General features: G+C 44.7%; 3 protein-coding genes across 6 annotated transcripts; all 3 read left to right on the plus strand.

The window, feature by feature from the left end:
- Positions 1 to 49,590: 49,590 nt before the first annotated feature.
- P4HB (prolyl 4-hydroxylase subunit beta) lies at positions 49,591 to 59,201 on the plus strand. Its single transcript, XM_083148709.1, has 11 exons — positions 49,591 to 49,812; positions 53,417 to 53,623; positions 54,218 to 54,351; positions 55,102 to 55,239; positions 56,353 to 56,457; positions 56,576 to 56,701; positions 57,475 to 57,675; positions 57,770 to 57,890; positions 57,962 to 58,143; positions 58,231 to 58,314; positions 58,406 to 59,201. Exons 1-11 carry the CDS (start codon positions 49,614 to 49,616, stop codon positions 58,481 to 58,483), a joined length of 1,575 nt encoding a protein of 524 aa, XP_083004835.1. The 5' UTR covers positions 49,591 to 49,613; the 3' UTR covers positions 58,484 to 59,201.
- A 14,374-nt stretch (positions 59,202 to 73,575) lies between these two features.
- Positions 73,576 to 87,424, plus strand: PPP1R27 (protein phosphatase 1 regulatory subunit 27). Its single transcript, XM_083145560.1, has 3 exons — positions 73,576 to 74,073; positions 75,612 to 75,762; positions 86,702 to 87,424. Exons 1-3 carry the CDS (start codon positions 73,905 to 73,907, stop codon positions 86,823 to 86,825), a joined length of 444 nt encoding a protein of 147 aa, XP_083001686.1. The 5' UTR covers positions 73,576 to 73,904; the 3' UTR covers positions 86,826 to 87,424.
- A 12,001-nt stretch (positions 87,425 to 99,425) lies between these two features.
- On the plus strand, positions 99,426 to 105,958 carry MCRIP1 (MAPK regulated corepressor interacting protein 1). 4 transcript variants are annotated; one of them, XM_083148711.1, is made up of 5 exons: positions 99,426 to 99,579; positions 101,348 to 101,419; positions 101,586 to 101,704; positions 102,282 to 102,380; positions 105,290 to 105,958. In XM_083148711.1, the coding sequence occupies exons 2-5, from the start codon at positions 101,412 to 101,414 to the stop codon at positions 105,352 to 105,354; spliced, it is 291 nt and encodes a 96-aa protein (XP_083004837.1). In that variant the 5' UTR covers positions 99,426 to 99,579; positions 101,348 to 101,411; the 3' UTR covers positions 105,355 to 105,958. The 4 variants fall into 4 exon arrangements, with proteins under 4 accessions (XP_083004837.1, XP_083004838.1, XP_083004836.1 ...); XM_083148712.1 differs by having other exon boundaries at positions 99,491 to 99,647; XM_083148710.1 differs by lacking the exon at positions 99,426 to 99,579 and adding an exon at positions 99,933 to 99,993.
- The last annotated feature ends 38,221 nt before the right edge of the window (positions 105,959 to 144,179 follow it).

Consider the following 144,179-nt stretch of genomic DNA (forward strand, 5'->3'; position numbering starts at 1 on the left):
CATTTCACATTATTTTAATATCTCCTAAAATATGAAAGGACCTTTGGAGGTTTTCGTAAAGAACTCCATACTTCCCAACATACAGTCTCTTTGAAGCAGGATTCCTGTGCAGGAAAGCAGGGCATGGCTTCACATGAATACTGCCAAGACCAGTTTGCCATCACTGTTGGGGCATGTCCAGTGTTTTGGGAGCTGCTGGCATATCCCCAGCCCCTCTGCCTCCCATGAATATTGTCTATTCACTGCTGCTCTGCTGAGCCGAGTAGCTGAGTGACAGGAGAACCCTCAAATAACAGGACTATCTTGTGAAAATAAGGACAGTTGGAAGGTATGGAACTCATCCAAGCCTTTAAATTAGCATTTCCTAGTAAGCAGATCACATTTCCCTTACTTGTAATTCGACAGGGGTGGAACTGCATGAGGCAATGTTGCTCATGAGTCTGCATGAGTCCGTTGCTGCTGGGCTCCAGCCATAAAGGGGGGACCTCCTTCATTGTTCATTGTCCCTCACCTGTTTCTGCTGTCCAATTCTCTGTCCTTCCTACTGTGCTGAGCGGATCAGTGATCATCATCAGCAACGCTTCAGTGGCACACTCAGTAAGAGGGTTCTGAGTACCCAGAACCCATACCCCCCCCCCCCCTTCCTTCCCCGTGTGTGGGAGCTTTTAAAAAAAAAAATATAACATTATAATAGCTCAGATCAGATCACATTCAGAGCTGTCTCACATGCCCATCTGGAGCTCCCACAGACAATTGCAGAGCTTAGTGACTGCAGCTCAGAGTCCTTTCTCTTACATTATTACCGAGATAAGGGCTGTTGGCTGGAGTGTTGCAACAGTACATTCTATTTAATACAACAAAATAAACTAACCTGCACCCAGGGACCGGTTGTAAGTGAGCTCTTTCTATGACCCGGTCAGTTGATCTGTACGACCTCAGCTACGCTGCCTGCTGGAACTTTAACATGATCTCTGCGTGCTGCACAGTGTAGCTGACCAGGCCACACAGAAGGAGGCCATTGATCCCTGGGTGCAGGTACATATTATTGTTAGAGATAAGAGGTTCGGATTCCATGGAATCCAAACCGCTCTGAACACTGCCTGCCACAAGCCGCGCCCGTGAGTTTCCGGCTTAGCTCTGAAACCCAGGCGGGCCGAATGGCGAATTCTCGCGTCGGATTCTCGCGAGACGCAGAGTCTTTAAAGGCTCGGCGTCCGGAGAATTCGGCACCATTTAGTTGCACGCTTCCATGCTGCGCACAGCTCTGCCGTGTAGTCAGTCTCTGTGGGGTGTGTTACTTGCCTGGCAGGGCACTGAGTCAGTTGCGGGTGTACTGGCCTGGCAGTGGTCTGTGCAGAGACTGCAGCGCATAGGGGTCTGTGGCAGAGGGATCTGTGCAGACTCAGAGGGGTTTGTGCTGGGTATTGTACTGGTCAGTGGTTGTGTGTTAGGCTGGCTGTGTCAGAGGGCAGAGGCTGTCAGTCTATGTAGTGGAGTACAGTACATAGGCAGGCTGTCATTCAGCTTTTATTTTATTTTTTCTATTGTGGTTGTGTGCTGTACTGCACTCCAATAGTAAACACCATATACTATACTGTCAGAAGTTCCGTGTGTGCTTGTTCTGCCTCCACGCCATGTTATACAAGCCCCGTCCATAATTTCTTTTTTTAATGTTGCTCTTCTTTATTGTTTGTGTGTACTACACCCCAATACACCATATACTATACTGTCAAAAGTTCTGTGTGTGATTTTTCTGTCTTCACACAGTGTTATACAAGCTGCACAAAAAAATATATATATATATATTTTTCCCTTTTTTTTTTTGTGTGTGTGTGTACTGCACCCCAATACACCATACTGATATTGTCAGAAGTTCTGTGTGTTAATAACCAGTCAGCTTGCTGCAGACCATGGCCTAAATTGAATGGTGATCGTGCGGCCGTATAATGCCGCAGGGAAGACGGAGGAGAACCCGGGGGTGATCTCCGAGCACATCCCTTCCCCGGACACCGCCGTCCCGTCCTTACTCTCCCTGCTCCAGTCTGTGTTCCAGCTAAAGGGATGGGGCGGTCCGTGCTAAAAACAACATTGTAAGCTGTAAAGTGGTCAGAATTGTCTGGAAAGGGCTGGAAATTAATGTTATTGAGGTTAATATTACTCTAGGACAAAAAAATGCAAACATTACGTGATTTGGGCGTTTAACCCCTTCCCGCCGCAGCCTGTTTTTGCCTTCCTGACAGAGCCCTTTTTTTCAAATCTGACATGTATCACTTAAGTGGGGATAACTTTTTTTTGCTTTTACTTATCCCAGTGATTTTGAGATTGTTTTCTCGTGACACATTGTACTTCAAGTTAGTGGTAAATTTGGGTCGATACAGTCTGTGTTTTTTTGTGAAAAATACCAAAATGTCGTAAAAAAATGGAAAATTTAGCAATTTTCAAAATGTTAAATTTTCTGCTTGTGAGACAAATAATCATACCACTCAAAATAGTTAATAACTAACATAGACCATATGTCTACTTTATGTTTCCATCATTATTTCAACCTCCTTTTAATTTTTTTGAACACTAGGAGGCTTAAAATATGAATAGCAAATTCTCAAATTTTCAAGAAAATTTCAAACACTGATTTTTTTAGGGACCAGTTCAGTTCTGATGTGACTTTGAGGGACTTGTATGTGAGACACCCCCATAAATGATGCCATTTCAAAAACTGCACCCCTCACAGTATTCAAAACTGCATTTTGGAAGTTTGTTAACCCTTTAGGTGTTTCACAGGAATTAAAACAAAGTGTAGGTGAAATTTCAAAATTTCATTTTTTTTGCAGATTTTCAATTTTAATACATTTTTCTAAGGAACACAGTAGATTTTACTAGAGAAATGTGACTAAAAATTGATTCCCCCAATTCTTTTGTTTTCATAAATATCCTATATGTGGCCCTAGTGTGCACGTTGACCAAACCACAGGCTTCATAATAGAAGGAGCACCTACATGATTTTGGAGCCTCCTTTTTATGAGAATATTTTTTAGGCACCATGTAGGTTTCTAGGCACCATAAGATGCTAAAAGTTAGGAACCCCCCCCCACAAGTGACCCCATTTTGCAAACTACACCCCTCAGGGAATTCATCTAGGGGTATAGTGTACATTTCAAACCCCCCAGGGGTTTCACCAATTGTGGTACAACTGGGATGTGAAAATGAAAAATTACATTTTTTACACAAAAATGCAGTTCTGGCTCAAAATTTTTCATTTTCACAAGGAATGAAGGAGACAAAGCACCCCAAAATCTGTGCCCCAATTTCTCCTGAGTATGGCAATGACTCACATGTGACCAAAAAATACCATTTGGGTGCATGGCAGGACTCAGAAGGGAAGGAGTGATATTTGGATTTTGCAGCACAGATTCTGGTGGAATGTTGGTGGGTGCTATGTCGCATTAGCAAGACCCCCGAAGCACCAATACAGTGGAACCCCCCCACAAGTGACCCCATTTTGCAAACTACACCCCTCAGGGAATTCAACTAGGGGTATAGTGTACATTTCAAACCCCCAGGGGTTTCACCAATTTTGGTACAACTGGGCAGTGAAAATTAAAAATTAAATTTTTTACACAAAAATGCAGTTCTGGCTAAAATTTTTCATTTTCACAAGGAATGAAGGAGACAAAGCACCCCAAAATCTGTGCCCCAATTTCTCCCGAGTACGGCAATGCCTCACATGTGACCAAAAAATACCATTTGGGTGCATAGCAGGACTCAGAAGGGAAGGAGTGATATTTGGATTTTGCAGCACAGATTCTGGTGGAATGTTGGTGGGTGCTATGTCGCATTAGCAAGACCCCCGAAGCACCAATACAGTGGAACCCCCCACAAGTGACCCCATTTTGCAAACTACACCCCTCAGGGAATTCAACTAGGGGTATAGTGTACATTTCAAACCCCCAGGGGTTTCACCAATTTTGGTACAACTGGGCAGTGAAAATGAAAAATTAAATTTTTTACACAAAAATGCAGTTCTGGCTCAAAATTTTTCATTTTCACAAGGAATGAAGGAGACAAAGCACCCCAAAATCTGTGCCCCAATTTCTCCCGAGTACGGCAATGCCTCACATGTGACCAAAAAATACCATTTGGGTGCATAGCAGGACTCAGAAGGGAAGGAGTGATATTTGGATTTTGCAGCACAGATTCTGGTGGAATGTTGGTGGGTGCTATGTCGCATTAGCAAGACCCCCGAAGCACCAATACAGTGGAACCCCCCCACAAGTGACCCCATTTTGCAAACTAAACCCTTCAGGGAATTCAACTAGGGGTATAGTGTACATTTCAAACCCCCAGGGGTTTCACCAATTGTGGTACAACTGGGCAGTGAAAATGAAAAATTAAATTTTTTACACAAAAATGCAGTTCTGGCTCAAAATTTTTCATTTTCACAAGGAATGAAGGAGACAAAGCACCCCAAAATCTGTGCCACAATTTCTCCTGAGTACGGCAATGCCTCACATGTGACCAAAAAATACCATTTGGGTGCATGGCAGGACTCAGAAGGGAAGGAGTGATATTTAGATTTTGCAGCACAGATTCTGGTGGAATGTTGGTGGGTGCTATGTCGCATTAGCAAGACCCCCGAAGCACCAATACAGTGGAACCCCCCCACAAGTGACCCCATTTTGCAAACAACACCCCTCAGGGAATTCAACTAGGGGTATAGTGTACATTTCAAACCCCCAGGGGTTTCACCAATTTTGGTACAACTGGGCAGTGAAAATGAAAAATTAAATTTTTTACACAAAAATGCAGTTCTGGCTCAAAATTTTTCATTTTCACAAGGAATGAAGGAGACAAAGCACCCCAAAATCTGTGCCCCAATTTCTCCCGAGTACGGCAATGCCTCACATGTGACCATAAAATACCATTTGGGTGCATGGCAGGACTCAGAAGGGAAGGAGTGATATTTGGATTTTGCAGCACAGATTCTGGTGGAATGTTGGTGGGTGCTATGTCGCATTAGCAAGACCCCCGAAGCACCAATACAGTGGAACCCCCCCCCACAAGTGACCCCATTTTGCAAACTACACCCCTCAGGGAATTCAACTAGGGGTATAGTGTACATTTCAAACCCCCAGGGGTTTCACCAATTTTGGTACAACTGGGCAGTGAAAATGAAAAATTAAATTTTTTTACACAAAAATGCAGTTCTGGCTCAAAATTTTTCATTTTCACAAGGAATGAAGGAGACAAAGCACCCCAAAATCTGTGCCCCAATTTCTCCCGAGTACGGCAATGCCTCACATGTGACCAAAAAATACCATTTGGGTGCATAGCAGGACTCAGAAGGGAAGGAGTGATATTTGGATTTTGCAGCACAGATTCTGGTGGAATGTTGGTGGGTGCTATGTCGCATTAGCAAGACCCCCGAAGCACCAATACAGTGGAACCCCCCCACAAGTGACCCCATTTTGCAAACTAAACCCTTCAGGGGATTCAACTAGGGGTATAGTGTACATTTCAAACCCCCAGGGGTTTCACCAATTGTGGTACAACTGGGCAGTGAAAATGAAAAATTACATTTTTTACACAAAAATGCAGTTCTGGCTCAAAATTTTTCATTTTCACAAGGAATGAAGGAGACAAAGCACCCCAAAATCTGTGCCCCAATTTCTCCCGAGTACGGCAATGCCTCACATGTGACCAAAAAATACCATTTGGGTGCATAGCAGGACTCAGAAGGGAAGGAGTGATATTTGGATTTTGCAGCACAGATTCTGGTGGAATGTTGGTGGGTGCTATGTCGCATTAGCAAGACCCCCCCACAAGTGACCCCATTTTGCAAACTAAACCCTTCAGGGAATTCAACTAGGGGTATAGTGTACATTTCAAACCCCCAGGGGTTTCACCAATTGTGGTACAACTGGGCAGTGAAAATGAAAAATTAAATTTTTTACACAAAAATGCAGTTCTGGCTCAAAATTTTTCATTTTCACAAGGAATGAAGGAGACAAAGCACCCCAAAATCTGTGCCCCAATTTCTCCTGAGTACGGCAATGCCTCACATGTGACCAAAAAATACCATTTGGGTGCATGGCAGGACTCAGAAGGCAAGGAGTGATATTTGGATTTTGCAGCACAGATTCTGGTGGAATGTTGGTGGGTGCTATGTCGCATTAGCAAGACCCCCGAAGCACCAATACAGTGGAACCCCCCCACAAGTGACCCCATTTTGCAAACTAAACCCTTCAGGGAATTCAACTAGGGGTATAGTGTACATTTCAAACCCCCAGGGGTTTCACCAATTGTGGTACAACTGGGCAGTGAAAATTAAAAATTAAATTTTTTTACACAAAAATGCAGTTCTGGCTCAAAATTTTTCATTTTCACAAGGAATGAAGGAGACAAAGCACCCCAAAATCTGTGCCCCAATTTCTCCTGAGTACGGCAATGCCTCACATGTGACCAAAAAATACCATTTGGGTGCATGGCAGGACTCAGAAGGGAAGGAGTGATATTTGGATTTTGCAGCACAGATTCTGGTTGAATGTTGGTGGGTGCTATGTCGCATTAGCAAGACCCCCGAAGCACCAATACAGTGGAACCCCCCCACAAGTGACCCCATTTTGCAAACTACACCCCTCAGGGAATTCAACTAGGGGTATAGTGTACATTTCAAACCCCCAGGGGTTTCACCAATTGTGGTACAACTGGGCAGTGAAAATTAAAAATTAAATTTTTTTTACACAAAAATGCAGTTCTGGCTCAAAATTTTTCATTTTCACAAGGAATGAAGGAGACAAAGCACCCCAAAATCTGTGCCCCAATTTCTCCTGAGTACGGCAATGCCTTATGTGTGACCAAAAAATGGCAGGACTCAGAAGGGAAGGAGTGATATTTGGATTTTGCAGCACAGATTCTGGTGGAATGTTGGTGGGTGCTATGTCGCATTAGCAAGACCCCCAAAGCACCAATACAGTGGAACCCCCCCACAAGTGACCCCATTTTGCAAACTACACCCCTCAGGGAATTCATCTAGGGGTATAGTGTACATTTCAAACCCCCAGGGGTTTCACCAATTTTGATACAACTGGGCTGTGCAAATGAAAAATTACATTTTTTTACACAAAAATGCAGTTCTGGCTCAAAATTTTTCATTTTCATAAGGTATGAAGGAGAAAAAGCACCCCAAAATCTGTGCCCCAATTTCTCCCGAGTATGGCAATGCCTCATATGTGACCAAAAAATACCAGTTGGGTGCATGGCAGGACTCAGAAGGGAAGGAGTGATATTTGGATTTTGCAGCACAAATTCTGGTGGAATGTTGGTGGGTGCTATGTCGCATTAGCAAGACCCCCGAAGCACCAATACAGTGGAACCCCCCCACAAGTGACCCCATTTTGCAAACTAAACCCTTCAGGGAATTCAACTAGGGGTATAGTGTACATTTCAAACCCCCAGGGGTTTCACCAATTGTGGTACAACTGGGCAGTGAAAATGAAAAATTAAATTTTTTACACAAAAATGCAGTTCTGGCTCAAAATTTTTCATTTTCACAAGGAATGAAGGAGACAAAGCACCCCAAAATCTGTGCCCCAATTTCTCCTGAGTACGGCAATGCCTCACATGTGACCAAAAAATACCATTTGGGTGCATGGCAGGACTCAGAAGGGAAGGAGTGATATTTGGATTTTGCAGCACAGATTCTGGTTGAATGTTGGTGGGTGCTATGTCGCATTAGCAAGACCCCCGAAGCACCAATACAGTGGAACCCCCCCACAAGTGACCCCATTTTGCAAACTACACCCCTCAGGGAATTCAACTAGGGGTATAGTGTACATTTCAAACCCCCAGGGGTTTCACCAATTGTGGTACAACTGGGCAGTGAAAATTAAAAATTAAATTTTTTTTACACAAAAATGCAGTTCTGGCTCAAAATTTTTCATTTTCACAAGGAATGAAGGAGACAAAGCACCCCAAAATCTGTGCCCCAATTTCTCCTGAGTACGGCAATGCCTTATGTGTGACCAAAAAATGGCAGGACTCAGAAGGGAAGGAGTGATATTTGGATTTTGCAGCACAGATTCTGGTGGAATGTTGGTGGGTGCTATGTCGCATTAGCAAGACCCCCAAAGCACCAATACAGTGGAACCCCCCCCACAAGTGACCCCATTTTGCAAACTACACCCCTCAGGGAATTCAACTAGGGGTATAGTGTACATTTCAAACCCCCAGGGGTTTCACCAATTGTGGTACAACTGGGCAGTGAAAATTAAAAATTAAATTTTTTTTACACAAAAATGCAGTTCTGGCTCAAAATTTTTCATTTTCACAAGGAATGAAGGAGACAAAGCACCCCAAAATCTGTGCCCCAATTTCTCCTGAGTACGGCAATGCCTTATGTGTGACCAAAAAATGGCAGGACTCAGAAGGGAAGGAGTGATATTTGGATTTTGCAGCACAGATTCTGGTGGAATGTTGGTGGGTGCTATGTTGCATTAGCAAGACCCCCAAAGCACCAATACAGTGGAACCCCCCCCACAAGTGACCCCATTTTGCAAACTACACCCCTCAGGGAATTCAACTAGGGGTATAGTGTACATTTCAAACCCCCAGGGGTTTCACCAATTGTGGTACAACTGGGCAGTGAAAATTAAAAATTAAATTTTTTTACACAAAAATGCAGTTCTGGCTCAAAATTTTTCATTTTCACAAGGAATGAAGGAGACAAAGCACCCTAAAATCTATGCCCCAATTTCTCCCGAGTACGGCAATGCCTCACATGTGACCAAAAAATACCATTTGGGTGCATGGCAGGACTCAGAAGGCAAGGAGTGATATTTGGATTTTGCAGCACAGATTCTGGTGGAATGTTGGTGGGTGCTATGTCGCATTAGCAAGACCCCCGAAGCACCAATACAGTGGAACCCCCCCACAAGTGACCCCATTTTGCAAACTAAACCCTTCAGGGAATTCAACTAGGGGTATAGTGTACATTTCAAACCCCCAGGGGTTTCACCAATTGTGGTACAACTGGGCAGTGAAAATTAAAAATTAAATTTTTTACACAAAAATGCAGTTCTGGCTCAAAATTTTTCATTTTCACAAGGAATGAAGGAGACAAAGCACCCCAAAATCTGTGCCCCAATTTCTCCTGAGTACGGCAATGCCTCACATGTGACCAAAAAATACCATTTGGGTGCATGGCAGGACTCAGAAGGGAAGGAGTGATATTTGGATTTTGCAGCACAGATTCTGGTTGAATGTTGGTGGGTGCTATGTCGCATTAGCAAGACCCCCGAAGCACCAATACAGTGGAACCCCCCCACAAGTGACCCCATTTTGCAAACTACACCCCTCAGGGAATTCAACTAGGGGTATAGTGTACATTTCAAACCCCCAGGGGTTTCACCAATTGTGGTACAACTGGGCAGTGAAAATTAAAAATTAAATTTTTTTTACACAAAAATGCAGTTCTGGCTCAAAATTTTTCATTTTCACAAGGAATGAAGGAGACAAAGCACCCCAAAATCTGTGCCCCAATTTCTCCTGAGTACGGCAATGCCTTATGTGTGACCAAAAAATGGCAGGACTCAGAAGGGAAGGAGTGATATTTGGATTTTGCAGCACAGATTCTGGTGGAATGTTGGTGGGTGCTATGTCGCATTAGCAAGACCCCCAAAGCACCAATACAGTGGAACCCCCCCACAAGTGACCCCATTTTGCAAACTACACCCCTCAGGGAATTCATCTAGGGGTATAGTGTACATTTCAAACCCCCAGGGGTTTCACCAATTTTGATACAACTGGGCTGTGCAAATGAAAAATTACATTTTTTTACACAAAAATGCAGTTCTGGCTCAAAATTTTTCATTTTCATAAGGTATGAAGGAGAAAAAGCACCCCAAAATCTGTGCCCCAATTTCTCCCGAGTATGGCAATGCCTCATATGTGACCAAAAAATACCAGTTGGGTGCATGGCAGGACTCAGAAGGGAAGGAGTGATTTTTGGATTTTGCAGCACAGATTCTGGTGGAATGAATGGTGGGTGCTATGTGGCATTAGCAAGACCCCCGAAGCACGGTGAAATGATGAACCTAATAATCCATAGATGTGTGGTATATTTTAAAACACTCCTTTATACATAGGCCGGGTTTGTCGGGGCAAGTTTCACAGTGGAAAATAGTATCCTTTCTTATTCCCTTTTTATAGCAAACTTTGCACCTTTTTTGTGTCCTGCCCTTTTTTGCAGTGGAGGGGATTTCGTTAGGAAAATGCTGCCCTGGTACAATACGGGGGCCAGTACTAGAAGTACTGGGGCCCTCTGCCTGCTGGTTCCCAAATATTAGGCCCTTTATGACTTCCTCTTGAAAGTGCATAAATGTCCCCCTCGGGCTGGTAGAACGGAATAGCACGTAAGCGTTATACAGTGCCATCTGGATGATATACACGGCCAGCTTCTTGTACCAGATTTTTGTTTTCCGCAGGGCACTGTACGGCTTCAGTACCTGATCTGAAAGATCCACTCCGCCCATGTACTTATTGTAATCTAGGATACAATTCGGTTTTGAGGTGTGGGTACTGGTACCTCGTACAGGGACGGAGGTGGTACTGTCTCCGTGAATTGTTGTCAGTATAAGGACATCCCTCTTGTCCTTATATTTGACCAACAACATATTTTCGGTGCATATTCCCCTGCTTTCACCCCTTCTCAGTACTTGGGCAATGTGCGTTTTTGGGAGGCCTCTTTGGTTCTTGCGCACAGTACCGCAAGCTGCTGTACCTCTTGAACCAAGGGCCTTAAACAGGGGGATGCTAGTATAAAAGTTATCCACATAGAGGTGATAACCTTTATCCAGGAAGGGGTGCACTAAATCCCAGACAATTTTTCCACTAACACCTACGAGGGAGGGGGGCATTCTGGCGGTTCAATTCTTGAGTCCTTCCCTTCATATACCCTAAACCTGTGGGTGTACCCTGAGGTACTTTCGCACAGCTTATACATTTTTATGCCATACCTTGCCCTCTTATTGGGAAGGTACTGGCGGAATTTAACCCTTCCTTTAAAATGTATAAGGGACTCGTCGATACAAATAAATTTTTCAGGGATGTACAACTCTGCAAATTTGGCACTGAAATGATCAGCCTGACTTTGAATAGCCGGTCAAAGGTGGGATCATCTCTGGGTGGGCACTGTGCATTATCGGTGTAATGTAAAAATTTAAGGATCATCTCAAAACGAGTCAGAGTCATGGCCATACGGTAAAGTGGGGTGCTGTACAGAACATCTGTACTCCAATATTGCCTAATTTCTGGCTTTTTTACTATGCCCATATGTAACACCAGACCCCAAAACGTCATCATCTCTACTGCATCTACAGGGGTCCACCTAGCAAATGATGACGTGGGGTTTTGAGCAATAAACTGCTGGGCATATAAATTACTTTGGTCCACCATTAAATTTATAAAATCATCAGAGAAAAATAATTTGAAAAAGTCAATTTCTCTGAGAATCCTGGGATGGCCAAAAACTCAGGAACCTGGGGCTCAAAATTGTCTGGTGGTGGGGTCCATACGGGATCAATCATTTGGGGGGGGGGGTCTCAGCTGCTCTACGGGGGCGTCTTTGAGGGGGTCCCTCATCACTAGAGGAGGAAGATGAGGTTAAGACGAATCCTTCAAATTCCCCGCTTGCATCACTGGCTGTGTCAGAGTCAGAGGCAAGCATGGCATATGCCTCCTCCGCTGAATACATTCTTCTGGATGACTGGGATGACATTTGGGATGCCATTTTTATTTTTGTGTTTCTGTAAGTGTAATGTTTCAACACGTGAATAGTGTAGGGGGGGGTACAAACTTTATTTCAACACGGGGGGTATGTAGTGTGTAGTGTGTATGTAGTGCAGAAAAAAAAAATACTTTATACAGGAATTTGATCCCAATAAAAAAAAAAAATTATATCAACCCAGTGCCAAAAATGCTGTTCAGTGATGTACGTCACTGATCAGCGCTCAGCGGCCACAGGACACCCACAAAAGCAACGTGGGTGTAAAAACAATTTAAAAAAAATAAACCACAGCACTCTCCAAAAAAAAAACAATTTAAAAAAACTGCAGAAAAAAAATTATATCAACCCTGTGCCAAAAATGCTGTTCAGTGATGTACGTCAGCACTCAGCGGCCACAGGACACCCACAAAAGCAACGTGGGTGTAAAAACAAAACCCCACTGCACTCTCCAAAAAAAAAACAATTTAAAAAAACTGCAGAAAAAAAAATATATCAACCCTGTGCCAAAAATGCTGTTCAGTGATGTATGTCACTGATCAGTGCTCAGCGGCCACAGGACACCCACAAAAGCAACGTGGGTGTAAAAACAAAACCCCACTGCACTCTCAAAAAAAAAAACAATTTAAAAAAACTGCAGATAAAAAATTATATCAACCCTGTGCCAAAAATGCTGTTCAGTGATGTATGTCACTGATCAGCGCTCAGCGGCCACAGGACACCCACAAAAGCAACGTGGGTGTAAAAACAAAACCCCACTGCACTCTCCAAAAAAAAAAAAACTGCAGATCAGTGATGCAGTGATGCAACACTGATTAGCAGTGAGGGGCAGCAGGCACACAACTGTGGGTGCAACCTGACAGGGTATATATATATAAAAAAAAAAAAACCCTGGACCCCAAAAACGGTGCTGATCACTTAGTTTATACTGATCAGCACAAAAGGGGGGGCAGCAGGGGGGGCAGCAGTCAGTTGCACAGGCAGCACAACCTTTGGTGCAACTGACAGGTATATATATAAAAAAAAAACTCCTGCACCCCCAAAAAGTTGCTGATCAGCACAGATATACTGATCAGCACAAGGGGGGCACCAGACACAAAATATAGCACTCTCTATCACTCTCTGTCACTATCTCTCACTATCTCTCACTATCTCTCACTATCTGTGACTCTATGACACTGCAGCAGCAGCAGCAGCACACAGGAAGTCACAAGATCCAGGAAGCATCCAGCTGCTGGCAGCACGCTACCAGCGGTGATCAGGTAAGTATCAGGCAAGGATCAGGTCAGTATATCACGACAGATTGGCACGGTGACCGCTCTGCACGCAATTCCAGACCGGAATGGCGTCTGCAGCGCAGTCACCGTTAGTTTAAATCACGCGCCATGGCTGTGATTGGTCCGTCGGTCCGACGGACCAATCACAGCCTTGGGGGCAGGTGGGGTGAGTTGGGGTGAGGTGTGGTCATCACCGGTGACCCCCTCATGCCCCCCCCCACCCGGCGGTGATTGATCCCTGTGTTACCGAGCGTCTGATTCGCCGGTAACACAGGAAAACGCTGCGACTGGCTGTTCACATTGAACAGCCAATCACAGCGATCGCCGACGGGGGGAGGCATCGCCGCCCCCCCTGGGCATGCAGGGACAGCAGACATGTTTAAACTGTCACCGCGTCTATAGACGCGGTGACAGTTTAAAGTCATGACGTATATATACGTCATGTGTCGGGAAGTACATCTCGGCCATGACGTATATATACGTCAAATGTCGGGAAGGGGTTAAAAAAAAAAATCCAAATCCAAAGCTTTTCACCGGCGCTTTACAAAGCTAAATCCAAATCTTTGGCCCCGGCGCCCATCTCTAATTATTGTACTTGTTTTCGAATGGGAGCAGGGCAGCTGCAACAGAGGGAGATCTGAACGATGGGAGGGCTGTGGATGGTTAGCTGGTGGTAAATGTATAGTCACATTGTCAGTGTATTTTTTACAAAAAATAATCTGAAAAGTGCTTGTAGGGGATTTGTGGGGACAGAGCTTTCTGCCCATGCATGCAGTATTTGATACAATCTTGCAGTGTATTTAAATATCAACATTGCAAATTTATCATATCTACATCTGAGATGCGTATTGTGAACTATGCCCCATAAACTCTGCTAGTAATATTTGTGCAATTAGCTTTTTTTGCCTTTGAAAATTGGAATGACTTCTGTAGTAGCTGTATAGATAAGGCTGGTAGTCATTTGGGACAGAGCATATAATAGGGGCATGACTTATTTGTTTTGCTTAACAACAGGTGCAGAGCTGCCGACATGGGGGCTCATAGCTATGAGCAGTGCCATAAGTAGACATCTGTGCCCTGTGCCAGAGAATGGAATTGCACCCTCCATTAGTTAAAACAGGGCAAATCGGTGGTGAAGCAGACTGGGGTGATGATGCTGACATAGACAGATACTGAAATTACCATACAGACAGCCACTGAAATGCAAAGATACTGCCACATAGAAGCTGACACACAAATGCTAACATAGATGCTGGACACTTCGGTAGATACTGACACACTGATCGATGGAAGCTGATACTCAGACAGATGCAGACACACAGATACTGACAGATGCTGGCACTCAGACACTACCACGTGAACAGATGCTGACAATGTATTTAAGGAGGCTGACACAATGGCAAATGCTGACAGACTCTTACAAACGGATTGTGACACACAAATGTTGACACAGATGTTGGCATGCAGACAGATGATGACACACAAATGCTGAGACACTGACAGATGCTGACACAGACACACCAACACTTGTAAACCATGACACGAACAGATGCTGACACACTGGCAGAAGCTGATACATGAATGCTGATACACAGAGAGAAGCTAGCACAAAGACAAAACTGACACATGGAAGCTGACACATAGACTCACAAATAGATGCTGACAGGGTGACACACAGACATGCTGACACTGACACAGATGCTGACACAGTTGCTGATACGTGGATGCTGACCCACAGATACTGCTGACACAGACACACAGATGATGGCACATAGACAGACACTGACATTCTGCCAACACACATGGATGCTGTCACGGAAACTTACCATTTTCCTCCCCACACAGTTTAGACACAGCTGCTGGGTTCCACAAATACAGCGGCCCCTGGAAAAGCAGGCAGCCCCCAGAAACTTATCCACTGGGTGGGGTGGGGGGCTGGAGAGGCGTCTACTGGGTGGGAATGGGGGGGTCTAAGTTCAGATACTGTGCCCCGGTGTCGGATGGGGCGGGGGACAGCCACCAGGTGCCTGGGTGGGGAGTGCAAACGAAATGCCAGTCCGGGCTGCAATAAGCAGAGAGATTACTTCCTGTAGAAAGCCACACCCTGTCTAATCGTGCAGCCCAATCCAGCTTCTATGGGCTGCAGTCAGTGCAGTCATAAAAGCCGGGGGATTGCACATGCAGTGTCGCACCATTGCAACTGCGTATGGGCCAGTCCTGGTGCCTGCCTGATCCATTGAGCAGGTGTCGGGACTTCAGGATAGGGTGGTATCAGTAGCCCCCCTGCCAAATGGAATCATATTTCACCCAAGCATAACCAGGATGACGAATCATATTTCACCTGTGTTTGACTGATTGAACATAAGATAAATCGTATGTGCAGCCATCAGTGGCACTTAGCGGGTGCTTTATTAGCACACGAGATGTATTGCAAATGATCCCCAAGCGGGGAAGTGCCATGCAGAAAAGGCGCTCTCCAGCTGGCACCAAGCATCAGCCATCCATTTTTTTTATGTTATTTCATACTTGCCGACTTCTCTTGTGCCCTTTCCGGGAGAGGGCAGCAAGTTACAAAAACTAGGGGGCGTGGACACCAACCGTGACGTAAATTGGGCCCAATTTTAAATCCTTCCTCTTCACTTACTCCTATCATAAATATGATATAAAGCTGTGGCGAGGTGGGAGAGGAACGATTTTGATGAAGCTTGCGCTGCTGCAGCAGCGTGGAGTAATGAAGGGGAGGGAGACAGAGCCTGAGGAACGTTATTAAAGAAAACAGCGGGGACGCCGGGGAGCTGAGTGAGAGAAGCAGAACAGAAGGCAACACCGTAGCAGCCAGCCTCTAACTTACTCACCATCTCTTCTGCGGCGCTGCCTTCTGCTGCTCGTCGGCTCTCTCTCCACTGCTCCCAAAGCCACCCCGTCCGCGCTGTGCTGCGGCCAGCGATACCCGGCCCTCTATGTCCCACAGAAGCCCCGCCGGGATTACTAGGACAGCTGCGCGATATCAGTCAGCCTCTACGCTTAGTGACTTGCGCATGCGCAGTCACTTGTTTTCGCCAGGCAGGGGAAAAACCGGGAGGATCCTATATATTCCCGGGAGACCGGGAGTAAGGACCAAAAAGGCGGGAAACTCCCGCTAAATGCGGGAGGGTCGGCAACCCTGTGTTATTTTCTTTTTCTGCCTTTAGCTCCCCAGGAGTATTACATGCAGTAAATCACATACGATTTATTGCATGTAAAAATGGCACATCAAGTGCCAGATTGTATGTGAGCCTCCTGGGGAGCTGCAGAGGGAGCTATGGGGAAATTGGCTCCGATTTGTCCTTAGGATAAGTCAGACAATTGTATGGCAAGAAGCAACCAAAATAGCATTCAGTAGTAGTATGCACATTGGCCCTTATTCAGATCTGCTTGCAGTACAAATTTTTTGGAAAATGGGCAAAACCATGTGCGCTGCAGGTGAGGCAGAGAGGGTTAAATTTGGATGGGTTGTGCTGAAACTGAAATCTAAATTGCAGTGTAAAAATAATGCAGCCAGTATTTATCCTGCACAGAAACAAAATAACTCACCCAAATCTATCTCTCTCTGCACATCTTACATCTGCCCATCTGCAGTGCACATGGTTTTGCCCATTTTCCAAACAAATTTGTACTGCAATTAGATCTGAATAAGGGCCATTGTATAGCACCCTAACACAAGTATTATATAACATCCCAACCAATGTATTATATTGCACCCCAACCCATGTATTACATAAACTATCTCTGGACTGATGGCTGAATTACATTTTAACTGTATAACCTTTTTTGTGTGTCCTCTCACTATGTAGTATTACTAGAGGACAGCAATGGCTGCAGTGTCCTCTTTCGCCATACAAAATCTCCAACCCTTCCTCACTTCTCTCTAATTTCTCCATGTCTTATCATTCATGTGTTTGTACTATTTATGAGTTGGAAATTAGTACCACCGCTATTGGTTCTGAAACTGTTTAAATGAGAAAGGTTGCTATTCTCTATTGGTTTCCATTGCTGTGTTATGGATTTAAAATTTACCAGAATCACACAAATGCACTCTCCCCATCTTGGGGATTGTGTAAAAACCGCAATGGTTTGGGCTCTGGAAAGCTGAACAGGACCGGATTCCTGCAGCAATATAAGCCACTGTGGAGATTGTAGAGCACTTCCCCATCCTGGGGTGGACGCAAACGCTCTACTATAACCACAGTGGCTGATTGCTGCAGGAATCCAGTCCAGTCGGCCCCATTCCTTTTTTTTACCCATTCCCTTACTTGTTCTAACTGGTATAAGAGGAACGGGTGTGGTATAGCAGTACAATAGACCGAAAATATTTGCTCCGACACCAATAGTTAGACCATATCTGCCTACCCTCCTGCATTCTGCAGGAGACTCCCTGAGATAGCAGCAATCTCCCTCTCTCCCTTATTTGTCTATCAATTTCCCTCATTTCACCCAGCCCACATTACACTGTTACATCTTTTTTTTTTTTGGGGGGGGGGGAAGGAATGAGAGATAGATACATTTGCATTGAATCATCAGCGCCATTTCCCAGCACTTTAGCAAGTACTCTTACTAACTGCTTTGGGGCTCATCTACATTTGGATATAAGTAATTTTTAAAGATTCCTCTCAGATGTAGCATTACTCACCCACGATTTTAGGTGCCACATTTACAATCTCTCCATATATGGAACTAGGGTGGAGCATGACAAGCCCCTTGAAACTAGTTTTCAAAAGTAGGCAAGTATGGTATAATTACTGTCGTTCTCTTTAATGCATATATATGTGTATTGTCGGTCGATCTTAGTGTCAGACTTCTTTTCGGTTATTGGTCTTTTGTATTACGGAGTCACTATTGTCTAATGAATGTACTGATGGTGTTTTGTTTGTCGGTCAAAGTACTTTGTCAATGAACTATCTACGTATTACTAATGTCTTTGTACCGTTTGTCAGGAAAACCACTTTGTCTAACTCATACTTTCCTACCAGGGCCGGCGCTACCCGCTCAGCAGCTCCTGCAAAGCAGGGAGGTGCCATGCTGAAAAGGCACTGTCTCCCTCCCTGCTCTGCTAAAGCTGCCTCAGCCCTCACTGTCACTGCCTCCTGCACGCTACCCACAGCGCCTGTCTGACAGTGAGCGGGCGGCAGTATAAAGAGCTGCTCCCTGCACACCACGAGTGCACACAGCCTGCATGCCGCCCACAGTGCCTGTCTGACAGCAGGCGGCAGTATGGAGAGGCTGAGCAGCTCCCTGCACTGCGCACACACTGTCCTCCTCCTGCGACCTGCCCCCTCTTCCTCACAGACACTTGCACTGAGGCATGTAGCGCTGTCTGTGAATGCCTGGATGACATGTCATGTCTGGATCCGCCCCCTACCCATTGCTCCCTGTGCCTGTCAATCAAATGACGAACAGGCTGCAGTGCCGCCACCCCTTCCTTCCCAGCCACTACAGGGGAGCTATGGGGTCACGCACTGCGGGCGCTTGTTAAGGAGGGGGGGCAGTGGACTGCTCACTAACCCCTGCCCACTGGCGCTGACCATCGCTGCTGCTGGAGTACGTGTTGTTAAGGGGTGTCTTCCTGTGATACCATCGCCACCCGTCTGACGTGGAATGGGGAAGAGCTGGTGGGTTGGGAGTCTGCGGACAGAGACGGGAGACGAGCAGGGTTGTTTCTACAGGTGGACGAGCCGTGCAAGTGCATGGGACGCTGTGACTGCACGGCTCGTCCACTGAATGTCACTAGTATCCCTGCTGGGCCCCTAGCTCCCCCGTCACCTGCCGCCTGCTCCTTCAAGGCATTGTTAGATGCGGCCCCTGGCAGCCCCACATTCTGCTTTCAGTGGGCCTGACTTCAGTGGCTGCTGCAGTATGTAAGCAAGCGGACGAGTTACATAACCCGGGGAGCCACATTTTTTTTTTGGGGGGGGGGGGGGGTGCACAAAGTTACAGCCTCGCTCCGGAGGTCAGAAATCCTAGTTTCAGCCCTGTGTTAACAATGTGAGCTTACACACTGAGCATTTTCTTTAAAGACTTCTATGCTACTTTCTTCACATCTGGATTGGCAGGTAAAACACCATCAGCATTGAAATTACTAATAGACTCACTTTACATCATGGGCCCCTGGAATTCCAAAATCCAGTAAAACAGGACTACTCAGTGAGGACTGAGTAGTTCTACTGCTGCCTGGGTGGATTTACAGCGCCCAGGATTCTCTATCCTTAAATGCTCCTGAGGCTATGTCTTATAATTGTCGTTAGCAAACAGATGATATTATTTGTCTTGGTTTGTGTACAACATGTTTTACCTGGACAGAATGTAAACTTTGTTGCTCATAAAAGAGAACATCTCACACACAGATTCTGGGAGACGAGTACAACCTTGTCAGCATCTAATGCTACATCTTACATCTTAAAGACTGATACTGAATGCAGTCGCAGAATATGATGATGTTAATGCAATACCCTGTGCTATCAACAGACCCAATTTTACTTCTATTTCAAGAAGCATTTTAATTTTTTTTCACTGGGTCGACAGATGGTCAAACCTTTAGCAATATCGTCAGCGACTGCATGCTCTGCAGGGGACCCAGTGACGTCACTAAATGATAACGTTAAATGATATTGTTCAGTGTGTATGCGCCATATCATTTGCCCACCGGCACCGCTGATACAGTTCCCTACATCTGGGGTGCTGCTAATCACTTAGTGCGTATAGAGATTTTCTTTTCACCTCCTCTACTCAGAGACCGTAGTATACTCATATAGCTGACTCATTTGTGCACTATTATATGCAACTTTATAGTGCTCCTGGGGGTAATCCTGCTTGTAAAATGCAGTTCCTACATGATACAGACTTGTTGACATTATCAGACTGATAGAAATCCTTTAAAGATTTGTTCTACTAACACAAGTAGGAATAAGGGCGCCTGTGGTATGAGTTGGCTCTCACAAAGCAGCTGCTGGGGTATAGGGGTAGTCAAGCCCTAAAAGGAATTGTAACAAGGTGAAATTAGGTAGATGTAGTCACCTGAGGTTGTCCCAACTCTCTATAGAGAGGATCCACCACTTGCTTTTGAAACTTCAAAAGCTGAACTGGTAAAGTGCACTTACCTTCAAATCCTTGAAATATTCTGGAGCCACATATTGGCTCTTAAATTCATTCTGAGTGAGGCTAATTTTTATAAAATTTTATACTTCTTTAATTGTTTATTGTATGTTTTGTGGGTGCATATGCTATTAAATGTGATATATAACATTTTTAATACATAAAAAACTTTATTGAACAACAGTTTCTTTCATTCATTGTGGTTATAGCGCTGCTTTTTCTGTTTTTTTTTTTATTTTTTATTTATAGAAATTCTTTAATTCTCTCTGTACCATACAAGAGGTATTATCTACTTGAAAGTCTTAGCACTGAATATTATAAATTTATTGTATTGTATTATATCAGAGGCTCCCTCTGCCTGTTACGTGCCGCCGTCCGGGATCTGCTGCACCCGGACGGACGGCAGTTCTGGCACAGAGGCTGGAGGCGGGGGACGTTGCCGGGCAACGTCCCAAGCCTCGTTCTGAGCACGGGCGTCGGGGCGTTGCCAGGCAACGTCCCCGAACTTCCGCCCGGCTGTCAGGGAACGCGCGCGCGCCTGACGTCACGCAGGCGGCGCAATGTTTAAATAAATAGCCGGCGTCTGCTGGGCACAGACGCCGGTTATAGCTCTTTGCTTCATTAAAGCATAAGCCTTAGCACCCGGTCCCTGGAGCCCTTTCAGTTCCAGTACCTCCTCTCCTGGACACTCCAGTGTCCTTCTGTTCCTGCAGCTCCAGTGTCCTTCTGTTCCTGCAGCCCCTTTGGACTTGGTCTGCCTTCCAGCCCCGGATCAGAGCCTGCGTCAGATCCACATCCGTCATCCACCTGTGGGTCACGTAAGTGCTCCTTCGGAGCCCGGTGTTTCTTCCCTTTTCCGCTCCTTTGCCCTCCGTGGCGGTTCCCCTCCGTGGGCTCACCATTTTGCTGTTGTGTCTTCCTTTCAGTTGTTTTGGTTGTTGTCTGTGGCCCTAGCTTTCTTAGGCAGGGGTGTACCCCTTTTCTTCTGCTCCCGGCTTTGGGGAATCACTTGTCTTTGTGTGTCCCCATTCCCAGATTCCCTATTGTATCTTTTGTGTCTGCGACTGGGTCGCTATCCCCGTCCTTGGCCTGGTGCCGGTAGTCAGGGGTTATTTCCCAGCTAGGCCCTTTTAGTCAGACCATCCTTTTGAGATACCCCCTGGCGATCGCTCACCCTTTGTCTACACCTAACACCTGGCTGCATCGGGGTCAGAGCCGGCCTAACTGGCTCTGTCGAACGCGGCGGCTACAGGCGAAGCCTAGCACTTGCAGGGGTATTCCATCTGCCCGGGGGACTCAACAGAGTCAGTGTAGGTTTCGCTGTGGCCGTCCTAAACAGCGGTCCCAGCTGCGGGCTCACGCCTGACCTTTTCCCAGCTGTCGAATCAGTCTAAACCCAGCTGAGTTACGTAACACTGCCTCGGGGCAATTGCAGGGTTCTAGGACCAACTCAAACTATTTATGGTTAATGTAAAAGCTTGGGGCTTCCAAAAATATGTGAGCAGAAGTGAATCCTGTCCCTCAACATATAACTAAACCTAAGAATGAAATTTAAACACAATTGATTTAATTTAATACATTTTTTTTTCCAGACTTTTAGGAGCTATCTGGTTTCCTTGTAAATAAATCCAAAATAGAAGGGTTTTTATAAGGAGGCGGTATGTGTCTGGACTAAAACCTTTTCTTTAAAAGGGCCCATTCTACAGTGAAATATCTAGAAGTATACTTTACATACCTAATCATTCCACACAGCTGTATGCTGCAATTTCCTACATCTCCTTCACAGCACTTTGGGGCCAATTCAGACCCATTAGTATGGGTCCAAATTCGGCCCCATTTTTGATGGCGGGGGTGCGCGCATGTACATATATGCGCATGTGCAGACCCCCTGTACGAAGGCCTTCAGTGAGTATCACACTTGCCAAGGCGTTCCCATGGGAAGAGGAGGGAGGAGGGGCGGGCATGGGGAGGCATCATGGGAATGCCCAGCATTTTAATTGCGTCCTTATGAAAATGCTGGGCGTTCCTCTTATCTTGGTCCTATTCAATTAGGATATTCTTTTCTGCTCCAAAAGAACCTTTTGAAGAAAATTGCCCCGATGAAGTCTGTTACAGACGAAATGCGTTGGGTTATCTCTGCTATGCACTCTTGATTGAAGACATTTTTACTGTGCAATTTGTACCCATCTGTGAAAGAATCCTTTCAATAAAATATGTCATGATCAACACCTCTGCTTCACTGGACTTTTGACTTCAATATATTATACTCTGGTTGAGATATTATTTGATATATTATTTATTGGCCCCATACCATTTATTGTTGTGCATATTTTGGGGAATTTTAGTGGCTGGGCAGCCTACTTCATATTTACATTTAGCGCATTGAGGAATATTGTGGTCTAATCCGACATCCTATTTAAAAACAATGGTACTTGTGTACTAGCACGGCGCCCACGATAATTAGTCGCCCGGTTTTTTATCGCATCGCATGCCATACACCAGATGAGAGAGATTTTCACCCATATACAATATTAAATTGTATAAGCACCCTAATGGGTGCTTACAATGCTTAAATGCACCCCCACGCCACCTCCCAAGTGCAGCGAGCCCGCGAGGGGCGGCGGTACGCGTCCTACGACCTTTTCATACCCCCACTATCCACGTTGGCGTGGAGTAGATTTTATAAAGTGTGGCGAGCCCGAAGCTTTTATAAAATCAACTCCACGCCGACGTGTATAGTGGGGGTATAAAAAGGTCGTAGGACGCGTACTGCTGCACTCGCCACGCTTCGGGTTCACGTTTATACTTGGGGGGGGCGGCGTGGGGGTGCATTTAAGCATTGTAAGCACCCATTAGGGTGCTTATACAATTTATAATCGCATCCCATCACATTGTATGGCATTGTATGCCATATACAATGGCATACAATTTTAAAATTGTATGCCATTGTAGAACATCAGCCGATATCGCATCGCATCGCATGCGATATGGTCTGCGATGCGATGGTACCAAACCAATATATACTGCCATAAGCATGTGGATCTTTGAGTGGACAAGAGAATATAGGATTCCTTATTGATACATTATCAACCTACGCACCTAGTAGGAATCAGTCTCCCTTGTCTTTCAGATAACTACTAATCTGTTTCAGTTTAATATATCCAAACACCTTGCTGATTAGTCCATACTATTTTTTAACTGTATATTCTAGTATCATATATTTGAAGACACCAGACATGTCTATTATGTTATGGTATTATGCTCTGGAAATCTTGCAATATTTTGTTCATCTGGTGTTTTCCATTATATTAGAAGCTGCAGTCAGTATATTTACATATAACAATAAGCTTGCATAATAGGTTAGCGCCTGACTTATCTCTTGTTGAAAAAGTTATGTCAACAAGCATTCTACTGTAAGAAAAATAAAAGTCTCCATATACTACAATCAGAAAACTGTCTGCAGTATGGGGGCAGCCATTTTCTAAGTGTCCGTTTTTTATTATAGCAGCAGGAGCCGGCGGCGGCATAGACGGGCCGTCACGGCAGGGCACCAAACAGCAGTGGGTAAGTGGTAACTATAGCCCTGCAGACCCCCGGCGCCCACATGTTCTCTGCGCCGCCACCGTGGGGGCTGCGGAGCTATAGCTACGCCACTGACTACAATCATATGTCTGCCCTGAATATTGATGCAATTTCACTTGAAATCCCCCTGGACCCTCCCGGGTGTGATTCCATACTATTTTGTACTTTTGTGCAATTTTTGCATAAGATATATCGCATGAGAGGAGAACTGCATTTTATGAGGAAAGATTAAACAATATCACACAGTGTGAGTAGTAAGACTAATATTGCATTTATTACTACATAATTAAAACTTAAAATAATCACATTAATAATACTTTGAACAGCTTATTTCTGGATAAGGGAAATACTCAGCCTTTCTTTTCTCTCCATAAGTAGGACCCTGTTCCTCACAATTATCAGGGAGTCCTGCACAAATGTGCTACTGTATATGTGTGGGTTGGGATAATTTGGTTGACAGTCATTAGGTCGACATGGGAAAATGTCGACATGGGTCTAGGTCGAAAGGTCATTAGTTTGACTGTGAAAACCCCCATGTCAACCTTTTGACTGTCGACCTAGACACTGTCAAACTAATGACCTGTCGAACTAATGACCTTTCAACCTAGACCCATGTCGAACTTTTCCCATGTCGACCTAGACCCACGTCGACCTTTTCCCATGTCGACCTAATGACTGTCGACCATCATGCTGTAGACCAAATGACCACATTCCATATGTGTTGTTACACTTTGGAGTGGTATCAGCTGGATGGTGTCCTGGGCTTAGAACTTTTTCTCCTCCAACAAGATTGAGTGTCCACAAGTCCTGGTTGAGGTATCCAAAAAGAAGGTCAAATAAGGAGATCCAAATGTTGGCAAAGAGGTTGGGGTGAGCGTGCATGCACAAAAACACTCAAATTTCCATCCAATTCCATGCAATTCTGACAAATCAGTAGCGTAGCATTAGCGATCTAGGACTTCTATCCGACAATTGCCACCGACACTCGACACCGCGCATCAGATCAGATGGAAAACACATATGATTTGACACTTTACAAACAATAATCGTGCAAAATTGTAGTGTATGGGGGCCTTAAGTCTTGCAAGCTTTAACAAAGTTATCTAACAATTCCATATGACCATACATTCTCCTAGCTTTTTTAAGTAAGGTTTATGTTATAGTGTGATCCTACAGAGACATCATCAACCTGTTTAAATTTTTGTTTTTAATGTGCAGACTGTCTGTTCCCATGTGCAAGGGCAGCCAAAATTAGACAATTTTACAGCACTCTGGTGCATAGCAACTTACAAATTCCTTTCCGTGCTCTAATGAAAAAATTCTAGAATCATACAGCTGACTGAATCAGAGTAAATAGGCATTTTGTACAGATGCTATGCTCCCTGATGTAAGATGTGTTGCTGACACTGTGGGGTTTATTTACTAAGATTGGAGTTCTATTGAAGATGGGATGTTGCCTATAGCAACCAATCAGAATCCCTTCTTCAATAGAACTCCCATCTTAGTAAATAAATCCCTGTGTGACATAACGTGGAAGTTGGTCATCCTGAGCAAAAATATGGTTAAGATCAGCTCAATACTCTGTTTTATGACCCATTGAGTTCCATCATCGGACCTACATTCGGAAAGATTTGGGGTCATGTCTGAAGCTAGGGGTGTATAAAGCAGAGAATGAAAGCTGTGGCTGACTGAGTAAAGGACTGATGGGAACAAGAAAAAAAGATGGTAGACCCCAGGTAAAAGTTTAGAAAGCTCAATGCAGGGCTGATTCATCTTCCTTTTTCTGTGGGTGCAGTGCATTGGCTGCCATTAAAATGAACACATACCCTCCAACTGTACCGATTTTGCCGGTACAGTACCGTTTTTTAACGGTCTGTACCGGCAAAAATCAAAGTGTACCGATGTACCGATTTTTCAGGACTTCAAGATTTCCTTCTTTTTCTGGTCGGCGATCAGCCGTTCTCAGTGGTCCATTGCGGCCAGCGTGCGTCGCTTGCGGCCAGCATGTGGTGCGCTGACGTCAGGCAGTTCCGGCAGGGACCCGTCCACCCTCCCCCTGATTGTCAGCAGCAACTGGGTATCTGCCTCTTTAATATAGCCCCGCCCAGTAGTGACGTCAGGTGACCCGATGCATTGCCGGGAAGGGACCATGTTGTGTGCGCTGTGCAGTGTATCTGTGTTCATATTGAAAGAGTCTCATCCCGGATCAATCACAGTGAGTCTGGCGGGGATGTCTCTGTGTACACTGACTTTTGTCCTCTTAGGGGGTTAGAACGAGCAACAGATGATGTATATGACTGTGCTGTGTCTGCTCTCTGTGTAACCTCAGATTACATGTATCCTTTCGCAGCATTACACAGACACACGAGCTTTCTGCCTTGCAGAGTTTTACTCTCTGTGCATTGCTTTAGTAGACCTAAATACTGTAGAAAAGAGGGATTACAATGTGTTAACTTAACGTCATGCGATAAAAAAATGCCCAGTACACATTCGGAAAGGGGGTGGCCACGCCCCCTTTACCAGTGACCACACCCACTTTACCCATGGCCACGCCCCTTTCTGGATGTGTACCGAATTCTGCCCATCAGATGTTGGAGGGTATGTGAACATGCTATAGAAGTTTATTCTATTTGCAGATGGAGGCGAGTTCTAAGAAGCTTAATAAGTTCTAACTCAGTCAAAAGTAGCTTAGCACTACCAGCCTGGTAATCCAGAAGCTATGTCCTGTCCTAGCCTGGCACTTCAGAAGCTATAGCTGCTCAGCTGTACTGATGCTCTACCAGCATAATTGGCTTTACTTAAACAGAAGGGAAACAGAAGGAGAACAATGAAGAATAAACTCTTATGCCCCTTTCCCACTGCAGGCTTTACACGGTAAAATGCCGTTTTTTTAGCCTTTTTAAACGGCTAGAGCTGCAGTGGGAAAGCTCCAGGTTGCTTTACACGGGTAACAAATACCGGTATTTGTTAACCGGGTAAAAAGCAGTGTTTTTACCGTGTAAAAGCCGTTTTTTTGGCAATGGGAAAGGGTTTTAAACGGTATTTAGAAATAATAATAAAGGTTAAGAACATGATTGGTGCATGTGATGTTTTTAATGACAAGCAAGGTTTACTAGAGAGTTTAAACGTGTTGCTTTGTGGTTTACACGGGTAAGTGTGAATAGGACAAAAACTGCTTTTAAACGTTATTTTAACGTTTAAAAGCTGCAGTGGGAAAGGGTCTTTGTGGCTATTACCCGGGTAAAGACACGTTTAAAAAAAACGGGTCTTTACCCGGGTAGGCAGTGGGAAAGCAGCATTAGCCAACTCTGCTCCTATGGACTACCGTCATCCAACTACTTACTCTGGATACCCTTATGACTTTATCATCTACCTATGTACCTAAGAGACCACCTTGCTCCCTTATTGCTAAAAATATCATCTGCTGCTTCCTGAAACTTGTGAAATCTAATTCCATTACTTTTGTATTGATAATCATTACCCTCTCGCTCTCCTCCATTACCCCAAGCTCACTGACACTGAAATCATGCAAGCCTACTTTAACCCGCAGAAATACTAATGCTATTAATTTTCCACAAATTTCCACCTCCCTGCAACCACAGCTCTCACTAATTTCTACATTTACCTCTCCTAACTCTGCTGTTTCCCACCTCTACCAGACTTTTGAAACAACCCTTGATGAAGTGGCTCCAGCCTCCCATTGCACCCTATTGCTTAGATGCCAACTGTGGCACTCCAAAACAACAAGACAACTACGAAATCAGTCACGTAAAATAGAACGCCAATGGCGTAAATCTCGTAATATGACTGATTTCCTCACATATAAGACTTGCTACCACTCCGACATCAATGCTTTGGACACTGCCAAACAAACATACTACCAATCTCTCATCTCTTCTCATGCCACCAACCCTAAGCAACTTTTTAACACATTTAAATCTCTTCTTTACCCTCCCTCTCCTCCCCCACCGGCTACCATCAGTGCACAAGAACTGCCTCCTACATTAAGGACAAGATTGATAACATCCAAGATGAAATGGTATGCTCTTCCTCAACTTCTAACCCACTTTTTTCCCCTGCTGAACACTCTGGCACTTTCTCTTCATTGGAGCCCACAAATGAAAAGGAAGTATCCACACTCTTCTTATCCTCCTACTCTACTACCTCTCCTCTTGATCCTATACCTGCACAAGTCATTAAAACTCTATCTCCTGTGCTTATTCCAACCTTAACTAAAATCTGCAATCTCTCTCTCTTGCTACTGGTACTTTTCCTTCTCTGTTCAAACATGCAGTGATTACTCCCATTCTAAAAAAAAAAACACAATTCTGACCCTAACTCTAGCTCTAACTACCGTCCTATCTCTCAGCTCCTTGCCTCTCCAAGCTATTAGAGAGAGTTGTCTACTCTCGCCCCACACACTTTCTTAACTATCACGCCCTATTAGACCCACTTCAGTCAGGCTTTCCCAACACTCCACTGAGACAGCACCGATTAAAGTGTTGAATGATCTGGTAACTGCTAAGTCTAAAGGCCATTACTCACTACTTTTTCTTCTAGATCTTTCTGCTGCGTTTGACACTGTGGATCACACTCTTTTCTTACAAACACTGCACTCCCTAGGTCTTAATGATACAGCCCTTTCCTGGTTCTCATCTTACCTATCTGATCGCTCTTTCAGTGTTCGCTTCTCTGATTCGACTTCTTCTTCACTACGTCTGTCAGTTGGAGTTTCACAAGGTTCAGTCTTAGGTCCTCTGCTTTTCTCAATCTATACTTCCTCTCTTGGCAAACTAATCAGCTCTTTTGGATTTCAGTATCACTTATATGCGGATGATACTCAAATCTATCTATCAACCTCAGAGTTGTCACCAGTGGTTTTGGGCCGAGTCTATGAATGTCTCTCTGCCATCTCATCTTGGATGTCTTCTGGCCAACTCAAACTCAATATTTCCAAAACGAAAATTTACTTATATTCCCACCAACCAAGAACAGTTACCATCCTGATATCTCCACAACTGTTGACAACTCGACAATCTACCCTATCCCACAAGCTCGTTGCCTAGGGGTCATCCTCGACTCTGAACTGTCCTTTCTTCCCCACATTCAATGTCTCCAAATCATGTGACATGCACCTAAAATACATATCCAAAATATGACCATATCTCACACAAGACACGACTAAATCTCTTATCCATGCACTCATTATATCCCGCACTGATTATTGCAATAGTTTCCTAACTGGTCTTCCCAAGAACAGACTCTTGCCACTGCAATCCATTTTAAATGCTGCTGTTAGGCTTGCAAGATGCTCATTGTCTGCTGATCTGCTCTGCCAGTCCCTCCATTGGTTGCCTGTATCTTACAGTATTCAATATAAAACACTTCTACTCGCATATAAAGTTACTGCACCATACTGCACCAGCATATATCTCTCTACTTATCTCAAAATATCTCCCATCTTGACCACTCCGTTCTGCACAAGATCTGCGTCTCTCTTCTGCACGGATCACTAGCTCCCATTCACTGTTAAAGGACTTTCATCGGGCTGCTCACATCCTATGGAATGCCCTTCCACGCACAATAAGACTCTCCACTAGCCTCCAAACTTTCAAGTGTTCCCTGAAAACTCACCTCTTCAGGCAAGCCTATTATATTTAAGTTCCATACGCATAACCCATATACTTATGTATTATATAGCTTTTATTCTGGACTTGCAACTTGGTGAGACTGCTATGCTATTACTGGTAACTGTCCTTGTGTTTCCTTCCTATGTCCCAATAGATTGTAAGCTTGCAGCAGGGCCCTCCTACCTCCAAGTCTGTCTGTTGTTACCCAGTTTGTTTTATCACTGTCTACTATTGTAAAGCGCAATGGAATCTGCTGCGCTATATAAGAGACTGTAAATAAATATATAAATAATGCCTTTTATGCCACTGTATTTTACTTTTTCTGATATTTTCTTACTATAATCCCCCACTGTACGCTCCACCTCTATGTGCACCCCCTGCCAGCAGCAACCTATGCTGTGCGCTTCATAGATGGTTTCTCCATTGGCAGGTTGCACTACTTGTTGATCTAATCATGTGTAGAAGGCATTCGTGGCCTTGGGCTTGAGGGGAACTGGCAGAGCAGGTTTTTGTGTTATCCGGCCTTTGGCACAGATGGCTAAGTCAGAATAACTCAGGGATCCAATTGGGTGACCTGTTCTTGGGCATGCATGTCACTGGGGCTTGACTGTTGGGGTGCTTTGGGGGGGGGGGTGGTACAGGGGTCCGACAGTCAGGATCCTGACAGTCATTAGCCCGATGACGGGATCCCGACTGGCTGGACCCAGACAGCATGGTGAGCGCAACTAAGCCCCTTGCGGGATCGCTGCGCTCACCACGCTGCGGGCACGGTGGCTTCCTGCGCAAGACCACCTATTCTATTCTCCCTCTATGGGGGTCGTGGACCCCCACGAGGGAAAATAGCAGGTGGACGTCGGGAACCCGGCTGTCAATGTTTTCACAGACGGGATCCCGACGTCGGGTAAATGCCTGTCGGGATCCCGACTGTCGGGACCCCGCCCGGCACCCACTTTGGGGAGTGAGTCTGGGAATGCCTGATACAGACTATATATCATATTGCACAATTGTGTGTTTGCCACATAGGATTTGGTCCTGGTATGGCTTATCTTCCACAGTGTAACCTGGTAAACTCATGGATGGGATGAAAAATATATGACTGTTGTGTTAGGACCCTACTACTAGCATTAGGACGCTGCAACCACCACATTTTCTGTAATCCATTCAAGGCGTGACCTATTCCACCCAGGGTAATCCTATGTAGTGCGTCTGAGTGTCCGTAGGGCAAGCCTGCGTGTCTCCAGACACTGGAAATATGCATTATTCCTGGCATGGGGTATCTTGTTGTAAAGTCTTTTGTTGAATGTACATGGGGCCCAATTAAGACCAGCTTGCTAGGCTGCATATATTCGCTGCCTAGCTAGCAGGTAAACGTCGCCCCACGAACTTATGCCCACCCCGAGACCTGAATCCCTGCACTATGCTGTGAGCGGATGTGAACGCTTACACATCTGCTCGCATGCCTAAAACTCTATTTTATGTTTTTCCAGCTCTTAAGTCGGGAGTCCTCTCTATTTTTGCAAAAAATTTAGTGCTCCAGTTATACTCCTCCACTAAAACTAAAACCAAAATACTAAAGGCTTTTGAGACGTTCTACGGGTACTTATATTGGAATGGGTCCTAACCAGTGTTCCCTCTAAGCTGTGCGCGTGTGCGCGCGCACACAACTCGACGAGCGTGGGCACAGACATTACAACAGAGCGCACAAAGCAGCAGTGATCCCTTTTTGCAGTTGTGGACTCAATTAATGTGTGTTCTACCCATTAACTACATCGTGTGCTGTGTTTTGAATGTTTGAATATTTCATATCATTTTGAAGTAAAGTTAACACAAACGCTGAACGTGATTTTCCAGTTATATATAAGTGACGCACAAAATTTTTAAATTCCTACCAAAGTTGCACAGCCAAAATCTTTTGCCGCACACAGCCTTTGTAAAATTAGAGGGAACATTGGTCCTAACCATAGTAGCGCCAGATCCGAAAAGTGAAGCAGCAATTTAATCAAATATTGATTTTACTATATACCTCCCTACATTAGTTTGAATCTTACCGAGTTCTTCATGTCCCATGGGACCAGAAGGAAAAACATAAGAAAACCTTTCATTTGGCTTCCGGTTCCGGCGCGGATGATGTGAGGCGGTTTCTCGCACTGCTCCGGTGCCGTCCCTGCAATTAACCCTGCAAAAGCCTCAGCGGCTTTCCCTGACACCCGCCCGGCCACCCGCCAGCCACAGCGAGACTGAGGTGCCCCGTATGGACAGACTCCTGTCCGAAAATATGCCGGGGAAATATAGCAAGCAGAAGGCAGAAGGGGAGTGAGCTGCGCAAAGCAAGATGGCGGCCGCGCCTCCCCCGGACGCAGCACATAACGCCATCACCCCTTCCCAGGTACTGGCCACACATACCTCTCAGACCCAAGCACCGCTGCAGCCTCCGTCAGAAACTGGCTCCCAGCTCACGTACACTGACATCGTCCAGGCTATAAAAGAAACTATACAGCCTCTCCTGCAGGAACAGGCAGCAGCTAACGCAGCAGCCTTACAGCAGGCAGTGACAGACATTAAATCCCAATGCAATCAGCTCTCCAAGAGGCTCCAAGCAGTAGAGCATACTGCAGGAGAAAATTTCAAAGCCATCTCCAACATGCAGGAACTGACTAACAGACTCCAGAAATCTGACACGCAAGTCTGGGCTAAACTCGACGATCTGGAAAACAGATCTCGCCGAAACAATTTGAGAATCATAGGACTGCCTGAAACTATGAAAAGTCAAGCCTTGTACCATTTTTTAAAGCAGACCCTTCCCGAACTCGTCGGCGTCCAAGAGGCGTGCAGAGATATGGTTATAGAACGCGCACATAGAACTGGCCAACTGCGGGACACTGATACATCCAGACCCAGGGCAGTGCTTTGCCGATTCCTAAACTATGTGCACAAGGAAACTATCTGGACAGCGTCTAGACGCAAGAGGGATATCACATGGGAAGGCGCAAGGATCCTGATATTCCAAGATTATTCCCCTGAGCTCACCAGAATGAGGAAGCTATTCACACCTGTATGCTCAAGCCTGGCCAAAGAGGGGAAAAAATTTGCCCTGCTGTACCCCGCTCGCCTGCGCATATTTGACGGATCATCATTCACTGACTTCAGCACCGCAGCAGATGCAGAAGCATACCTACACGAGCGCTCCAGCGGAGAAGCAGAATAGATCTCAAAAACAACACTTGACGATCAAGCCTTACCCCCTGGACCGGCCTTTCCCTCACCCCCTTTCTTCTGCTCTGCCCCCCTCCTGCAAACCATGGATGACATCACCTGACATGGAACTTCCTCCCAACTGAAGGAAAATTGGGACCTCACCTGCGACTTGGAGAGAACTGGGCCTGCGTACCCAACCCTCCAAACTCGCTCCATGAAGGGAAATATAACAGATGAAAGTCTCAACATCCCCCCCCCCTGCTCTCTTGCCCCTCCAGGGACTATCAGCTTGACCACCTTCCTACCCACTGGGACTTACCACCGTACTGTGACCTCTGCAGGTTGTATGCAAGTTTACTGTACCTATGTTTGACTGTTTTGATGCTAATTCGTATAATTGTCATGTTAGCCCTAGAAGGCTTAATCTTGATTCTTTGTCTAGGCCTTTAGGGTATCAGTTATAATAACCTAACCACCCTAAGGGGTGAAAGTATAATTGCAATGGGGCGGCTAGGAGCCCCGCCTTCACTAAGACCTAAATTTATATGACTAGGATTCGTGAAGTAAAGATAAATGTTTATATTGGAGCATTATGTTTGCTCCAACTTGTTCTTTGTTCCCCCCCCTCCTCCCTCCACTCCCCTAGTTACCTCTTTTTCCTCATGTATTCTGGGATGATAAATGTGAACAGTCCAACCCCCAGGGATAAGATATGTCTATGATTAAACTGGCTTCTTGGAATGTAGGAGGGATCCACTCTCCCGTAAAGAGGAAGAAGTTGCTCCTATATCTCAAAAAACTGTCTATTGATATTATCCTGCTACAGGAAACGCATTTATTACAACCAGAGATAAATAAATTGAATACAATGGGGTGGAAAGTTTGGGCGGCAGCGCCCTATACCTCCAAAGCCAGGGGGGTAGTCCTCATGGCGCAATCTCGCCTCCCTATAACAATCTCCCACATGGAGATAGACCCAGAGGGCAGGTTCCTACTGGTTGACCTAAATCTTTATTCGCAGCGATATGTATTCTGTAATATATATGCACCAAACTCCCACACCGCCCCCTTTTTCAAAATGATCCAAGCTAAATTGACCCCTTACGTGACAGAACGACTGATCCTAGGCGGAGATTTTAATATAATTTCCTCACAGAATATGGACTCTAGCTCCCCCACGACTAGAAAACCCCCTCCAAGGTATGGTATCCCTTACCTTTCACAACAACTAATGTTAACGGACGCCTGGAGAGCATTACATCCTATTGACACAGAGTTTACATGTCTCTCAGCCGCCCATGGATCCCTGTCTAGAATAGACTACCTCCTGGTAGCAGATTCAGTCTTTATTAATACAACGGAAGCCTCTATAGAGCCTATGTGCATTTCGGACCACTCTCTTATATGGGTATCATTCTCCACCATGCTAGATGTAGGCTCCTTTAAACTATGGCGATTCCCCACTCACTTTTCCTCCTCCATAGGCTTCCGTAACAAACTAGATGCATTCTGGGAAGACTATAGAATTAATAATGAGGAAACCCTAAGAGAAGACCCGATCCTGTTCTGGCAATCTGCCAAGGCAGTGATCAGAGGTCAAATCATACAATTCGTAGCCCAAAAGAAAAAAGAATATACTACTCTTTATAAATCAGCCCAACTCCACCTGACAGAAACTTACCAACAGTATAAATCATTTCCCACCCCAACTAATAGAGCAACATTTAACCAACCCAAACAATCTTTCGATGCCGTTCTCGCCTCATTGGGAGAACACCACACTTTCCACAAAGACCATAGATTCTATCGGTTTGGAAATAAGACAGGAAGGTTACTGTCTAACCTACTGAAATCCTCTTCCCCCACAGCCCTTATAGAATCTATCAAGCGCCCAGACGGCTCTTTGGCGTCTGGAGGCAAAGACATAGCAGCAACACTCCACGAGTTCTATACAGAAGTTTACTCACAACCGACTAGAGACGTGGCCGGCGAGGAAGATTTTTGGAAAACCATAAACTGCCCTTCCCTAGAGACAGACTTGACATCTCAATTAACAGCCCCATTCTCATCACATGAGGTAGAGACAGCGATAAAACAACTAAAGACTTTAAAATCCCCAGGACCAGATGGCTTCTCTGGCGAGTTCTATAAAATCCTTCTCCCTCGTATACTAGAACCCCTGACCCAGGTATTAAACACCATAGTCTCCCAGTGTAGAACCCCTCAGTACTTTACAGACGCTGTCATTAAACTAATCCCAAAACCTGGCAGGGACCCGCACCTGCCGAGCTCATTTCGACCAATATCCCTTCTAAATGTGGATTATAAATTACTCACAAAACTGATAGCAGACAGACTTAAATTCCTTGTCCCGAAAGTGATCCACCATGACCAGACAGGTTTCATGGCTGGCAGGCACTCCTCAGCCAACATCCGCAAAGTCATAGCGGCCTCCCATTGGTATCAGACACCTAAAAACAACACACTACCCTTCCTCCTTGCCTTAGACGCGGAAAAGGCATTTGATATGGTGGCGTGGGAACACCTGTTCCACACACTTGCTAAATTTGGATTTCCCGAACAACTAACTTCCCTAATAAAAAGGCTATACTCCCACTCTAACTCCAGAATTCTATGTAATGGCTACTTATCTCCCCCAATCTTACTAGCTAGAGGAACTAGACAGGGCTGTCCACTGTCACCATTGCTGTTCGCCATCGCCATCGAGCCTTTAGCAATAGCTCTCCGAGCCCTCCCTGAATTCCGGGGGCTACGGGTAGCCCAACAGGAATTAAAGATCGCACTTTTTGCTGATGACATGTTACTCTTCATCTCTGATCCCTTAATATCAATCCCCGCTATTCTACGCCTTTCGGATTTCGGCCTGTTTTCAGGATATAGAATCAACAAAGATAAGTCAGAACTTTTGCCCTTATCTACATTAGCTACCTCCTTCCTTTCTTCCCCTGCAGCATCCCCTCTTGCTATTCTAAAACATAACACCACCAAATTAAAATATCTGGGTATCTATATCCCCCCGTCCCTGACTGACCTATACACCCTAAATTTTTCCCCAGTCATTAGGAAAATCTCCGCACTACTAGAGACATGGACATCCATGCCTCTATCACTCATGGGCAGAGTGGCTGTCCTGAAAAGTATCATTTTCCCCAAACTCTCATATGTTATCCAAATGCTACCCCTCGCCTTGTCCAAAGCAGATCTGTCCCACTGTGACAAGATTTTTAATAAATTCCTATGGGCGGGTAAAAGACCGCGCATAGCTTTAGCTAAACTAAAATTGCACAAAGACAAGGGAGGCCTGGCGGTCCCTGACATACAGGTGTTTTCCAGAACGGTGGCATTTCGTTACATATTAGACTGGCTACATTCTCGCTCCAGCTATACCAACTACGCCTTAGAACAATCTCTGGTCGCCCCATACGATCTAAAAGCCTTGCTTCATACACCCAAAAAAAACATGCCTCAAACTGCCCGTACAAATCCCTTATTCTGGAGTACATATCTGGCATGGTGGTCGGTGAACGAGGGCTTGGGGACAAACCCAGCACATACCAAATTTATACCCTTTACCGGGAATCCAGGCTTCCCAGCTGCCTTGGAAAATCCGAAATTCCAGCGCTGGAGACAGAGGGGCATAGCTTCTATTAAAGATGTTTTTGACCCAGGAGGACAGCTGAAATCCTTTACAGACTTGACAGACAACTTCCAGATCCCCAGGGCGGACTTTTTTATGTACTTACAGTTAAGGCATTATGTACAGTCCTTGCCGAAACCGCGGACACTTAGCTCAGTGACTGACCCTATCACATCCCTTATTAACCTGACGGCTACCGCCCCATACAAAACCAAATACCTTTATTGGGACATCCTCTCGGGACATGAGGCGAAACTATGGGCCCTGAATTTACGGAAATGGGAATTAGACCTTGGCAACGAGGTGACCTTCCTATCCCTGACAAACAGGCTCCCAGAGATCAGGAAAGCACTTCACTCAACCCAGCTACAAGAAACACACTATAAATTCATTAACAGAATCTTTATCACCCCAGGACAGAGGAAACACATGGTCCCAGAAGAGACTGGGACATGCCTGAAATGTGGAGCCTCAAACGCTCTATATCTACATTGTTTCTGGAGCTGCCCCAAAATCAAGAAATTTTGGTACAAAGCAACTGGAGAGACAGTCAACGCTCCCGGACGTCGAAACCAATGCACCACGATTTTACAAAAAATGGGGCCCTCTTATTGACTCTCTAGACAAAATCCAACAACAGAAAATCCTAGCCCTATTCGACTCCACCAATTGGGCTTTACTAAGACAATTAAGCGACGAGGGCTAGTTGAGGAGTGAAGTAGAAGATACTCAACCCGACCCAGAAATATATCCCATAAACCGATCCGTCCTAATGCTGTGCAACGCAGTTCACAACTGAAGACTCCTACATAGAAGCAAATCTAAATCACATAGTATAAACATATCAACATTATCCCAAACCTCTAGAATACAATATCTCCCTATGTCCCTCCTTACCCCTCCCAACTCTCCCCAAATTGTTTGAATGTCTTAGATAGATGAGTATATCTATTTGGTACTATGCGACACGCCTTGCTCAAAACATATATTTAGTAATATCGCCCTTTTTACCTACTGAGTATGTAGTAATACGCAACTTTCCTGTGGCCGAGGCCACCTATCCGTGCCCCAGGAATACAGGGCCTAACCCTATCACAACCTGGTTTAACCCAAGAGCGAAGCGATTGTTTAAATTGACTAAGCTGTCTAAATTGTATATTTGTATATCTGTGTGCCGAACTTTTGTGCTCATTTATATCTGCTACATCTGTATGATAACCTTTATAAAATCCAATAAACATATTTTCAAAAAAAAAAAAGAAAACCTTTCATTTAAGTAATCATCACTTCCCCATTATAGAGAGTGGTCCGTTCACTAATACCCCAATCAAAATCAAGTGCATTTCAAAAGCAACATATTGCCATTGCTCAGTGATAAATGGCAGGCATTCCTAACCAAGTATTTTAATTCTTGCCATTAGACAGCTGGGTCTCCATTCCAATAAGCAATGGGTGTAGCGCTAATGCAAACATGCCAACATTCCAAATTGGTCATGAGGGAGAAATTCTGGAATAAAGTAATGCAGAATGTGCAGTCTATGGGCCAAATTCAGAATGGATCTCAAAGCACATTTTTTCTCTAATGGATAAAACCATGTGCACTGCAGGTGAGGCAAATGTAACATGCAGATAGATTTAGATTTGAGTGGGGTGTTTTAAAATTGAAATCTAATTTGCAATGCAAAAATAAAGCAGCCAGTATTTACACTGCACAGAAACAAAATAACTCCCCCAAATGTAACTCTCTGTGCACATGTTACATCTGCCCCACCTGCAGTGCACATGGGTTTGTCCATTAGAGAAACATAGTGCTTTGTAATCCCGTCTGAATTATGCCCTATGTGTGGCCTAATATCTCTAGAGAACTGGTGTTAGATCTTCTGGCTACCGCCGCCGCTGTTTTCCTGTGCCCTGCACTCAGCAATCACACTGCAGGCTCAGGGAGCAGGGCTGGTGGTAGCCATCTTCTTCTTCTGGCCATTGCTAAGCAATGCCCCCAAACTTGCAACCGGCAGCTGACAGCAGGCCAGGTAAGCATCTGGGACATTGGGCCTTATTTTGGTTCACTCTTTCTGACAAAATCCTTCTTAGATGGACAAAACCATGTGCACTGCAGGGGAGCATATGCAAAATGTGCAGAGAGAGTTAGATTTGGGTGGGGTTTTACTTCAAAGTGAGATCTATATTGAAGTGTAAAAATAAAGCAGCCAGTATTTTCCCTGCACAGAAACAAAATTACTCACCCAAATCTAATTCTCTCTGCACTTGTTACATCTGCCCCCCCTGCAGTGCACATGATTTTGTCCATCTAAGAAGGATTTTGTCAGAAAGAATGAACCAAAATAAGGCCCATTACTAGGCAACACCCCGGACTTCCGCCCAGGACTCCCGGCAGGTGCAGTAGTGGTGTCTGACGTCACCCACGTCTGTAGTCGGGTGACTTGAATATAAGTCACTTTTGCTATAGTTATGCTGATGGTTATAGTGTCCATGTGTGCCTGCTTCGGTTGTGCCTCAGCGTGTTCCTGGTTCCAGCTACTGCATTCCTGCCTGCCTGTCAGTCTGCTGCATTATCCCCAGGGCCGGCGCCACCACTAGGCAATTGCCTAGGGCGCCGGCCATTGAAGGGCAGCACAGCACACTGCTGATGACTGCATGGGCTCTGGAGCAGGCTCGTCAGCTAGAACCGGCGGGGCGGCCACTTAACAGAGCCTACAGGTGTGCTCCCTACTCTGCTGACCCTGCTGCTGCTGCGCCTGTCATACTGTATGACAGCGCATCGCAGGCAGCAGTGTGCAGAGCGGCTCCCCATCTGTCATGGCCAGCGCCATCACCGCCCTCTCTCTCTGCCCACCGTCTCTCAGTCCTCCCACTTCCTCCCTCCCACTTCCTACACACAGTGTCCCGAGACCGTTGTTCCCTGCTGTTGTTGGTTCGCTGTATTCGGGGGGGTTGGTTGGTTTTCTCTTATTGTGTGCTCTCTCCAACGCGTTTCGGCCTTTGGGTGGGCCTTCTTCTAGGGAGTCCCTAGCGGGGAAGAACGAGACGATCAAAGCGTCATCACCCGCAGAAACCCGATACCGCCGCCCGGGAAGAAGACACCAGCAGAAGTGGAAGACGGAGACACGAGCACAATGGAGAGGGTCTAGGTGAGTAGGCTACTCTATAGGCAGGAGAGCACAGCGGCAGGCGGCTAACCAGCGCCAACCGCTCCCCGTCTACCTATCAAAAGAACCACGCTAGATCCACCAGGGATGACAGGCAGCGCAGCAGCCCAGACGGCGAACGGCGCTGACCTGTCAACCTGAGGAGGAACAGCACAAGGTTCCTCCGTACCAGCCACCGCCAACCCCCAAGCCATCAGTGCATAGTGTCACCCGCGAACCCAAACCAGACGTCAGCCCAGAGTACAAGGGGCGAACACCCGGTGCAAGGTATCAGTCACACGGCAGCAATACGCCGGCTGACAACCGCTGGGGAACACCATCACCCCACTACTACCACTGAGGACAGATCTGTGCGAGCCACCAGGGGAGAAAACAACAGTCCCACCCCGCAGCCCACCGCCAATCCCAGCCCCCCTCCCCCCCCACATCCCTACCCGCATGCCCCAGAAACTTTATAACACTGTGTTCAATACGACTACTTTACATTTGAATCGCATTTGTATGTATCTATATTTTTAACCCCAATTTATTTATTTCAAAGGTAACATCAGCCGCTTAGTAGGGACAGTCAGGCAAGGACTCTCCACCACTCCAAGGGAGTGTAAACATTTTTATTCTAATCCTTTACTTTTTAGGTCACACTGAACTCTGCACACTACACTCGTAATTATCATACTCTAACTATAATCACATAGTTTGGTTATTTCCTTGAACCTACTCTCATTCATATTCAGTTATTATTTATTTTTATTTATTTTTAACATTTATTTATCTTTATTTATTTTTCACTTTTTTTTTCTTTTTTGTCATTTTTTTTTATTTATTTATTTATTTTTTATTTAAATTTTATTTAGTTTTATTGTACCCTCTCCTGCCCGGACCAGTCATACTACACTACCCCATTCACCAATCCTAGCGCTCCTAGCACCGAACCCCTGACACCTACAAAGAGAAGGAAATGGGGGTGAGTGCTCGCGCTAAATACCTCTTGTGGCGAGGGGGCTGCTGGGCTGGAGTGGTCCAAACTCCCAGAGATACAGTATGATCGCAGGTGGGTAGCCTAGCGCTCACCTCTTGTGTAACACAATGATGTATGCGGCAGGTATGCAATGAAATTGAAGAAACGTATTGTTCCTTTAAAAGGTTTATTTGATATACAAAAGATAATAAAATGTGCAATAGAACCCTGTCTGGCCAACCAGAAGCTGCTGCACGGTGGTAATAATTGCAGACTGGATGGCAGGAGGGCTGAGATATTGCCGTGAGGGGGGTGATGGGGGGTATTGCCTCTGTGATAATCTCTCACAGGGAGCAGGGTGGGTGAGGGGTGGGAGGCAGAGGTAGAGCCGTACAAGCACACAAAGTACTGGATGGTATGTCCAATGGTGGGTACGGGCTAGCACTGATGATAGGGGAATGCAGGAGACTGGAGTGTAAGTCACTGATAGCGTGTCCGGTGACAGCAAGACAGTCTGTGCGTGAGGTCAAGGTGAGAGGGTAAGTGTCGCCGGGTGTTGGCGTCCCAAACCACCCGGTGATACACTCAACTCTTACCCGATACCTGGTCTCGTTGGTATACGGTCCCACGCCGGAGGTCTGTCAGGGTGATGGTCACAGCCACACTCTCTACAACTTCATCTCCAAGTCTCCTCCACAACAGGAGTTGAGACCACACAGCTCCGGCTGACTCTGACACTCCGGGCGCACGCTTACCAGCTGAACCCGGAAGTGACGGAAGACGCCCTCGAGCAGTGTGCTACTGCTGCCGCCTGCACAAGTCCGCACCATCACCCTGACAGACCTCCGGCGTGGGACCGTATACCAACGAGACCAGGTATCGGGTAAGAGTTGAGTGTATCACCGGGTGGTTTGGGACGCCAACACCCGGCGACACTCACCCTCTCACCTTGACCTCACGCACAGACTGTCTTGCTGTCACCGGACACGCTATCAGTGACTTACACTCCAGTCTCCTGCATTCCCCTATCATCAGTGCTAGCCCGTACCCACCATTGGACATACCATCCAGTACTTTGTGTGCTTGTACGGCTCTACCTCTGCCTCCCACCCCTCACCCACCCTGCTCCCTGTGAGAGATTATCACAGAGGCAATACCCCCCATCACCCCCCTCACGGCAATATCTCAGCCCTCCTGCCATCCAGTCTGCAATTATTACCACCGTGCAGCAGCTTCTGGTTGGCCAGACAGGGTTCTATTGCACATTTTATTATCTTTTGTATATCAAATAAACCTCTTAAAGGAACAATACGTTTCTTCAATTTCATTGCATACCTGCCGCATACATCATTGTGTTACACAAGAGGTGAGCGCTAGGCTACCCACCTGCGATCACCTACAAAGGGAACAATAGGAGCGGAGCGCGGCACCACAACCACCTGTTTTATATCAATGAAAATTAAAGACAATATACTTTTGGCTACCACATGCAGTGCATGGAGACAAACCAGGTCCCTCTTGAAAATGTCCCCCTTCCATTCCCTATTTCTTCCATTAACAGGCAACCCTGTTACTGGCGGTCAACCATCCCAATACATTACAAATGTGTCTTCATGGGGTGTACAATATTTACATCAATTATTGTAAATCAGCTCATTGCAACCTTTCACACTGTGGGTCTATTTCACTATGGATTGCTAATTACAGATTAAACAGTTGCTGAGATCAAAAAGTTGCCTGCCCAGAAAGAAAGAATTTATGCCTACTGCAAAATAGTGGATGCAACACAATAGCGATGCATTCACAGATCCATTTGCAAAAAATTAAACATTGAAGATTTTTTTCCATGTGCTAGTCTAATGCTGCTTTCCCACTGCCTACCCGGGTAAAGACCGTTTTTTTTTTTCAACGGGTCTTTACCCGGGTAAGAGCCACAAAGACCCTTTCCCACTGCAGCTTTTAAACAGTAAATTACTGAGACCCACCCCAAAATGCCTTGGCACGCCTATTTTTTTTAAAATAAACGCACCCATAAAACTCCATGTTTCCGCCCCTAAACTCTGGCTTCCAGTCAATCAAGCTGTGACTGCCATGCATGTGAATATTTATTCACACTCACATACAATGCAAACGCTGCAAACTCAGTCAATTGGCCAGACTATGAATTCACTAAACAGTGATACCGTTATTTTCTTATTTAGCAGTTCTGAGATACATAACACTTAGGTTGATGACAGCTGATGACAAACGGAGTGTGTTAGATGGTGCACTACAACTAAGGTCACTAGATTTTGTTTATTTTTCCTATATTTACTAACATATTAGCATACCCTCCAACAGTCCCGATTTTATCGGGACAGTCCCGATTGTCAGGGCCTGTCCCGATGTCCCACCCGCGGGCGGCAGTGTCCCGCGGTGTGGGGGGGCTGTTGGGAGTCCCCCCTGTCAGCTGCTAAGCAGCGGGGAATAAACGCTGTGCGCATGCGCACAGCGTCTATTCCCGCAGCCAGGGGACTGGGGGCATGGCTAGAGGCTCACAGAGCCTCTGGGTCATGCCCCCATAGCGGCAAAATGGGAGCGTGGCCTCGCGGAAGAGCCGCGAGTATAGGACACGCCCCCAAATTAGGCCACACCCCCCGACAAAAATCTGGCGCGCCTCTGGCGCGCAGGAGCATCATCCCACCAGCAGAACATCAAATGTTGGGAGGTATGCATTAGACCTGTCATAGATTTAGATGGAATCACAGGAAACTTGACAGAATGGAAAGATAACTTTCCAGGCAGTTATGTATTATATAGCTTCCCTTCTGGACTTGCAACTTGGTGGGACTGCTATGCTATTACTGGTGTAGTCCTTGTGTTTCCCTCCTATTTTCCTATAGATTGTAAGCTTGCAGCAGGGACCTCCAACCTCTATGTCTGTCTGTTTTACCTATTTTGTTCTAGGAATCCGGAATCTGCTGCACTATATAAGAAACTGTAAATAAATAAATTATACGCCACTAAAATTCTAAACAAACAATGAATCTTTACTTCTGAAATGAATTACAAAATTCTACATTGTGCCTATTTTACACTTACGTAAAGAAAATGTCAATCACACAACACAAAATGTGTTCCTCGGGCAGATCTATACCACTGGCTCTGGACATGCCCCTTAGTAGCAGACTTTTGGAAGCAAGTCCACCAATATATCACTAATGATCTCCATATAGGTGTTTTGTTACTACCTACATGGGTCTTTTGGGACTCTTTTGCTGGCTTACCCACTCCCAATATATCTAAGAGGAATAAGTTGCTGATATGTAAATTTGTGGAAGAAGCAAAGAAAATCCCCCAAACAATCCTCTCAGTGTAGTAAAACTTTTACCCCCACCATTCCCTTTGCTCACTTTGACTCTGACTTGTTTTATATATGATTGGACAGCCATTAAGATCAATAAGGAAGGTCTACCTACACAGTTTATTGATACATGACTACCATATGTACCCATATTATCCTCAGATTTAAGAACCACACTGTGACGCCGGCTGCTGCTACTACACAAGGGGTTGGACTGGAGGAGGTCCACAGCACCGGAGAGGAGGTACCCGGAGTTCTATAGATATATCGGATCTGAAACATCGTGGGTGCTAAAAAGCACCCATGATGGCTCAGATTCCGATATATCTTATGTTCAGCAGGTCCGACCACCTGATCCAATCTGATGAGCACGGGAACGCGCATCAGATTGGATCAGATGTCACAAACATGCAATTTTGGGCCGATTTCACCCGATTTATCGGCCCAAAGTGCCGAAATCGGGTGAAATCGGCCCAAAATCGCATAGTGTATGGGAGCCTTTAGTTTCGCAGGTCTGCCACTCATATATGATCATTATCTAAATCTCTCCAATTCAGTAAATTGTGGCTTATTGTATTGTTATATGTCATATATTGCATGTTTATATAATTAATTTCTCTCCTTGTAAGCCAATAAAATGTATTATTCAGAAATAAAAAGACTGAAGAAAGGAGTAGTTTTCTAGCTACAGAAAAAAAAAGAGTTCTGTTTCTGTGACTTTTATTACTGGGGCAGCCGCAGGGCCGGCGCTACCCACTCAGCAGAGGATGCAAAGCAGGTAGGCGCCGTGCAGAGGCGCTGTCAGTGCTGTGCATCCTCTGCTGTCCTCCGTGCCTGCCGGCTGCTGCTGCGCCTGTCACACTTCATCACAGGCAGCAGCGCCGGAGGCACAGAGATCCCTTCTGGCTCATTATCAGCTGGTCATCGGCAGGGTCCGAAAGGGGGTGGAGCTACACTGGCCGAGGGGGCGTGGCCACACAGACCAGAAGGGGCGGGGCTACAAGGGAGCAAGGCTGACTGAAGACACCAGGAAACAGGAGAGGATGAGCTGCCAATGCCACCATTGTAAAGTGTAAGTGTACTAATGTTGGCAACTGATGTGGGCACGTGTGTAGGCAGCACTACTAATGTCAGCAACTGGTGTGGGCACATGTGTAGGCAGCACTACTAATGTCGGCAACTGGTGTGGGCACATATGTAGGCAGCGCTACTAATGTCGGCAACTGGTGTGGGCACGTATATAGGCAGCGCTGCTAATGTCGGCAACTGGTGTGGGCACATGTGTATGCAGCGCTACTAATGTCAGCAACTGGTGTGGGCACGTTTGTAGGCAGCACTACTAATGTCGGCAACTGGTGTGGGCACATGTGTAGGCAGCGCTACTAATGTCGGCAACTGGTGTGGGCATGTATATAGGCAGCGCTGCTAATGTCGGCAACTGGTGTGGGCACGCATATAGGCAACGCTACTAATGTCGGCAGCTGATGTGGGCACGTGTATAGGCAGCGCTACTAACGTCGGCAACTGGTGTGGGCACGTGTATAGGCAGCGCTGCTAATGTCAGCAACTGGTGTGGGCACATCTATATGCAGCGCTACTAATGTCGGCAACTGGTGTGGGCATGTGTGTAGGCAGCGGTACTACTGTCGGCAACTGGTGTGGGCACGTGTAGAGGCAGCACTACTAATGTCGGCAGAGGGTCGATTAAGCAGCGCTGAGTTTACAATGAAAGAAATTAACCAATTGGCAATGAATTGATATTTTATGTAGCAAATAAAATAAATAATACATACAATCACATATAATATGACATAATAAGAAGATATAAAATGTATAAAAATTCTCACTCTCGGATTGGATCAGAATCTGGGGTGGCCAATGTCCAATGGGATGTCAGTCCAAATGGAAAGTGCACTTAACCATAAATCATTCTGCTGAGTTGGGAAAACAAAAATCAGGCGTATAGTTGGAAGGAAATCCATCGGTCCTCTCTATTGATGCGGATAGATGTTATTGCCGCTGGAGGAGTCGATGGAAGAATATCCGTATTATATCCCCAGGGATTCCTCTATCGGTTAGATGGAAGACGTCCTTTGGCTCAGGCCCAATTTGAACACCTCCTATTAATGGTAGGAGAGTCACAATAGATGTTACAAAGGAGGATGGGCGTCTGTTCTCCAATCTTGACTAGATTTTTTTGTGGGGGGGGGGGGCAGGACTCTCTGACAGGTGGCTGGGATGGTAGTCTGCTCACCCGGAGGGATACACTGCCAATACCCCAGTCGCTTATGATGGAGACAGCCAAGTTCTTAGTGCAGAAACACTAATCTCAACAGGTGGCAAAGGATGGCGTGGCTCACCTGGAGTTAAGTGTGCTGAGGGGAATCCTGAAGGGGAAGTTGAGATGAAGGTTCCCAATTGGAAGCAGCAGTGGACTGAAAGTGGTTGGAGGTCCAATCTGATGAGAGTGAGAGGCTGCACCTAACGCGTTTCGCCACTAGCTTGTGGCTTTTTCAAAGGTGGCTTCTGGTATGGTGGCTAGGGGTATATATACCCATGGTAATAGGTAGCCAATCAGCAATCAATTAAAACAATAAACCTCAATAGTCACAATTTCAATATACATTAGTGAAGTAGGAGACAAACATATTAATTTAATCTAAACATTGGTTAAAGATGTTTATTAATAACACCGAGAACTCAGAAAAAAAGGAAAAATAAGATATGACATATAAGGGTACTTCCGGGTTGGAGGTCACGTGACCGCACTTAATAAGTGTTGAATTCGTGGGGAAATAGCACTAATAGCCATCCCAATATATGTAGCAGGGAGTTCAGGTAATAGGCTGTTTGTAGTTGTAATTACATATATAAAGCTCTTATCTTAGAGAGTAGGATCGTTAGAAAAGCGTAGGTGGAACGCATATGCGTTCCACCTATCGGGAATAGCTTCCTGCTTCCGCCAGATGTTCCTATATTGTATAGGCCAGCGTTCGGCTGCATGTCACGTGATGTAGTCACGTGACTCCGGTGAAGGAAGCAGGGGGATGGTGACGTTCTGTACCTGCGTCCCAGTTGTCCTGGTGACGCTGTATACAAACGTCCCTGTGAGTATTGGGTCACTTCCGGGGGATGTATTATTTACCCGATTTGTAAGTCACTATGGCGGGGCGTGGCTATGTCATTCATAGCGCTGCATGTGACCTAATGTTTTGTTTTGTTTATGTACAACCAACTTTATTGCCTAGATACATTAGTGACACAGTTATTTATGGCTGATTCTTTGATGCCAATTCCGATGTTATTTCTCATTAGAAGTAGGGGAGAATTATATTATTATTATCAACCAAGGTGGGTACAGATATAGATAATCATATAGATATAGAACAGAAAATAATATCCTTATGAAGGAGATATGAAATGTAAATATTATTAAATTAATAAAAATCTATAAAATATTAATAGAAAATAATAATGAAATATGAATAATAAATAATGAATTTGAATAATCTAAATCTATCAATACATTGCATGTAGTACATACAATAAATCAATATGATGTAATGGATAATGGAAGTTTATTATACATAAAAAGTGCACAATCAAATCTATGTCAGAAATCCATTTGCAAATATACATAATTTCTATTTAGAATGATTGGTCCTGATTCATATTACAATGTTGAGGGAGTATAAACGTAAGGGTTTGGGTGAGGACACATATTGCTGTCCTCCACTTACTAATTAATTTGTGGTCACTTTATGGTTGTATTTTATATATTGTGTACACAACAAAAAAGCCAGACAGGGATAATGTTTCGTGATTCACAGAACTATATTCAGTTCCATTGCCTCGTTGAGGCCTCTGGGATGTAGACAGTCAATTTTAAATGTCCAGTATATTTCTTGTTTGCAGAGAACACGGTACCTATCCCCTCCACATTTGGTCGGGCAACTAATGTCGGCAACTGGTGTGGACACGTGTAGAGGCAGCACTACTAATGTCGGCAACTGGTGTGGGCACGTGTAGAGGCAGCGCTACTAATGTCGGCAACTGTTGTAGGCATGTGTACAGGCAGCGCTACTAATGTCGGCAACTGGTGTGGGCATATGGTTACACAGTGCTACTACTGTCGGCAACTGGTGTGGGCACGACGTATAAGCAGAGGTACTACTTTCAGGCAACTGGTGTGGGCATGTGTTTAAGTAGAGCAACTACTTTTGGCAACTGGTGTGGGTGTTATGTATAAGCAGAGGTACTACTGTCAGCATCTGGAGTGGGTATATGGTTACGCAGCGTTACTACTGTCGACAACTGGTGTGGGCACTACTTGTAAGCAGAGTAACTACTTTTCGCAACTGGTGTGGGTGTTCTGAATAAGCAACGCTACAAATGTGGGCATATGCAGGAGTACTCGGGGCATTATGTGTAGCATAATGTGTGTCAATGTCATATGGGCATTATAGTGCATGGCATATTATGTAAGGGGAATAACAGTGTGTGGCATAATGTGTAATGGGCATTATGGTGTTCTGCATATTGTGCAAGGGGCATCATGATGTGTGGCATTACGAATGTGCATTACTGTGTGTGGTATAATGTGTTATGGGCTTTGAGGTGAGAAGCATAATGTGTTATGGGGATTATGGTGTTATTGGTACTTTTATGTGACCACGCCAATTCCCCATGAAGCCACACTTCTATAATTTTGCGCGCGCCTTCGGCGTGCACTGTCCCTGTTTTTTTTCACACATGGCACCAAAATGGCTAGTTACGGCACTGGTGAATAAGATTGTGCTACTGTGTAGTGTAATTTGGAGTGGGAGCATTATTGTGTGGCCACACCCCTCCCTTTGTAAAGTTTGGGTGGGCGCAAATTTATAGTTTGCAGGAGGGCGACGAACCCCCTAGCACCGGCCCTGGGGGCAGGGAGAATTCACTGGTTTTCACACTCACAGTAAATATTTGTTTTCTCACTGAGAATATGCCCCAGCTGTTTGGTCACTTTTTACTGATGGGACAGACTAATCTGTCTATTATGGAAGGTTTGCTATACATCTTAGCAGACCTCAGGAATGCTTCAATTATTTTCTCTGTAGCAGAAAAGATACAAAAAGCTGTACTTTTATCAGGGTTAGGGTAAAAAACGGAACAGGTCAGGTCATCAAACTGTATCATTCCGGGCAGCGCACTACAAGCTCCAACATGCCACAGTTTGATGAATGAAGCCTGTCGGGTCCGGCGTTCCTGTTCCTAATTATTCCCCTTATATGACCATTATGGAAGGTTTTTCCATGGACTGCGCATCACTGAGGGAAAATGTATATGAAAAGTATATTGTATGATAATGGTCAGTGTGTGCAGTTTAACATAACAGCTTTTCTCAGTTGAGGGACAATATACAGCCACTCGGAAAGGACATTATACGCGGGCAGCATATACATCTTTCTCCACTGAGGGACACTATACAGCGGAAAGGACACAATACAGGACAGTATATACTCCCTTCTCCACTGGGACAGTAGTGATCTGTGATCGCACACACTGTCCGGCCCAGCAGTGTGCGTTGGGTGTAATATTACGTCTCGCCTGGCAGAGGCCAGGGATGTGTTATATGACGAGCGGCTGGCACTAGGCCCCGGCAGAGGGAGGCGTACGGCACAGGCAGCGGCCAGCGGCAGACTTTACTTTACTACTAGTAGTTATCTGTCTCTCTGTGTGACTAGTCTCTGACCTATCCTCGGTCTGATTACCGACAGGACTGGCAGGCTTTTCAGCCAATGAGATGCGTCCCCGCCTACCGCGTCCGGCTCCTTATCTCACTAGGGGGCAGTGTCGGAAGTGGCCAACGGCCCAGTCACAGCGCACCACGAGCCGCTACCCCGGTGATATAAAGCGCATGCGCCGTGCCCGGGCCTTCTCACAGCGCCACGTCCCGTACACCGGATCCGTCATGTTGCGTCCACTGCTTGTCCTCCCTGCCCTGCTCCTCGCATCCTTGGCCCGGGCAGACATCGCCGAAGAGAACGATGTATTGGTGCTGACAAAGGCCAATTTCGAGAAGGCACTGGAGAATCCTTTCCTGTTGGTGGAGTTCTGTGAGTGGATTGGGACGGGGAGATGCTGCGGCCCAGACAGGCGCTGCTCAGGGCGGAGGGTTATTGCGGGGTGTCTGTGCAGTAGAGGGGGGCACACACCCCTCCCCCACTGAAATTCTTCATCAACGTAGCAGAACCCCATTCCGGGTGCACCTGGGTGGGACCCTGTGAACGTGCTGAGGTGGATGAGCAGAGCTGTCAGCCAATCAGCGGCTTCGTTTAGATGTGTTAGCCAATCAGGAAGCGGAGGGCGGTACCTGAAGTTTGGTTGACGTGTACTTAGTAGTGTAGACATGTCAGTGAGAGTCCCGGGGGTTAGCGGCCTTCACAGCGCCCACTGTACGTGTATGGGCAGCATAGGGCCCTATATACCACACCGTACACCTTCACAACGCTGCAGCATTCATCTAACACTACATAGTCACAGATCAGGCTGGTCCCTGGCATGCCCCTCAGGGGGCAGCCATTGTTGGCTAGTAGCAATTAGGGGTAAGATGCCCCAGTTATGTGTCATAGTTCAGCATTGCAGTGTCTGGTGCATCATTGTAACTGACCACTGCATTGTGTATTGCACCATGTATTCCCAGACTGAGTTATCATTTCCCCGTGACTGACAAGCGCTTCTCATTCTAGGATCAACTGCACATCTCTGCACTCTAACTTGCTGAAGGCTATGTTTTGGGATTCTTCTGCAAGAGTGGTTAAGTAGCAGGCTGGTATTTAAACCAGAACAGTTTTCTAGAGTATGGTTTAATTTAACTTTCCATACATTTGCTTCCAAAATAATGGCATTGGGAACACTATGGTTACCATGACTTACTATATTCAATTGTACTGTATAGCCTGGTGTCATATGTACTGACTTGATGATTAACTAAAGGGAGTTATGTTCTCCTGTTTTCTAAGGCTGCCAGTGTGGCGGTCCTGCTGAAAGAGCTCTGCTCTGGGTTATTCAGAAGTAGCTGAATGTGTGGTATTGTAAACACTAGTAGATTTTGTCATTTTAGTTTCTGTGTATACGCTAGCTATAGAGGATGGACAATAGCAGTACTTATTGGCATAATATTTCTCAAGTTGCACAATTACAAATTTATATGTAAATTCCAAAAATGGAGACCAGTTGCCTGCAGGAAGTCACTAATATAAAGTCTAAATGCCAATGTCTGAAATAGCATATTAGTGCTTCGGTCCATTGTGTAATGAGGCAAACTGACAGTAATCGGGCTATGAGACGTGAAAGAGTACCTGATACGGAAGAAGGCAGTATGTAAGTGGATGGAAGCAACAGCTAGCAAGTCACAGGTCATCTTACAGCAAGATGGTGTCTTTCAGCTTTCCTGCAGCCTGATTCCACATAATATGGCATGTTGCCAGGCAGGTGGCTAAATCTTTTATCCTTTAAGACTGGGATGGGTGTGTTCACATGGAGCAGAGCTGTCCAGGTATCTTGTTTGAGTGAGGTTGAGGAAATCTAAAAGTGGTGGTATAATGCTGGGTACACACTGGAGTGGTCTCAGCCTGATGCTTCTGGTCAAACTGGAATGCGTATCGGGTCGTGTAATGCCTATAGCACAAAGCTGACTGGAAACATTTGAAGTGTTAATGCATGTATTGTGGAATATTATATAGGCAGTGTGGTGTTAATTTTGGAAGCTATTGGTGTTCGGTAAGGGGTGCACAAACTTTTAGTCAGGGCTATTTTAAATGCAGACCATTCCAGTGAGTACCATTGGCAAAAAAAAAATCTCTTAAAGGTATACAAAGCGCATCTTACTAGGGATGGCCATCACCTATCAATGTTCCCAAAACATCAATGGTTGGGACCTAGTGCTTGATGTATTGGCCATCAATAGTGGACGTCAAATAGTTTTCAGCCACTGATGGACGGTTGGCATCTAATGGCTTCTTTTTTTTTTTTTTCTTCCTGCCTGTCCACCATGTCCCTGGAATGCTGTTGTCCTGCTGGGAGGTGCACAATAAACATTAAGTAGGAAACTCCATGGTTCTTCTGTGGCTATTCGATAGTGGGAACAATCGATGATGAATAATTTATCACCATAGACAGTTCCCTCTTCAAAAGCACTCAATGTCCCCCATCAATGGGGCTGTGACTATGGCCATCCCTACATCTTACTAGTAGAAGAGATGAAAATCTATACAGTTATGCCAGACATGGCAGCATTAAGTCCCTATGTGCCCTGCTGGTAGTATGCTTTTGCAAGAAGAGGCAGTATTAAGTCTTGACATAGGTGTAAGTTTAGACTGTCAGGTAATCCTTTACAATGCAGTCCACTACAGGAGAAAAAAACAGATCAGCTTAGTATGGGAGTGTGAACCACTATGCTAAAATAGGCGGTGGGGTCTAGATGGGGTTGTCGGACTGGATTTGTAGTTATCTTGGGACACTGGGCTAGTACTTGAGTGCTTAATATACCAGAGCCCCTTGTAGGCCACACTGGGCTTAGGCACTCCTGGCTTTAGACCAGGGGTTCCCAATCTTTTTTGAATCATGGCACCCTAGAGTAGCACTGGTTTTGCCCATAAATAATTAACCATAATTTGAATTGGTACTTGACCACCAACCTGGGGCACCCCTGCAAGTGTCCCCAGGCACCCCAGGGAGCCATGGCACACAGTTTGGGAACCACTGCTTTAGACAATTAACCATAATAGTCCTGTTAAATGACCACTTATATCTGTCACCCCTAAATTGAGCATTTCTATGTCCCTGACTAATATTGGGAATTAGTCTTTATCATCAGTTGCTACTGCTTGAGATGCAGCCCCTTTAAAATAACAATCTAAATGATTACGTTCCTTCTACTGGAACTAAAGCATTTGCAAAATGTTAATCTCGTGCCTTTCTGCAACTTCTAGGTACCTGCTTGCCATTACTTCTGCAGATGGCTTGTAGTAATTATGCTATTTAAATTGTATCCTGTTTCAGTGTAGCTAAAGACTTCATACATTCTAAAGGGGCATACGCAGTGCGATTCTGGCTATGGCCTGGCTGATTTTGACTATGCGACTTCCCCTAAAGTGCATGGGGCTGGTTTTGACTATATTCACACGTGATTTGGTCTAACTCTATGGCCAAATACACTGTATGCTATATAGTCAAAATGGACTGCACATAGTTGTTACCAATGCTGCGTATTGTTAGTGCAAGCCCCTTAACACTGATTTTTGGTTAACTTTCCATACGAACTGGACTATAGTCAAAATTGCAGTGTATGCCCCTTTATACTTCAGCTATTTATGATGTGGTGGTCTGCAGCATGCCACATCCCTTGGGCATACACAAACTTGTTGCGCTCAGCTGTCTTGGCTTTTTTTAGGACTGGGTATTAACATAAAGCCACTTCAGTGATGTCTGCTTTGTGTAATGCTTTTAATGACTGCTTAATGTGGGCTTGTCTGACTCAACATTGCTTTATCTGAGTCTTTGCCATGGCTGTTGCCAACTTGAATATAATCATTCACTGGATCCTCTGAACATGGTGATTAGTTGCACTTTTTAGCATAAATAAGCAAACTTGCAAATTGCATTACAGATTGGGGTTGGCTTGAAATGCATTATTTGTTGGAATTACTTCATTCACAGATGCCCCCTGGTGTGGACATTGCAAGGCCCTTGCTCCAGAGTATGAAAAAGCTGCTAAGACGCTGAAGGAAGAAGGGTCAAACATCCGGTTGGCCAAGGTAGATGCAACGGAAGAGGCTGAGCTGGCCCAAGAATTTGGTGTTCGAGGGTACCCAACTATAAAGTTTTTCAAGAATGGAGACAAATCTTCCCCTAAAGAATACTCAGGTGACTGGTTTATTGAATGTGCTCAAGGATTTCCTCTGTATTGTGTGCATTGTTTTAAATGTCTGTAAAGCACCTTGAATCCTGTTGGAGAAAGTGCGCTATATAAATTAAACTAAAGGGCCCCATACACCTGCGATCACAATTAATTGCTTCTCAGATCCGGTGATTCTTTATCTTATTTTCCCAGATAAATGGTTTCTTCAATCTATTTGACTTGCCCACACACTACAGATTTGTTTCAGTGATCATCAGATTTTTCCTGTTAGACTGCCCACACATGCAAAAATGATACCTGTTTAAAAATCTGATACAGCAATCGATTGGCGATCCCTATTCATTTTTGATTGGGATCGCCAAAAGGGGAGCCCACACATTAAAGATTAATTGTGACAATCAACTCCAGAACGGAGGATTGTCACAATTAATTGCTGATGTATGGGGCCCGTTACTTACTAATTTGTTATTTCATGTACTGTAAATGTGTTTTATGCAAGATTAGTCCCAGAGCAATCTATTACTTTATACCAGTTTCAGTGCTTTAGAGAAAAAAAAACTTAGGCTGTCATTTCTATTTAACACCTTGTTTCTATGCAGCTGGCAGAGATGCACCAGACATTGTCAACTGGCTGAAGAAACGCACTGGTCCTGCTGCTGCCACCCTGGCTGATGAAGCAGCAGTGGCAGGTCTTGTAGATGCAAGTGAAGTTGCAGTTATTGGCTTCTTTAAGGTAAGCAATAAGAATAAATGCTTAATTTTTGTTCTTACCGCTTTTCAAGAGCTGAATAAAATTGTCAGTCTCTGATAAATCCGGATGGAGTACAGCTATCCACTTTTTGCATAAAGGAGACTGAGTGTATTAATGGTAACTACTACCAGGCAATGGGTAAACAGAAATGGCTGCTACCAATTAGAGTTGTAATATTGTGCATTGGGTTGTAAGTATGATGGGCTACAGGCTCAAGTTTTCCTTTCCATAGAGTCCTAAAGAATATCTCCTTCACTGGCCTTGCCACTACCTAGTTGTGGCTTTACGTCCTTAAAACGACAGCAAACTGTCTTGCATATGTTGTAAATGTGTGCATGTTATGTACAGTGGGGCTGTTTCTCTGTAACTTGCATGGAACTTTTTTTGTCATATGTATTATAATGCAGCTACTGTTCCTCAGGTTTCCAGTTCAACTGAAGTCTGTCAGAAGACACTTATTGGCATGCATGCACAATGCCCCCCCACCCCCTCCCCCTCTATTGTGGGTGGCAACTGCCAGTTATGCTGCAAATGGGATACTGTGACCATTGTCACATCCACTAATCTACATATGCAAAGTGCTGATCCTGCGCATGCACTGATTGGTAGTCAGACTTTTATACATTTCTGAATTGGGCCCTATTTTCAGAGTATTACTAAGCTTCTGTGCTATCCACAAGCTACTTTGTATATATGGCAGATTGTGGTAATATTCATTTTATCTTTGTGCAGAATACAGACTCTGAACTGGCGAAGGCCTTCCTGCAGGCTGCAGAGGCAGTGGATGACGTTCCTTTTGGAATCACCTCCAGTGACGCTGCATTCTCTCAATACAAAGTTGATAAGGATGGCATTGTCCTCTTCAAGAAAGTAAGTGCGTTAAATAATTTTGTTTGCTGGAGCGATTACCTGTGCTTATTAAAGATAGTGAATGGGTTTATTTATAACCTTGCCAGCTGTATTTTTGTTTGTGCTAAAACCACTTGGCTCATTTGACTTGACAATCTCCAGCAACTAAAACTAAAGTACAGGCAGTGACATGGACATTATAAAACCTACAACATGCCCTGGACTTCTAGGCAGATATCACAAAATGTGAGCTTTCAAGCTGACTTGTCACACATGGAAACTGTCGTCATATTGATTTACATTCCCTGTTTAAGCTGGGTGTATGAAGGCTTTGTTTTCAGGTAATCTATAATGTGACCGGTTTTGTATCTAATACCAGGCTTGCATATCTAGTACTTGATTATATGATAGTTAACAAGTGGGACCGTAGAAGCCAAGTCACAGTTCGTTGATGAAGGATTTCTAGCAATATAGGTGTCCACTTGAATCTAGCCTCCTTCCACGTTCTAGAGCCCTTTGTGCTACAGTCATGCCTTGGGAAGACTAGGAGTGTCTTGCAGTGACCTCTAGGCAATGCACAAACTGCTTTTGTAGTAATGGGCACACATATAAAAGAATGCTGCATATCTCTTTAACAGTCTGCTTGTAAGTCTCATTCTCAAATTAATGAGAATAAGACTCCATTTTGGCAAGACATCTAGTGCTAATTGAGTTGCTTTGGATACACCAGCTCACTCATGCCAGGCACCTCCCTTTTGCATGGTGTATTGAGGCAAGATGTATGACACGTTTTGTACCTAGAATTTCCCAGAATTCATCTAGGGTTGTGCTTCTAGCCATGCTGCTCCCAACTCCATCCCTCTTCCCTACAGTTTGAGGTTCCCACTCTAGACTTTCAAAAAAATTCAAGATTTTCCTGGTTCTTGCACATTTTGCTTATGTCTTTTTAGTAACACTCTGTATCTTCTGAAACTTTTCTGTACCCACCCCCCTCCCCAGCCATCTGCAATGTTAGAAATAACCTGCTTAATGTTATATAAAGTATTTCTGTTTGAAAATGTTCTAGTGTTGGTATGTTTACACTATATAGGACACTGATAATGGTTCTGTCATTTAACATAACTTTCTTTTCAGTTTGATGAAGGCAGGAACAACTATGAAGGGGAAGCAACAAAGGATGATGTATTGAACTTCATAAAATCCAACCAGCTGCCTTTAGTTATTGAGTTTACTGAACAGGTAAAATTATCTTAAACTGATCTTTGGCCTTTATTTAGTGTATTATGGCCTTTTATTTAGTGTATTATGGTCTTTATTTAGTGTGTTATGTTGGCTAATAATAAAAAAACTTGTCTAGACAGCACCAAAGATCTTCGGAGGAGAAATCAAGACGCACATTCTATTGTTCCTGCCAAAAAGTGCCTCTGATTATCAGGACAAGCTAGACAACTTTAAGAAGGCTGCCACAAGTTTCAAGGGAAAGGTGAGTTTGCAAAATCATATTAATGTAATGCAGGTAAAGAAAACACTGCTGTGAAGAGGCAATGTGTCTAGCGGTTTGTTTATTTTTTTTATTTACTTTTTTGTTTTTTATTGACCGTTTTTGTATTAAAACAAACATATTCCGACAGAGTAGACAAATATTGTATGGGGAAAAAGCAATATATTGGGTACACACAGGAGAATATATGCAGAGGTAGGAATTAAACAGTATGGTCTCCTTTTACCACTGTAGCTAGCACATTTCAGTCCTGGAGGCACCATCCGGGCATACATAACAGGAGATAATAGGTACTGCAGTCCCAAATAGGAGAAATATAATGGAAAATAAGTATCAGTCAAACTCTATCCTAAACTCAGTAATTCTATTACATAAAATAAAATACCCCCCCCCCCCCACTAAAACCCAACCCCAACTAAGGCGTACTTGGATCCCAATTAGCTTTTTTTTTTTTTTTTTAATGCCCGTTTTCTTAAAGTTAATGCATTGAGACTAGACAAGCTTAGAGCTGGATGTCTGAGGTATTAAGCACTGTCAAATTCCAAATGCTCATAAAGACCAAAAGTTCTGCCTCACTAAAGAATGGATGTAGAAATACCACATCTGACACAGGAGCACAGCATAAGTACAAGTAATGTATTAGACAATTATAATATAGTAGCTACTAGTTTCTTACCCAATTTTAGGCTTTAGAACGTGAGATGGTTCTTTTTGGGAATATATTTCTAATTGCCATTGTGTTATTTCCATCCTAGATTTTGTTCATCTTCATTGATAGTGATCACACAGACAACCAGCGTATTCTGGAGTTTTTTGGTTTGAAAAAGGAAGAGTGCCCAGCTGTTAGGCTGATCACCTTGGAGGAGGAGATGACCAAATACAAACCAGAGTCTGAGAACCTATCGGCTGAAGAAATAACAGAGTTCTGTAACAACTTCCTGGAAGGCAAAGTGAAGGTAAAATGTCATGTCCATTGAATGGTTTGGTTATGTTTTGGTTAGACTTGGAAAGTGGATAGTTGCTTTAACATAATTCTATATTCCTTTATAGCCCCATCTAATGAGCCAGGATGTGCCTGATGACTGGGACAAAACCCCAGTGAAAGTGCTAGTAGGGAAGAACTTTGAGGAAGTGGCCTTTGATGAGACCAAGAATGTGTTCGTTGAGTTCTGTGAGTACATGCTAACGGATGCCTTTGAGCCTAAATGTGGCAGCATTCTAAAGGTTTACCTCTTCCCGTAGATGCTCCATGGTGTGGCCATTGTAAGCAGCTAGCACCTATTTGGGACCAACTGGGGGAGAAATTTAAGGACGATGAGAACATTGTCATTGCCAAGACAGATTCCACAGCCAATGAAATTGAAGCAGTAAAGATTCACAGCTTTCCCACTCTAAAATTCTTCCCAGCTGGAGCAGGGAGAAACGTATGTTATGGACAGAGACCTACTTTGACTTAGCATTTGATGCCTTTTTACATGTTCTGTCTGGGTAATCTAATACTTGTTTCCCAGGTGGTTGATTATAATGGAGAAAGGACACTAGAAGCGCTTACAAAGTTTGTGGAAAGCGGAGGGCAGGACGGAGCAGCTGATGAGGTGAAGGCATAGTACCATATTCGTTTTGGTTTTAATGTCCTGTAGACTAAACTGACCACTTGTCCAATAAATATTTCTTTATCCCTTGCAGGATCTGGAGGACTTGGAAGAAGTGGATGAGCCAGAATTGGAGGATGACGATGATCAACACAAAAAAGATGAATTATAAGGATACAAAGCTAAAAAAAAAGCCAGACCCCAAGAGTGGGAGGGGTTCAAATGTTCTAGGAATGTCCTTTTTGTCAGAGCTCTGAAATCCAGGGAAACATTTCATCAGAATCTGTCGGTTTTGGGGTAAAGGGAGATGACTTTTATGGTCAGACAATAATATTTTTTTTTTTTTTTTTACACTTGGTAATCTGCGCAGATGTAAAGTTTAGCACTTGTTGCTTGTGTTGTGTGGTAACTTTTTATTTTTTAATTGTGAACTTCATACTGTAGATTGAATGAATGCATGGCTGCTGATCTAAAGGGTGCCCTACCCCCTCCCTGTTGCAGCAGCTCTTAGATTCTGTGGGACTCCTCCTAAGAAAGCAGGTCTACAGTAATCTCACACACAAAGCATCGTGTTTTTTTATATTTTCCATGTTGCCCTTCAATACTCTGGGTGTCTCAGTGGAAGCTTTCAGTATTTGATGCAGTGCGTGTGCCTCCCTGGTAACACTAATCATAAGGCTCCCAATGGACAGCATCCCCTCCAGTGGTACCATTCTGTATAATGCAGTTAGTCCTGTCCTGCAGGGCTCCAGCCTCTGAGATTGCAACATATGACACTTTTTGTTTGTTTTTTGTCACAATGTGGAAGGTTTTGTAAAAATTATTCTGGAAGCATTCCATCATATTTAAGTTGGGACGTGTATTGGCCAAATAAACTAATTTTAATAAACTGTTGGTCTATCAATTTATCTATCAATTTATCTGTCCATCGACCAAACTTTCTTTTTAGAACATTTTGGATATGGTGTGGCCACCAGTGTAAGTGGTAAATGCATGTCAGGGTCTTGCTGGTGGAGATGACTGCAGCCTGGCTAGTAGCATCTACAGCAAGGATGGGGAACCTTTGGCCCTCCTGTTTAACTACACATCCTAGCATGCACTGCTTCAGTTTGGCTATTTATGTTAAAACTGTTGCAGGGCATGCTGGGATGCGTAGTTCAACAGCAGGATGGCCAAAGGTTCTCCATCCCTGTTCTACAGTGTTCATTCAAAGTAGTCCTACACTGATATGAAACAGTTGGTAGTGGGTCGCCCCCCCAACAGCATTTACATAGTACACACTAGCTCATGTATAGTTACAAAAAGTATCTGATACAAATAGTTTCTTATGTACCCCCTCAGATTCTCTTGTTACAATTGTAGTCCGTGAGAAAACAAAGTTTAAGACAGACTTTAAGGTAAGAGGGCCTTGCTGCAAGCTTACAATCTATAGGCACATAGGAGGGAAACAAGGACAGGCACCAATAATAGCATAGCTTGTAGGTCCAGAAGAAAAGCTATAGCATGTCCCTCAGGGTTATGCATGTGGTAATCTTGCCTGAAGTGATTTTTCAGGGAACGTTTGGAGGCTTATTGTGCGTGGAAGAGCATTCCATAGGGTAGGAGTAGCCTGATGAAAGCCCTGTAATAGTGAATGGGAGCTAGTGATCCGTACAGAAGAGACACTGATCTTGAGCAGAGTGGTTGAGTTGGGACATTGAGATATATAAAGAAACATATGCTAGTGTAAAGGTCTGTTAATCTGATCCGTTTTGTGCTTAAACAGCACACATTGGATCGGATCGCATCCCTTGTGCATGCACTGCGATCCAATCCAATGTATAGCTAGTACAAAAGTATGTGCAGCACATACTTTTTGTACCGTACTATGTGATGCACGGGAGCGCGCATTGCATAGTACAAAACGGAGCCATACACAATGGACCGTGTATGGGCTCATTAAGGCTAATAGCTTTTATGTGAGTGCAAGTATTTTATATTGAATATGGTAACATACAGGTAACCAATGGAGGGACTGACTGATCAGCAGTAAGTGACAGTCTTGCTAGGAAGATTAGCCTAGTAGCAGCAATGGATTGCAGTGGTGAGTCTGTTCTTGAGAAGACAAGTTTGACTATTGCAATGAGGGATATAATGAGTGAATGGATAAGAGATTTAGTAGTGTCTTGTGTATGGAGATATCAGGATGGTAACTGTTCTTGACTGGTGGAAATATAATTACATTTTGGAAATACTGAGTATGAGGTGGTGGGAAGACATCAAAGATGAGATGACAGGTGTTCAGAGACTCGGCCCAAAACAACTGGTGACGACAAATTAAGAGTATTGCCCACATACAAGGGATACTGAAATCCAAAAGAGCTGATTAGTTTGCTAAGAGATGAGGTATCGTTTGAGAAAAACAGAGGACTGAAGACCTTTTGAAACTCAATGACAGAGGTAGTGAAGAGTAGATAAAGCATCGAACACTGAGCGATCAGATAGGCAAGATCCAGGAAAGGGCTGTGTCATTCAGACCAAGGGAGTGTAGTGTTTGTATGAGAGGAGTGTGATCAACCGTAGCAGACAGATGTAGAAGAATGAGTCGTGAGTAATGGCCACTACAAATACTTTTGCAATGGCACATACAGATGGAGCCTCTGTCATTTGGGCTGGTGGTGGATTTGCCAGCCTTCGGAAGGGGATGGGTGTGCACAAGACGCACGCGCATCCCCTTCAACCGGAGCTCCCCCCCCCTCTCTCTTCTAGTGTATGTATGTTCTCTTGACTTAGATTTAGAATTCTCAAGTAAGATCTTGGTTGTATTTATGGCATACTGATACATTAATGAACAATAAGTGGGGGGGGGGGGGGGGGGGGAAGAGAAGGGTATCCGGGGGTGTGGCTTGTACAGTCCTGCCTGTGTATACTAGGACTTGGTACCTTTTAGGGAGTGTGGCCTTACCAGAGTCCTGCACATTAGGAGCCTCATGTCTGCTACTGGATGGCTGGAGAGTCCCACCGTGCATAAATAAAGCAGTCAGTATTTTCCCTGCACAGAAACAAAATAACTCAACCAAATCTAATTCTATCTGCACATGTGATGTCTGTCCCTCTTGCAGTGCATGTGGTTTTGTCCATTTGAGAAGGAATTTGCCTCAGAGTGAACCAGAATAAGGCCCCTTGTTCTCGGCTAGGTCCATGGCTGCTGGAATAACTGCAAGAAAAGTATTGTGGTTGCTTATGGGATGCACATTTTTTTTTTTTTTTTTTTAAACAGCTGGCTACTTTACCCTTGGAAGGTTCTCTGCTACTCAATTGTGATTCTTAAGCTTATGGGAAAGTCTGTCAGACTACCCCAGAAAGATGGAATAGATTATTCTACCTATATCATCCAGACAACAGTTTAAGGATGTCAAAAGCTATAGACCAGGCTGACAAGATAGCACAAGAGGTTCTTTTGGAACATCACAACGTTCCTTTCCGCAGTCATGTACGAAGAATCCAGATAATGGAGTGGAAAATTTCTATTCAGGACAAATGGGTCATTGGTGTAAATCGACAAGACTACAACATATAATTTTTATAGTATCCAAAGGGATATGATATCAAAACAACCTAAACAGTATTCTTGTAAAAAAAAAAAAAAAACAATCAATGATGACGGGCACTAAGTGGTTACTTAGGCACACTAATATAAGCCAGTCAATAAATCAAAAGTTGAAAGAGTAGATTCCTTCTTAGTCAAAGTCTAAAGGTTCCCACACACGGTCCGTTTATCGGTTCTGTTTTGTACTTAAATAGCACGCATCGCATGCCTTGTGCATGCAATGCGATGCAATGGAAAGCATGTACAAAAAGTATGTGCAGCACATACTTTTTGTACTGTACGGTGCGACCAGCAATTACAATGGGGCAGAAAACGGGAGCGCGCACCCAGCGATTTATCGCCGGGGCACACTCCCAATCACTGGCAATATGGTCGCCTGCGACCATATTCCCAGCGATTATAGCACTTATCTCCCCCGTGTGTACACAGCATAAGTGTACTCCTAGATAGGAGATTGGTAGATGGAAGTGTAATTAAGAAATTCTGCTACGCCATTAAAATAATTTGTCAGCCCATCAAATCATTATTGGTTCCTTTGGACTTGAATTAGGTGTTATGCATTAATGAAACAACTCTTTGAACCATTACTAGAAAATCTTCTCAAATTCCTGACTTGGAAGATTGTATTTTTAGTAGCAATTATGTCTGCAATTAAAGTATGTGAATTATAGGCATGTGGATGGAAGAACCATACTTCACACTGTTGATGGATATAATGGTACCTAGGACATATCCTAATTTTTTCCACCCTAGGTGATTAATGGTTTCTATCTGAATCAGGATATAGTATTGCTGGATGTTTCCTTTTTTTTTTAAATTCTGTAATTTTTATTGGGTTTTAGCAAAGAAAAATACCAAAACTTTAACCCCATAAACTAGAACGGAGGCATCCTCGACATATACTGGAAACACAAATCAAATATTACAAGTCTTACAGAAAAATCAAAGGCATTAGGAGATAATTCAGACAAAGCAATGTATCTGCTCCCCCAATAACTGTGCCACAAAACCGGTAGTCTAATCCCAGAGGGCGCCAATCGGGTAACACCATACGGATCTGTGCAAAATGTACATCAATACATTAGTCAGGATAACGGTATAAGTTTCCATCTGTACAGTGGAGGATACGGAGAGCATATATATAAGACTGCAACGAGAGATAGATCAGTTCTGCACAGCATATATCGAAGCATCAGAATAGTAAAATAAAATAGAAATTAAAATAAACCAAAACAATCCCATCCCAAAAACCCCCACCCTGTATAGCCTAGCCCCCAACCAGGGCCGGTTTTAGGGTGTCCGGCGCCCTCCTGCAAACCATACATTTTGCGCCCTTTCACATTGCCATTGCAACAAGCTGCAGCCCGATTGTAGGAACATGCGCTCCTATGGAGGATCTCTGGTGCATGTACATGTATGCATAGACCATCTCAGTGCTGTGTCCGCAAAATGTTGCAGGCACTAAAGGTGCCCATACACGCTGCGAGAATCGCATACGTTATGGGCTAGATCGCATGGCATGCATGCAATGTGTGTGCGATGCGATCCAAAAGCAGTACAAAAAGTATGTGCAGCACTCGTGACTGAGGGGGGAAAGGAGGGCAGAGAAGGACGTGGCGATGGAAGAAGAGGGGAGGAGATATAGGGGCGGAGTGTTGAGGACTGGCAGCGGCACTGGCACAGCACACTGAGAAGAGGGAAGGAAGGGGAGGCGGCGCTGCTGCCTGTTCGTCATTTGATTGACAGCTGACAGGCGCAGGGAGCAATGGGTTGAGGGCGGATCCAGACATGACATCCAGGCATTCACAGACAGCGCTACATGCCTCAGCACAAGTGTCCGTGAGGAAGCGGGGCAGGTCGCAGGAGGAGGACAGTGTGTGTGCGGTGCAGGGAGCGGCTCAGCCTCTCCATACTGCCGCCCACTGTCAGACAGGCGCTGTGGGCAGCGTGCAGGAGGCAGTGACAGTGGGGCTGAGGCAGCTTTAGCAGAGCAGGGAGGGAGACAGCGCCTTTTCAGCATGGCGCCTCCCTGCTTTGCAGGAGCTGCTGAGTGGGTAGCGCCGGCCCTGCCCCCAACTTTAGGTATACCTGGATCCCTTGAACTATCTAAACCTAACCCGCCAAAACTACTCTAACTTCCCAATTAAATATCCCAACCTATCACAAAAGGAGAAGGTAAATTTGTGGTTTTAGCCATTAGTAGTTCCAAACTACCCCATTAGCTATTCAACCTCTCTGCTAATCTACCCCTCCTATCCCACCCCACCCGCCCACCTACCTAGGCCCCCCCCATATGTAATAGAAACGGATAAGAGACACATGGACAGTCACAGGATAAGTATTATCCGCATATACCAGTAACCTCATAACTATATGAGCTAAAAGGAGATTAATTTTAGGATATTACAAGTATATACCAGGGGCAATGGACTCAGTCCTTATATGTAGGTGAACCAAAATCTCTCCCCCGCCATCATAATAAATGACTGCGCTTGTCCTACATAAAATATAGTGTAGGGTCACACAGTATACGTTGAAAAGGATCTACGGCAAGGGTAGAAACAGGATATATACATATACTGGCATTAATAAGGACAAATGATAATAATGCTACAAGAAACGGAAATGAACGATGAAATGGATATCTTAAAGGGCAATATAGTATATATCATTAGTCCGGCCAGTCCTCAAGTCCATATAGTAAAGGAGAAGTGACACTAAGGAGCTTGTCCCCAGCATCTCTGGGATAATCCGGGCAGCGATCAGGAAGTGCAAGCATAAGGTCCCAAAGACCTGAAGGGTGACATTCTATGGGTTGAGAATATTAGACTTTTGCGAGTTTTTTCGCAAAAACGGCCTAAATCGCATTTTTTTCCATTTTCGCATATTTAATGAGCTGCGAAAATGTGAAAAAAGTGCGATTTTGGCCAACAAGTTGGACACACTGGAAATGCGATGGCTGCTTTTCGCAGCACATCGCATCCAGATGTTTTCACATGAAAAAGTATACAAATCGCATATTTAATGGTATGCGATTTGTATAAAGTGTGTCTATAATTCACCCAAAAATCAGACCAGGTTCTGATGGGCGAATTAGCCAGAACCCTGCACAGATCGCAATGATCTGTGCAGGGTTCTGGTGTAAAAATAAGTTTAAACAGTTAAAAAAAAATAAAAAAAAACAGCGCGGGGTCCCCCGCCAGAGCATAACCAGCCCCAGGCTCAATGAGCCGGTGCTGGTGACATAAAATCAGGGTCCCCGACAAATAGGGGTCCCCTTGATTTAATGAAACCAGCACCAGGCTCAAGGTCCGGCGCTGGTTCCCGAAATACGGGGGACAAAATGACTAGGGGTCCCCCGTATTTTAAGAACCAGCACCAGACCCAACCAGCCAGCAGGGTAATGCCACAGCCAGGGGACACTTATTATATAAGGTCCCGCGGCCAAAGCATTATCCCCCTGGCTGTTCAGCATGGGCAGGGGTCCTGGGGAAGTGGGGACCCCCCCAATGAAGGGGTCCCCCCCCCTCCAGGACTTACCAGCCCATGCTGAAAGTCTGGGGCTGTCCCCGATGCCCCTGGGCGGTGGGCATCGGGCTGATGGATAGTGTAAAAAATTGAAGAAAAACTATTGTTTTCTACTGTAGAACTATGAGTCCCAGCAAGCCTACCCCGTATGCTGGGACTTGGAGAACCACAAGTCCCAGCATGCGGGGCATTAAAGGGCCCGCTAGCACTTGTAGTTCTACAGTACAAAAAATAGTTAAATAAAACACACTGACACCCTGAAAAATAAAAGTTTAATACACACATAACACACACACTGATACTTAACTACCTTGAGCCCGTAGGTCGGTCCCTGGATCCTGGACAGAAGATCCAGGATTTCCAGCTGGTGAAATGTATTATGACGTTTGCTACAATGAAATCAGCCAGCTCTAGTTGGAAACTGCTCCCTCCCTACCTTCGCTGTGCGGCGGGTCCAGACCCCGGGCAGCAGGATGTAATATGCCACAGTAAAAAAGCACCAGACGGAGGGAAAAATTCTGCCTCAGCAGCACCCACAAGGCTATCTCCGCTGCCGCGCCTGCCAGACAGGTCTGGAGCTAAAGCCGCAGGGGGTAGAGAGAGCACAAGATGCGCCCGGCAGCTCAGATCCCGACAGGCCAGACCAGCCGCTACATCATTTGCAGGCCGTCCAGGAGATTGACAGGAGGCACCGGAGACGCAGGGGGAACTCCGGAGGGTAATTATTGAGGGAGAGGAGGCTCACGCTCCGTGGATCAGGATATTTAAACAGGAGTTCCACTGCTGGATTTTTCATCCTAAACGTAAGTACAAGAGATATGAAGACTGGTATACAACTAGCCTAGTCAGAAGTATTGGCATTTACTTAAACAGACTAAGTGACATTAGAACATCAAAACATTTATTTGTGATCACAGAAGGAAATAAAGAAGGTTGTGTTCTATCAAAACAGACCATCTCTAGATGGATTAGAGACCTGATTATATTCATATAAAAAAATGAGGGTTAAGAGGTTCAGGTGTTAATCAAGGCAATACTCAACCAGAGCTGTGGAGACTTCATGGCCTAGTAAGACTCCGGTTTCCAGAAAGGACATCTGTTAAGCAACACCTTGGCCATCTTTTCATACGTTCTCTAAACATTATGCTTTAAATGTTGCTACTGCCCACTTGGGGATACTGTCTTGCAAGGTCACTTGCTAAGTAAGTCATAAGGCATTTATTGTTTCCCATCCTCTATTCTACTTTGGTATCTCCCAAGGTTATGGCTGCCATGGGGATTGTAGAAGAAAGCAGCGAATTATACTCACTGATAATTCCATTTCTTAGAGATCACATGACAGCCATCATAATGTCCTCCCCTTGTAGTGTTTTTCCAGGAACCTAAATATAGAGACACTCATAAGACAAGGAGGAAGGGGAGGAGTGAGGTTATATACCACCAGGTGGGCGGTCCCTAAAAAAACATCCTGTCTAAACTAGAGGAGAGGGAGGATATCCCAAGATTATGGCTGCCAGGGGATCTCTAAGAAGAAATGGCATTATCGGTGAGTATAATTCACTGCTTTTGCCTATATTCTAAGCAATCTGTCTAGATTGCTTAGAAATTACACACAAATATCTTGGTACACCTCCATGGCAATGAGCTCTCCCACATGTCTCAATCGCCCACTCAGACTTTTAGCACATGCAGGCAAAATCTAGATAACCTAGCATGTGCATAAAAAAGTGGTTAGCGCATATTGCAAAGTTAATGGGCGATCTAGCCACTGCGAAGCTCAAGGGAAGTCTACCCTAGATTGCTTGGCACAAGTCCTCCAGTATGTATGGGCCTTAAAGGTTTTGTGGTGGTCATCCAGCTGCTGCTCTGTTCTAATGGTAAGTCATGTGAAGATTTAATTAATCTAGTAGAATAAATATTGGCACCAGCACTGATTCAGTACTTGAGCAGTATAGCAATGCTTTTACTGCCTTTGCCACATTCCATTTTATAACTGGCAATAGTATAGTTAGGACCTGGTGGAGTAATGCACTGCTTATCTGGCAACAGGCACATCATGTATATAGGAGAAGCATTACATTGCCATGGAGGTACCATATCACGGAAAAAGGGGGTCCCTAGACTGCACACCCTGTAATGAGAGGTGCTACCTTGCGTAGATTTTTAGCAATATGCAAGACAGGGGGGGTTTGCAGGTGCACTATGCAATCATTATTGCTAACATGTATTCCTTTTATAATTCATTTATGAAGATGTTAGCATACATTTGGCCAAATATATCTACCTGCTCACCATGTTAAGGTCTCCTCATTAGAGCAGGTTCCTAGCACTATGGGGCTCATGCCTGGGGTGCAGGGCACCCCCAAGCCAGTCCTGCAAAACTTGGGGGTGACCTTCGCCCCAGGCCTGAACCCCATAGTGCTAGGGACCTGCTCTAATGAGGAATTGAGTGAAAAGTGGATGAAACGGACAAGTGCATGGCCAGCTTTTGATTTAGGTGGGTGTGTTCAAACTGCAATCCAAATTGCAGTGTAAAAATAAAGAAGACAATATTTACCCTGCACATAAACAGTTCCATAAGTGACCCAAATCTAACTCTCTGCACATGTTACATCTCCCCCACCTGGAGTGCAGCATCGTTTTGCCCATTTGAGAACGATTCTTTTGCGATCAACTCTGAATCAGGCCCTTATGTTCTACTTCAGGGTATTATGTTTTGCTTACATAGATGTGAATCTATTCACATTGCCTTCATCAGTCACAAGAAAATAGGAGGTTGAATAATAGTTTTGCAAATATGTATATTAAATAATTAAAGCACCAACCCACCCCCTCTTTTCTTGCATATAAATAGAATTAAAAAAAGTATTTTTGGGGTTAAGGGGCATACTCACATTATGATTTTTGCCTATTTTTAAGCGATCTGTGCTAAGCGATCTAGATCTAAGCACAGACTGCTCCGTGTGTACACCCGATAGTGATGCACGGTCTCCTGCTATTACCGGCTCAGATTATGTGTGCATGCAGTCAAATTCTAGTTAGATCGCTTAGCAAGTAAGTTCAAATCTATATCAATATGTATATTTTTTTTATTAGCTCAAATCGTTACGTGTGTATGGGCGATCTAGACACCGGGAAGTTCTAAGGAAATGGCCTACCCTATATCGCTTAGCACAAATTGCTAGCACAAATCACTAGCACAAATCACAATGTGTGTATGCTCCTTTACCTTTCTGTTTTCGATATAAGATGTCTGCAGAAGTTTAAGGCTCTGATTGGTGATCAGGTGATAAAACTGGAGGTCAAAGCCATTCATCTAATAATGTAGTAGTTTTATAATTGATGATGTATGTCCCAGAAGTTCCAGTGATGCTATATTAGTGCCATTGATGCTGCTTCTATGTGAGCAGCAGTGATAGCAACTCCAACTATGGCCCTTATTCTGATCTGTGCAGCCGGATCCGATTATGCGGCCAGGACCGTGCGTGCGAAACCCCGCCTTCCATACGGATCGCCAACTCCGTCCGTATGCGGTAAGAAGCTGGCCGAACGGACCGCACGTGTATTTTTCACGGAATCCTCCATCTAAGGGAACCTCCCCCATCATTCGATGGTCGCAGACCATCGAATGCAGGACCGAGTGCTCCACCAGCTCCCGCAACCTCAGACCACACGGACATTTTTCCATGCAAAAGCAGGGATCTGGGCGGGCAGCTGACATCCGGCAATGTCATATGTCCGCCCCCTACACGTGCGTCACGGCCGCATTACCATACGTACGCCCAGCGTTTGCATGGGAACGCCCATGAAACGCGGGGCGTATGCATATGGTAATGAGCCCAAATAGCCCTTCACGCCCCTCTCCACCCCCTGTTCGGAGTGTTCACATATCATGCGGGATTTGGCCGTACGCCCCGCTCGCACATGCGCAGAGACGCCTCTGCACATGCGCAGACACAAAACATCGGCGGCCCGAACGCACGCGGATATATCCGCACCGACCAGAATAAGGGCCTCTATCTGAATGAGGGCCAGTATGAATGTAAATATTCATCCAGAACAATGTGCAATGATGTCAACTTTGTCAGTCCCTTCATTGGATACCTGTATTCTACCATATGCATTACAAAATACTTTTACTTACACACAAGGCCATAAACCAAACTACACCAACTTACATCTCTAATCTTATCTCAAAATATCTTCCAAAGTGACCTTGTTGCTCCTCACAATCCTCTCTCATCCACACACATTACTTGCTCCCATTTACGATTGCAGGGCTTTGGGCCTTATTCTGGTTCATTCCTTCTGGCAAATTCCTTCTTAGATGCACAAAACCATGTGCACTGCAGGTGGGGTAGATGTTACTTGTGCAGAGAGAATAGATTTGGGTGGGGTTCTACTTCAAATTGAGATCTATATTGCTGTGTAAAAATAAAGCAGCCAGTATTTTTCCCTGCACAGAAACAAAATAACTGCCCCAAATCTAATTCTCTCTGCACATTTTACATCTGCTCCCCTGCAGTGCACATGGTTTTGTCCATCTAAGGAGGAATTTGCCAGAAGGAGTGAACCAGAATAAGGCCCTTTATTCAGACTGCACCCACTCTGTGGAATGCCCTTCCATGCAAAATAAGACTCTCCTCTAGCCTACAATTGTTCAAGCGTTCCCTGAAAACTTAACTCTTTAGACAAGCTTACCATATTCCAGAACCAGCCACATAACCTTCATAAACCTCTTGTATCCAATCATATCTGCACTGTACAGTCCACACATATCCTCTTCCACTTTCATTTTCACACTTACCATCCTCCTGACCTCTGGCCAAGATTGCTGGGTCACTGTATCATACAGCCCACCAAGAGCCTTGGCAATCTGGTGAACTTTATACAACAGAGAACATGTATCCTTGTGTATCAATGCCTATTTCCCTATAGATTGTAAGCTTGCGAGCAGGGCCCTCCTACCTTAAACTGTCTGTAACGACCCAGTTTGTTGTATCACTGTTTACCATTGTAAACAAAACTGGTAATAAATAAATAAATGAAGTATAATAATCAGCAAAAGTATTGGCAGTGCCCAAAGGATCAGTGAGTTTTGCCCCAATTTGTTAATTAGGACTCATCTTCTCTCTAGCTTGTTTCCCCATCAATTTAAGCTTTCAATATTTTGTTTTGTTTTACCATATATCCCAATTCCTAGCTGTAGCATTGGTTTACTTTATAGTTGTAATAATATTAGAGAACCACCCTAGTGTATTTAAATCACATTCATACTGTACACTAGAGTACAGTCTGTAATATGTGGTATATTCTGTACTCTCATTTTGCACTTTTCTCTCTGTTATTGTTTTTTTTTTTATATACCTATGTTGCTCCTTTTTGCTTCTCTTTCCCCATTATTAATATAATTTATTTGACTATGCTTTTAGAACTTTAGGTAATTTTTTTTCTATGTTTTGACAAAAGTTTCTGTGCCTTGGCATTCCTGGATTTTAAGCTGAATGAAACTTTTTTTGAATAGAGTATCATTCTGATCAAAATCAAAAATCAAATCAAATTATTTTATTGTCACTGTTACATTAAAAGAAAAGTGAAATTCCATCAAATAAAAAAAAAAAAAGAGGAAATACAGATGACATACTCTGATTCAGACTTAAGACAACAGAAGGGGAAAAAAACTGTTACACAGCCGACTAGTACGGCAACCTAGACATCTATATCGTTTTCCAGAAGGTAACAAAGAGAAAAGAGAATGACCAGAGTGGCTAGGATCTAAAATAATTTTATTAGCCTTCATTTTAGAAAAAAATGTCTGCCATTTTAGGCAAGGGTTGGCCAATAATTTTTTCTGCAGCCTTGAATACGCGGTCTAAGGAACCACGGTCAGAACACTTTGAATTCCCGTACCATACTGTGAAACATGGAATCCTCACTCTATGCATGGAAAAGCTGCTGCTTGTTGCTGCTGTTGATGGGAATCTCATAACTTGAGGTTTATTCTGTAATTAACTTTTGCACCTACCCTTCAAGTAAGCTAGTCAATTTTACATGACTAGCAAATGCCTTAAGTTTGTTATTTCCAAGGATTTTATATGCTTCTTCTTCTGTTTTCGCTTCCGATATTCACTTGGGGCATAAAAGGCCCACATGTACTATGCAATGGTAGGGGCCCATGTGTAGGGGTATGGCCAGTCTCCAGAAGGGGTGTGGCAAGCCATTAGAAAGTACATGGTCTTGGCCCCTTGATAAATATATAAATCTGCTAGTACATGCATAATAATGTACCAGATAAATAACAGAACAGCAATGCACTGTAGAACATACACAATAGTCCTGTGGGCCAGTCCAACCCTGCACTCGTGTCTTGGATTGGGATTCTAGAAACAATCTTTCCCAAGCACCATTGAGAAACTGTTTCTATTTTCACGCTGCATGTCAGTATCCATGTCACTGTCCACTCATTCTCAGTATCCATGTCACTATCCATTCATTCTCAGTACTGCTTAAGGCCGTGTAGCCACATCTTTCCTAGGAGTGTGCCATCAAATTAAAGCCTTGCATATCTTCATGTAGGCACAGAACATATACTTTGTATACTATAAACTATAACCTGATCTTTGAAATTATTATAGATGTAGACAGACCCATCAGTAACTTGCGGGTTCCTCACAGTGAAGTCTATTATTACTATTTAGTAGTAGCTCCTTGCCTCCATATTGGTCCTTATTCTGGTTGACTCGCAGCCTTGCGAGTCCCTCAGAGACGGTTTTCTCTAGAACAGGATGTGTTAATTCTATGCCCTGCATTACATGTTTAAACTTATTGTTCCATTAGGGACACATTAAGTGGCATGGAAGCACTGGCTACACAATATTATTTTTAATAATGATGGTGTTGGTATCAGTGTGACATACTTGGCGAAAGTGGGCATCCCATAGTGGTGTATTCATCAATCACAGGACTTCCACTTCTAGTCCTGGGGTGCACTTATTGTACAAAGTATGGCCGCTGGTGCCTCACACCCCTGGCCAATCACAATATATATGACGCAGCATCCCGTTGACTATATTTGAGATAAGACACAAAGTAGATTTTACGCACCTCAGAAGAGAGAGGCCTATTGATCTACTGTCGATCTGCTACCAGCAAAATACATTAAACAGTGACACCAATAAAGTAGCTAATTAGAATGACAATTGGTGAGGAGCGTTGTAAATACCTGAGAAAAATATGCACAATTCAATACGTTATTATACCTCATGGGTATATTTTGGTGAGATTTTCCTGTGAGATGCAAAATGACAACATTGGTAATACTGATATGGGACACAACAATCTACAATTATTTACTGCAGTGTTCTACTGACTTTCATAGACTTTAACCTTTAACAGTGTGTTGTACTTTGATTTGCTCTTAGCATGTTATGTAATACAGGGCCTTATTCTGATCTGAGCTCAGTACAAATTTGTTCTTAAAATGGGCAAAACCATGTGCACTACAGGTGGGGCAGATGTAACATGTATAGAGAGAGTTAGATTTGTGTGAGTTATTTTGTTTCTGTGCAGGGTAAATACTGGCTGTATTATTTTTACACTGCAATTTAGATTTCAGTTTCAGCACACCCCACCCAAATTTAATTCTCTTTGCACAGGTTACATCGGCCCCACCTGTAGTGCACATGGTTTTGCCCAATTTAAGAACAAATTTGTACTGAGCTCAGATCAGAATAAGGCCCACAGTCCTTTCATTTCAAGCCATACACATTAGTCTTTTAGTTATTTTTTTAAGTCTGTCTTGCAATTTAAACCATGCACCATTTGTCAGTAGACAGCGAGAGTTCTGGGCATTAGGGGAGCCATTTTACTTGAGAATGAAACATTCCCTGAACAGTTTACAGTTCATTATTATGTATATAATAACAGACCTGGCTAGACAGATTGACCTAGCTCTACTGACCCCTAATTAATGAGCTAGGTTATAACTTCCTTCTGTGTGTGTCCCATCTTGTATATTGTGCTGTCTGTAATAACCATGGTAGCACACTCCCCACCCCAAACTTGCAGCCAATTTCTGCTACTTGCTTGTGACCCTCTGAGCAGCAGCTGCTCTCACGATCAGTTGACCTGGTAAGATGAGCCTCCCTTGAACTGCAGTGGGCGTCTGCACTGGTCGGTTGCCTTACAGCGCGATGAGATGAGAGTCCCTTAAATAGATGGGAAGGCAGAGCTATAAAAAGGGGGGTTTATGTGCTGCTGCTGCTCTGTGTGTGTGTGTGTGTGTGTGTGTGTGGAATTGGTGATCAGTATTCGGGATCTGTGTTACAGGGCTACAAACCATAATTGTGGTCCAGGGACTTACCTCAATTTGTGGCCATTTTTGAGACAAACCCATTTCTTCCCAAGAGGAAACACTTAGCAGATAGCGCTGGCGCTAAGTTCACCTTCCGCGGTCCCAGATCACGGCATCCTCAGGATGAGGTACTACCCTGCCCGTCGGTCTGCACGTAGCCTGAGGTCGACACGGACAGTTCGCTTTCCCAATGACGTTGTCTTCTTGGATCATATCCGTCAGGGTGACCTGGAACAAGTTGGGAGATTTATCCGGGCTCGAAAGGTGACATTGGATACCATCTACTTAACAGGTGAGGGTATGAATTGTCTCAATTAGGAGTCAGCGCTTTCCAGCAGGTAAGAAAATGGTGCATCCACAGCCATATACAAATATAGAAGTGTTATGCACTACAGCTCACTGTCTCCTGGGACATCTCCAGTCTTGGTCATAATTGCCCCAGCTTCTCCACCAATGACATTGATCTGTTTAGGACAGTTGTTTATTAGCTGTTGTCAACTTGTACTGCTACCAGAATATGTTTCCATCAGTCGTGGTAAGAAATATCCAAACACGTATTCTATATACTGTATGTACATTTGTCCTTTGATTTGCAACAATTCTAGTCACAGGAGCAGAATAAGGTAGTGTTCTGGTTTTGTAGTCATGAAATCGCACCCTATTTTGGACTCAGGATAAGTGCGTACCGTACTCACTGGTGGAATAGATGTTAAACTCTTATAAGACAGGCTGGATGTGTGTTGTATTTTTTCCACAAGGATGGTACTTAAATATATTACTTCATACATAATTGACTGTAACGTACCACCATATAATGTGGAGAGTTACATGCATCTAAGAGCTGAAGGTTGTTCTTGGACCAAGCTGAAAACTAGTCATTTTGCTCTTTATTTATAAACTGCCATAAACTAATTGGAAATAGAATTCCATGCCTATCGCCTGGCAGCTACTTACAGCGATAACTAGTGAACGTCTAGGTTGCCTTTGGCTGACCAAGTGAGAAATAAATGCTTAGATTTTCCTGAAAGATATTTTTGCTGTAGTCCAAATAATCTGTTCCCTGTATGGAAAAATGGTGGGCTATGGCCCTTATTCTGGTTCTCTCGCAAAGGCAAATTCCTTATCAAATGGACAAAACCATGTTCACTGCAGGTGGGGCAGATGTAACATGTGCAGAGAGAATTAGATATGGGTGGGGTTTTTCTGCAAAGTGAGATCTATATTGTAGTGTTAAAATAAAGCATCCAGTATTTTCCCTGCCCAGAAACAAAATAACTCACCCAAATCTAACTCTCTCTGCACATGTTACATCTGCCCCACCTGCAGGCCTATGTTGGTCAGCTGATCAAGTCGGGATCACCACTCAATCCCTGTGTTTGCTGGTTGTTTCGGAAGAAATGGACCAAGGGCGATGTAAATTAGATTCCACACAACCAGATATCATCTCCGTTTATTATTCATACGATGTTATTATATGAAAAGGAGAAGATATATATATACAAATGTGTGAATTCTCTATTAGTCATAATTGAAACACAAAAAGGGGGTATATATCCCAATGCGTACCCCACTCACGCTGAAAACGGGGATGTAGGTGTATAAAGGTTTCTTTATCAGACACTCAGGGCCCACCACATGTGATTTGACCGGACTCAGGATAAGTGCGTACTGTACTCACTGGTGGAATAGATGTTAAACTCTTATAAAGGTATCTTTTTTGAAGTGATATGACAACAGTATATCCCAACATGAATGCAATGATTCCGATAGTCTTGTACAAAAAAAAAAAGCGGTATGAGCTGACCCGTGATCCCTGCTTTTACCCTTCAGGTATGGGTGCTCTGCATGAAGCAGTCCTCTCTGGGAATCTAGAGTGTGTGAAGCTACTGGTGAAATATGGAGCAGACATAGAGCAGAGGGATGAAAATGGCTGGACTCCCTTGCACATGGCATGTAGTGATGCACACCCTCACATTGCCAGGTGAGGTCAATAATGAAACTTCTTATGATGCCTAGTGTATTCTACATGGTGCAATTAATGTATTTGTGGAAGCCCTGGAGATTTGTAATTATGAATATTTATATGCATTACAACTGGGGTCCGCAATACAATATGAATACAGCTTATGTCCAGTAGCATTGATTTAACATGCATAGAAAAAGACACTGGGAGCGATATTCAATGTTCTCCGTTACAGTTTCGCATGGCGATACTTGTCCCTTTTCGTTTGTTTCGCATCGCGTAACCTTATCGCGTCTGACAGTTTTCCTGCTATTCAAAATTTGTATGACATGTAACGCCTCCTTTCGTAAAAAGACCTACAGTATGAGGCAAACAGTGGGAGTTTCCTTATCGCTTTCCCGCCATCGATAAAACCTATATATGGGCATGCTGCGCGGGGTTTGGTGTCATTTTAGACACATGCGTCACTGATGTGGTTAGCTCGCGATAAGCAGCTTCGTATTGGAACTGTGTCATCATTGGTCCCATCAGTGATTTATTTATGAGAGAGATGAATTATGGGTAAAAAAAAAAAATCACATGATGCAACAAAGCATCATGGATACAAGATAATGTAGAAATAAATATCCTTAAAAAATAAAAAATATATATTAATAAGTGTTATAAGTATAAAAAAGTATTTCAATTATTTGGTAAAAAATAAGCAATAAATTAATTACTTTTAATAGCTGAAACCATGCAAGTTATTTATTTGCCTTTCATTGCGCAAGGGAAAAAAATCGATAAGAAGTGGCGATAAATACACGGATATCCACGTAAAAGTCAGCGTGAAGAAAACATTGAATAGGTGATAAATTTTAAGACATGTTCCAGCTATAAATGGTAAGTAACACAAAACTAAACTATCGGAGAAAAATGAGCGAAAAGAATGAAAGATTATTATAAAGATTACAGTCTATAAAACCCACTTGGAATAGGTGAAAATTATCGATGACAGAAAAATAGCGAAAAATTTAACTATTTTGATAAAAACACATTTAACGGAGAACATTGAATACCGCCCTGAGGCGGAGACTTATAGACCAAGCAGAAGATGCCTGACATGAAAGAAGAGGCGACAAATAGTGAGGTCATAGACTGCAACTTATCTGTCTCAACTTTTTCAGGGTTACATTCACAATGAGGGTTTATCTGCTATTAATTAATCCTTTACTATATCGTCAGCTTTCAGGTGCATGTAAAGACGATGGGGGCGCATTAACAATGCGCAAGAGCATGCATCATTATTGACATTGAACATACACACTAAGGGCCATTCTAAGTGATATCTATTAAAAACTTGACTGCTGTGTATGGGGATTATTAACATTATTCTTGCAACCAAACCTATACAAGATGCCAAGCTTAGTTTCCATCAATTCAATTCATTTTAATTTCTAAACTTGTGTACATGCAAATATTATGTTATTTAAAGCTGTTCAAACAGGCACAGCAGGTGTAAATGGGCCTCTCCGTGAACTTGCCATGAATAGAACGTAGAAAGTTTAGGATGGAGGGAATCACTACATTGGGCCCAATTCAGACCTGATTGCATTGCTGCAAATTCCCATGGCGGCTGATTGTCGATGAACTGCACATGCGTAAATGGCCACAATGCATGTGCACAACGCCCAACTGCGATGAACTCTTGCAACTTTTATGGATCGCTGGCCGTTTGCACGGTGATTGACATGAAGTAAGCGTCTGGGGGTGGTAACTGTCAGTTTAGTGAGAGTTTTAAGAAAAACGCAGACGTGCCAGAAAAAAACACTAGGCGTGTCGGAGAAAACGCAGATGTGCCAAGCCAGCTTAGGGGAGGGTTTGTGAAGTCAGATCCAGCCCGAAAATGACTTTCATTTAATCTCAGGTGTTGAGTTAGTCTATGGCTATGGGGTGCCTGCAATGACCTATGTAAAAATCATTTGATGGTGTGCGGCTTGCAGTGAGATTTGGACTCATTCGCACTGGTGCAACTTGCTCCGTGTTCATACACATCTATTCACACACCATGCACACCAATCTGCACAGCGTACGCCAGTGGCGTAAGTTCTTCCCAGTTGCCCGGAGGCAAAATAAATATTTGTGCCCCCCACAAAGAGCATTAGGTACTTGTTTCCTATCTGGGCGCCCAGGTTTTCTACGTACGGCACCGTAATGAAATCGGATCGCATCGCATCGGATTTGGTACTCGATGATGTACGATGGTATACGATGCGATGCGATCCGATTCGATTTCCCATAGGAAACAATGTGAAATGGCTCAATTTAGCCAAATTATCATAGGAACAATAGTAAATGGGCCAAAAACACCCCTGAACATTGAAATGTCCCCCCAAAAGTAGTTGACGCCACCCCGCCATCAACGTGAACCCGAAGCGTGGCGAGCGCAGCGAGCCCGCGAGGGGCGGCGGTACGCGTCCTCCGACCTTTTCCTGCCCTACTATCCACTAGGGCGTGGAGTGGGAATAGAATAGTGTGGCGAGCGCAGCGAGCCACCGAGCCCGAAGCGTGGCGAGCGCAGCGAGCCCCGCGAGGGGACGCGGATACCTTCACAGTTATACGCGTCCCCTCGCGGGCTTCCCAGGTGTCCGCGTCGCCATGGACACCCGCGAAGGGACGCGTGGCGTCCGCTCGCCACGCTTCGGGCTCGTTGGCTCGCCACACTATTCTATTCTCACTCCACGCCCTAGTGGATAGTAGGGCATGAAAAGGTTGGAGGACGCGTACCGCCGCCCCTCGCGGGCTCGCTGCGCTCGCCACGCTTCGGGTTCACGTTGATGGGACATTCCACTGCTCTGTGGGTTTTTTTGGGGTTTCTGGCCCATTTACCATTCTTCCCTATGCTGATTTGGGTAAATTGATCCATTTAACATTGTTTCCTATGGGAAATCGAATCGGATCGCATCGCATCGTTCAATATCGTGTATGTGTATTTGTGGTATCCGATGCGATGCGATGCGATCCGATTTTTATACGGAGAATAGCATGGTGCGCAATTAACTTAGCGGGCGCCCAGATAGGAAACAAGTACCGAGCATTATATAAATATATGTATGTATGTGTGTATGTTCTGTATATTGTTTAAAATAAAGAGAGCGTGGCGTCTATGGAGGGAGAGTCAGCCACAAAAGTGATATCTACGGCTTTAAATTTACTGATTTAAACTGGCAGGGGAGCAGGAGCCCGGCGGCAGATGACTCCATTGCCTCCCAAAGTTCTGCCTCTGGCGTACGCATTCATTCACAAGGCAGGATTTCAGTTCAGGGTGGTGGCGTCTACTTGAACGCTGGCCGCTGCACATTGACAGCCGTGCGGTCAGGTCTGAATGGGGCCCAGAGACCATTAAAAATAACCAGAAACCCATGAAGATAGAACAAGCAGATCCACTGTGCTTTTGCTTTTATGCTGACTCATTTAACCAAAACTGCATTATTATTGTTTTTTACAAGGTCTATTTTTAAATAACGTGTAATTAATCAACAATCAAATTAACTTATACCTTAGTAAATGCTGTTATTATTATTAAACTATGCACAGGATGTTGTTATTTAGGGGGTTTCTAATTACCCACAGTTATACCCCTTTTAGACATACTACCGGGAATTACCTAGTATTTTGACTGCTGGGTCATTTCCCCAGATGCAGCCTGCACCCTTTAAGCAGCAAATTACCAGGTGAAGCAGTAACCTGGTAATTTGCAGAAAAACCCTGGTTTTTCTTATGTCTGAAAGGATCAACCCGGTTCATAAATCCCGGGTCCTCAACCCAGGTAAAAAGAAGGGACGGAGACCCGGGTTTTAACACCCGGGTTGACCCTTTCAGACGTACCAAAATCCCGGGTTGATGCGCGTTCATGTGCAAAAGCCTGGGATTTTGGAGTATGACTGAAAGGGGTATAAATACAGAAAAGGGGTTGGGGTGTGGCGCTAGAATCACTGTGTTGTCCTTTTTGTAGTAATTGAAAGGGGTATAAGTAACTGCAGGCAGCAGGGTTGTGGCTTATCAGGGATTTTTTTCATGCAAAGAAGAGTCCATGACAGCAAAAACACTGGTTTCACTGAAACTGTCTGTTTTTGTGAAAAATGACAGTATGTCTGCTGTAATAGAGTTTTTGACGCTACTTGGATACTTAGAATGTATTCACTAATGGTAATAATTATCAGAAAGCAGGTAACAATTCTATTTTAGTAATTGGGCAGGATACTGTCGCACACAATGCCACTGCCCACATGGCTGAGTGATTTTTTTACAACTATGCATATGCAAAACTTAAAAAAAACAAAACAGCTCCGGTGCATATAAGGCGCAGTTGTGATCAAGTTGCACAGTATCAAAAATGCTGGTGAAATATCATGGGTGTTTTTGTGCGGTGACTGGAATGGTCAGACTCTTGGATGTGTTATGGCAATATCACCTGGGTGTCAGTGAAAGCAGCTGCAGACTCAGCAATAGAAGGGCCAGCGTCAGACAGCCGTAGGGCTGGTTCCAGTGAAAGGAACAGCATCAGAATTGCAGTGTGCAGAGATGGGCACCTCAGTCCTTACACATTCAGATGCAGGCTACTGTAGTACACCAGGGGAAAGGCTGATACTAGCATTTCATATACTCGCAGCAGTAATTCCTGCTACAGATGCCATAGGAGACCCAGTAGTGTACATCCCTGAATCAGGCCCAATGTGTCTATTTGTACATATTGCCTATTCTTTTGGAACTGCCCCCTGGAAAATCAATTTGCACCTACTTTTGCAGGACTGAGAATGGTGGAAAGAGTAAAATGCCAATTGAAAGTCCTAACCCATTTGTAGCCGTGGATGACGGTAAAAGGCCCCTTGATGGCCTGAGGGTCGATGTCTAGAAAGGGGTTGCACTGGAGCCAGGATACTACAGTATCTTTGTCAATGATGAGCTGTGTGCAGACATGAGTAACTAACTGCTGAGAGGTGAAGGAACAGATGCGACTAAAAGATGGTGTATAGAAAATGTATCACCCAACTGTGCAATGTGGGCAGGCAAGTGAGTGGAAGGGAAAAATGTTCACAAAAAAAGAGAAGGTGGGGGTAAGGAATAATGAATATTATTAATGCAATAAAAATAAATAAAAATAACTGTAGGAGAGAAGTGAGAGGGGCATGGAACAATGGAGGTCAAAGGTGGTGAGCGAAGTGGGGCTATCAGAGATGGTGGGGTGGAGGGTTGGATGGCAGGTGTTTTAGTGTAATGGTATAGACTGTTGCAATAAGATAAAACAAACAGAATTGACACAAAAACACACAATAATAGTACGATATTAGAAGGTAAATGTAGGTGCTGGGATAATCCTATATAAGAAAAGGCTAATACTGCACCTTACCTCTATGAGGGGAATTCAAGTGTTGTGTGTGCCAGCGACATATAGATGGCCCCTGAAGGATGAATTCAAGTTTTGCTCTCTCCGGACGTACACAGCCGCTGGTGCTGACATCACTGTTATGATGTTCCATCTTTTCTCAGGCTTATTTACAGGATAAAAAAATGTAGTTTGTAAGCAAGGCCGTCGCTACCCACTCAGCAGAGGATGCAGTTCAGGGAGGTGCTGGGCAGGAGAGCACTTCCTGCTCTGCAACCCCTGCTGTCCTCTGTGGCTGCCGCTGCGCCTTTCACACTGCATGAAAGACAGCGGCACCGGCAGCATTTGTTATTGTCGGCAACTGGTGTGGGCATTATGTATAGGCAGTGCTACTACAGTCGCCAACTGGTGTGGGCATTATGTATAGGGCAGTGTTACTACTGTCAGCAACTGGTGTGGGCATTATGTAGGCAGTGTTACTACTGTCAGCAACTGGTGTGGGCATTATGAATAGACAGTGCTACTACCGTCGGCAACTGGGGTACCTGTTGCGCCGTCTGGGGAGCGGGCAGGGGGGTCTGACAGGAGCCAGCCCTGCAGTGGTGTCCTTGCCGCGCGGGTACCTCCTGCGGCGCTGAGTATAAAGCTGGCGGCGGTGGGGAGTCCCTTCAGTGAATAAGAAATCACTAGCGCTATGCGGCGGCGCGGGAAGCACTTCTGTTTTGAAAACACCGGCCGCACGGCGCACGCTGATTGGCTGAATCTCAGCAAAACCAACCACTCAAGGGGTTAAACAAAAATGTGCTGAAAGCTGCATAAAAATGAAAATTAATAATTTATGAAAATACTGAAAAATACCTGGATAATATCTTCCTTCCTTTCTTTGCATCTCTACTCCAGCAGGGAAGCAGTTCTATAATGTTCATTGGTAGTCCAACCAGCACGTTCCTTGTTTTTATGATAGCAGAAACAAGTTTTCTCCCAATCGATTAGGGCAGATCATGAAAAGAAGATGCCTGTAGATAAGTAAATATCCAGTAAAGACCACTACACTAAAGAAAATAATAAAGGGAAGCAGAATAATTTTACATCCAGATGCACTTTTATACACTGGGGCAAACCATAAATGGTAATTTAACTGCATACAATTTAATGGTTTAACCGCATGTGATTTAACCTACACACATCTCGGATATCACTGGTGTTTGGAGTGAGGAATGGCTTCCTGCTCTACTCCCTGGAGCCAAGAGCCAGCATATGTACGTGAAGGTCCTGTCAAGGATTCACTGTTTAAAGGCCTCCATACACTTATCCGATTTTGGACGATTTCACCCGATTTCGACAGATCAGGCCGAAAAATCAGCCCAAATCGGATGCGTTTGACATCTCATCCAACCAGATGAATGTGGTCCTGTGCGCATCGGGTAGGACCCTACAGATTGAACCTGCGATGTATCCAGTCTGATTCCGAGGTGTGTGCCAGCGCTACCGCACCGCTAGCACACACCTTTCTGCATGTCCAACCTCTGGGGAGTGGGCGGTGATTGGCTTTAACCAAGTGGCCTGGTGTGTCCTTATTTTCAAGTGCCTCCAAGATCACTAGTATACAGCAGGACCACGGTCCTGACTGCACGGAGGGCACCGGTTTATTGCTAATTGATGATGGTTTGTCAGTAAAGTTTCCTGCATTGGTGAAGAGCCTGAATCCTAATTTGTGCAGTGAGACTACTCGCATGTGGATTACGTTGTGTGTGTGACCTGTTTAACTTGATGCTAGATACAGCTATTGATTTCCTAGGTATGCGCAGTAAAAGGCAGCATGGGCAGAACACACTACCACAAGCTCCATATGATCTAGAGTGTGGATCAGTTCTTAAGGCCCCCATACAAGGGGCTGACTTGTCCTAAGGACAAGTCAGCCCCAAATCTCCTGTGAGCCCCTCCCGGCAGCTCCCCGGGAGGCTCACATACAATGTGGCACTTGATATGCCATTTTTTACATGTGATAAAATTGCATGCAATTTATCACATGTAAATGGGGAGCTGCAATGGGCAGTGAGGATCAGTGTGGTGAGCAGTGGGTGGTGAGCAGCAGCGGGTGGTGATCAGCGGGACGGCAAGGTATTAGAATTTTTTAAAAACGTGTCAAATGATTGGCAGGCCTCTGATTGGCTCTCACGCTGTCAGTGAGACGCTCATGCTGAGCCTGCTGTTAGGGATGGAGGGGGCCCGGGTAATTAGTACCCCCCCCCCCCCCCCCCCCCCCATCATGGCAGCCCTGGGTGTGTAGCCATTTTTAGTTGTTATTGGGTGGCATATCTTTACTTGTGAGTTGTTAACAACCTCTAAAGCATCTTTTTAACTTGCCCCAGTTCATCACGTTCAACAGTAGCAATTTGTATTTACAGCAGTAGTGGAAACCCAATAATGTTGATCTGTGGCAGAACACTGTCATGCGCTGCAGGAGTTTCCAAGAAATCATGTGTTTGGCCCTCTCTTCCCTGCATCACTTTCCTGGAGTCCAGTCTCTAATGAATGGGCAGTGCACATGTTTATAGTTCTCAAAATGCCTAGGGCTATTCCCCTCCTTTTTCTAATCCATCTCCATGTAAACGATACATTATTAAACGTTCTCCATAAGTTCCTTAGCACCCTCTACTGGTGACTGTGTACCGACTACCAACACTAGGTTTAGAAACATTACCATATCTTCCCTTACAGGCAGCAAATAACACCAGATGTAAACAACTTGTTTAGTGCTGTAAGGGAATTCTAATGTTTTTTTGTTTTTCATTAGCTTATCACAGATGTACTTTTTAAATATAGATATATATGTTAAAAGTCAAGATAAACACCCTGATCGTATCAAAATAATAATAGCAAATCATGCATTGTGTGATGGGGAAGGTGCATGATGCGAATATTTTGTGGACAAGCCTCCAGCCCTACCCAGTACCAACCCCCCTTCCCCACACCCCCAGATGCAGTACAACGCCAACCTCACAGTTTTACTCAAGTTGGGGCTTGTATGCAGCTGCTTTGTTTGCTCAGAAATAAATATGTATCCCTGCACATATTCAGAACTGATGGAATGTATGTGTCCTGACCATGAATAACAGAGAAATTTAAGTTCAATTTACATACATTTTTAAACTGTCGGAAATATCGTCAATCGGTATTTAATCCTGACCAGTTTTGACCGGGACTCCTATGAAGATACAACTTTTCGAAAATGCAGATACAAAAAAATGGAATCTGCATTGTCGAAAACAGCCTGATTCTGCAGCTGTTTTTGCCAATTTGCGGCTGTTTTCAACAATCCACTATCAAATTAACATTGCAAAAGGACAATAGGGATGCAGTTTAAATTCCGGCAGTCGGGATCCCGGCATTCAGAATCCCGACCACCGAAATCCCGACAGTTTCTCCCTCCGTGGGTGTCCACGACACCCCTGGAGGGAGAATAAATTAGCGTGGCGAGCGCAGCAAGCCCACAAGGGGGGGGGGGGGGGATCCACATCCCCCCCTTGTCGGGATTTCAGCATCGGGATTTTGAACGCCGGAATCCCGACCGCCGGGATTTCATACTGAATCCGGTCAATATTACAACTGTCAGACACATTGGGGCAGATGTATGAAGCCTAGAGAAGAGATAAACTGGAGGTAAAGTTGAAGGAGATAACACGCCAGCCAATAAACTCCTGTCATATTTCAAACACAGCTGATTGGCTGGTGTGTTATCTCCTTCCACTTTATCTCCAGTTTATCTCTTCGCCAGGCTTAATACATCTGCCGCACTACGACAGTTGGAATCAAGAGTGACTAAAGGGTGAGATTTAATAGGATGAGAGATTCAGAAAGTGAGAGATTTGGTAAGACATCTCCAGTTTTTTTTAAAGTGGCAATCATTTACACTGCAAAATCAAACTGGTTTTGCAGTGTATATGATTGCCGCTTTAAAAAACTGGAGATGTCTTACCAAATCTCTCACTTTCTGAATTTATCATACTAAGGGGGTTATTTTGGTTCACTCTTTCTGACAATTTCCTTCTTAGATGGACAAAACCATGTGCACTGCAGGTGGGCCAGATGTAACATGTGCAGATATACTTAGATTTGGGTGGGGTTTTACTTCAAAGTGAGATCTATTTCGCAGTGTAAAAATAAAGCAGTCAGTATTTTGCCTGCACAGAAACAAAATAACTCACCCAATTCTAATTCTCTCTGCACATGTTACATCTGCCCCACCTGCAGTGCACATGGTTTTGTCCATCTAAGAAGGAATTTGTCAGAAAGAGTGAACCAAAATAACCCCCTAAGTTATTACATTTCACCCTCTCTCTCTCTCTCACCAAGATTTGATACATATGCCCCTTTGTAGTATTTTTCTGCAAAAGGATGGAAGCTACATAGGAGTGTGATGATACATACATTTATAAATATTCCATTAATATTTTGAATTATTATTGCAATATTTCTATTATGAATCAGATATACTTACTTTATTTTCAGTATCTTATTTCACTTTGGCCATCATGTGACCACTCCTTGGAGGACATTTACTAAGATGGTAGTTCTATTTCACATGGGATGTTGCTTCTAGAAGGTGCTTCATAAATACGAAGTAGATTCTGATTGGTTGCCCATAGCAACTCCCATGTGAAATAGAACTCCCATCTTAGTACATTTTGGAATATATGAAGAAAGAGAAAGTGTGTCTTGGTGTGGTGCACCAAAAAGAATTAATTGATGCCAATAAAATTTAACTTTTAATTGATTGTTCTAAAACTGCGAAATATAAAATAAACACAAATGACAAACAAAGTGAAAAGTAGTGCGTGTTTAAAAACAGCACGTGTGGGGACTACTTGTGTGTCTGAGATAGGTCTCTTTAATATTATAATTGTACAACGTAGCATCTTGACAAACCAGTAACAGCTTCAAATGTGGGAAAACTTCCTCTTGTTACATTTGTTGCAACTGTTTGTTGCCATATAGGTGTACTGTTTGCACTTTATTAAGAAACTGTGTGTCTATTGTCAATTAAGTTGTTAGTACTGATATGTCGACACGTTGTGTCGATGATGTTGCTGTGGGACTATTAGGTAGTGCTTAAATGCAATGCCCGTATGGTGTGAAGCCCTTGGCTTCTACAGTATTTGCTTGTAGCAATATAATCAGGCAAAGACTGATGATTGTTCCAATATTATCAGTAATATAGGGCAAATTGCAAGCACCTTCAGCGATAATATAATATATTTGTGTCAGTGGTAGCACACCCCTAAGTAATATGGTTTTCTGATATTTCAACAATAGGGGGTCATAACTTGTACCAGCAAATGTGAATACTTTAATCCTGTGCAGTAGATTACCCCACTCTGTTTCCTTAGTACATTTTGGCCCTACAGTCCAACCTAAAAAATATAGTATACAAAAATATACATTTGGATGCGAGGCTTAAAATAATTCATAAAATGATTTACATACTCATTTAAATAACATATTTGTAAAACCTTATGGGAGATGATTGGGTAACATTTACTTGTGTACCTTAATATAACTGACTACACCAGTTTCTCTCTCTCTACACAGATACCTCCTTTCTCTTGGAGCACAGAAAGATGTTGTGAACAGTGAAGGGGAAAAGCCATGTGAACTAATAGACTCAGACTGCGAGGAGTTAGTGCAGATCTTCTCTACAAAGGAGGGTGATTGACGGACCCTTGGGCTGATTGCCAGTGGAGCAGGGTTGGAATTTTCGGAAATGTGCTACTCCCTTGTGATGGAACGTTGAGTACAGAGGTTTCTCCATGAGTTCTCCTCTATTCAACCTAACTTTTACCTGAGGAGTTTTTTATGTTATGCTTCAGTTCATCACACACTGTAAAGGACAAGATGGTGACAGAGCAACAAAGTATATTTATACTGGTTCTTTGATAATATATATAAAACACACAAAGTGAAAAGCATGTGTAAATTCACAGTGGAAGTAGGGTGACCATATTGTGACTGTGTACTGGTAACAATGGGCCCTGCCTACAAGTGCTGGACAATTACTCAACAAGGAAAGCTAATATCTGACATTGTTGTATGCATATGGCATTGTATGTGTGTACTAAGGTGTTTTGTGATGTACCTACACAATGGTGTGCACGATAACTAGTCTAGCAGTCTGTCATCTAACTACAGCATTGTAATCAATGTGTGCATAGTCTGCCGGTTTTACACTTGGATGCATTTGTGAATGTAATGTTCGCAGAACCCAACATGCAACAGAAAAACATTCTGTATGCTAAGTATCCCAAGATGTGTCCAACTGGAAAACAGTAACATTTGTACCTTGCGTACGCCGGATGCCGGATGACATCCCAGCAGTCGGGATTCCGACAGTCATTACGCTGACCCTAGAATCCCTACTGTTAGAACCCAGACAGTCAGGATCCTGACTTGACAGGGCTAGTCTCGCTCGTAAGGGTCCATGACCTCCATAGAGGGAGACTAGAATAGGGGCTTGGTTGAATAGGGGCTTCGTTGCGCTCGCCCCAGTGTCTGAGTCCCAGCACTCGGACTAATGACTTTTGGAATCCTGACTGTTGGCGCGCTATTCCCCACCTGTGTACGTCAGGGGTACTAGTCAGTAAACATATAATCAGGGATAGATAAGGATGTGGATTCATAAACATCATACATACATACATACATACATACATGCACATCAAACATACATGCAAAACATATTCCATATAAATGTAATGAAATACCAATATCCATATGTCCATACTGTCCCTGCAGTAGTCTAATGCATAGTTACCTAGTATCCTACATTCTGCAGGAGGCTCCCTGCAATCTCCCTCTCTCCCTCATTAGTCTAACAATCTCCATCATTTCACCTAGCCCACATTACACGGTTACATTTTTTTGGAACAAAGGAATGAGAGATAGATACATTTACATTGAATCATAAGCACCATTTCCCAGCACTTTACCAAGTATAGTATATCTTACTAACTGCTTTGGGGATCATCTACATTTGTATATAAGTCATTTAACAAAATTCCTCTTAGATGTAACGGTACACACCCATGCTTCTAGGTGTCGCGTTCACAATCTCTTTTCACAATCTGGGGTGGAGCATGACACGCCCCCTCAAGGGGGCACTGTGCAAAATGCTATTACCAACTATAATCTAATTGAAACTAGTTTTCACAAATAGGCAAGTATGGTCTAATGCCAGAAAATGACAAATATGCATATACTGTAGAAGGCAGTGACTTTATGTAACATAGCTAATAAATGAAATAACTCCAGCTGGAGTGGTCTATAAGCATTTAAATAGTGCTGCTGCTTCCATAAGACTCCGCCACTTTTCCTTGAGGCTCCACCCCTTTTTCCTCTTATATACGAAATTAAACAGGTTTATTAAGAACATCACGTAGCTTTGTAGCACCTGTAAAAGGAATGTGTACTTTTTCCACATCTAATTATGTTGCTTCTACATACCCTTTCTGTACTCAGTTTATACATGGCCATCACTGCCCATCCCTGAATTTATATCTAGGCATTAGGGTACACAAGTCAACCATACGCTAAAACCATGCACAGCAGAGGAATTCATACTGTACATCATACAAAGAAAAGTGGCCTGTCCAACTTTAGATGAGACTGCAGTGGAGTGTACAATATTTTCTTTTATACCATAGAACATTTGCAAGATTTTACTTTTCTTTTATCTAAAATATATTGATACAATAGTATAGTCAATTCTACTGAATTTTTTCCAGAAAAGTTTTTTTAATAACTTTTAAAAGTCTAATTATTGTGAGAAGCTATGCAAATAGTCATTGTCCACCCTGTATCCTCCTACTGTCCTAGCCATCATTCTTACTGGTATATAAAAAAAGTGACTGCTAAAGACCAAACAGAAATAAATAAAAAGTGAAAAACAAAAAGAGAAAAGTAAATAAAGTCCAAAAATAATCATTTATGTTTCTGTGTCCCTGAACTGTGCCCAGACTATCTTTATAATACATTCTACATACAATCTCTGGGGGTGTGCAAAATTCAAAGCAGATTCTAGATGTGCAGAATTGTGTTTAAAGGGCTTTTCAAACTGCATCAACATGAACCCTAGGATTACTAGGGTTCATGTTGATGCAGTTTGAAAAGGTGTATTGTAGCATGCAAAATATTATGTTCAATTAACAACATTTTTAATATTTGATTTGTTAGCTGTATTGTTTGTTAGCTGATACCGCTTTCACACTGTCTAAATGTTTTAAAAAACTGTATTTTGAAACTGTATTTAAAACGGGTCTGAGCCTTCACATTGCAGTAGATTACCGTTTTAAATAACGTTTAAGTACCATTTACATCAGTCACCCCGTTTAATCCCCTGAACACGTTTCAAGCCAGAATGCAGGAGACAGCCTATCACAGGTCTGTAATCTGTTGTTTTTACTAAATACCGTTTCAGAGCCATTCTCACTGCATAAAAAACGGCTCTGAAACGTGTAGGACTCTGCTTTTTAAACTTTTTGAAATACCGGATATCTTTAACCGGTAAATTAACTCGGGTGCTTTCCCACTGCAGCCTTAAACGTTTTAAAATGGAAAAAAAACGGCAATATACCGTTTAACAAGTGCAGTGTGAAAGGGGTATTGAGTGTAAGCATTTGTCTTGAGTCATACTCCAATGTGCTGAGCTTGCCAGACAGGCCGATCGCTCCATTAAACACACAAAACAACCAGTGTCCAAAATGGTTATATGCAAAGGTGCTCATATTGGACAAGACCTGGCTTCAATCTGGACTATTAATACATCGGAAGATAATTATGGTACACACTAAAAACAATAACTGTAATTTGACAACTGCATCTACCAGTGATCTTACCAATATCAATCAGAATATTGGCCCTTACTCTGGTTCACTCGCAAAGGCAAATTCCTTCTCAAATGGACAAAACCATGTGCACTGCAGGAAGGGAGGTCAGATGTAACATGTGCAGAGAGAGTTAGATTTGGGTGGGGTTTTACTTCAAAAGTGAAATCTAAATTGCGGTGTAAAAATAAAGCAGCCAGTATTTTCCCTGCACAGAAACAAAATAACTCACCCAAATCTAAATATCTCTGCACATGTTACATCTGCCCCACCTGCAGTGCACATGGTTTTGTCCATTTGCGAGTGAACCAGAATAAGGGCCCTTTTCTGCCATCAAGGCTGATTTCAAACACATCAGCTTGCATATTTCTGTGTATAAAGTCACCATTAATCGATACACTTACATGGAATCGACATTAGCGCACTACAATACCGATAGCTCTTTCTCTTATACAGATTTTTACAGTATCTTATTTTTACACACCGAGATATGCTACATCAAGGGTTATTCATATAGCCATTTGTGAAAAACAACATATGGTTTTTTTTTTTCACGCTGCGCATGTTCTGGAACCCAGTGTAAAGGACAAAGGGCCTGATTCTGAATGGAACGCACAGTTGTGAATTCACAACGGCCAGCATTCATTTAAGCCACCGCCTTGCTAGAGTGAAATCCCGCCTTGTGAATCAATGTGTACACTGTGTGTTTTGGATGTGTACAGCTACAAATCCATTCACATCCAGAGGAAAATGTCCAAAACCCAACGTAAGAGGCAAACGATCAAATGATTTTACACTGGTCACAACTCACCGCAGGCGCGGCGTAACCCAATACTTACTCGGCAGTGCGATGGATAAAGGCATATCCGGCCTGGAGATGATGTCACACACCCTCCCCTAAAATGCTCAGTCGCGCCTAGTGTTTTCCTTGACACTCCCAGCCTTTTTTCGAGACACGCCTGAGTTTTCTAACACTCCCACAAAATGTCCGGTTTCTTCCCCCCACACACTACTTACGGTCAATCAACTTGAAACTGCTGTGCGTTTAGAAAAAGTTTCAGGACTCGGTCGCAGGATGGCCTCCCATGCGCAGTGTATCAATAATCACCCAATGGCCCTTATTCAGAACTGATTGCAGTACAAATTTGTTTGGAAAATGAGCAAAACCATGTGCACTGCAGCTGGGGCAGATGTAACATGGGCAGAGAGAGTTAAATTTGGGTGGGGTGTGTTGAAACTGAAATCTAAATTGCAGTGTAAAAATAATGCCACCAGTATTTACCCTGCACAGAAACAAAATAACTCAAACAAATCTAACTCTCTCTGCACATGTTACATCTGCCCCACCTGCAGTGCACATGGTTTTGCCCATTTTCCAAACAAATTGGTACTGCAATCAGATCTGAATAAAGGCCATTGTGCGAAACCACAGCCGTGTGTTCAGGTGTGAATCAGGACCAAAGCTAAGTGAGGGTTGCAGGTTATATAGAGGTGGATGGAATCAGGTGTATCATTTGCACCAACTATAGACTGCTGCAAGCCTGAACCGATGACAATGGTTAGTAGCAATTTAGGAGTACATTTAGGACAGTCCACTCGCATTGTGTATGGGAAGCCGTAGCATACAATATACAGCCGATTGGCTTCCCACGCTGCATCTGTCCCCATGTTTCATTTTCATTTCTGTTGCTGGACATGTGGAATAATTTTGAGATATTCTATGGTAACATGTAAATAATAAGTACAGAGCAAGTTGGTTCACATCTTTTTTTTATCAAACACTTTTATTCAACAGAGCATGTAATATACCATACAGGAATAAAATCTATTTCAACAGTTCACTGGAACAAGTCAACTCTATATCTCTATACAAATATAAATATGTTATAACAGCAGATATATCTTATTTGCATATATTTTGTATAAGCGAAGGATCAGTAATCAGCTGGGTATAGTGACATCTAGGCATAGTTGGCACTTCCAGTGCTACTATTCATGACAATATAATCATGGCTTAAAACAAAACAAATACGTAGTCAAGATATTTTAGACCAGAAGTCTCCTTAGCTCGTATTCAACAAGGATCCTACAATAGAATTCTGTTTTCATACAACGAGGTATGGCGGAAACACATATAAATTTGTCATTTAAGTGTTGGGGTGAAATAATTGATATTATTATTATAATTTTATTTATAAGGCGCCACAAGTGTTTCGCAGCGCCGTACAAAGGAACAATACAGGGAGACAAAAACTTGGCATAACATTGAATATAAATAATCTATAAATCCCTCCCAAAGTGAAGTTGGTTCACATCTCTTAAAATATATGGTAAAATATGTGAGTTCGGAGACTTCCGGTGGGCGGAGCATCGCGATGGCCGCATTTTAGCCTTCTCTCCCACTCTCACATCCAAATCCCCTTCTATCCTCCCTATTCCTCTCTCCATTTAAGTGTCCCTGATACTAAAGGACAGAGATTGCTCTGCTGAATCTGAAATTGTGCCCGAACATTTTGAGGCCTACCCGACAGATCAAGAGGGCGCCATTACCAAACTCTGGGTGCCTCCACTCACTCACCACCCTATCATACCCCTCTGGAGAGGTAACACCGCACGGCAGCTGCCCCTATAACCCGGGCGACATGGGCAGTCTCACTTGCCTCTGTGAGATCCCTGTGTCCCCATGCGGCCACTGCACACCCAGAGGATTGCGGCTGATCTGTCCTGTTACGCATGCTCCCTCCTTGAAGCGCCAATTTGCACTAGACCGAAGGGCTGCTGAGAAAACTGTGGCTCTGCTATATACATATATACATAGACGTGTTAGATAAACAAACTCAAAACTTCAAGATATTTGAAAAACAATGGTGGGAATATAGATAATTACAAGTCAGAATTTATTCAAGAGAATCTATGGTAATGATAGTTATGAGTGTTGTTTTGGAACTATACATCCGTTAAGCTTAGCTTAATTTACTTATAAGAAACATTATTTTTTGATATTTAGTTAGCTGCACCCTCTGCAATGTTTATCCCTTTTTTATAATTTTCCCCCTTTTTTTCTCCTTAGCCTTGTTTCTTGTTATTGTGCAGCCCCCTCTTCATATTTGTTACCCCTAATATTCATGTTTATATCTGTACCTGTTTATTTGATAAACGTACAAGGGATGACATTATGTTATTTTTTTATTTTATTGATTGGACAAGTATACATGTTTTTCGTAGAGCTTTGAGGAAAAGATTTACTTGTTATACAGTTTTCGGGACATTATTTGAAATTGATAGATTTCCTAGACAACATTTTAACAATGACAATTGATACTACTTATTCTACTGGATTGTTTATGTCACTGGATATTGAATGTTGCCAATTTTGAAATGTTTCTCCTACCTTTCTCTGTCAAAAACCAATAAATATATTTTACAAAAAAAAAAAAAAAAGAACAACAATGTTTTCTTTTGTGTACAATACAGAGTTGCTCCTGATATATTAAACTTTTTGGTGAAGCTTTATTGAAACCTAATAGCAAACACACAATCGACTGACAAAATGACTAAAAATACAGGTGTAAAGTACTATGCACACTAGATAAGATTTTAAAAGATAACACTCAAAATGGCCTTCTGCGTGATGTTTTTACCAAAAAACATGTAGTGTGTATACTTAATGTTGTGGTTTCCATTGTTAACGCCCCGCTCCCCCCCCCCCCCCCCCAAATAGTGTGCTATGCTCGGCGCACTATTTTATTCTCCCTCGGGCATGAAATTCTGCCTGTCGGCACATGTCGTGTCGACATGGACAGTGAAATGTAGTACCGCGTCCCCTCGCATGGCTTGCTACGCTCGCCATGCTACGGGCACGGTGCCTCTTTGCGCTCGGCACACTATTTTATTCTCCCACCCACGCCCTAGTGGATGGTAGGGCATGAAATACCGCCTGTTGGCAAATATCGGCTCCAAAAACGTCGACCTTTTGACTGTCGACGTTGCCCATGTCAGCCTAATGCATGTGTCGACCTAATAACCTGTCGACCTAAAGCCATGTCGACCTAATGACCTGTGGACCTAAAGCCATGTCAACCTAGACCCATGTTAATGGGAGAAAAAGAAGTACCAGTAGGCGCCTTTTGCACACAAATTAAAACAATTTAATTAGTAAACAAATGACATAAAAATTAGTTAAACAATATATACAAAAAATTACACAGAAAATTATGCATGCATAAAATACTTTAAAAGCATGTGCAACAATAAAATGCTGTATATATGTGGCATATAGTTACCAGGTCCCGGTAGATTATTCTCATATGCGCATATGAGGCCAGATGTTAATATCCTGATTTATAGGGTGAAATTCCCAGCGCTGTATTGGGGTACAACAATAGGGGAGTGGGTGGATGATTGTAAGTTCTCCCAACAGAACTTTGTAATCCACAAAGGGTATTCCTTTAAGGGCTTTATAGCACGGGGTCAAAGTGCGGAGTAGATGTAATTGTTACCTTTAGTCGGTAAGGACAACAGCCGATGTTTGTGCTTCCTTGCTTGTAAATGCGGGGCTCTCAGCAGGTCCCGATTCGGGTAAGTGGATGCACCAATCCGCCACACGCCTGTCAGTGTTTAGGTGGTACGAAGCGGCTGCACCGGCCAGCGAGCCAAATGCAAGCCGCTGAACACTGCGGCGGGCGGAGACCTCCTAGCTTTCGGGTCTCGTGCACTCTGCTGTGAGTGTTACTGCCGTATGTTGCCGGGATAGCAGGGTGGCTGTATTTCGTCCTCAGAGACACTCCGGAGTTGCGCTGTTGAGATTGTATCAGGGACCGTGGTGTGAGATGTTTTGTGGAGCTCACACTAGGTGGGAGATTCCTCCAGGTCCACGGTCTCAGCAGTAGCAACAGGAAGACCCATGTTGACCTAGTAAAATGTCGACCTTTCAGCATGTCGACCTAATGGTGTCTACCTAATGCTTGTCAACCATCATGCTGTAGACCAAATGACCGTATCCCCTTTGAATATACAGTATGTCTAACTCAGTATCAGGCATTGAATGGATCTATGAAGTACTAGCAATAATCCTAAAGGTACCCATAGACGGTCCGTTCCCGGACCGTCCGTTTTGTACTATGCGATGCGCGCTCCCGCGCATCACATAGTACGGTACAAAAAGTATGTGCTGCACATACTTTTTGTACTAGCTAAACTTCGCATCGGATCGCATTGCATGCACACCGCATGCACACCGCATGCACTAGGCATGCGATCCGATGCGAAGCGTGCTAATTAAGACCCAAACGGATCCGTTTAACGGACCGTGTATGGGCCCCTTAAAGGTTATTTCTCATACTAAAAGTACTCTACAGAAACATGTTTGCTTACAAGAAACATGAGCTGTGCCAATGCAAATACATTTTAATTAAAAGTATACTCAATTTTATATATTAATGAAATCTAAAGAGAGTTTGTTTGACTAATGTTTACACATCCTGTCCATAATGCTGGTGCTGCTGGTAGGGCTCCAGCTGTTGTCAGTATGCATGGCCAACCAATGATCTGCAGTATGTGGGACAAGACTGCTGCATAGAAATAGAGGCCAAAACAAATATAGCATGACAAACAAAGCCATACATACTACTACCAGAGATCTGATACTGCATACCTCCCAACTCTGCCAGGTCTGCAGGCGGGACGCTGCTGCTGCGCGCCGTAGGCGCGCTGACATTTCCGGGGGGGTTAGCCTAATTTGGGGGGCGTGGCTCTCCCGTGAGGCCACGCCCCCATTTTGCCGCTATGGGGGCATGACCCAGAGGCTCTGTGAGCCTCTAGCCATGCCCCCAGCCCCCTGGCTGCGGGAATAGACGCTGTGCGCATGCGCACAGCGTTTATTCCCCGCTGCTTAGCAGCTGACAGGGGGGACTCCCAACAGCCCCCCCACAACGCGGGACACTGCTGACAGCGGGACAGGCCCTGATAATCGGGACTGTCCCGCTAAAATCGGGACTGTTGGGAGGTATGTATTGTACAAGATCACTGCCTATGTCTGCTTTCTGTAAATGTAAGTCAGTGTGACAAATTGCCTTCTAGAAACTTAGCGGTGTGGGTGCAGATTTTTTTGGAGGCAAAACTTTATTATTATTTTCAAGATAAGTGTAAAGCTTATACAAAATTAGTTGTAAATCCGTGTGTGCAGATTTAAGTCCAAATAAAAAAAATTAACATCGAACTTAAGGCCCCCATACATTAGGCCGACTTGTCCTAAGGACAATTTGGCCTAGATTTCTCCTGATTTCCCTCCTATTCGGGTGGACGCTAATGGCTTAGAAAGCTCCTAATGTTTTTCATCTTATATGCAGCCCGTCCGACCTCCATCTCCAATGCGCATTGGGACTGTGCATCGGATCCAAGTGGATGTCATACACTTGCGATTTGGCCTGATTTCACTCAATTTCTCGGCCCGATCCGCCGGAATTGGATGAATCGGGCCCAAATCGCATGGTTTATGGGGGGCCTTTATACACCTTGGCAAAACCTGTTGACTACAGGTTGGGCTGATATAAAATGTATAGAACGATTCAGAGTTGGGAAGGGTGTATACTAGCTTAATTCTAAATGTCATTGTAACAATGAAGTTGCCCAGTATTTATTTTGTACATAGCAGGGAGTATATTAACTGAATGCAAAATAAAATAAAAGCCTTTGTACCCCTTGCTTTTCAACATATTCACAAGCAAATTGCTCTTTTGATTTGCTTTCAGCTCTACATAAGCCCTTTAGTATATGGGCAATGAATTTGGTGGTGTCATAGATTCACTGAGATTTCCTCCAAAAAAACATGTTTGCATATGGGCAGGAGAGACAGAATCTAGGTATTTTACATCTTTAAGCAGCAATGTGGCAAGCAAGAAGAGGCTAAAGCCAGGTTGAAGCTATATATCGGGTACATTGTCCAGTGTGAACCCAGTATTGGTTTACCGAGGCAGAGTAGGCACCTCGCACCTTTCAGGGACATCCGTGACATAGAAAATATTGTAATGTACCCATTAATAACTTAAGTACATAATCCATAGACATCAAATTCACATTCCAATTTATAGATCATAGACTGTTCTTTGGTAAAATTAAAACCAAATTATGAGATAATTTGCAGGATTTTGACTCCCTAGAGGCCTCCATAAGGTTTAATTCATCACTCTATGTACCCATGATATGCATGCTCCCGTGTCACCAGCAGCATATCCCATCAGCCCTACTGCAAAGCCGGTAGAGGATTACGCTAGTGATATCATGCTGCTTGTTGGACATGGCATTGGCAAGTGTGTATGAGCTTGTCACTTGCTGGGTCCCGTCGGTGGCAATGTCAGGCTGGTTACACATTGGCAAAGCCACCTATACACTACTGTGACATCTCCCCTCAAGAAGTCGTAGACTATCCCCCTTGAGTCTCCCAGGCAACATGATAACATGTGATATTTCACATGCGGTCCTTTTGTATGTGATATATTGCATGCAATCTCATTTGCCGTTGATGGGAGGCTGTCCAAGTGCCCGACCCGATGCACACGGGACCACGCATCGGATGTCAAATACCCCACCCCGGCCTTCTGGCTAGGGCCTCTTTTATTTATTTCTTTGATTTGCACTTTTGAGCACTTCACGTTTTTCGTTAGTTTGTCACGTTTTTTTGATTTGGGTAGTGCGGCTGTCCCTAACGGGCCTTCCGTTCCCCAAACGTGGCTGGGACTCTTCACCTTGCACATATTACATCAGCCCTACCTGCAGTGCATATGGTTTTGTCCATTAGAAAGTGATTGTGCCTTTCCGAGTGAATCAGAATAACCCCCATAGTGTAATGGGCATAATGGCATGTGGCCTTATGTGTAATGGGCATTACGGTGTGTGGCCTTATGTGTAATGGGCATTACGGCGTTTGCTATAATGTGTAATGGACATTACGGTACGTGGCATAATATATAATGGGCATTATTGTGTATGGTATAATGTGTAATAGGCATTACAGTGTACATTGATTTAACTAGCCTGGCACCGTTTGGGCTTTGGGGGTGATCTGTTCAGCCTAATGGGTCAGTGGGTCCTTCAGACTTGCAAGTCAACCAGAGTAAGGGCCACAGTGCAGACCAGGATGTGGCATATTACATTTAGCTGCTGCTTCTATACATGCACACATCATCAGTCTCCAACAGCCCTGCAGTGACTGAGAAACCACTGCAGCAAGACCAATGTATGATACATACATATGAGATCAGTCTACTCTGGCCTGGGGGGACACAGTTATAGCGCAGTATTGTGCTGGTGATAGCCCACATCACATAAGCACCCGGCTGGAAGATGCTAAATTGTAGTGGGCTAAAGGACCTTCCACGCCCAGGGGGAGGAGTAAGGCTGGGGGGGCTTGCTCCTTCACTATCCACACCACCACTGGTTGCCTTTAGTAACGGTAGTGTCTAGATCCCCTTCAGTTTTGACAATTTTCACATCATGCCCTGGGTCCACGTATACCTGGAGGTGAATATAAATCTGTGGTGAGCGAAGCGAGTCACCGTGCCCGAAGCGTGCAAGTGTAGCGAGCCCGCAAGGGTACAATACAGCAAATATAAAACAAAATAACCGACACCTAAGTGAATTATAGATAAAATAAAAAACGTTGTGAGGGCATCGAACAACTTCCGCCCTCACTGAACATCAAATCCTGTAATCAAAACTCATCATTGGAATGCGATGCCGGGGCGGTGACATCGCATTGCGGTACCCTGCAATACCGCCGGGATGTATCATCTGGCAGGCGCAGGGACAGGGCTCCGAAAGGAGCCCGTCCCTGCGATGCCTGGAGCCGCGAGATCAGCGCATGCGCGGTTATGCGCTGACCCCCGCCGACCCCTCTTACTGCACTGCCCTGCTCGGGCAGTGCGAAGTGTAGCCATTGGGCTATCGCCATGCCATCCCAGAATGGCGATAGCCCAGGGCTGCGATGCCGGGCTGCCCGATGTTGATACATCGGGCAGCTTCGCATCCCCCATAGAGACCTATGGGGGATGCGGCCGGCAGCGCTGCAGGGAGAATCGCAGCAGGGATCGGAGATGCGGTCCCCCTTTGATACATTTAGGTGAAACTTAATATTTGCGGTTAACCCCCGAAAACTGGTGTTTTCGGGGATTTAGCCGCAAATATTAGTTGATAAATGGGTCCCCTAGTCTCTACCCTTTAGTAACCAGGTGGCGAGCGAAGCGAGCCCGCGAGGGTCCGTTTGGGACCCCTCTTCTGACCTTGCTCCTCCCCTGTGAAGTCAGGAGGTCCTTTAGCCCACTACAATTTAGACCTAACCAGCACCGGCCATTCATCATGCAGCACGCTGACATTCTGCACTCTCTCTCACTCTCACTGGCTGCAGGAGTGCAGGACGCCGACGTGCAAGTTGTGTTGAACTGCGAGATCACGTGACGTGACATAGCAACACCGCCTACAGCCCCTCCCCCATCCAGGTGCGTGCGCTGCTCACCGGGGACACTTCCGCCCAATGTGACGCTACTTCCGCCCCGGGCCTGCCAGCTGGGAACCGGAGAAACAACAACAACAACAGCGGTAAGAGGTCGGCTGTGGCGGCGGTAATGATGTGCTTACAGTCACCGGGGAACTATTCCCAAGCGGAGGTGTGTGCGAGGCCTATGCAAGTGTCACCCGTCACAGCCCCAATCACTGTGTGTTCTCGATGCACTACAAGTCTCAGAATATCTCTCATAGAAGGAAAAGTAATGCGACTATAGCTGAGGCGGCACCATGGCTGTAGTTTGGCTTGTGCCACCTGTGTCTTCCCAGTGTTATGCCCACCTGCTGCCTGGCATGTGAGGGGGATATGCAGGGGTGACCACATCACCGTAACTACACGTGCAGGACCCTGTCACTCTGCCTCCAACTGTTACCCAACCGTAGCTCTCACGTCACCCTGCAGACACTACCAGATCACATCATAGTCCACAGAGTGATGCACCTGCCAAGGTTGGGACAGAGCCCATCCATAGGGAGAGGTAGCCGGAGATGCCATGTTATGCCAGTAACTACTACTGTGTAAACCAGGGCATTGAAGTGTCTCCTATAATCCTCCATTGTCCTAACAATCACTGCACGGCATAAACTCTAATGTTCATGGCTGCAGATTTCTATAGTTCATATGACAGCATGAATACTGTATCCAAGCTCTCCATACTGTTTGTCATTATAAAGGGCAAAGGCGTCACGTGCCTAGCTCTTAATGGTACTATAATATTAACCCACTCTACTGGCTTTATGTAGTGTTTCATACCCAGCCTGATGGATCTAGCACAGGCATTCCCAACCTCAGTCGTCACGTCACACTAAAGCTGACCATACACTACTGCAATTTCTCACACCAGTGTCTGGCCATCCAATCCCCTTGAGCGCCCAGGACCTTCCCAGGGGGCAGGATCGCATGCCGGTACTTCTGCATGTAAATTGTTGCATGCGACTCCGTCCCCTGACACCAAGGGGTTCTAGTCAGATGTGCAGATTGGTCCAACCTCTAAACCGATGCTCACGGGACCGCGGATTGGATGCGATTTATTTTTTATTTATTTACAGTTACTTATATAGCGCAGCAGATTCCATTGCGCTTTACAACGGTTGACAACACTGAAAGAACAAACTTGGTAAGACAGACAGACATAGAGGTTGGAGGGCCCTGCTGCAAACTTGTCAAGCGCATGACATTTGGCCCGTTGGATTCAGTCCAAATCGCTTAAGTGTATGGGGACATTTAAGGTGCGTACACACGGGGTAGATATACTGCTCAGCAATATATTGCTCAGTGTCTCCTTTTCATCAGCGACCAGAGATGGTCGCTGATGAAAGGGAACCTCTGCCAGTGGTGCCACAGAGGTAATCAGCTGGTCGCAGGAGCAAGCTCCTGCGACCAGTGACTAGAACGGGGCTGAAAACAGGAGCGCGCACCTGGCGATTTATCGATCGGGCACACTCCCATCACTGGCAATATGGCGATTTCAGCCCCTATCGCAGCCGTGTGTACACGGCTTCACAGTGTAGGTTTTTACGGATCAAACAGGCTTCATTACAGATGGCTAAATAAAAGCAACTGAGGTACTAATTAAGTCACCTGTGCTAAAGCATGGGTAACAATAAAACCTGGGTCGTTATTGTGCCTTGAGGACTAAGGTTGGGAATGCCTGCTATAGAATGTCTGACCTAGGTACAGGGATTGGCAGGCTTGTTCTGCATTACAAGTAGCTGTAGGTTATCTGCTTCCGTTTTCCTGTCCTATGAGCCTTGATGTGTGTATAGACACTGAGGGTCTTTGTATTCTCTATTTTCTTCTCAGTTTCTCCAGCATTGTACCCAGAAGGTACACATCAGTTTCCAGCCAAATTCCTGACTGCTCAGCAATGACTAGGTGAGTTGGTTTCAGATTATATAGCGTGAAATTGTTGATATTGCTTTTAGCTAATTCAGACTTACTCGACACTCACTAGTTAGTAGTCACTGACATTAATGGCTGTCTTGGTGGGGGGTTTTGGCTGCATTGGCATTCCAGTGTCTGACAACTGATAATGTTTTAGCTCCCCAGTTTCTCGAGTAGTGTATAACGGCAAGCGCCCCACAAGCAGCACACGCTCACCAAGCAGCAGTGAGATATTTACACCAGCTCATGAGGAGAATGTGCGTTTTATTTATGAAGGTAAGAGCTGTTTTGTTCTGAAGATTTTATTTTTGTCCTATTACAGACCTTTCACCATTTACTCTTTCATCTGTAAAATAATTTGTAAAGATGCCCATACACAGGGCCGATTTTGCCTGTTTTCATCCAATTCGGGCCGATATATCGGATGAAAACTATCCAAATCGGAGGTGCTTGACATCAGATCGGATCTGATGAGTGTTCCCATGCGGATCAGATCCTAAGTGCAGCACATAAGATAAATTGGAATCAATCCATCAGCAGCACATCGCGGGTGCTTTTTTTTTTTTTTTTTTTGGGCATAAGATTTCCCTCGAATTCCCCAGGCAGCTCCCTGGGAGTCCTGTGATTTAACGGATGTAAAAAATGGCACATCAAGTGCAAAGTCGGAGGGAGCCCTCTCGTGGAGCTGTCGGGGAAGTTCATGAGAAAACTGGTCTGACAAGTCGGACCGCTGTATGGGCACCTTTAGTGGCAGCTTTATGTGTTCTTTGTCTTATTTGATTTGTGGTGCTGCTGGTATTTTAGCAAGAACCTGTTTTGTATTGTGTAACTCTTGTGTGTTTTCCCATCTAAGCCTGGCAGTGTGTGGAGCGGGACCTAAGAAATCAAGTGTCAGGCGTTGATCGTGGTCTTGTGGAAGAATATGCGGAGAAGCAGCCAAGTAACCTGAAATGTAAGTGCTATCAGGCGTAGCATATTTTCAGTCTCTACACCTGTAGGTATGCCAAAATCAATGTCAAATGCACAATTTGGAACTTTGTAAGACAAATTTGTGTACATCTATTCTGCTGTGTTTTTCTTTTCTACAACAGTGGTTCCCAACCCTGTTCCTCAAGTACCCCCAACAGTGCATGTTTTGCAGGTCTCCACACAAAATCACAAGTGCTATAATCAGCTCCACCTGTGGATCTTTTGAAATGTGCCTGAATAATGCGTGCACCTGCCGGGTGACCTGGAAAACGTGCACTGTTGGGGGTACTTGAGGACCAGGGTTGGGAACCACTGTCCTACACACTTAATGAGCATTGCCAATATATTTTTCTCTATCTAAACCCATATTGGGGCTTCAGGATTTTGTTTGTGCACCATAGGGGTTTCTGGTCTAACAATGCTAGATTTGGGCATGACAATCTGCTAAATAAGAATAAATGCAGCACAGGGACATTACAATAATGAGCAAATTAGAAACTTTCTAAAGTTTCCCACAAAAATAATAATACATTTATTTATATAGCGTTTTTTCTCCATTAGACCTCAAGGTGCTTAATAGAATGAATGTAATACAGCACAGTAACAATGAAGTAAAGAAAAGCTTTTCAGAAAGTAAACTATGCTTAAGATAACTATGCAAATGCTTGAGTAAACAGGAAAGTCTTGAGTGTTTTTGAAGGATTGTAGAGTGAGGGCCTCTCGAACTGTGCGGGGAAGTGAGTTCCATAGATTTAGAACCGCATGGCTAAAAGCTCGACCCCCAGATTAATTATGGGAGATTCTAGGTACTGTTAAAAGTCCTTCATCTACAGATCGCAGTAATCGAGTGGGACAGTATGGAATCAGAAGCTGCTTAAGGTACCTTGGGCCTTGGTCATGTAGGGCTTTGAAACTAAGTAAGTTAATCTTGAAGATGATTTGCGATCTTATAGGCAGCCAGTGGAGGGAGTAGAGAATGGGTGTTATGTTGCTAGAATGGGGCTGGTTGGTTAACAGTCTGGCAGCTGTGTTTTGTCCAGCTGTAATCGGTGCAGTTCTTTTTCTGGGAGACCAAGGTAGAGGGCATTTCAGTACTCTGAGATGACACAAATTGCATGTATGACTTCAGATCTTCAGAAGGGATTAAGTGTTCAATTTTGGCTATGTTCCTCAGATGAAAAAATGAGTATTTGATTGTGGCTGATATCTGATGTTTAAGTGCCAAACCACCATCCAGCACCACGCCAAGATTCTGCACATGATCAGAGTTCTGTAATCCTGTACCCCCAAGTTTTAGTCCAGTTGGGTGGCTATGCTGCAGTCTTGTCCTTTTGATGTTGAGGACAACTGGCACTCATCGACTCCTAGAGCTCAGCTAGATTGCCATTTAGGGTGGTTATTGGGTTCTCGGTGCCCAGAGCAAAGGACAAGTACAGCTGTGTATCATCTGCATAGCAGTGGTAGACCAGACCATGGCGCCTAATTATTTCACCCAGTGGCAGCATGTACACTGCAAAGAGCATGGGGGATAGTATAGAACCTTGTGGCACTGATGGTGATGAGTATAATCCAGATACTTTCTGTGACATGCCAGTGAGAAATGATTTGAACCAACTTAGTACTGTGCCACCCACCAGTCCACATACATTTTTCAGCCGCTCAATCAGAAGCCCATGGTCCACAGTATTGAATGTTGCAGAAAGATCCAGAAGGATTAAGAATGAACCATCACCTCTGTGTCTTGCCATCAGATGATCATTTAGCACACATGCCAGGGCTGTTTCAGTGCTATGTCTTCTCCTGGATCCTGATTGGAATGGATCATACATGTCCTAATTATCACCAAAAGGTGTACAAAAATTAATGACCATAGACACAAGGGATGTACAGCAGCACTCACAGGACACAAATGGAATAAGTCACAACCACACAGCATTCTTTATCTCTTCGACCCAGGTGTTCCCGTTCACTCTAAAATAACAGCTGTGTTGAAAGGCAAATTACCAGGTCGACCAAGAGGAGAGATTGGTCGCACAAGACTACACAATAAGTGTCTTAACTGACCCCCAAAGTAGACAAAATTTAGTTTAATGTAATTATGACTGAAGAAGGAGGTGTGCTACCCCAGGACAGTAAGATATGTCACAGAGAAAGAAAAACAGGAATGTCCTGTCTATACGGGTGCACCTATCTTAATTAAAATTTATACTTTTATTAGGTATACTTTAAGAAATACTGCGAAATGTTTAAAAAATAGGGAGAATGGACAGACAACAATTAAAGTAGGAAATCACAAATAGTAAAATAAAGGTGGCAGACAGGCTGCTCTCTCTAAGTTCACTTGTATAATAAGGACGGATTGGTGTGTGTGAGTATAGAAGGTGTTTGGTGTATTATCACATTAGATGTCTTCACCATTAGTATTCATATAAGAGGTAATATCACTGTTCCTACTCAATGTATGGGGAACACGCACTGAGTTAGTCACCCTATTACCCAGATAATAACTGGGAAGGCGATGGGTGTTAGGATAAATGATATACAGGCTAGCTTAAAATAGACAATGGTGTCCCAATGATTAGAATTCCAACAAGACTGGTTTGGTATACTGACCCTTTCCACCTTCTAACCTTAACCAAAAGTGCTTAAACATAAATGCCCCCCCCCCCCCCCCCCCCCCCCCCTGCACCATGCCTAAATTAATTAACCCTTTGCTGTGTAGGCTACATTGTTTGCTTACTTACTGTAACTGGATATTGCCTTTTTATATACTGTATACGTTTAAAAGAAACTTTTTATAGTTTTATACTCTTTATAGACGTAAGTATTAATTTACTTCTGTAAGTAAGATGATTCATATTTTAACAGTTATTCCCCTTTGTGTCTCCACAGCTTTTAAACCAGTTGATTTGAATGACCTGAAGAGGAGAGGCACACAGGACCCAAAGAAGTCATAATAAACTTTACACATTTGGTTCATCATTCCTCCCATTGGCTCAGTTTGGACTCAGTTGTCATTCTCTTCCATTTGGTTGTACATTACCATCATAAAGGGACTACTCTGGGACTGTACTGTGTGGACTAGGCAGAGTTGTCTTCCTCTGCTCCCCCCCAACCACCACCATAAATTCCCTCTTCCTATACCGATATGTGTCATGCCATTTACCCCATATATCGGTCCACTTGCTGATGGATCACAACAATCCCTTTTAGCTCCCATTTCATTAACTAAGAAGATAACTCAGTGGGTGGTATCAATGCTGTCTGCTTTGGCTGGGTTAAAAATCACACCACAGAGCTTGACAGTCTATTAAATGGCTCATACCTCTGTGCCCAGCTGTTGTCCTGCAATATCACCACCACTAATCTTGTCCAAAATGCAATCTTCCTGTGCAAGCACAGATGATGTCACACTCACAGTGGCTACAGTGGTGCAAGTATACAGACTGGAGGATAATTGACACTGTACTTCAGTACTCTGTTAATTTGGAGTTTTTAATTGTTAATAGTTTTGTGTGTTCTACCTATTTGTATGTCTTAGTGATAAAATGTTGGAAAGGACATCTGATGCCTGCTTTATCACCTTTTTTCACCTTGAAGTTAACATCTGGATTTAGCTCATAACTACACATTTTCTGCAACTAACAAAGTAAATGCATTCATTTCAAGGTAGAAAATCTTCAGCACTAGAGGCATTCCTAACCTGTGTACTCTACAACAGGCCACCTCTGAGTATGCAGACCTGTCATTCTCAAAGCAAACCAGTTAATAAAAATATCTAATAACTTTGATAATAGTGTGCTAAATGCCATTATCTTTTTATTCTTCCTAAACACTACAGGGGGAATTCAGTTAGCTGAATTTTGTTCCCAAATCAGCCTGCAACTAACTGCCATTTTCCCTTTGAGTCTAAGAAGGCACCCCCCCCCCCCCCCCCCCCCCACTCCCCGTGTTAAATAGCAGCGTTGGCACATAGGTCTGATTTAATGTCCCAAAACAGGTAATTTAATAGGGAAGAAAACAACAAAAGGTTGTGATTAAATAGCTCTGGATGAAAAAGTTTTCACACCCGTTAAATTATTGTGGCTAATTGAATTCCGCCCCTATATTAGTTAACTGCAACAATCCTGCCAGTCCATTCCCTCTTTCTTTTAAAGCTAAAACCATTATATGGGTCATGAGATAGCAATTCCTAGTGATGTGAACACTTGCAATTTTTTTAGTGCTCATTACTGAATCTATATGTTAATTAACAAGTGTTTTAGTTTTCAAATTGATGCTGCTTTATGAGAGAACATCTTGCTTAAGACTCCGTACCACTGAAGGTTGGAATTTTGCTAGCTATATAATAATCTCCTAAAGTCTAGCTTGTCTCCAATGTGCATACTGCCCCTCCAATACGTCTCATTGCAGCAAACTACAGCATTGACCTTTAGGAAAGGGCAAATAATGTACAGTAATGGGAGAGAGGGTAGGATGTGGATGGTAGTAACCTGGCCAATAGACTAGTATGTTCTAAAATTGTTCTGTGTACAGGGTATTTCATAATTCCCTCTGTGGTTTGGGAAGGTTATAGTTAAAAAACTTTAACGAATACAGCAAATAAAGTTTCATATTACTACTGGAAATTGTTTAATTCCCTAGATGGCATCACTTCTAGGAGTCTGTAAAAGCACACTTAGTGAATTCTGACACACATTAAGCTTTTTCTACACCCATACACACAATTTTCTGTTAGAAACTACCTACCATCGTTTGCGCTTTTACCGATTAATTAAAAACTTGAAGTGATTCTCTATAGCGCTAAAAACCTTGACAAATACAGCGAAAAAGTTACAGAACTATAACCTTCCCAAACCCCGGAGGGAATTATGAACCACCCTGTATATTCTCCAAGTGAAGGCACCAAAAAGTTAGCAACAACACATTGCAAATCATATTTGCCCTTATTCAGATCTGATCGCTGTACAAATTTGTTTGGAAAATGGGCAAAACCATGTGCACTGCAGGTGGGGCAGATGTAACATGTGCAGAGAGAGTTACATTTGGGTGAGATGTGTTGAAACTGAAATCTAAATTGCAGTGTAAAAATAATGCAGCCAGTATTTACCCTGCACAGAAACAAAAAAACTCACCCAAATCGAACTCTCTCTGCACATGCTATATCTGCCCCACCTGCAACAAACAGATCTGAATAAAGGCCATTATGATTAGTTAAGAATAATAAACAACAAAACTCTAATGTGAACTTTATAATTGTGTGCCAACATCTGTGAGAGATGTTCAAAATATCCACTAATAAATGCCAGCGTTGTTCACATGTGTTATATAAGATCAAATATGTGTGAAAATAGGTTAGATTACCTATATAAGGTAAATATTGCAGGTCATTATGTGAATACAAGTGTTGGCTTGGCAATTTGTCATCTAGTTTGACAAATTCACTTGGCACTCAAAGGGTTAAAGCTCCCTTTGAATCTGGAGCTAACGAGCATCTGACAAGCAACAGAGATGGAGGGGCAGCCCTTTGTCCTGGGCTGTTTGACTAACAGTGACCCAGAGAAGTATGGGTCATTTGGTTGACCTTGTCCAGGTTAACAGTCAAAAGGTTGCCATGAATAAGGTTGACATGGTAATAGGTCGACAGGAGTTTTTCCAATTTTTCGAGGTGTCTATGTGGACATAGGTCGACATGGACAACATATAAGTGTACCGCGTCCCCTCGCATGGTTAGGCCCACTATTATAAACTAACTATGCCCACTTGAATGGTAAAGTATAAACAAGTCTGTTAAAAAAAATATATGAAAAGCTTATGTCAACCTTTTGACCATGTCAACCTTTTCATGTGTTGACCAACAGTGGTTGACCTTTGATCTGTTGACCTAATCAGCGCATTAGTGCCCATACACTAGTAAGATTTATCTGCAGATCTGGCTGGTTGGAACAAAAACATGGTTATGGATGAGTGACAGTTTGTCAATTTTCCAGCATTTCCAAGCAAATGGTCAACTGTCATTTGCTCTCATCCATAACCAGGTTTTTGCTCCAACCAGACAGATCTGCAGATAAATCTGCGTGTGTATGGCCACCTTTACAGGGGTGGTGTCACTTTGTGGAGGATGAAGCCTGAGCAGGAGCTGCAGTCAGAAGTGGCAATCACCGAGTCACCACCTCAGTCTGTATCTTAATATGTTGAATCAATATAATCATGACTTTGGGCATTATTCTGGTTCACTCTTTCTGGCAAATTCCTTCTTAGATGGCCAAAACCATGTGCACTGCAGGGGGTCAGATGTAAAATGTGCAGAGAGAATTAGATTTGGGTGAGTTATTTTGTTTCTGTGCAGGGAAAATACTGACTGCTTTTTTAACACTGCAATATAGATCTCACTTTGAAGTAAAACCAAATCTAATTCTCTCTTTGCACAATTAACATCTACCCCACCTGCAGTGCACATGGTTTTGTCCATCTAAGAAGGAATTTGCCAGAAAGAGTGAATTAGAATAATTGCACCTACATTGTACTAATATAGAATGTAGGAAATCACACGTTTCATGTGATACATACGGATGACCGGTGGTGGGAATGCCAGCGCTCAGAATACTGACGCTGGCATCCTGTTGGAGGGAGTCCCAACGGGGCATGTTGGTTACTTACCTTCCCCTTGCCCCCTCCCACACCATAACGCTAACCTTCCCTGGCAGCCAAACCGTTCCCCCTTGCAGCCTAACCATCCCTGTTAGAGCCTAACCCCCATACCCAGAAGCCTAAATATAACCCACAGCCTAACCCTCCACCCCCCTAAAAGTTTTAATTCAAGGGCCACCATACCTACCATAAGGTGAATGCTGTATCAGACTATAAACTAAAGCTAAGCTGCTTCTGGATAGGTATATAAACTTTCGTTCACACAGATACATATATAAAGTACAGTTAAAAACTAAGAGGTACAGTACACCAACGTTTGCAGCATTCAGTTTAACGTCAAAGATCCAGACTCCCACTATGTGCATCAGACACAACCAGCCTTTTAGCTACTTTCAATTTAGTGCCCATTTCACTGACGTCCCATCCGTTCCGTGACATCTGAAACTTAAATAACCCCCAAGACCTCAATGATGTCAGGCAGCAATGCTAACTATTACACCATCCATGTTTTCCCCAGGTGGTGCTGTGTTGTCAGGAGATGATGTCATGTATCTAGGTGTGGATATTAAAGCTGTGTAGCATGATACTGACGTCCATTGTCTGTGGAATGTACCAAGCCGTGGACAGAAGATGACTCTATGCTTCAGTCAGATCAGCATGTACTTAAACATTATCACATTGGCTGTCACAAGTAAGGAAAAAAAATCTTGGCAGGGTTACTAACTTTGCTTGGAATTTTCTGAACTAAACTCTGCTCATTACTCGGTGATGAAATAACTTCAAGGAAGATGACAAAAATAGCAGCAGGACTTTACTTACTTTCTTGGCTCAAAACTATTTAATACCTTCTTGCATACCTTCCATATACCCCCACAAAGGAAATGTGTGTGTGGGGGGGGGGGGGGGGGGGGGCAGGTTTGCTATGTGGTCATTCCACCTAAACTGTCACAGCAAGAGACGTGACCTTGTGGACAAAAGGTCATATCCCCCCTTTGGAACACACTCAAGAAATTCCACTGGGATATTAAAATGTTGATATGTAGTTCACTATTTTTAAGTCATAAGATGAAGTTATTTGAATCATTATCTCAGGATACAGATTAGGCATGGATTCTACATCTTGAGAGGTGTCTTCGGTTAAAATAATAAATTTCTGCTATTTCCCACCTCTTTGTAAATGACCTTAGCCACAATTATCTGACCGCTGACCACTCCATAGTGCTGAGTTCTTGCTGGTCAGACTTTAGTGAATTCCTCGGGTTCTGGCTTTGCTATGCACCCTAGCAACTTAAAAGCAATTAGAATTCACTATACGGTGCTTGTTTCCTAGCACGGCGCCCATCGCATCGTATACCATAACACTTAATTTGGTATACGATGGTATGCGATGCGACGCGATATTGTACAATAAAATATCGGATCGTATGACATACAATGCGATGGTATACGAATTTTTATTTTACAAGCACCCTGATGGTCCCTACAATGTTAAATGGCCCCCAATTGTTAACGCCAGCCCCAGGATCAACGCAAACCCGAAGCGTGGTGAGCGCACGTCCTCCGACCTTTTCATACCCCCACTATCCACGTAGTCGTGGAGTTGATTTTAGAGCTACTGAGCCCGAAGCGTGGCGAGCCCAGCGGACACGGAATACATGTACATGTACGCCGACGTGGATAGTGGGGGTATGAAAAGGTCGGAGGATGCGTACTGCCGCCCCTCGCAGGCTTGCTGCGCTCGCCACACTTCGGGTTTGCGCTTTGGGTTTGCGTTGATAGCGGGGGTGGCGTGGGGGTGCATTTAACGGTACTTGTGTATTATAGCGGCGCCCCCGATGTACATCGCGCAATGTTTTTATCGCATCGCATGCCATGCACCCGATGGCATGCGATGCGACGCGATTTTTGCCACCTATGCGATGAAACATTGTATAAGCACCCTAAAGGGTGCTTTTAAGCACCCAAATGGGTGATTACAATGTGAAATGCACCCCCACGCCACCCCCCCACTATAAACATGAACCCGAAGCGTGGCGAGCGGCGGCGGTACGCGTCCTCCGACCTTTTCATACCCCCACTATCCATGTCGGCGTGGAGTGGAGAATAGAAAGTGTGGCGAGCGCAGCGAGCCACTGAGCCCGAAGCTCGCCACGCTTCGGGCTCGGTGGCTCGCTGCGCTCGCCACACTTTATTTTCTCCACTCCACACCGACGTGGATAGTGGGGGTATGAAAAGGTCGGAGGACGCTTACCGCCGCCCCTCGTGGGCTCGCTGCGCTCGCCACGCTTCGGGTTCACGTTTATAGTGGGGCCGTGGCGTGGGGGTGCATTTCACATTGTAAGCACCCATTAGGGTGCTTATACAATTTTTAATCGCATCGCATTGTATGGCAGTGTATGCCATACACAATGTCATACAATTTTAAAATTGTATGACATTGTACAATATCGCGCGATATCGCGTCGCATCGCATACCATCGCATGCCTTATGGAATGCGATGCGATGGGCGCCGCTATAATACACAAGTACCCATTTAACATTGTAAGCACCCGTGCTTGTACAATTAAAAAACGTATTGCATCGCATGCGGCAATATGGCATGCGATGCGATCTGATGCCCTACGATGGACCCACTATACTATTACAGAACAGAAAACTAAAGTTCATAATGTAGTTTATGCCTGTGTAGGACATTATAATCTGTTATAGGTGCCAAGGAATATGAGGGTCGTAAACTGGTAGAATTCTGCACTCGGTATGCCAAGAGACTTCTATCAATACATATATGAGAATGGTAGTGGTGGACAGGGGGAATGAAGGGTCTATAAGGGAACACAACATGGACTCATAAAGGGACGTGACCAGCCCTTAGAGCCAAAATTGCTATTGACAAGTGCGGCCTTGCCAATGAGTATAACTGTCACCACTGCTATCATCTAAATTCCACCTTTGGTTATCTCTGCTGCCTTCATGGCCACCAAAAATGTGAAACAACTGTCCTGGCTCTATAGCCAGACTCACAATGATAAATACTGTAGTGAAAGACACTTAACGGCTGCCAGCAGATGCTGCTGTAACAGTTGTACAGTGATTGGTTTATGTTTCATGTCTCTGCCTTCTGCTGCCTCTCCTTGTTTCGCCAGTACCACACCACTGCTAGCTGCCAATCATCAGTAGCTCCTTTATTATTGGAGATTAAAAATGTCTAACTCTATTACTTAATAAATTAATTGTTTCCCAAACCTTTTATTGGTTAATTGGGGTAGGGTCTTTTCACCTTCTGTTCCATGTCATTTGTGTCATGTCATGAGCCTATAAATGTAAAATGTAATCACTAAGCAGTAATAATGGCTTGATCGCTCCCATTGATATTACTACTATTGTTAGTCTGGTACTGTATGTGGGCCTGACAGTCGGGATTCCGACGGTAAGTGTGCTGACACCGGAATCCCGACCACCGGTACTCCAACAGGGGGGTGAGTGCAAATAAGCTACTGCGCTCTTCACATTGCGGATTTGATAGTACGCTTTGCTCGCCAAAGGTTATCTTCTCCATCTATGGGGGTCGTGGACCCCAACAAAGTATAATAGCCCCTGTCAGTCGGGATCACGACTGTCAGGCATTTGAACAGTTGGGACGCCGTCTGGCACCCGGTTGCTGAAATCTCTCGCATTAGTTATCGATTCATTTTTTAATATTTGTAATCAAGCAATGAGTGATATATTTCATTAGAAACACAACAAGGCACTGTACATAGAAATAGACATTTCCATTAGTCAAACAACACAGGAAAAGTATAGAAAGTAATCAAGTTCTATCGCATTATGTAATTGGAAGCAGACTCTATTGTGACGGGTTTTTTTTTTTTTGTAAGGGTAAAAACAGTGAATGTTGTATTTAATCGAACCTACTGTAATTAGTCATTTCTTTTTTTGCATGATTATTTATTTATTTACCGTTTGTTATATAGCGCAGCATATTCCATTGCTCTTTACAATTGGAAACAACAGTGATTAAACAATCTGGGTAGATACAAACCAACATGGAGGTAGGAGGGCCCTGCTCGCAAGCTTACAATCTATAGGGATATTAGGAGGGATACATAAGGATAGAATTCCATAGCATGGCAGTCCCATCAGATTACAAGACAGTCCTGATGGGGTCCAATTAGATATAAATGCTACTGGAGGTTGTGTGGGGGTCCTGAATATGATAAGCTTGTCTGAAGAGGTGAGTTTTCAGGGAATGCTTGAAATTTTGGAGGCTAGAGTCTTAGTGTGCGTGGAAGGGCATTCCATGAGGTGGGCGCTGCCCGACAAAAATCCTGCAAGTGTAAGTTGGAGCAAGTAATGAGTGTGGATGAGAGACGCAGATCTTGTGCAGAGCGGAGAGGTCGGGTGGGGATATATTTTGAGATAAGCGAAGAGATATAAGTCGGTGTAGTCAGAGTGATGGCTTTGTATGTAAGTAGAAGTATTTTATATTGAATGTGGTAATATACAGGCAACCAATGGAGGGATTGACGGAGCGATTAGCAGACAATGAATGTCTAGCCAGGAAGATCAGCCTCGCAGCTGCATTCAAAATGGATTGTAGCGGTGAGAGTCTTTTCTTAGGAAGACCAGTAAGGAGGCTATTGCAATAGTCAATGGATGATATTTTTATTGGAATACAAATAAGTGAGTTTACAGATGTGTAGTTACATCAATATAAACAACTTCAAAGCCTTTACATTACATCCATCATATAATAAAAAAAGTAACATTATAGTCTAATTCAAAACTAGTATGCATGGCCGGTGTGTGAGGGAGGGAGCAGGGCTGGGGTATGGGTGTGCAAGGGTACCGTTCAAAGATGACAGGGGCTCCATCTGTATGAGAGGGGTCACTGCAGAGGCAATGTGGGAAAACTAAATAGGAGCAATTGACAGTTATGTTATTGTATTATGAGATGATGATCACACCTTTATTAGATTGAGAGGGAAGCTTTGAGGGTTACTGTAGATGCAGAATTTAGGGTGGAGGAAACAGTGAAACTAAAGAAAAACTACGGTACTTGTGTATTATCACGGCGCCCCCGATATTAAGTCGTACAACTTTTAATCGCATCGCATCGCATGCCAAACACCGGATGCACACCGATGCGATTAAAAATTGTATAAGCCCCCTATACGATTTTAAATTGTATAAGCACCCTAATGGGTGCTTATAAGCACCCTAATGGGTGCTTACAATGTTAAATGCACCCCCACGCCACCCCCAGTATGAATGCAAACCCGAAGTGTGGCGAGGGGACGTGTATTACTTTACATGTATTCCGCTCGCCACGCTTCGGGCTCGGTGGCTCGCCACACTATATAAAATCAACTCCATGCCGAAGTGGATAGTGGGGGTATGAAAAGGTCGGAGGACGCGTACCGCCGCCCCTCGTGGCCGCGCTGCGCTCGCCACGCTGCGCTCGCCACGCTTCGGGTTCACGTTCATAGTGGGGGTGGCGTGGGGGTCCATTTAACATTTTAAGCCCCCATTAGGGTTCTTATAGAATTTATAATCGCATTGCATCGCATTGTATGGCATTGTATGCCATATACAATGCCATACAATTTTAACATTGTATGACATCGGGGGACATCGCGGAACATCGCATCGCATACCATCGCATGCCTTATGGTCTGCGATGCGATGGGCGCCGTGATAGTACACAAGTACCAAAACTACAAATGACCTTACTAGCACGAATCGTAGAAACATGTTTTATAGTTAAAAACAGTTTTTATACATTAATTCTGAAATGTTTAAATAAGACAAATGTAAATGACAATGTGGAATTAACCGGTATATTTATCACAATCCGCATCTCAGATGCTTACATTTACAGGGGAAAGATTTTACATTTTAAAGGGGAAGGGCAGACAGACAGGGGTGACAAAGATGGGGTAGAGTAGACAGTGAGCATGGAACAGAGGTATAGGATGAGATTTGGCTGGATTTTATCACATAGGTCCTTATTCAGATCTGATCACAGTACAAATTTGTTTGGAAAATGGGCAAAACCATGTGAACTGCAGGTGGAGCAGATGCAACATGTACAGAGTTAGTTAAATTTGGGTGGTGTGTGTGTTGAAACTGAAATCTAAATTGCAGTGTAAAAATAATGCAGCCAGTATTTACCCTGCACAGAAACAAAATAACTCACACAAATCTAACTCTCTCTGCACATGTTACATCTGCCCCACCTGTAGTGCACATGGTTTTGCCCATTTTGAGAACAAATTTGTACTGCGGTCAGATCTGAATAAAGGCCATAGTAAAAATAATATTGATAAAGATGCCAGAAAGGCTCTTAATTTAAAACCAATTTTTAAGTTAGCAAAGTGTCCACTAGATGGCGAACACGTAGCAATGTTAATGCAGTCTGCGAAAAGTAATTATTTTGAAATGAAAAAGTAAAACCCTCCATACAGTATATGAGGATTATTATAAAGGGACGTCTTGTATCTACATATAATTGATTATTAATATATTTGTATGATCAATTCTGCTGAAACTTTTTCTTTATTTGGCTTACAATGAATTTGTATAAATGGCTTACAATTGTTTGATTCTTAGGTGGGATATCCTATTACCATCATTTTTTTCTTATCGAGCAATCTTATTGGATTGGCTGATAAAATGTCCCACTTTGCACAAAAACATACAGTGAAACCTGTGTGGTATCGCTCAGCCATAGCCTGAAGCAGGGGAACATCATAAAAAAGCAGATGGGCAGGCGGCTGATGTCACATGACAGTGACCACCCCCTCTTCGGCGGACTCCAACGGAAATAAAAGTCAGTTTAGACAAGTAACAGCACCAGGGGTATAACTAGAATTTAGTGGGCCCCATAGCAAAATCTTGAATTAACCAGGTGAAATGGAGTCTTGAAGTCAGCCAGCTACAGAACCGGTGTTATTAATATGTGTCTGGAATTAAAGGGATGAGGTGGTCACCCTAGGGGGGAGTAGGGTAAGAGGGTTAGTACAATTACAGAGCCCTGTCAGGATTCTCCATAATGGGTTGCCACATACTTCCGGGTTATTGTATTTATCCCATAACATGACAGAGATGTCAAGACCAGGGCAGGTGAAGCAGAGAATGGACTGAGGGGATAGGAGTGACAGGAACAGTACAGAGGTGAAAGCAAGGAAGAGAGAGGATAAGGACAGGAGAGGAGTGACAGGGACATGGCAGTACCAGCACAGAGGGTAAGGACAGGGACAGAGACAATAGGGACAGAAGAGAGGATTGACACAGTGGCGTAACAATAGCCCCGCAGCCCCCCCAGCGGCGGGGAGGCGCTGAGTAAAGTGTGGGCGCCGGGGGTCTGCGGGGCTATCGTTCCGCTCCTGCCTGTCTGTTCCACTGCTGCCCCCACCCAGAGAAAAGTTAACCCCCGCCTGCCTTACCCGCTGCCGCTTGCCATCGCATCGCTGCCTATGTAACCGAGACACGCATATCTACTCTGCGGTCCCAGCGCTCCTCCTCGCTCGGCTTGGCTCCTGCTATTATAAAAAAAATCTCCTACACAAAATGTCTGCCTCTTTATAGCAGACAGTTTTTTTAGGATGCTAGAGGAGGCCGCGGCCTCCTCTAGCACCCAAAAAAATGGTCTGCTGTAAGGTGGCACACCAGACCCGGAGTGTATTCTGTTTGGCTCTCTCTCTCTCTCTCTATATATATATATATATATATACAGTATATATATGTGTGTGTATATATGTGTGTACAGTATATGTACATTTACATAGTGGTCTGTTCTGACAGATGTACCGCTTCCCCTGCGCCACACCTTCTCACCTTCAGGCTGTGACAAACCACAGCCCTGGTAAACTCCAGCACCTGGACACGAACACATAGGAAGGAGAGGTGATGAGTCTGGTGCAGACCCATGTGCCCTGTATTCCGCAACGTCTCTACATCGAAAGGCTTCGGGCTCCGGGGAGTGTCATCCTTGGCACGCGGCCTCAGAACCCGGAACGTCACCTATTGGCACTCAAGCACCTAGATGATAGCTTGAACATGCACAGGGATGGGAGAAGGAAGAGACAAACAAACAAAGGTGGACGGACAAGATGACACTCACCATCACTAAACTTGCACCTCCTCCAAGATGTCTTATACCTCCCTCGCTAGAGCTAGCCAGCTCTTACACACAAAATGTTCCCATTACCTACTTAGGGCCTGGATAGCCGCACAGCCTGTCCACCTCCTACCCTAACCTAACCATCTACGGGAAAGTCTCTAATATGGGGAAATCGCAATCCTGGGCCTAGCGACTTTCCCTGTTCACTTGCAGGCCTAGGGGCCTGAATAACACCCACAGGCCTAGTGCCTGTGGGTGTTAGTTATTTTGCTTTCCACCCCTGCTTGCCTCTCCAGGAGCCATCAGCTTCTTTTCTTCTGCTGCTGGCCTGTCCTGGCCAGCAGTGGCGCCGCTTCTTCTCCTCCTGCAGAAGGTGTTGGAGATCTTCTTTCTTGATCCCGGAGTCTCCTGGCCTCTTCAGCTGGAGATGTTCTTTTCTCCACCACCGCTGGGGACACAGCTCCCTCTCCCCCTGCCACTGCTGCTCTGGTGCTGGGAGCAGGAGATCTGTCCCAGCACCGGGGCACATTACTACATGCACCTCTCACTCCCTCATTGCTTGCAGCTCTCCGTCCCCGCCACTCCTGCACCTCTTATATAATATACATTAAAAAAACATAAAAAATACTCCCCAACTCCTGGAACTGTTCTAACCTCAAGCAATGCGGGTATTCAGTGGGTGGGCAGTTAGTGGGCGGGCAGTCAGTGGGCGGGAAACATGTCCTGCCCTCTCTCCGGGGATAGCTTCCACGGCTGGGTCCCTCGTCTCCTTCCCTGCAGCCTGCGTTCCAGCTACTCCAGCGTAGACTGCAACTTCACATAGTGGAGACGTCAGCTGGCTCTGAAGCGCTGGCAGCTGTGATGGCTGTCACTGACTAGAGCAGCTCCGCAGATAAGTTTGGTAACAGAGATCCAATCCGGTGCTGTTGGAGGGGGTCCTTTCAGGGGTGTTCCAGGGGTACTGACCCTCAGAGCACTCCCCCCCCCATTATCTGACTCTGCTTTTAGTACACATTATGTAACACAGTACCCCCTATTCACATTCTGATATAGTGTCCCAAGTTGAAGTGCCACATTACAGTGTCTCCAGTTTATATTAGGCCCCACTATAGTGCTTGATATTGTGTCACATTACACTACCCCGCTACATATTATGTAACATTATAATGCCCCTAGTTCATTTATATCACATTATAAAGAGTAGGTCCGGTGCCAGACTAAACCTTTGTGGCCTGGGTCACTCTCCCTCTTGTCAGTGAAGCCCCCTGGCTGTTTCTGCTGTGTGTGCACCTCCTCCCTCACACCTCCATGAGGCAGCAGCTCCGGTAGTACCTACAGAGGGGATGGACTTTTGGCATTTTGCAGGCCCTGCAGCAGAAATACAGTAGTAAGGCCCAGTACACATCTTGGGGGTTATTCTGGTTGATTCGCAAGGCTGCCAATTCGCAGCCTTGCAAATCCACCAAACCCCTCCCGGCGAATGTCCACCCACCCGTCCCCCCTTCACAGCGCTGGTTTGCCCGCACAGGCTGCAAATGGATGTTTAGCATAAACATCCATTCGCCGATCATGGAAAGTTGTGGAAGGTACACGCATATAAAAGTGACTTTCAAGTCACTTCCATATGTGTGTAAGCTGTGACGGATGTGGGCGGGCAGCTGCCATACGGTGATGTCAGCTGCCTGCCCCCGAACCTGCGTCACCAGCTCATTACCATAAGAACGTCCAGCATTCTCATGGGAACGCCCATGTAATGCTGGGCGTTCCCATATGGTGATGGGGCAGCCCGGCGCCCCCTGCCCTTCTCCACCCGCCGCACGCCGTGTAGGGTGAGTGTGTTTGTGTATAGGGGTTGGGGGGGTCCTCCAATCCATTTTTTGGGGGGAGTCTTTAAAGCTGGTTTGGAGACCCTTAGCTTTTGTACCCAAATATGCAACCATTCATTAAAAAGGAAATGAAGTATGTGTGCATTACAATATGGACCTTATTCTGGTCCACACCCAAAGCTGCACATTCGTGAATGAAACGCCGCCTGCAGGAACGGCCGCCCCCCCCCCCCTTACTCGCCGAGTTCCCCCGCACAGCTGCCAATGGATGTTTAGCATAAACATCCATTCGCAGCCTTGGGTGCAGGGGCAAAATCATTCGATGTTCGGTGACCATCGAATGATTTCTACAGCGCTCGCAGATGTGAGACAACTCTCTGGTGTCTTACATTTGCAGGTACGGTGTGCGGGATGCGGGCGGGCAGCTGACATCCACTGACGGGAAGATCCTTCCTTCGCAGAATTCTGCATACATACGGCGTTAGTAAATGTCGGTATCCTTGCGGTGGCTGGCGGCTTTTTGCGATGCTTTTCTGCATCTCACCCGAGGTCACCAATCACACACATGTAATAAAGGAGGCTTCTCATATACCAAATATGCTCCTTCTTTATGCAACCACCTTCAGTTCACTTTTTGTGGGTAGTAGTGGTGAGCAGAATATGCTATCCTATTTAATGAAAGGCTGGAACTATCAGCTCCTGTGTTACTTGACTATGTGACATTACTGAAGCAAAACACGGGGTACCGCATTCTCTGGAAGTTCTCCCAAGATGGCAGCTCGCCATGGTTCTACTTAAGAGATGAAAGGTTAAGAGCTAAGTGCTGTTCTATTGTTGTGATGAACTGTTGTCTTCTGCATACTTGCCAACAGTCCTTAACGGTGCAGTCCTAGCTAGGGATGGCCATAGACCATCAATGATTAGAAAACATCAATGGTTGATGGTCAATGTCGAATAGTTTTGCCATGGATGGGGGAGAACCAGATTGTTTCCCACCATCGATGTCAAGGTTAAACGAATAGTTTTGATTTCCTTTTTCCTGAGACACAGAGCATAGCTCTGCCCAGGACACCCGTGAAGCCACGCCCCCAAATTCTGATTATCCCACAGGCCAATCAGTCCAAGAAAATGGATGACCATCGAAATGTAAAAACATGGATGGTCATACATTGCATAGTTATGCACCATCGATGGTCAGTTGCACTTTTGCCTTCGATGGTAAACATTGATGGCAAAGGCGATGATGGCCATCCTTAGTCCTGGGTTTTAAAGATATGCCCAGGAAATGGTTATGATTGCCAGTTTAATTTGCTCTTTAACTTTTATTTACAAATGTATACATGTCTTACCAGTGATGAGTTTCCCATTAGGCACGTGAGTAGGGTGACCAACTCATCCCTTTAATCTGGGACACATATTAATTACACAGGTTCTGTGGCAGTTTAAAACCAGGTGAAATGGAGTCTTAAAGTCAGCCAGCCACAGAACCTGTGTAATTAATATGTGTCCCGGATTAAAGGGATGAGTTGGTAACCCTACACGTGAGACACGTGCCAAGGGGCGGCACTTGTTGGGAGGACGGCACTTAGATGCTTGTGTTGGTACTGTCAGCCCAAATCTAACAGTACCTGCAAAATATTTCCTCTACACTGTTCAAAATGTCAGTCATATTGAATGTAGTGTAAAATTGCGGATCAGTATTCAATCACGGTGGTTTTTGCCTGTTTTTTTAGTCCATTTTCTCAGATTCTGTTTACCTGTTTTTTTTTCCTGGGGTGAATTGGCATGGCCGCAAAAACAGATGAAAATAGATAGGTGGATTTGCAGCAAATTCACTGATCTACGCCCAGGCAAAAAATCGGCATGGGGATTGAATAAGGCGAGTCAAATTCACCCAAAAAATGGGCCAGGGATTGAATACCCCCTTAATCTCTTTGTCTTCTCTGGTTTGTTTATAATGCTTGTACTGGGAAGAAAACTACATACAGTTTTAGTTTGACCAATTATTAGTCATGTTATGAAGCTACTTTCTTATGATACAGATGGTAAGCAATGGGGTCGATTCAATTCAGCATGCTGTGAATAGCGCTGGGAGGGAGCTTCCTCTTTGGCGCAAGCAGAAATCTCGCCCCAAAAACTAGGTCCGCAATGCTGTTTTGTGCCTTAATGCAGGGCAAACAGCATTGTGACGGGGCGCTTAAGTTGTAGAATGCCCAGTCTCGTGACTAAACACCTTGTCTAAGTCATGAGTACTGGCATTCTCCGACATAGCAGCATGCTGAATTTAATTGACCCAATTGACTCTACACATGGCAAACTGACAATAACCATAGGTTGCCTTACGTAATAAACTAGTTTGAAATGATGTTTTACTCAAACTATGGCTGTCATCTGATATCTCCATCAAATAATTATATGTATGTATATACAGGGCTATTTTTCAGCAGGCTCCAGCAGGAACTGAGGCCCTTATTCTAGTTCACTCTTTCTGATAAAACATTTCTAATGCTGCCCATACACGCTGCTAAGCGTGCTGAGCCGATGTGTGCTTTGAGGTGCGCGCTCCCGCGCACCTCATCGCACAGTACAAAAAGTATGTACTTGCACATACTTTTTGTACTTAGGTTTAATCAAATTGCATCGCATTGCATGCACAACGCATGCACATGCAATGCAATGCAATGTGATCCCTGCTATTGCAGCCCACAACGCACGCCCGCATCGGAACGTGTATGGGCTGCTTTAGATGGACAAAACCATGTGCACTGCAGGTGAGGCAGGTGTTACTTGTGCAGAGATAATTAGATTTGGGTGGGGTTTTACACCTGCCTCACCTGCAGTGCACATGGTTTTGTCCATCTAAGAAATATTTTGTCAGAAAGAGTTAACTAGAATAAGGGCCTCAGTTCCTGCTGGAGCCTGCTGAAATATAGCCCTGTATATATAGGACCGTTTTATTATAGCCTGTGTGAGTGCCGCTTTTCTGGATTACTATTTGGTTGGATCTATGTTGGATCACATCAAGGAGGGCACCCCAGCAAGTATTCCTCTATTCTGCTTGTCAAGCAATGCTGTTTATTTGAGTGCCGGACTTCCATGCATGTTATATATATATATATATATATATATATATATATATATATATATATATACATACATATAGACAGGGGGGGTACTGTTGCTGTGCTCACACCTCTATGAGGTAAGATTTTTCACGGCAGGCTGTGCTGTCTTCTTAGACCAGTTCCTTTTGGATTGTTCAAAAACAAATCTGTCCGTTTATATGGATGGCTGCTTATTTCTCCTGTTGAGACGTTTGTTGTGGCGTCTTAGGTAAATTCACTGGGAAAAAGGGGTGAGAAAATATATAGTGTAATATGTTTCATAACCATTTTGGATTTAAATGATATTGTGCGTACCGTGTAAAAATAAATATTGTGCTCATCAATCAATTCTTTGTCTGTGTGGGTTTTTACCAGGGTACTACCCGGATTATGCAGTTTCCAAAGAATCCTCTTGGATTGTCCTCCACAGGTTCTTTCAAATCCCGTGCAATTTAGGACCATGTATCCCACAGTGGAAAAGAGAGAAAAACTCCAATTATAATAAAAAAGGAGTTTTTATTGAAAGTGCATCAAAATAAAGTGAACAAAATTTCTTACATGAATAAAATTGGTGCTGGAGTAGTGAACGGTTTTCCCTCAACGCGTTTCATCACTTATGCCATATGCAAGTGGCTGGACTTCGTCAGGAGAGTAATTTTGTTCACTTTATTTTGATGCACTTTCAATAAAAACTCCTTTTTTATTATAATTGGAGTTTTTCTCTCTTTTCCACTGTGGGATACATGGTCCTAAATTGCACGGGATTTGAAAGAACCTGTGGAGGACAATCCAAGAGGATTCTTTGGAAACTGCATAATCCGGGTAGTATCCTGGTAAAAACCCACACAGACAAAGAATTGATTGATGAGCACAATATTTATTTTTACACGGTACGCATAATATCCTTTAAATCCAAAATGGTTATGAAACATATTACACTATAGAGCGCTATTTTCTCACCCCTTTTTCCCAATATATATATATATATATATATATATATATATATATATATATATATATATATAAAAGTAAGCCCGCTCAAAGCAAATGCTTCGAAAGCTAGCCGGCTACCTTGTGATTGCCTCTATGTTTGTGCATATGCGAGCCAACAGATGGCAGTGTTTCGTAGACACACAATCGGACAATAGACATATATATATATATATATATATAGATTATATACCAGTGGAACATAAAGCGGCACTTGGAGACTTCAAAAGGTACAACAAGTGCTTTAATCCTTGTTCAATGTTTCAGGGAATGGAACCCTGATATTGTTCAGTGTGTACACACAATATACGCTGCCCGCAGTTCGCGGTTAATGGAAGCGTACTTAGGGATTTCATTTTTCTAGATGTGCTTCAAAGAACCAAAAATGTACATCTGTTGTACACAGCTTCTACTCGTTTCTGCTGTAGACAGTATTATGTGTCATGTACAGTACTCTGTATTTTTATACAGAGCAACATGTGTCCCTGTCGGTGGGAGTGGGCAGCTCCTGTGTCTAATGACCTGAGCTCAATTTCCCCCTAGGGACTGATTCGTTTACATTTATTTACCACAAACACAATCAGGAGATGGGAGAAAGGTCTATGATGATTTCTTTATGGTCGGTTAATGTAGTTTAATCAGGATTTGCAGCTGTAACCATAATCTATCCCATCAAGTGCCAGCCCCCCTTATGCCTCGGGCTTCCAAAACTGACTTGGGAGTAGACATAGAAAGAAAAGAGAAATCATTTCTTTCTCCTCTTAAAGTTGTACATACTCAGATCATTGCTGTGTAGCTTAGTAAACAGGATGTTCTGATCTCAATTGTTCCGTATGGACCTTTCCAGAAATGTAGTACAGACTCATGGGGGTACATTTACTAAATTGGGGATTCTATTGAAGATGAGATTTTGGCCATAGCAACCAATCAAATTCTATCTACAGCAGGGCCACCGACAGGGGGGTGCGGTGGGTACAGCTGGCCCGGGCAGCTCATTTTGCCCACCGCAACCTATCCCCCCCTTCCCTGACTGCCTCCGTTGTGCTGCCTGCTCCGTGCTCGGTGCACTGAACGAAGCACAGGCTTCTTCAATGCAGGATGCCAGCGGCCAATTAATATGCTGCACCAGCTTTTGAACCAATCACAGCTTGTGTACCGTTAGCCAATCAGAGCGGCTGCCTGTACACAAGCCCTGATTGGCTCACCAGCCAGTGCTGCATTTTAATTGGCCGCAGGCATCCTGCATTGAAGAAGCCTGTGCTTAGGGACCTGCAGGAGGGGATGAGGGAGCAGGAGTAGGGCGGTAAGTGAACAGAGGTGGGGGGATTTGAGGGGGAGGATGGGGGACCGGAGGGGCCCGGACTGGAAATCAGTCCCGTGCCCGAAAAATCCTAGTGGCAGTCCTGATCTACAGTATTATCTTCTAGAAAGTGCTAAATAAATAAGAAGTACAGTAGAATCTGATTAGACGTTACACGGTCAGATGCATGCACACGTCACTCATACCCACTTATATAAAATAAAGACTCTGACAACTGAATTTGGCATGAAAGGGGTCTGCTTTTTATTTATTTGAAGAGGAAGGCCTATTTATAACTAACTCTTTAATAGAAAGGTCCCTTCCTCTAAACTAAGGTGGCGGTGAAAAGAACAGTTTAAAAAATGGACAAAAATTTATGCAGAAATAAAATAAATTAAAAATAAGAAAAAGGGGACCAACTGCCCTGATGGCTAAGGATAGACCTTCTGCCACTATCCTCGGCCACCCTGAAAAATAAGGATCGGCCTTCTGCCACTATACTTTTCAAACCGGAAAATAACACCAACAATTAAATTAAAATCTACTACCAGACCAACTGCCCCTCAATGGTCAGGGATCAACCTTCTGCCACTATACCCAGACCACGACACAACTCGTAAGGACAGAGCTGATCGCTCAACCCCTACGGGGATAAGAATTGGGCCAACTGCCCCATGGCGATTCATATAGATACGACAGCCAATCATAAAGTGGCACGTGGACCCACCTTGGCCGGTGATGCCCATATTCGTGAACTGATATACATGCCTAGCCACTTATATGACTAAACTGTCCTTCAACCAATACTTTAAATATAAACAAAACATATAACCGTTCTGAACTGGCCACCAATAAAGCCGACACAATGATTCAAACATAAAAAAAACCAACCACTTGGGGCGGGAGGGTGGCCAACGAATCTGACTGAAAAGAGATAGAACCTTCCAGACATAGGCATATATTAGATATAGAACCACTCCCATGATATTCCATCCACCAATCAAATCGGTACTCCCCTCACACAGCGTTCCTCCCCTTAAAAGCTCAACCCCCAAATGCCAGTGTCTATGATTCCATGTTACATGCCCATGTTGGTAAGTTGATGTTGCTCCAGATAAACTAGTTATCCTCTGCAATCTTGATTAGACACTGTGCACATGTGTACACCAGGGGGACACCCCCCCCCCGCCTTAGGATACTGCTACACGTGGGTGAGACAGTGACACAGTCCCAAAGAAATGGGACTGCCCCTATAAAAATCAGTTGTAAGGTATGTGATATTACTGAATACTTCTTACTCTCCTAGTATGTCCAGTAGACTCCTGAACCTTGGATAACAATGGAAAATGCCTGGAAGAATGGCAAGACTCAGTGATGGCCACTTCCCAAATGACGTGGATGGTCCGAGATTCACACTGAATCATACAATCATGATCCCACCTTTACTACTTTACAATGCCATTAATAGCTTACAGGGGGCAGCTGTAAAGTTAAAAATCCCTGGGATCACATGGGGTCCTAGTAACTTGCAAAATAAGAACTTATAAAAGTGCTATCTTCTAACTTGGATACAAACTGCCCAGACCTGAGTTGTTCAATTATTAGGATAATAGCAGCATTGGTTGTGAAATGTGAATAGAGAGAGGTATTGTCAGAAGAGATTTACCATGTAATGATAATAATAGACATTGAGCAGAATGTTTTTCTTTCCGACTGATTTTTAGATTTTGTCCTCTGGTAATGAGCTTAAGCCAGTATAAAACTTCAGTTTCAATCACTGCATTATGTGCTTACTAGCTGCTGCTAGATGTAGGACTCAATAGTAATGGCTATTAACTGCGGAATAATCTACTAGATGTAGAACTCAATATAATGGCTATTTACTGCAGAATAATCTATACTTGTGTTCTATTGCTTCATTAGAAGATCCCAAAACTGTTTTATTTACACTACAGATATACAATCTTTATTTCTACAATAATGGTAAATGAAATGGTTTACTTGCAGGCAATACATTGCGGATGATTATAAATAAAGGTAATGTAGTTTGTTTGGATTGTAGACAATGGCCCTTATTCTGATCTGATCGCAGTACAAATTTGTTCTCAAAATGGACAAAACCATGTGCACTGCAGGTGGGGCAGATGTAACATGGGACAAAACCATGTGCACTGCAGGTGGGGCAGATGTAACAGTAGCACTGCAGGTGGGGCAGATGTAACAAGATTTTACATCTGCCCCACTGCAGGTGGGGCAAATGTAACATCCAAAAGGATGAGAGCTTTGGTACATTGGGGAGTAGATGGTCCATAAGGGTCATACACACAGCCCAAAAAAACAGTGACACACTACATAAAACGTGAAAAGTGAATGAACGTGAGAAGAGAAATAAATAATAAAGAGACCCCAGCCAGAAGGCCGGGGTGGTGGTGTCCTACCCCAGCCAAAAGGCCCAGGGTAAGGACATGATGCCTAACCTAGAGGGAATGTGCGCAGTACAAGCACACACATGGTGATGGGGATCACCCGTGCAGGTTCAGGCACCCCCGAGTTTCCTGGGAGCACAGTGCAGCCTTGGACTCCAGGCAGCCAGCCAGTCAGCCTCTGACCAAGTGTTTCTCTGCTCCAGCAGGTACTTTGCGGCCCCCGGCATGCGAATGGATACACCACCGGGCTTTTCGCTGAGTCTTCCCCGCATCGGCCAAATAGACCAACTGAAGGAGAAGAAAACACCTACTCTGTTCCGACGTTTCGCCTTGCCCAGGGATTGAGTACTAGGCTGGGCTTTTCGCTGTCTCTCTGAGGGCATGCAGGCCCCCAGACCCTAGACCAATCTACTCGGTCCCAGCTTTTCCCGTCTTCCTGGGGTTGGATACTAGACCAGGCTTTTCAAGTGACTCTCCCTCAGAGGCTATAGACCCCCGAAAAAGAGCCCCAACTACTAAGCCCGATGCTTCTCCCCTCCCTACCAGCAGAAAGAATGGTATTCCCTCCCCAAGCAGGGTGTAGATACTCAGCCAAAACCTTGCACTTGCCGAGAACATGAGGCTCTCAGGCTTCCTCAGCTCAGTAGCAAGATGGTTTAGTCAGGCCTTTCTCTATTCTCTGCCAGACCCAACTGATAAGAACAGATACTACACTTGAGCTTACCCAATAGGGTACATCTACCCCACCTGCAGTGCACATGGTTTTGCCCATTTTGAGAACAAATTTGTACTGCAATCAGATCTGAATAAGGGCCAATGTCGCTGATGGTGATTCTAATGCATCTCTAGCTGCTTTTCCTCATGGTCACAGGAGTCTACTCACTAGGAAATAGAAACTGGTCAGAAACAAGCTGTCTCTAATTCACTGGTCTCAAGGGCTACACGTTGCAACTGTCGTTACAGGGAACTGTGCATATCTATCCCCCCAAAAAAACTACAAGCAAAACATATAGAAAGTCAACAGGCAATAAATTTAGTCTGTATCATTTATACATAATGGGCCTGATTCAGATAGGTAAACGCTGCCCGGCCGAACTACCGCCTCCCCCAGCCATGCAAATCCCCTCGCTAGCATGCGATGGAATGTGTACGGCATGACAGAAAAATCATTCATTCAAATAATTTTTTGCTGTTCGCTAATAAAAGGCAGTCTACACTGACTTGTATTATGCCCGCCGATCGGCAAAAAGTGGGCCCTGACGTCATGTGACACCAGCCATCAGCCCTGAGCAGGCATCGCCATGTCGGCGTATGCAGGGGAACCCCCAGCATTTTTCTGGAGACGACCATAAAATGCTGGCGTTCAGTGATCAGAGCTCCTGGAGAGCTGCTGGTCACTGGGGCTCCCTGACGCTTTGACCCTATGTAACAGAAGTATACACGAAGCTTAATTTTACATTTTTCAAGAAACTGGTAGGTTCCAAAAAGAGGTTCCAAGCAATTCAAGAAGGAATGATATCTAGAGATTGCTTGTTTCTCTATTCTACATACCCTATTATTCCTACATAACATCATCTCCCCAAAAGTCATTACTCCCTTATTAACCTCTCAGGCCACCCAATCACCTCTGGTATCAGGTCTTTAACATCGGATCTTTCAGTATTTTTTAGATTTGTACTTAACCCTTTGATGCCACGTGAATTTGTCAAATTAAGTGTGAAAATTGCCAAGCCAACATTTGTATCATCATAATGACCTGTAATTTTACCTTATATAGGAAATAGAATATTTTTTTTACACAGCATTTTTTATTTGAATTTATATATCAAATGTGAGCGACACTGGCATCTTTTATGGATATTTTGAACATCTCTCACAGAGATTTTGGCACTCAAAGGGCTATTTCACATGCTCCGGCTCTTGCCGGGCGGCAAAACCCCGCACGGGCAAAAGCCGTGCCGCACACAGTAGTTAATAATGGACACAATTGTGTCCGTTCACACGGGACGGCTACGGCCCGGCCGCAGCCGGATCCCACCACTGGAAGGGACGGTTGCTGGGCTGTGGCAATCCCCTCCATTGTAAACTTCTCAGTGCGGCACGGCTTCTTGGCTGTGCAGGGTTTCGCCGCCCGGCAGTAGAGATGCCAATCCCAGGGCATTTTTTCAATCCCGGGATCCGGGATTGAAAAATGCTCAATCAACTCATTAGTTGGCATCCCTACTATTAACATGCAGCATGTCTCATACACATCCCCACACCGGCCGACCCGCACATTTATTTACATTAGCGGGCGGGTGTCCGGGAGTGGGTTTGGAGGTACACGGTGCCTCAGGCAGAGGAGAAGTGGCAGGTGGGCAGGCGGAGGAGAAGAGGCGGACGGGCAGAGGAGAAGAGGCAGGCAGGTGGGCGGAGGAGAAGAGGCAGGCGGGCGGGCGGAGGAGATGAGTCGGGCAGGCAGAGGAGAGTGGAAGGGGGCGGGCACAGGAGCAGAGGCTGCACCAGAGTGGGCGGTGACGGTGTGGCCTGCGCAGCGTGACCTTCACTGTCACGCTACGAAGGCCGCACGCCGGGGTCGGGATTCGGGAACAGCCGGGCAGCGTCTGAGCGGGTGCTCAGGTGAGCGGGTGCTCAGACGCTGCTACTCCAATCCCGGGATTGAAATACCGGACTTTTTGAAGCCAAATCCCGGGATCCCGCCGATCCCGGGATTGGCCACCCTACCCGGCAGGAGCTGGAGCGTGTTAAATAGCCCAAAGGTTAAGGCTACAGCCCTTCACCACCATGTTGAAATTAGAGATGTGCACCGGCCACTTTTCGGGTTTTGGGTTCTGATTACCTTGAGGTTTTGGGTTCTAATGGGTTTTGCCAAAACACCTCCTAAGTGTTTTGTGTTTGGATTTCTTGGGTTTTGGGTTCTGAATTTTTTGTTAAAAAAGCATAAAAAAACTTTTTTTTGCTCCTACGCTATATTAACCTCAATAACATTCATTTCCACTCATTTACAGTCTATTCTGAACAGCTCACACCTTACAATATTGTTTTTAGGGCAAAAGGTTGCACCGAGGTAGCTGGATAACTATGATAAGCCACACAAGTGTGCGGCACAAACACTAGACTGATATGGCACACTTAGCATACCCTCTAGGCTGATACTGCACACCTAGAATTACCCCTGGACTGATATGGCACAGGTAGCATCACCCCTGGACTGATATGGCACATTTAGCATCACCCCTAGACTGATATGGCACACTTAGCATCCCCCCTAGTCTGATACGGCACACCTAGCATCACCCCTGGACTGATATGGCACAGGTAGCATCACTCCTGGACTGATACGGCACATTTAGCATCACCCCTGGACTGATATGGCACACTTAGCATCCCCCCTAGTCTGATACAGCACACCTAGCATCACCCCTGGACTGATATGGCACGCTTAGCATCACCCCTGGACTAATACAGCACACTTGGCAGCACCCCATGAATTATACAGCAGACTTGGCTTACCCCAGGAATTATACGGCACAGATAGTGGCACCCCTGACCTGATACAGCACACATGGAATTATACGGCACAGATGGCGGCACCCCTGGACTGTTACGGCACACATGGCGGCAGGCATGGAATTATACGGCAGACAAATTCCTGCAGTAAAAATAAAAATGTGTATTCTTTTAATTATAAAAAAGAGCAGCACACCTTAAATAGCAACACCCCATGAATTATACAGCACTCTTGGCTCACCCCTGGACTACAGCGCATTTAACAGCCCTTGCAGTAAAAAAAAAAAAAAACACCTTAATTTTATTTTCATTAAAAAAAAGGGCAGCTCTCCTGGTCTGATATGGGACACATGGGGCACCCCTGGAATTATACGGCACACATGCGGGCACCCCAGGACTGATACAGGACACATGGGGGCACCCCCTGGACAAATACAGCACACATGTGGGCACCCCTGGATGGATACAGCACACATGTGGGCACCCCTGGACTGATAGTACTGGTAGCCAGTGGAAACAGCAGATTGGAATTATATACTGCAATAAATACTGGTAGCCAGTGGCAACAGACTTGTTTCCTAGCACGGCCACAACGATCATAATCGCGGTCATCGGGGGTAAAATCGGGGCCATCGCGGGCATCGCATGCGCAAAAAAATCGGGTGCGATGGGCCAGACGCGATGCCCGCGATTTCCCCATAGAGAACAATGTTAAATGCCTCAATTTACCCGCGATGACCACGATTTCCCATAGGAAACAATGTGAAATGGCTCAATTTACCCAAATTATCATAGGAACAATGGTAAATGGGCCAAAAACACCCCTGAACATTGAAATGTCCCCCCAAAAGTAGTTTACGCCACTACGTGATCAACGTGAACCCGAAGCGTGGCGAGCGCAGCGAGCCCGTGAGGGGCGGCGGTACGCGTCCTCCGACCCTTTCATACCCCTACTATCCACTAGGGCGTGGAGTTGAGAATAGAATAGTGTGGCGAGCGCAGCGAGCCACCGAGCCCGAAGCGTGGCGAGCGCACGCGAATACCTGTGAAGCCCGCGAAGGGACGCGTTTACCTGTGAAGGTATCCGCGTCCCCTCGCGGGGCTCGCTGCGCTTGCCACGCTTCGGGCTCGGTGGCTCGCTGCGCTCGCCACACTATTCTATTCTCAACTCCACGCCCTAGTGGATAGTGGGGGTATGAAAAGGTCGGAGGACGCGTACCGCCGCCCCTCGCGGACTCACTGCGCTCGCCACGCTTCGGGTTCACGTTCATCGCGGGGTGGCGTGAACTACTTTTGGGGGGACATTTCACTGGTCAGGGGTTTTTTTTGGCCTTTCTGGCCCATTTACCATTCTTCCCTATGATGATTTGGGTAAATTGACCCATTTAACATTGTTTCCTATGGGAAATCGGGGTAATCGCGGGTAAATTGAGGCATTTAACATTGTTCCCTATGGGGAAATCGCGGACATCGCGGGTGGACCATTTAAGCATTTTTAGGCGCACACGACGCGACCGACCCGATTTTTCACTGTTTTCAATGCATTTCAATGGAAAAATCGGGGGCATCGCTTCGGTCGCGTCGCAGGCCACTAAAATTACCCCCGATGGCCAAGATTTGTGGCCGTGCTAGGAAACAAGTACCGAATTATATACTGCGATAAATACTGGTAGCCAGTGGAAACAGCAGACTGGATTTTTATATACTGTGATAAATAATACTGGTAGCCAGCGGCAACAGCAGACTGGAATTATATACTGCGATAAATACTGGTAGCCAGTGGAAACAGCAGACTGGATTTATATACTGTGATAAATAATACTGGTAGCCAGCAGCAACAGCAGACTGGAATTATATACTGCGATAAATACTGGTAGCCAGTGGCAACAGCAGACTAGAATTATATACTGCAATAAATAAAATACTGGTAGCCACTGCCAGTGGCAACAGCAAACTGGAATTATATACTGTGATAGGTACTGGTAGCCAGGGGCAACAGCACACTGGAATTATACACTGCAATAGGTACTGGTAGGCACTAGCCAGTGGCAACAGCAGAGAGCAGACTGCAGCAGACACTAGGCAGTGCAGGGCAGGCAGTGGCACTAGCAGCACCAGTGGACTATCACACTGTGACTGACTATACAGGAGCAGACTCAGCAGAGGCAGGCCCCAGCACAAAGGAGAGACAGAACACAGCACCAGTCATCCTTGCAATGGTGATGTCTTGATCACTGAGCAGAGACACAGTACACAGCAGCACAGGCCCCAGCAGAGACCACACACAGCAGCAGCACACCCTTCCCTACCCTTCTCCGAGATTGGAGTGAAGATGGCGGCGCGAGGTTGCGGAATTTAAGGGTTCCGTGATCTCGCGAGAATCCGACGCTGGGCGATGACGTTTTGCCCGTGCGCCCGGATTCGAGTAAGGCGGGAAGCGCCGAGCGCTGCTCGTATCCGGGCCCGGATTGCTGACGTCCGTGCTGGCTCGGATCTGAGGAATCCGAGCCCGCACATCTCTAGTTGAAATCACACATTTTTGTATTTAAAACATGTACAAGGTTTGAATTCAAATATTCCACACTACTTTGGAATTGAAGCATTTAGGGCGGGATGTACCAAGCATTTGTGGTACATCCCACCGCACATTGCATTGATACTAATTGCATATGTACTAACATCACCTGCCTTCAGAACACTGAATCATCGAAAGGTTGGGTATGGATCATTAGGTCACCAGCATGTTGGGTGACAGTCATTAGGTTGACACCATTAGGTTGGCATGCATTTAGGTTGACATGCAGGAAGGTCGACATGAGTCTATGTCGACATGGGGGTAGGTCGACAGTCAAAAGATCAACATGAGGTTTTTAAAAATATTTGTCCCGAATGGCAATACAGTCGACATGAACACTGAGACGTAGCACCGTGTCCCCTCGCATGGCTCGCCATGCTTCGGGTGCGATGCCTCGCTATGATCAGCACACTATTTTATTCTCCCATGAAATACCGCCTGTCGGCACATGTCGGCTCAAAACAAAAGTGAAAAACCCCATGACGACCTTTTGACTGTCGACCTAACCCATGTCGACCTAATGATGACCCTGTCGACCTAACCCATGTCGACCTAGACTCATGTCAACCTTCCTGCATGTCGACCTAGACTCAGGTCGACTTAAATGCATGTCAGTCTAATGCCCTTGACCTAATGACTGTCAACCAACGTGCTGGTGACCCAATGACCGTATCCCGAAAGGTTCAGGATGCTGAGGTAATGTTGGTCATTTATGGAAAGTTATTGGCATAACCTGTTGGGTGCTTTTCTTTTAATTTGGAACACACACATACATATTCCTCCAGCACCAAAGCAGATTCACTATTGATCCCCTCCTCCTGCAGGTGCCAGTGGTGCCAGGCAGTGACTACATTACTTCAAATCAGCTTTATTCAGGTTCATTGCCAACTAGCTGCCTGTATGGACATCTATGATTGCTATTCTGTATAACATTTGGGTACTTGTTTCCTAGCACGGCGCCCGTCGTAGGTTATCGCATACTTTAACTTAAGGTATGTGATGGACGCGACCGACGCGATTTTAAGGCTATTTGTAGCCTTTTCTCCAACAATTAAAAAATCGCGTCCATCGTGTCCATCGCATGCCTTAAGTTAAGGCATGCGATGCGACCGATGCAATGGACGCGATTTTACATAGGGAAGAATGTTAAATGGGCCAATGGACCCGATTTTTCATTGTATACCCACCCTTATTGGTACTTTACATGAGCAATGCCCCCCCATTGTTAACGCCACCCCGCGATGAACGCCAACCCGAAGCGCGGCGAGCGCAGCGAGCCCGCGAGGGGCGGCGATACGCGTCTTCCGACCTTTTCATACCCCCACTATCCACGTCGGCTTGGAGTTGATTTTATATAGTGTGGCGAGCGCAGCGAGCCACTGAGCCCGAAGCGTGGCGAGCGCAGCGAGCCCCACGAGGGGACGCGTAATATCTGTGAAGTGATGCACGTCCCCTCGCGGGGCTCGCTGCGCTCGCCACGCTTCGGGCTCCGTGGCTCGCTGCGCTCGCCACACTATATAAAATCAACTCCACACCAACGTGGATAGTGGGGGTAGAAAAGGTCTGAAGACACGTACCGCCGCCCCTCGCGGGCTCATTGCGCTCGCCACGCTTCGGGTTGGCATTCATCGTGGGGTGGCGTTAACAATGGGGGGGCATTTGAGCCATCAGGGTTGGGGTCTGGGGGCCATTCAACATTGATTCCAAAGTAAAAATCGCGTCGATCGCGTCAAGCTCATCGCATGCAATTTGGTTGCATGCAATGCGGTCAACGCGATTTTTGGGGTCCCAATGGATACAATTTTTAGGTACTTGTGTAGTTTCATGGCGCCAGCATGGCGCCGTGCGTCTGAGTCCCCTTGCGGGGCTCGCTTCGCTTGCCCACGCTGCGGGCTTGGTGGCTCGCTACGCTATTTAAAATCAACTCCATGCCAACATGGATAGTGGAGGTATGAACTATCCATGTTGGCATGGAGTTAAGTTACTTTATTTGACATAGTTTGTGGCGAGCGTAGAACCTGGAAGTAGCACGGCGTCATGCTGGCGCCGTGAAACTACACAAGTACCAATTTTTATCGCTGGCACCGTGCTAGGAAACAAGTACCAACATTTGCTGGGAAATAATAAATGCCTGCATAAAATCTATATTTAAAATATTTAAAGGCCGATCAAGCTGCGTGGTTTGGGGCACTGCGTCACTGTAGCTACAAATCTGTATATGCAGGGTCCAGCTTCGGTGCATGCAATCATCAGATATATGGGCAAACATTGGGATGATACATCTCTAAATTAGAACGCGTATGGGCATCATAATTTAGGGGATTAGGGGCCTGATTTAGAGGTAGACGCAATGCTGTTTGTGGAGATTAGGGATTATTTATTATTTAGTGGGCATGTGTATGAGATTGCTTACCTGTGGTGCAGAGTGATTGACAGTCAGTGGTAACCGGGGGGAGGGGCGGGGTAGTTCGTTAAATCACAGCCAATTGTACTGGGCTCAGTGGCTTTGGCTTTTAGACCTGGGTAATAAACCCAGGTCGGCGTGCGGAGTGTAAGCACCAAAGTTTATAACCCCACTCAGGTTATACGAAGGGTTAAACCCGGGTCACTGTCTTTATAATGGGTGCGACATGTGGAAGTGACTCAGAATAGATATTTAATATTTGGGGCTAAATACACGAAAACACCTGTTTTCAGGGGTTATTAACAAATATTAAGTATTTGGGGGAATGGGATGCTGCCTGATGTAATATCGGGCAGCATCGGGTCCCTGGGCTTACCTTACACCATTCCATACCTCCCAACTGTCACGATTCCGTCGGGACAGTCCCGATTTTCGGGTCCTGTCCCGACGTCCCACCCGCGGCAGGCATTGTCCCGCTGCGGGGGGTGGCAGTTGGGAGACCCCCCCAATCTAGTAGAATAGACGCTGTGCGCATGCGCACAGCGTCTATTCTCGTATGAAAATGAGGTCGCGGCTAATTAGCATAAGCCGCACCCTCATTTGCATACGCCCCGCCCCCTTTTTGCGCGAGTGTCCCTATTTCCTCCGGACTAAAGTTGGGAGGTATGCCATTCTGAGATGGTGGTAGCCCATTGCAGCCTATGGGCTACAGACTGCACTGCCGGTGGGGCAGTGGGGCCAGCAGGGTCAGCATAGGCCCTTCGACACCCGGCTGAGTGCATCACAGGGATGGGCTCCTTTCAGAGCCCTGTCCCTGTGCGCACAGAGAGATACATCCCAGCGATATACTGTATTATAATGCAATCCTGTGCGGTAATAATCCACCCAAATTGTATATGCAATCCTTCTTGAATGGGTCCCAAAGGGAGATGCATAACTCAGCTACAGGATGCTGAAGAAGGTAATTATATTATTGAGGAATTAAACTTTACATTATGCTCCAAACGCCCCATAGACTTGTCACCAGCAGAGGGCAGAATAGATCAATCACTTCCACAATACTGTTTGACTGTCCCTGTTTGTTTAAACTTGAACTTTATTGATCCAATGCCCTGTTACATGTTAACATTTGTATAACAGATATTACTTAATCATTAATAATCATTTGTCTCCTGATAGAATTTGTGCTTGTTCACTACCCACCCAGTTTAGTATTTTTAACACTACTATTTATCTCACATGTCGCTATATCATACCTCCCAACATTGATAGCAGTGGAGAAGGGACAGGAGCCAGTAATTTGGGAGCATGGCCTCCTGATCAAGGGTGTGGTCTATGTCTGCAGCACTCCTACAAGGCCATGCCCCCCATTTCCGCTAAACAGAGCACAGATAGCAGGGGGGATTTCCAACGGCCCCTCACCAACCACCGCGGGACACTCAGATTAAGGAGAAGGGGGGCTCACTACCCCCGGGCCCCTCTGTATCTAAGATGCCACTATGGCTGGCATGTATTTTTAAATATATATATATTTTTTTTTAGCTAAAGATTTTGTGGATGGGAGTGGGGTAGTGCTGTAGCTTCACCTATTTGCCGATGCGACAATGATTAATGGTGCTGAGCATCCGGATCTGAGGCATACAAGTGTGCAGTGCATTACTGGGAGTTGACTAAATCCCATGAGACTTTGCACAAGAGGTTAGAGGCTGAAAGGCTTGTGCTGAGCTCTGATTGGTGGAGCTCATCACATACTTCTCAGACCTGCGGTGGACAGCAGCAGTAGCCTCGTCATGGGAGGGTTTTTAATCAGAGGCAGTGTTGAGCCTGTGAGGTCGCCTACATAGCAAGGTACAGAGGGACAAACACAGGCTTTTCATGTGGTGTATATATATATTTTTCTCCCCCCGGCAGTTACCCATTGACCATTGTTCCTTTAACCTGAGCCCATTTATGGGCACATCCCCATTAGAGCTTTCAGATTATAATCCTGTTGTACATTCTCGATCCCACAAGACATCTAAGTTTGTACACACTCTCCCATGTCCTTTTTTCCTATTCATTCTGACCACCTCCAGTTGTAGACCACATATATTATGGGTACAACTCTCTGACAATCCAGATGCCCTGGCTAGCACGCTTACCTATGGAGTTTACATGTACTCTCCCGGCAACTTTGTACTTTCTTAGCACAATGTTCCTACCTTTGCTTTATAACACATCCTTACATTTGAACTTGCCTCCTAGTTTATTTGAACTAGTCAGTGACATTATACATATGTATGAGCTACATGCAGAGCTGTGCTGCTAATATTGCCACTTGCTTTTATCTGCCATTTTAGAGAATCTTTAAGTTTATACTGCCTGCCCCGGGCGGGATGCAGGGCCGTCCCCAAAAAACAGGACTGTTCCTCAAAAATTGGGACAGTTCCAAAACAACAGGGACAGCAGGGGCAAACGATTTTCAGAAGGGGGTTTCCAGAGGGGCGGAGCAAAGCACGGAGATGGACACTTAGGTGACCCAGTATATGCCGGGTCAGTTAAAGTATTGTAGATAGACCAAATGTATATAAATAATAATAATAATAATAATAATAATAATAATAAAATATATATACATACAGGGGCATCAACAGCAGTGTAGACCCCTGGGCATAGCAATGTATTGGGGCCCCTACCGATCCTCCAGCGGTAGGGGTGGGGGAAGCTTTGATGTCCTCCGGGTGGTAGGGGGTATTATATATACCGCTCAGCATGTAGGGCCTGGATCAGTAATTTCCACTAATTACCCCTTTACTGCACAGATGGTGGGAGATGGGGTGGCAGAAGGGGTCATTGGGCTGAATGAAGGGGCCCTGATGCATAAATTCCAGGGTGGTAGAGGATGTTTAATATGCAGAGGAGGGGTGTATAGTGGAGTGGGCTTATTATTCATAATCTTCTGGTGGGAGAACAGCTTGCTTGACTGCAGTTATCTCCAGTTCCCGGAAATACATTTCTTAGATTTGAATGGAATTAAAAACCAGAGAATCCCTCCTACCAAATGGTATTGGGGACTAGGGGATCAGCGTTCAGGAGGCAGAGCAATCTGCCAATGAGAATATAAAACTACATACCAGGTGTGTGGAGCTGGAGCAGTAACCAGCTGCTGGAAGGCTGATATCTCAGGTTCTGGGAAGAGTAGAGACAAGCTACTAGTGTCCATCAAACGGGGAGAGTCCCAGCTTTTGGAATGTACCCTCAGAAAAACTCAAGTCAGACAGAACCTGAAATATCTGACTGGGAAGACCAATTAACAGGCTTGGATGGGGACCACTGCTTTGAAGTCAGATATCTCCGGTTCCCCAGGGCTGATTTTTAAAATTCTTGTACCTATGGAAAGAGGGGACCCTCAGCTTTCAGCCTAGTGCCCTTAGACTACTGGGGGGTTTCTGGGTACTCAGAACCCCCCCCCCCCCATGCGTGCGCTACTGGACAGGTATGCTATTTATTATCCAGGAGCACATATTAATCAAACATACAGATGCCACTTGAATTGTGACTCCACCTATTGTTATGAAATGCCTATACCAGTTCATCCTCGCTTGCCTTGCAAGAAACATAGCGTGCATGCGCAAGACAAAATTGTGACAAAAGAAATAGTGAAAATATCTAACAATCACAATTTGACAAAGAAGATGAAGAAGGGAATTCCGATCAAGTTAGGAAGTGGGTTCCTTCCCCACAATTATTTTATTTTTCCATTATTTAATATTATTTAATATTTAATATTATTTAAAATTATCGTGCATCATTATGCCCAATTTCTTAGGCCATGCCCTCTTCTTTACCAGTTAGCGGCATGGCTCTCTACACCCCTACCTCCGATAATCACTTCACAGTTCCCCCCTGCCTACTTCAATTACCATCCCACAGAAATCTCCCTCCTGGTCCCTTAAGTGTCCACATTTTTAGGCATCCCCAAAGGTGTAGCATGCAGTGAAAACATAGTTGCCGACTTTTCTGCTGCCCACTCCGGGAGAGAGCAGCCAGCTCACTGTAGCAGGGGGGCGGGTCCATCGCCTGGAAGGGAAAAGGGGTGGTCCTGGGGTGGGGCCACAGACAGCTGCACTATTGGGGTCGTGTCTAACGTGATCACGTCATTTTAGCCCCACCCCCGCAGTGCAATGCCTGTATATGCGGGATGGTTGCCCCCTTTCCGGGGGGCCGGGATGGGGACCCGATTTCCGGGACCCTCCCGGCCATTCTGGGAGGGTAGACAACCCTGAGTGTAAACACCCCAGAACAGACTCATGTTATGACCCCCTTCCCTCACTCATATATAGGTGATAATTCAGCCCTGATCGCACATCCGAGAATTCACACCATAGATGATTATCGGTACATTGTGTATCCGAACAGCCCGTAGTGGCCGATGTAAAAATTATTCGATGGTGGGCCTGTTACGATGGATTTTGGACATATTCGCTTGTCTGCGAATAAATTTGTAGCCATACACATTCATTGGCACAGAGATTACATTAATTCACAAAGTGTGATTTCACTCTAGTGGGTCAGCGGCTTAATTGAATGCTGGCTGTTGCGAATTCACGACCGCGCGGTCAGGTGTGAATTAGCCCCATTAATCACACACACATACACATATACACAGACATATACACACAACCACAAACATGCACAGACATATTCACACACATATATACACATAAACACACATATGCACAGCATACCTCCCAACATTTTGAGAATGGGAAGCAGGACTCTCGAAAAGGGGATGTGGCCTGCCTACCCTGAGTCCCGACTCCCAGGGCAGGATGTACTAATGGGAAAATGCGGTAAAACCCCTGTTTTACCGCATTTTCCTATGTATTAAAATGCCGGCGCCACGATACCGCATTGTAGGGTATCACCAACTTTGGGTGGCGGTACCCTATGGGCTTCTTTTTGCCGCCCGACGCCTCCGCCGCAAACCCGCCGACCCCCTGTCCCCCTCCCTCTGGCTTACCTTAGTTCCCAGAAGGTAAGCCCTTCCTCCCCCTAGTAACGCAGCCGGACGTCCTTCCGGCTGCAGGGGGGAGAAGGAGGCGCCGGGGACAGCCTGCTTAGCTGTCCCCGGCGTGAGGGGAGCAGGAGATGGCAGGGAGGTGACGGAGACCCCCGCACACCACAGTGCAGATATCGCAGCGTGTCTCCGTCACGGGACCGTGATGCCAGTCGCATATCTTAGTACATATGCGCTGGCATCGCGGTGGACGGCGATGTATATTAATACATCTAGCCCCCAACCTGTTACTATCTGTCCCTGTCAAAGCCAGTAGCTCAAGCTCCACTCATACTTACCAACTTGTGTCTGGTACCTGCGGCATTGGCGAACATGCGTAGTAAGTAGTACATTGTGTAGGAGGTACTACTGCAAGATCTGTGGCAGTGATCAAATCTAACAGAGACAGAGCAAACTCAGAGTGCTGCTGATCTTCTTTGGAAAAAGAAGCAGAAATGCCTGGGGCTGCATAGGGGTGCCGGATCACGGTCTGGATCCCAACAGTCAGTATACCAACATTGAAATCCCATCTGTTCAACTGCGCGACAGTCGGGATCCTGACCAACAGGGGCTATTATCCCTCGTGGGGGTCCACAACCCCCATAGAGGGAGAAAAGGACGTCGGTGGGAGTCAGGTAACATTCATATAATTTACAGGTGCCCCAACTTATTTTGTGCAAAAGTGTTTATACTATGTCATAGCCAAGATCTGTGTTTACTTGAAGCATTAGGATTTTAAGTAGGAGTTTGAGCCTGGATGATAAATGCTATTTATATATACTTTCTGTGTTGTATTTCCTGCCAGCATCCATAAAAATATTGGTAGTTTAATCAGTTTATGATTAACTTGGGAAGAAGAAAGTATTCGCTAGGAATAAACAGGCGCTTGACAATGAGCTGTCTCTGCAATTTAAGCAGCTGCTTTGATGTGAGGGTAGTCACTCCTCACTTTAAGAAACAAGAAAAGGGGGGGGGGGGGGGGGGGAGTCCCCCCCTTTTCTTATGATTAACTTGGTCCTGGTGTGTGTTTTTATGTGCCAATGGTAATAAACCTCATAACGGGTAATAATTGTCTTGTGTATTTGTCACCTGAATAATAATTTATCAGCGATTACAACACAGAGGGTGAAATTTACTAAGATGTGTATTCTACTTCACATGTGATGTTGCCATGGGCAACCAATCAGAATCTACTTTTTATTTATTTTGCTCCCTCGTCTAGAAGATAGTAGACAGGATCTGATTGGTTGCCCATAGCAACATCACATGTGCTGTAGAATACACATCTTAGTAAATTCCCCCCGAGACATAATATGGCGGAAAATACCATTTTTGTATTGATAACTATGGGGGTTATTCTAGTTCATTCTTTCTGACAAAATCCTTCTTAGATGGACAAAACCATGTGCACTGCGGGTGGGGCAGATGTAACTTGTGCAGAGAGAATTAGATTTGGGTGGGGTTTTTCTTCAAAGTGAGATCTATATTGCAGTGTAAAATAAAGCAGTCAGTATTTTCCCTGCACAGAAACAAAATAACTCACCCAAATCTAATTCTATCTGCACATGTTACATCTGCCCCCCCTGCAGTGCACATGGTTTTGTCCATCTAAGAAGGATTTTGTCAGAAAGAATGAACTAGAATAAACCCCCAAATTAATGTATGGTTGCAAAGAGATGATAGGCAGCTAGAAGAGAAAGCCAAAACAATACAAAAGTGAAACAAGAACCGGAAAGGTAGAGTACTGGGGTGATGCAGCCTTTCTTTGTATAATAACGAAGATGAGTGCACCCAAACAAACTAACTGCACAGAAGGACCCTGATCTATCATTCTATCCAGCTGAAAAATAACTGTCAATAATCTACCATCAACACAACACAGATGGTTCAATGCAGCAATGCAATGTAATGATACATCACATCTGGCATACCTACAATATAATCCTCTGTATGATGGTGTGATGCTGCATGTAATACACCCGCAATAGCTGTGGAATGCTCCCATTGGATGTGCAGCACATTGAGCTTAAGGCCCCCATACACTATGCGATTTGGGCACTATTTCACCCGATTCGGATGAATCGGGCTGTGAAATCGGCCCAAATCGCACTTGCAGACACCCCCTCCGATCCGATGCCCGGTCCCGTGCGCATCGGATCGGGGTCGGACGGGCTGCACATAAGATTTGCTAAATCTTATGTGCAGCCCAGCCCTGGAGCCGTGCGGGGGATGACAGCGGCATGAGCCGGGAGGAACAGATAACTTGAAAAAAAAAAAAAAGCCCATACAGATGACTAGCAAGCCATTGATTGGCTGAGACCTCTCTCAGCCAATCGCTGATTGGCTGAGAGAGGTCTCAGCCAATCAATGGCTTGCTAGTCATCTGTATGGGCTTTTTTTTTTTCAAATTATCTGTTCCTCCCGGGCCGGCTCCCGCCGCTGCCCGGCAGCCAGCGTGCGTCATCCTCCCTGCCCGGCGCTCTGCTCCCGCTGTCACCCCACCACAACAGCCTCCTCCTGCCCGGCTCGCTATGCAGCCTCCCCCTGCTCCGCTCTCTATTAGCCGGCATCCCCCGCCCGCTGATGTCCCCCGCATGGCTCCCTCCTCCTGCAGCTCCCCGGGGACTGCATATGATAAATCCATGCGATTTATCATATGCAAACATTGGCACATCAAGTGCCTAATCATGTGTCCCCCTCCCGGGGAGCTGCAGGGTGAAATCAGGTCCGACTTGTCCCTAGGACAAGTCGGACTAATGTATGTGTAAGTGAACGGCTCAGTAAACTTTTTGTAGACACGAGGCAGGCCCCTAATATACCCAAAGGGTTGCTGCCATTGATTGTCGGGGAACATAGGCGAATCTAGAATTATGGTAATGGGTGGTCCCAGATCTAGACATAACAGAAGCTGACCTTTGCGCTGCGCAGTTGCACGACAAAAAGGGGGTGTGGCCTCGTGGGAAGGAGGCGTGACATCACAAAAAGGGGTGTGGTATTACACTTTAGACCAGGCATGTCCAGCCTTGGCCCTCCAGTTGTTGTGAAACTACACATCCCAGCATGCCTTGAAATAGTTTTAGCATTCCCTAATAGCAAAACTGTGGCAAAGCATGATGGGTAGTTTCACAACAGCTGGAGGGCCAAGGTTGGACCTGTCTGCTTTAGACCATACACAGTAATGCCCATTACACATTTTAGCAAACTTCGTAATACCCATTACACATAAAGCCACACACCATAATGCCCATTACACATTGTGCCACACATCATGATGCCCATTACATATTTGCCACATAAGTGCTGCTTACCTACGTGCTCATTGCTAGGGGGTTCTTGCTTGATGGCACCATAGTACCCATTACACATGATGCTGCACACAATAGTACCCATTACACAAGATGCCGCACACCATAGTACCCATTACACATGATGCCGCACACCATAGTACCCATTACACATGATGCCGTGCACCATAGTACCCATTACACATGATGCTGCATAATGTCCCTTATACATGATGCTGCACACATAATGCCCCTTACACATGATGCTGCACACCGTAATGCCCCTTACACATTAAGCCACACATTAGGCGTAATGCCCCCACATACCGCCACTTGTAGCGTCCCTTAAGCAATGCCCCCAAAAGTGCCACTTACTGTAAATTTTTATATGAGCCTTCGCTGCTGCTGCAGGGAGAGATGGAGAGCGGTGCAGATGCTTCTATGGGGAGAGAAGCAGAGCGCAGCACAGAGCACGCTCCCACTCTCCTCCTGGTGTCCCCTCTAGCCGAGTGGATATTTGAAATATTGTGCGCACTGTTGTTGTGCGTGAC

The sequence above is a fragment of the Crinia signifera genome, chromosome 6 (genome assembly GCF_055691185.1).
Source record: "Crinia signifera chromosome 6, ASM5569118v1, whole genome shotgun sequence".
In the NCBI taxonomy this organism is placed as follows: domain Eukaryota; kingdom Metazoa; phylum Chordata; class Amphibia; order Anura; family Myobatrachidae; genus Crinia; species Crinia signifera.

What these genes read in the sequence shown, in the direction of transcription:
- P4HB (XM_083148709.1), top strand. Translation starts at nt 49,614, where the DNA reads ATGCGCCGTGCCCGGGCCTTCTCACAGCGCCACGTCCCGTACACCGGA. An exon ending in TTTCCTGTTGGTGGAGTTCT is followed by an intron (nt 49,813 to 53,416) that starts GTGAGTGGATTG and finishes CTTCATTCACAG; the next exon opens with ATGCCCCCTGGTGTGGACAT. An exon ending in GCATTGTCCTCTTCAAGAAA is followed by an intron (nt 55,240 to 56,352) that starts GTAAGTGCGTTA and finishes CTTTCTTTTCAG; the next exon opens with TTTGATGAAGGCAGGAACAA.
- PPP1R27 (XM_083145560.1), top strand. Translation starts at nt 73,905, where the DNA reads ATGAGGTACTACCCTGCCCGTCGGTCTGCACGTAGCCTGAGGTCGACA. An exon ending in GGATACCATCTACTTAACAG is followed by an intron (nt 74,074 to 75,611) that starts GTGAGGGTATGA and finishes TTTACCCTTCAG; the next exon opens with GTATGGGTGCTCTGCATGAA. An exon ending in GCACACCCTCACATTGCCAG is followed by an intron (nt 75,763 to 86,701) that starts GTGAGGTCAATA and finishes CTCTCTACACAG; the next exon opens with ATACCTCCTTTCTCTTGGAG.
- MCRIP1 (XM_083148710.1), top strand. An exon ending in GACTGCTCAGCAATGACTAG is followed by an intron (nt 101,420 to 101,585) that starts GTGAGTTGGTTT and finishes ATAATGTTTTAG; the next exon opens with CTCCCCAGTTTCTCGAGTAG. An exon ending in TGTGCGTTTTATTTATGAAG is followed by an intron (nt 101,705 to 102,281) that starts GTAAGAGCTGTT and finishes TTCCCATCTAAG; the next exon opens with CCTGGCAGTGTGTGGAGCGG.